This window comes from Vanessa cardui, chromosome 15, assembly GCF_905220365.1.
Source record: "Vanessa cardui chromosome 15, ilVanCard2.1, whole genome shotgun sequence".
Classification (NCBI taxonomy): Eukaryota; Metazoa; Arthropoda; class Insecta; order Lepidoptera; family Nymphalidae; genus Vanessa; species Vanessa cardui.
The window spans coordinates 1,976,967-2,121,145 of record NC_061137.1 but is presented as its reverse complement, the minus strand read 5'-3'; the positions used below and the strand labels follow the sequence as shown (position 1 = coordinate 2,121,145).

At 32.6% G+C, this 144,179-nt stretch overlaps 1 long non-coding RNA gene across 1 annotated transcript; it reads right to left on the bottom strand.

Annotated features, from left to right (window-relative positions):
* Nucleotides 1-33,188: 33,188 nt before the first annotated feature.
* Nucleotides 33,189-123,082, bottom strand: LOC124535775. Its single transcript, XR_006966831.1, has 3 exons — nucleotides 123,023-123,082; nucleotides 49,112-49,156; nucleotides 33,189-33,242 (listed from the first exon to the last, which is right to left on the bottom strand). It is a non-coding gene; the product is annotated as an uncharacterized LOC124535775 (long non-coding RNA).
* Between the last annotated feature and the right edge of the window lie 21,097 nt (nucleotides 123,083-144,179).

Genomic DNA, 144,179 nt, shown 5'->3' with positions numbered 1-144,179 from the left:
AAGTAATCAATTAATCGAACAGACAACCTCTCGTATACGTTTATTAGTTGACGGTCGATGGAAACTCTCATGTTTATTAAAAGGTTTTGGAGATTAGACAATAAATTCGACAGATACAAATTCATTTCAGGACTTATAGGTCGAGTTTGTACGAGTTTTATGAATATTGGCGTTCCAATATATTCGAACAAAAACAATACTTTGTTAGCAAAAAAACAGACAAAATTTTTGGTGTAAGGTGACTAATGATGGCTAAATAATCAGCTTCTAAATTTAATTACACTGCAGAGAGACAGACGAAAATTTGTTTCCTGAATATCTTAAGGAGAATTTTATATAGAAGAAGGTGTTTTTAAATTATGTATAGCTATTTGTTTGTATTTAGGAAAAACGATCTTTGTAGTGTATTCGGAATCTGAGAGTAGAACCAGGTAACTGCTGGTCTGAGGGTCGTTTTCTGTTCCTGTAATGCTGTGTTCCAGTCATGGCTCAGTGAAGTTTGAGCGAAGAATTGTTGATGTTGGTGAATGGATGGATATTTGATTTTAGACATATTATCGAAATCCTAGACGCCCACCATGCCCACATATCACTTGTAGTAACCTCTGACACAATTAGTCGATATCTCTAAAGCTACAATTTAGATGTACCTCTTATACCTATACTCAATTTAAAATCAAATCAAAATAAACTTTATTCAAGTAGGCTTTTACAAGCACTTTTGAATCGTCTATTTACAATTAAGTGAAGCTACCACCGGTTCGGAAAGAACATTCTACCGAGAAGAAACGTTAAAAAACTCAGTAGTTACTCTTTTTCTTATTCTAGTTTTTATAAGTTAGGAATAAGTAGAATATGTCATACTAGTTTTGGCCTCCGATTATCTTAGCTAGAAGAAGAAGAAGCTAGCTTCACACTTTTTTTTTCAAATTTGTATCAGTGGTTCAGAGGCATAAACGTAACAACGAACATACTGAAAATTATATATTCGAATTTATAAAATTAGTATATTGTACAATTGTATATTAATTGTATCTTGTAAAATTAAATATCTGTAATTTTTTTTAAATAAAATTTCTGTCAAATTTTTTTAATACTCTAATTTTCTATTAATATTTGTAATGTTACTGCAGTAATATTTAGTTTAAGCTTTAAAATAATACCTATTTTAGATATAATTAAATATTAAAGGCGTATTACCATCACGTATGTTTTACCTTAACATATGCAACAAAAATCAGATAAATACAAGCCATTAATTTACTCCTAGAACTTTTTAAACTAGATAATAAGCAAGTTTCTAGTTGTAAAGCAAAAAAAGAACGAAATGGCATTTTTGCGTGTGTTTACAGCGAAGCTTGCATAATGAATAAATGATTTTCCTGGAAGTTTTACACTTAGAAGTGAATATGCAAATAGAATTAACCAAATCAAAATAATATATTTTATTAGCTGACCTAAATCAGCTGCTTCATGCTACCCCTATAAATATATTAAAGTTAAACGAGCAAAGAGCCAAGTTCGTTCGTCCAAATGTTAATGCCTCGTTACACATTGTAATATTTAAAATTTACTTGGTGGGTATCTTACACTTACCACTTATTTATTTACCGCCACACAGCAATAATAGTATTGTTGTATTTCGGTTTAAACAATAATTCATTAAGTATTTGTAGGTTAATTCCATACATATGAAATGTCATTCTAAATACAAATATATGTATACACTGTATATATACCAAAATAACATTTATTACAATTTTTGTATGTCTGTTTGTTCTGGCTAATCTCTGGAACGATTAGATCGATTTCAATGGAATTTTCACTGGATGATAGCTGATGTAATAAGGAGTTATCTTGCGTTTATATTTGAAGTTTATAAAAAATAATAATAAAGTCACATTGCAATGTCGTTGCACATACTTCGCCTACCAATACACGTTGGTTACTTCCCACCAAACTGCAAAACCATGTAAAATCTCAAAACTGAAAAATAACTTTTTATAACATTCAAACTCACGAAGTCGCGGGCAAAGTGAGTGACAGATACAAAAAACGTAACAAGTTCCCCGCAATCGGTGACGTCATATTGACATGTAAGAACTTTTACGAAGCAAATGTCTATAGATGTTGGTGATCACTAGTCATCATATTATTCAAGGCTCGCCTACCCTCTTTTTAGTTAATTTTGGGTAAATTCTTATTTGGATAGGGTGTTAAATACTTTTAATTTAAGTAATGAGTTTATACGACTTATATCTTCAAATATAAATTCTGTTTTTACAGAATTTATATTTGAAGATATAAGTCGTATAAACTCATTACTTAAATTGTAATTGTAATGTTTTTGATAGATCAGCGTTTACTTTTGTAAACGCTGATCTATCAAAAACATTATAATTTATACTTTAGCTAGTTGATTTACATACACCAAGATTCAGTAAAGACAGATAAAATAAATAGCATTTTTGTACCTAAGTTCATAGTAACAGTACGGATCATTGCTAATTACGATATGCATCGAAAAGCGCTCGAAGCCGTTAGACCTGTTCCTGAACTCGTGCCGGTCATTTCGAATTTGCTTTTGCATCGGATTATGAGATTGAGGAAATAGAGCGTGCGAATGTTTGTCCGGCATCGGCTTTACTTGCACGAGAGTGACACATTGTCATCAATCATGAGAACATCATCATTATCGTCAAACCTTTGGTAGGAAATATATACGTGATTACTCTATCTAATCTATATAAAATAATCTTAAGTTCTATATAATCAGATAAGTTGTACATTCCTTAAAATAAACAGTAAATATTGGACAACATCACATGCATTATTCTGATCCCAATGTAAGTAGCTAAAGCACTTGTGTTTGGGAAAATCGAAACGAAGGTACCACAAACACCCAGACCCAAGACAACATAGAAAACTAATGAGTTTTGTTAGAGAGTTACAATAACTATTGAATCATTGTTTTATAGAGTTAATTCCGAAGATGTGATCACCTATTCGACAAATGAAATAGATATAGAAAAAAAACTGTCAAGATAATATAATTTATGTGTTTAATTCACTTAGCGTTTTATGCATACATCAATTACGTAGATACATTTATGTTAGGTACAAATGACAGCGATTATTGAAGTAATGGTTGGCCTTAATCGCTAATGGTCACTTACCGTTCGAACTCTGTCCAAATATTTTCATAAGCTATGTTGTCCTAGACTTCGTGTACGTTCTGTATTTCCGAAATAAACAGCATAACACGAACGTTTCTAAAATAAAAGGGAACGGCTAGTAATGAACCGGTGCTCAGCAAAGTTCTGCCCCTTGCGTGCAGGTTTGAAGGTTACTTTATATACTGCTTACGATGCTTTAAGATCAGTGGACACATATAAAAGAAATATATTTGTAGCATATAAGTTTTGTACCGGATGATTTTCAAACGCACAAGGTTTTTTCACAGTCTCATTATGTTTTTCTTTTGGTCTCTTAATTTTTGCTATCTATATTTCAAAAATAAATACTAATAAATCAATGTTTTGTAAAAACTGTATCAAGGATTTTTTAATATATTTTCTAAATATCAAAATTTATAAACGCTTCTTATAACAACTAAAACACCTCGAGTGTAGAGCACGCAAAATAGCTGAAATGTCTATTGAAAACTTCGATACGATTCTATATTTTCTAGAAGGGCCAAACACTTATCCTTTTTTCTTACTCATATTTTGTAGTTTTATAAAAACTTTTATCGTGCTTAAAAATCTTTACTAATATTATAAATGTTAAAGTAACGCTATCTGTTTGTCTGTCGCTCTTTCACTACCAAACCTCTGAACCAAATATGATGAAATTTAGTATGCAGCAAATTTGAACTCCGAGGAAGAACATTGGCTACTATTTACCTAACACAATAACCAAACCTATAAAACGCGAGCGAAGCCGCGGGTGACAATTAGTATGATATATATATTTTTGAAAGTACTGTCTATCGTGTATTAAATACCAGAAAGTTTCGTATAGTTGTAAGTTGAATTGAATAAAATACAAACGATCACCTTATCTGTAAACAATTGTGTGCATAATTTTAGATAATTCACTGATTCCAAATGAAGATGCAACATTACATGTGATCAAAGTTATATATTTGTATCAAAAATAAAAAAGCAACACATGAGTATATTCCACAGATATGCTAAGGTCTCTTTTCGAAGAGAAGGTTTGAAGATTATTTTACAAAGCTGCTACAAGCTTGCCTCATCTGTTTTTCTTAAATATCGGTTAAAAATATGTGTTCTAATCACTAGATCGACTCGGCTCAACTTATCTCAGTTAACTTCTGCTAAGTAATATATCAAGTGCCACATCTATAATCTCTAGTTCTAACCCTCATGTACCCTAAATCCCGATAGTAAAGATCATGTTTTATGATCCTGGTAAGACTTCGACCCCCGGGGCGAGTTTGATTGGCAAATACTTTACGTTTATTCTGGCCGGATATTGGGGTTACTTACGACTTTCAAAACGGGAATTATTTATAAATACAATTTTATTACAAGGTTCGAAGGACTTTTGGAATTACGGTTGATGAAATTTTAAAGTAAATGAAAACGATAGCGCAGTCTTCATTTACTATATATGTGTTATAAATGTGAACATACTTGTACGACAAATTTTCAAAGTATTGGATTTCAAAGTATTGGACGAATGAATACTTTATCGATCGACTGTTTATTTAAAGCAGTCCTCTTATTTAATATATTGATTTAACCGATCATAATTAAATGGAATACAAGTTCTTAGGTGTACAGAAAGCACAGGTAGCTAACAAATGACTTACTTCAGACATTGGTGCAGCCGTGGGCGAAAATTAGTTGTATTATAGGATTTAAGTTTACCATAAATAAGACATTTTAACTCTTTAACACTTTAACAAAATCATATGAATTTTCTAAATAGTGCAAAATTTATATTAAATTCGAATTTCATATGTGTATTTCCAAATTTAGTCGATCACTGTGCTCCAAAACGTAAAACTGATATAAAAATTACATTGAATAAATTTTATTCAAGGCTACAATATTATTCGCAAAACTGACATAACAAATGCAATAAACCATCACACTATAGTACATTTATTTAAACAGATTTTTTATATTAGTATTGCTTGTTATTTAGGAGTTACAAATATTCCTCTTTTCTCTAACAGTAGATAACCATCACTATTTTTTAAAGAAGGTTTTAGAGTATAAGACAGTTTTCAATTTATGTTTATATTTAAGTCCTTTGTGGAAGTACCTTTATACTCGAACTCCATGACCTAACCGTAAGTACATTTAAACTTTCTCGATTCATTTCCCCGGCCGGGTGGCCGTGTCATTATAATGTGTGTTCGTGTACGATACGTGGCTTAACGTACTGTACGCTTGTACGGAATTATATTACATGAAAATAGTACGACCATGTTACTTCTAAAAATTCTTTTAGTAAATAGGACAAACATCATTGGATACAAGATTGTTTTAAACAAGGAAAAAGATTTGACAACTGAAAAACGTCAAACTCTTCCGGATACTTACAATACTCAAGCTTGAGAGTCCATTCGGATTCCATAATATTTGAAGATATTTAGGGTAAGTGTGTTTATAACGATGTATGTAATTTTGATGACATTTTTGTTTGCCTTATTTGTCGTGGTTATTTTTAAGGCAGCAGTCTGATGTACTGGGTTTTTCTATAAATTCTCAGTAACGGTCTGCTGTCTGGCAGTTGCACATTTGTATCCAGTGCGTCGGAAAGCATGTAAAGTTGTTGTTCCTGCCTCTGAACTGTTTTCGAACGTGTCGAATTTGCTATACCATTAGATTGTAACATCAGTTCCTTGATGGTAGCCTATTCAGTATTCTAACTCAGCCATGTTCTGGTTAGAAGTATGAGTAAGTGGAAGACTCAAGTGATATAACATCGTAGCTATCAAAGTTAGTGAGGCATTGGCGATGATTGCTTTTGGTATGGTACACTTACCATCAGATAGTTCACTTTCCCGTCCACCGACCTAAACTATATTTCTTTATAAGATAGAATGATTAGAAAGTGCACTTGATTCAATTGCGTAATGTTATATATCCTCACAAAATCGATTGGGACGAGAATGTGTAAGCAATAAAGACAATATCTGTAAGACCAAATTTTCGACTCTACGACGTCAAATTATCACTTTGACGTTTTTAGATAAATAACAATAAATCAGTACGTCAAATGTGTCGAAATGTATTAAAGAAAATAACTTTGGGTACCAATAGCTGCAACCCAACCCCACGCCAACACGCGGGAGGAGCCGCAGGCGGAATTAGTAACATATAAATTTATCAAATATATTCAATACAAATAACAAAACCGTGTATAAGTTTCACGATGTGTACTAACGACATTATAATCCGGAAGAAAATAAAACTCTTGTTTGTAGTTCTTACATACACTAAGCACCATAGAACAGCTACATCACAGAAGAGCTATAGCTACGGACAGTGGCTAGGCTTTTAATGAGGTATGTATTTATACATATGTCCAATTTTATTTATTTATTTCATTATTAAATGTGCAATTTTCCCTACGATTTTTCTCTTCTTTTTCAGTGATTGCCGTTTGAACTCACAATCTAACATTTACGAGTTAAGAAAAGAGTAAGTAGTGAGTTTCTTGTCGGTATTTCTTGTTATTCCAAACTGCTGGTAGCTTTACTTAATATAGTTCCGTATAGCGACGATTTAAAAGTGCCCGTAAGAATCTACTTAAATAAAGTTTTTTTTTAATTTTTATATTAAGCGTAAATTTAATCAGTTTATACCGACCTTTCCTAAAATAACATTTTCTAAATCGAAAGCAGTTTTGTTCAGGCTTTGTTTCAGCTAAATATACTCCTTACAGCTCCACTGTACTATTTGTTCTAAGGATATAAAACTCGTAAAATAGCAGGGGTTAGCGTTTTATCCAGCAATACGGAACCTTTGGTTTCGGAATTAAGGAAAAAGTTAAGTTAAATTATGCCATTATAACGGGTTCCTTACAAATTTTATTTCAAATTATTTTTAAAAAACTTATTTAAGAATGTTTTTAAAGTAAATTAAATTCTATACAGTAGTAACACCTTTAAAATTCAAATAGTTGATTCTGATTTTTTTTATTTAGTCATAATTTAATATTAGGTTCATATTTGACCTAAGCAATGATATTTAATAAAATTTTCATTACAGGATATAACATACTAGCGAGTCGCCTCGGCTTCGCACAAATGCAATACTGATACTAAATACACTACTAAACGTCTTTATATACAACGTTCGTATATTTTTGTTCGTACATTTTAAAGCTGTAAATATTTTCAAAAATATTCATTTAAATTACATATTATAAGGGACCATATTGACCTATATTAAATACACAATGTATTTAACGTACTTAATTGGATAAGGAATAATAGTATCGCTTAAAATCGCTTCGTAAATAATCAATTATTTCACGTAAAAAGTCGTACATCTAAATCCATAAAATCCGATTGCAGAAGCATCAGAGTCCTATCAAAATAATCCGCCCTCTCGAAAACAAAAATAAAGAGAACAAAATTTGGGATGCAAGAACAAAATTTACTTACCATAATTAGACTCTTTTGGGTTAGATTACAAGTAAGTAGTAAAGTAAGAGCCTGTAAATTTCCCACTGCTGGGATAAGGCCTCCTCTGCCATTAAGGAAAGGGTTTGGAACATATTCCACCACGCTGTTCCAATGCGGGTTGGTGGAATACACATGTGGCAGAATTTCTATGAAATTAGACACATGCAGGTTTCCACACAATGTTTTCTTTCACCGCCGAGCACGAGATGAATTATAAACACAAATTTTAATTTTACAAAGGTTTGAACCCGCAATCATCGGGTAAGATGCACGCGTTCTAACCACTGGGCCATCTCAGCTATCTAGATTACAAAGCGTTCTCAAAATAACTTATGATAACACACAACGGTACCCTATAAACCATTGAAAATAAATTGGACAGACCAATTTATATTGGACAAATTAAACTTTTCCCTTGCTTTCCGAAGCAATAAAAACAAAAGTTTTATAGTCACCGCGTGAATTCCTTAATTATTATTGTATATCTTTTCTTTTACAGAAAAATATACGTAAACAAGAAAATAAGTATACGATTCGATTAGTTATGCCGAAAGTTTAGACAAACGACTAGGCCACGCCGTAATAAAAGTCTTCTGAACATTTAATAATGATGTCACGGGCCTTGCATGCCCAAAAAATGTACTATTCTCAAAAATATCGCAAAGCAACGGACATTTCTATCAATTTGTTAGTTTATTTATTGTACTGCTTCTAACCTGTAAGTTATAGACTTGAAAAATTTGGTACTTTCGCCATCGCCTACAAGAATAAATAGTAGATTTGAGTTTAAATCCAAATAAATGGATAGAGAAAGGCTGTATGATAGTAATGTCTATAGCAATTATTAATATACTTGAGTAAGAGAAATATGAAAGACTTTATGTGAGCGTGGTAGGGCTTTGTGCAAACTCGCCTAGGTAAGTGGGTAGTACTTGAAATAATTTCCGCCAACAGCAATACTTAACATTATTGTATTCTGATTTAAAGTATACGCTATTTGGAACTACTGGCGCAAGAAACATAATATCTTAGTTCCTTGTGTACTGTTGGTGCGCCACAATTTTTGAACTAAAATGTTATGTCCCTATTAGTTTTAAGACGATGCGCTGGTGACTACTGACCATAAGATAGTTATTTAACCTTCCGCCTATCTAAATAAAAAAAAAATACGAAGATCAAAATGGTGTATCATCGTAAGTTGGTGTCAAGATCCCACAAGTGCTGTAAGAAGTAAAGTCGTACATAATCGTACTGCAATATGGAATACATAGCTCAAATGTCAATTGCATGGATCCTGGAATAGGATTTCATAGACATACACGATCGATCAACTGACTGAAATTCACCTTCTTTGGGAATGCTTTCGATTATAAGTTAGTTACCAAATTACGTGCCTTAACCGGCAGGAAATCAGCAGCGATTTTTACGTGTATAAAGATCAATGTCACAAGAATATGTAAAGAATTCGTGGATATACTTTGCATTTAGCTTATGTCTTTCTGATATCCAATTATTTTAACATTTTTTCACTACACCAGATACTATAACAATTTATAAAGCTGTGGAATATTTAACCATGTAAAACGTGATGGTCATTTTGAGGGGAATCGTAAATCAAGTTTACCTCCAATAAAATAAAACCGCTGACATGGTCTAACCAGAAAACAAAAAAAAAATTAAAAATTTCCTCTAAATATGAAATAGCATACTTTCCGAACAGGTAACATGATTACGTCGTTTCGAGACGATGTACCCGATTTAACCCTTAACCCTCAGTAACATAAACCGTGCTCGTCGTTGATTTTACATTGGGGTAGCGATAAATTAAGGAATTTTAAATTCAAATTTCACCTTTAAGCCTGTGCTGCAGCATTATAGGAATATGTTGTTTCTCGTCAAATTTGTGACGACGTTGCTAAATATAAACATCAGGTGAAAGTAAAAAAAAAACAGCCATGTTATCTTCCAACCGCGAATCTATTTATAAAAATCTAAAAAAAATATGTTTTTTTTATTTACTACGTACTGAACTACATTTTCCACAAAATAGTTAGCGTTCACAACCAGCTTTACAGATTGGCTTTGTTAAAAATATTAACATATACATCGCCAATATACAACCGGTCTTGGGAATTCAGATGTTATATCCCTTGAGCCTGTAGTTAAACTGGCTCATTAATCCTTCAAACTGGAACCCTACAATACTAAATATTGTTCTAAGGTGGTAGAATATCAGATGAATGGGTTGTATCTACCCAGGCGTGCTTGCTGAAACCCTAGCATCCGCTTAAATACTACCGGGATTTAAGCGGATGGTGAAGTGTCTACAATTATATACGTATCGTAATGTTTTCTTATATAAATAGTATAATAAATAGGTAAAAGCTTTTTATTAATAATTATTGTTAATAGCAATGATGTAAAACTAATAATGTTCTCTACAATGATTTCAGATATGACGGCGATTGTCAAAAAAAATCAGCCAACTAATCAGAACATGTAGTTTTCTCCATCACCACCACGCACGGGAGGGTCACACACTGCTAACTTCTAGACTGGGCTGCTACTTACATTATGGCGAAAGAAAAACACTTGAGAATTGAGTTGAATCCAAGACCTCAAAATCTTCTTCATTTTATCTTCTCGCTAAACCAACGAGGCAGTCAAATCCAGAGATATATTGTATTCAACGAAAAACGAAACATTCATGGTCAATTTATATTTACATAAAATTTTAATGTTGGACATAAAAAAAATTTGCCGCAAAAAGTATTTAATTTATATCACGTGTAGTAGCACGGACTCGTTTTATTGTCAGCTTAGTGGGTTTTATTTATAATCGACTAACCACAAAAAATCTTCTATGAAAATCAACTAGATTTATGTTGTATTAAACACAAAATTATTACTTTTCCACGATAAATCGCTTATAAATATATATTTTTGAATTCAAAGACTAGTTGTATTTCTTTTTTTATTATTAGAATTATGGACATACAAAAGCTTTTGGAAGCATGTAACAATATGACATGTAACGGGTCTGAAAGGTTCGCGCGAACTGCTTCCGGCAAAATAATCATGTACAATGAAAGAAATGGGAGACGAAAATTTAAACCAGTAAAAGAAATTCCAAATATTTCGGTTATTATATTTATTAGTCCGAAACAGTAAGAAATTAGAACTTTTTATGAATACAAGACATTTATAAAGATGAAAGACTTGAGCATACGTATTATTTTTGAAGAATATTTTTGACGTCCTAAAATTAATTTATAAAAAAATATTTATTTTTGATTAAAGTTGCTTCAAATAAAAAAGTACAGATAATAAGAACTATTTAAAATAAGAACCTTGTTTTATAATATACGTTAGGAAATGGGCCAATGTACCAATTCTTGATAAGTGGTAACTACAACCCATTACCCATTTTGTCTATGGTTGTAAAAAAAAGAAAACAACACTAAGTTGCTCTTTAGTGATAGAATATCTGTTGACTGAAACCCTACCACCAAATAAAAATATTTATGTCATCAATATCTTAAGAATGTGAAAAAATATATTATACTCATTATAATAGTATCAACATTGCTTACATTCTAAGAACCCACTGAATTAAAAATATATATATTAAAAGTATAACACCGCGACTTGCTTTCACTGGTGGCAAGAGCACTGGTTCGTTTTTTGCACAGAGTATTGAAATTGTGGGCCAAGATTCCAAGATTTATACAGTAACTATTTTTAATTCATTTTTGTATATATTTAAGTTGAAGTATGTTAATAATTCTTATGAATTTTTTTTATTACTGCATTATATTACTCGATTTATTAACGAATGCTCGTGATAAAGTCTCAAACCAGTTATAACCAGTATATATTGTAGATGTAGTTTTAATATATATAGCTCGCACCTTCATTTTACGTAACATCTCTCAGTGACTTACAGTAGGCCTCAGACCGGTTGTCGCAGGTGCACTTACTTCCGTTACTACGGTTCGATGCGCTCTTCAGGGGTGGTTTAAAATTGACTGTGACGACAAGTACCAAAGAGAAACTTGTATCGTTTGTTTTTTATTATATGTTATACAGCAAGTTACATACTCTGTTATATTTCTGGCATTCTTATTTTGATAGATATTGACTCATCTTTTGATGACAAGGCTTTGCTCAAGTAGAATATGAATTTATTTCCAAATTAACTTACGTTGGTGATTGGTATACAAACCCTTTTGTTTGGATAAAATAAGCCTATGTGTTCCTACTCAAGCCCAGTGGTTAGAACGCGTGCATCCTAACCGATGATTGCGGGTTCAAATCCAGGCAAGCACCGCTGATTCATGTGCTTAATTTTTCTTTATACTTCATCTCGTGCTCAGCGGGGAAGGAAAACATCGTAAGGAAACCTGCGTGTAACAAATTTCATAGAAATTCTGCCACGGAATACACATATTCCACCAACCCGCATTGGAACCGCGCGGTGGACTGTGTTCCAAACCTTCTCCTCAAAGGGAGAAGAGGCCTTTACCCCAGCAGTGGGAATTTACAGGCTGTTTTTGTTGTTGTTGTATGTGTTCCTTCAAGCTCTAGACTATTTGTATACCAAATGTCTTTTAAATCGGTCCACTAGTTTTGATGTGAAAGCGAGACAGACAGAGTTACTTTAGCATTTATAGTATTAGTATGGATATTAATTATTTTCTTTTTCGCTCAACACATGTCAAACCAATTATATAATTTCAATGAAGCGAACTGCACTAAAGAGATAACTATTTCGTATTTTATGTGTAGTACATAACTTAGATGTAGCATTGGCAAAATTCGTAAAACCAAACGCATCCGAATTAACAACGCTATCCCAAATTATCAATATTTATTTGTTATATATATTGTAATATCATACGACCTAATATGCACTTGCTTTCTCGGGTTGAACTGCCGCGAGAATCTATAGCGACGAATAGCGTAGAATGGCGCGATAAGAAGCTATTTCTATTGGTTGTATGAATCGGCAGTAATAGGTTTTAATGAATTTTCCGATGCTACATCTATATTGTGTACTATACGTCTACTTATTTTCTAATTCAGAATATTGAGAATTTATAAGGCACCCATTTTTTTAACTCATTGTTAGATATTCATAGCTTAAAATAATAATCATTCGTAATCCCTTTCTCCCATTTGAATGAATAATATTTATAGATTTAAGGTAGGTAGTAGTATAATTTGAACAAACTATTATCAGATCGGTACAAATGTTATGATCAATAGAGAATGGATCCATTTTATACTGGTATCATTATCTTAAACGGCAGCCTCCCCAGAGATCTCGTATTAGTTCGAACAATGTGTTCGAAGCTATTAAGGGCATTGTTCGGTAAGTTAATTACACCGGAACCACGTTTCAATACCGGACAGCGAGATTTTTTTTTAATTCGTTCATTTTCTTTTGCAGAATTTATCTAAGGATTTTAACTAGAGATATCTTCGAGGAAATCACTAATGAGATTAGTTTCATGTTCTTTAACTTTACTAAAAGGAAAGATCGTTGGGTTTAAAACTAGATTATGGAACTTTTTCAGAATTTGTTGCATCATTAAAACCGTTTTAACGTCATTTACACTTTGACTTTGCTCTTCTGTTTAATATTACTATATGTTCAATAAATTATGACACCGGAACTATAATAATTATAAATAAATTAATATTGGACAACATCACATACATTACTCTGATCCCAATGAGAGTAGCTAAAGCACGTGTTATGGAAAATCAGAAGTAACGACACAAACATCCAGACCAAAAATCAGAAAACTAATGAACCCGGGACCTCGGAGTGGCGTACCCATGAAAACCGTTGCACACACTACTCGACCTCGCAGGTCGTCAAATTATGATGTTTAAACAGATTTCAAATAGATTACGAAAACTTTTAAAAGGATAAATAAATTGCCTTGACTTCTGACTCCGATTTGAATGATGAAGTTGATTCGAATTTACCTCAGCTATTTACGTTGATGAAAAAATAGCAACATTCTTGGTATTTAGATTTTGTCGATAATAGCGTCTTGAACCTTTTTCATCTATTCCAATAAATTTTACCTGCCAAGAGCTAAAGCTTATTCTTAAAGGTCTTGGCACAATGACAGTATTTCATTCACTGTGATGTGAATTTAAATTTTTATCAGAAAATTTATTGAGTGATTTACATTATTTAATCTTTATAAATGATTAGCTACTAAACTTTCGACTTTAAAAATATCTTTTTGTAATGGATCCTACGTTTCGTTGGGTAATTTTGTTATACCATTTAACTAAAATATATAAGGTTTATAAATATGAATCTGATAAAAGTGTTATTGATCAAGTAGATTTTGATCAATTTTAGATATATATGTAAATTTGTATAGTATTCAGCAGGTCAGACTGTCATGGCGTCACGCATGCGATGCGATAGTGTGGCGACCACTGAAAAGACACAGAGGGTATCGTTTCTTTTTTAGTGGGTATTCCGGTGTACTAGGGTGCAATGCTGGGCACGGACACTTCTATATACCACTCACTTCACCGGCCCATAGATCAATTGGAATTATAGGGAGATGATTCTGAGATAATCTAATAAGAAACTTCAGGTATAGTACGTAAATTCGTCGTTTATATTAGTTCTGTGACCCACTTACCAAATGATACGGATAATATAACAACACAGAAAAATGATAACTTAAAATTACCACATGAGCTGATATGGGCCTTACCAACTTATTAATATTAATCACACTTTTAATTCAAATCAAATCAAAATAAACTACACTTAAGTAGGCTTTTGCAAGCGCTTTATTTGAATCGTCATTTTACAATTAAGTAAAGCTATCATTGTAAATTCAGTAGTTACTCTTTTTTAACATTTAAAATATACAAAGTCATGTTAGTTAAATACAATTATTTAAATTAATATATCCTGCTTGGATTCCATTGATATATAAGCTGCGTCTACTAGACTCTTGATTAAAATATTAACAAATAGAGACAGTCTTGAGCAAGCGTTTTTGATTCTTATTGGTGTTCAAAATTATAAAAAATAATAGTGCACATGATATCAGACCCTTATAAATTTTACCCAGATTCCCTGATCACGGAGTACACGTGAAACAGCTTATCAGATCCTTGCCTATCTTCAAGGATAAAAATGGCTGCAATTTGTTTGTACCGCTTGATGCCATAACTTTGATGGTTTTGCGAATATTTGCTTTAAGGGATAAGCGTGTGATGTTTTGAGCCTAGTTGATTTCTTTTTTACTATTAAAGTTGGATTACGAATATTCGACATCCGTAATAGTGATTTGAAAGGTTGTGAAAGGGTTTGTTTATGTCTATAGTATTACTATAAATGTGAAAGTAACTCTGTGTGTCTATTGCTCTTTCACGATCAAATCGAATTTGGTTGAAGCATACTTGAACGAGAAAGGACATAGGCTACTTTTTTTGCCTGACATTACAACTAATACCCTATAACACGAGTCGTAGGCGATTACTAGCTTTAAATGTGGAATATATTAATATTTTAACTGAACAACACATGGGTTATTATTGAATACAATCAAATATATGTGAATTAAAATGTTGAATAGTCGTGATATTGAGCATTGATGTATATTTAATATTTAAAATATTTTATAATAAAATAATTATGTAAATTGACGTTTAAACATAAAGCCAATATTAAGGGTTTAAGCCTAGATGAGCAATATCTGTTTTTTTTTTATATATTGAGCGACGTCAAAGTAAATTATCTTGAAGAAATCTGTACGTGATGAAAATTTTACAAATGTATACATTGAAACGCATTAGAGCAGAGGGGGGGAATGTACCCAGTTGTGGGGTAGTTACATATATTCCGTTATGGTTACTGTACGCCAATAAATCATACCATAGTAGGTTATTAGCCACTCTTTATAAAATAAACAGTCATTACAAGCGAAGACGTAAAAACAGTTAGTACTAAAACTTTTCTTTAAAACTTGTTCTCAACCAACTCTGTACTTTAAATTCTTAATCACGTTGCATATACCAGTGACCTTTTTCATGTTCGTAAGGGTCTGTTCACATCAAACAATGCCAGTCCTTGGCATTTCTAGACTTAACTTCCGCACTTGTAAACCCTCAAGCGAACTTCACGCTAGCTTTGAGTGCTACGCAAAAAAAAGGGCGTCTTGACCAGATTGGCCTTTTAGAAGCTAATCTCATATACTCTTTTCTTTTTACCAAATATTTTAAATTGTTAGAATTATAGTGAATATTTTAATAAAAAAAAATAAAAATGCAAAATAATAATTTTTTTCAACATATCAACGGAGATAAAGAAGGATATAATGCAATTTTTTGTACCGAGCTGTTTAACATTGATGACTTCATGTATTTTCTCAATAGTTAGGCTTAATTGCGTTTATATAATATTACCATATTAATATGAATATAATGCTGAGATGGCCCAGTTGTTAGAACGCGTGCATTTTAATCGATTGCAGGTTCGAACCCAGGCTGAATATTCATATTCTTAATTTGTGTTTATAACTCATGCTCAGCGGTTTAATTTGTTTAATCATGTGTTTAATTTCATTGCAATTGTGCCTAAATATGCTCCAAACCTTCTCGTCAAAGGGAGAGGAGGCCCAGCAGTGGGTTATTTACAGGCTGTCGTTGTAATATGAATATAATTCGTTAAGTCTGCGCAGCTTGAGTTACTAATGTTACTTATTATGTATAATATGTCGCCGGTCCCTTGGCACAATTTGCATTCAAAACTTAAGAAGCCCAATTTTATTTTCATTATAGTAATGTCAGTTGCATATTAATGAATTGGGTAAAATAAAATAAACCCTATTTTTTGTGTGTTTTAATAATTGTAAATATAAAATGCACGTTAGTAATTTTAAAATATCGAAAATCTTTCCGTGTTTTGACAGGATATTTTGTGAAGCCAGTTTGTATTACGAATGTAATGCTTAATCGTGCATGTTTTATGATCAAAGCAAAAGCGAAAACCGGTTGTAAATACGTACATTTATAAAGTTTATCTCTTAGTGAAGCATGTTGCAATACAGTATATATTTAAGTACTATTTATCTATTTTTTAATAAAATATAAAATCATATTATGCAGTTCCCTTGTCTCTCGACCATAAAAGTGTCGATGCAATAAATACATATATGGTGAACATATTAAATATTTGTTTGACATTAAGATATGTCTTATTCAGCATTATCTTTAAAACCGATCTTTGAGTTATCTGCTTCTAAAATATATGTTTTCGTCGTTTCATTGTAAGCAGACTTACAGTAAATAATCGGCATCAAAGAGTACGTAGTTGTTAGCAGTGTTGGATAAGTTTCGGAATCTTTTTTTTTGAAAATTATTTGTGCGTTTGTTGTATAAACTTTCAAAAAAAGTACAAATAGTGTGACATTATAAGAAAATATACAAATCGTCACTTGATAACTCACTTTTTTCCTTTCCAAGGAGTGCACTAAATTGGATAAGTATTTTTACTTATTCTATTTCTTTGGCTCCGAAATGGCCCTGTGGTTAGAAAGCGTGCGTCTAAGGCAAGCCCAGACAAGCACCACAATACAAATATGCTTAACTTGTGTCTAAATTCATCACGTATTCAGTGGTGAAGGAAAACATCCTGAGTAAAGCTGGATGTGTCTAATTTCATCGAAATTCTGCCACATGTGCATTCCACCAAACCGCATTGGAACAGCGTGGTGGAAATTGGTCCAAACCCTCTTCATAGTGGGAGGAGGCTTTAGCCTAGCAGTGTGAAATTTATAGGTTGCTGTTACTGTTATTTATTTTTTATTTTTTTCTTTATTTTAATTCAGATAAAGTTACTTTAACTCTAGTTTGTTGAAATATATTTTAATTTCATTACACAGTATGAACACATCCTAACATAACTCATCAAAACGCTCTCCAGCCATGTTCTTGCTTAATGTACTATGTTTTTTATGCGACAGCTTTACGATATAAACGTGTGACTGAAATAGTTACTGATACTCTTCTTAAAAAGGATTTCTTTTTATATAGGAATTTAAAATGAAATTTCTTAACCAGAGCCATGTCAAAACTGGTTACAACTAGTTAATGTTTAATTAACTAGTTTTAACCAGTTATTCGACTTAATATAGAATTTGTGTATTGGTTCAAGATTTATATCCGAATGTGATGTATTAATCTATCCTATCTCACGCTCATGTCCTTTTTTGGTGACTATCAATATATGTATATATAAATGAGTATTTGCTGTGAGTAGCGTTTCTTTGAGACCTAATATTTCGGATTTGCGATTCGACGGGAAAATACAGCGGTACTCATTCTTTCATTTGTATATTTGTTGATAGGTGATCATAATTATTTTTTTTTTTTTTTTTTTTTTATGGTATAGGTTGGTGGACGAGCAGATGGGCCACCTGATGGTAAGTGGTCACCATCACCCATAGACAATGACGCTGTAAGAAATATTAACTGTTCCTTATATCGTCAATGTGCCATCAACCTTGGGAACTAAGTTGTTACGTCCCTTGTGCCTGCAGTTACACTGGCTCACTCACCCTTCAAACCGGAACACAACAATACTGAGTACTAATTATTATATAAAGTCCAAGTTACTAAGTCATATAATACGTTTTTGCTTTTAAATATTAAAATGTTCAAAGGCCAAGATAATGAAGATCCCTGGAAGTGTCAACGACAGTTAAAGTCTTATAAAAATACGACCTTAATTGTTTTATTCTTTAACTTTATTTATCTACTACAATTGTATAGCCCAAGTTACTTTCACGCGAAAATGAGTAAAGTTAGAAAAAAATATATTCATAACGAAGACGGGGCTGGAAGTTGAATAAAAATAAAACATTTTCGGAGGCAAAAGTCTCGTGAAACTTGTCCCATAAAAAGCGTTAATATTTCTCTGTCAACGGTAAGTTCACCCCTTCTGTGAAACGGTCTGTTAAGGATACGGTCACTGGTTAAGTGGGATAGAGGAGACGATGAATGCGTTTTTGTCAAATTTTAATTATAATTAATTGTTAATTACTTCTTAATAGATTTAAGGCCAAATTAAATGACAGTATTGTATTAACAATTACTCCAGTGAATCGCGTTCTAAATGCGTTAAAAATGCTTTTGTTGCCAAATTTGAAAAAATGTTAAGAAACTCTTGTGTTCCAGAAGTAACTATAAAATGAGTAAGTTTTTGATTGATAACAAACCCTGGGAATGAAATGATCGACTCGTGGCTATTTCTATTCAAATTAAATATACGTATTTAATTAATTTGACAGAAAGGTTTTGTAATGCTTCTATATTGAGAAAAGGAATTTGAGTTTGAGTAGAGAATATAATATGGTATTTATAGAACATATACTGAAAGTAACTAAGCATGGCAGGCGAGCCGTATCTGCATTAGTTATTGTTGCCTACATAGCGTCTAAACATGAAACTACACAATGCTGAAACGTAATATGAGCGATAAATATTTTCATCAACACTTAAAACTGCCTGGGTAAATAATACACAAAATCATTTAAAACATACCTTAAAAACTTTTACTAATATTATAGTTAATCGTTACGACACATAAAGTATTTTATCACTCTTATCTTCTCTATCTCGATAAATGTATCATAAGAGAGAGCGAGATCACTATAATTCTATGTATTACGTCATATCACAGTTCATAAGACTTTTTTTTCGCTGAATTGGAAACGTAATCGTGTTAAAATATCACTTTCATATCTTAAGCGATAGCTTTTCTCTGCGTATTTTCTTTTACGGATAATACACTTTATGTTAAGGTCATTCGTGGGGAGAGGAAAAAGAAACACTGATTTTTTGTATTCCAAGAACACTTTTTATTTCCCATACAATATTTAACCTTTTGTTATAAATGGATTATTACAATATAATCTTTATTGATATTATAAACGTAACTCTGTATGTCTGTTATCAATAAACAAATTAGGTTAAATTTGGTGTGAAGCTAGCTAGAACCCCAAAGAAATAGATAAATAAGTTGGCAATTTTATACTTTAAATCTGTCAATCAACCCCTAAAACGCGATCTTTTTACTTTATATATTGACAAAAATGTTAGTTTCTAAATCAAAAATTCCTTCGTTTCTTTTCTCATTTTCTATTAATTTTTTTTCTTTAATAGGTAGAGGCACTGCACAAATAAAGATAGTCTTGAACCTGATCTTTTATAAACCAATCAACAGTAGGTACTAACTAAGCGAAAAATTTTATACACTTTCAAATATCAAACACAAACTATTAACGTAGTTGTTAAAAATGTCTATAAAAATACAGCTTTGCAACAATTCCATTAAACGTACGTGATGAATAATACACACTATATAAAACAAGCTTAATATTTTTTAGTATGCGTAAAATTAAACGTAATCAGAAAAGACGCAACCAAAATAAATCTTACACCTTTTTAATTAAACAGGATAATGTTGTTTAAATACACCCTCTTTTAAATACAACGGAATCCACACAATGAAGGCATACAATTCCACTAACCGCTGTTAAAATTGTCACATTTACTACATACATAAGCGTTAAAAACGTGCCTAAGCTCAAACAAAAGGTTTTACGGAACTTAAACACGTATCTCAGATAAAATAAGACGCATAATACCATGTCACATTCTCTACGTGTAGCGAGTTTTATTTAAAAATCAGTGGCCTGGGAACCCAACGCCGTTTGTCATCCTTCCTTGTCATTTAAGGATATTTTCGGATATGAGATGGCTGGAATGTAAAGCGGTTGTAGAGGATGTAAATGGATCCCAGGGGGGTGTGTTGATGTTTGAAATCATGTGTATGTAACGTAATATTGACCGTGTTTTGTAGGGGAAGTCTCAGTATGAATCGATCAAGAAATTAATGTACTGTGACGTTTATTTTATTTCTCTTAAATTATTTGATCAATATAATTATGGAATAGTTGTTTACTTTTCAATATTAGTAAAATATTTGATAATCCTTTTAACGCTTACTGTTATTATGAAATATAAATATTAGTGATTCAATTAACTACGCTTACTTCTATCGAAAAATTTCAACAAAAATGTTGATACTCTGACACTCAAATATGATACAAGTTTTCTATTTAATTGTATATTTTAAAACATTTAAACTACTACAACTAAAATTAAAAATAGTTACTGTACAAATCGTGACCGGGTGGAATGGTAGCAAGAATGCTAGCAGCATTTCTCAGTTGAATCGCAATTCCGATACTCTGGGCAAAAAATGAACTACTCCTGACACCAGTGGCAGCATTTAGGTGTTATAGTTTTAAGAAAGGTTATTTCCACATTAGTGTTTCAGTTACAAATGGAACAAAGATATGGTTTGGAATAAGAGACGAATATTTGGTATTTGTTTCGGTTCAACTTTAATTCAAAAACATTAATTATTATGTATGGTATCTCAAATGTAAATAAATACATTAGGATTTTTTCGTATAAGGCTTGCTACTTCACAATATCTTATTTTACCGCCGAACTCAAGATGAGTTATTCTAAGCACGAACTACTACTTGAAAATGTGAATTACATACCTGTTTCATGTAATGATTAAAATAATTTTGAATGATAAATATATCATATTTGATGTACACTTTAATTTAGATCAACTTCTTAATAATAATATAAATGTTCGCCATTCAAATGAATTTAAAACCGATCGCACCGAATCTATGAAACTGAAATTTTACGCGGTTGTTCTACTAACAATACAATCGATTCTATATTTTATTATTTCTAGTATATTGGCTGAGTGGTTTTTATTATTTTCTTTTGTTTAATTTACAAATATCATCTAACCAACTAACGGAAAATTTAGAAATTTCTTTCCATATTCTCTATTTAAATATTGTAAATCTTTTTCTAAAAGCTCTACTTTTAGAGGCTTTAGAACTTGGTGGTAGAGCCTTTACAAGCCTTTCTAGATAGATATCACGCAGGAATCAGAGAATAGAATTGTGATGTCCTGGTTTGGAGATTGAGTTTGCTGGTGAACTACAGAGGAATGGGTCATAACATCTTTATTTCCATTGTTAATGGAAGTGGTCACCACATCAGGTAGACTATTTCCTAGTCGCTCTACCTATGCTATTATATAAAAATGTTGTATGGGAAAAATTATAATTTAGAATATTGCCGTCTTTGTTTGTATATATATTATAAACCTTTATTAAAGAATGCCTTAGCCCAGCTGTGGGTACTTACGAGATGTCACTTTTATACTTTTTTTTGTTTCTTTAGTTTTGTTGAATTCACTCAAAACCAAATAGACTGTTGAATTAAGGAATAAAATAAGCGCATACATCATTTTGATTTAGATCATAAGCGAAGTTGACGTTTATCATTAAGTATTTTACAGCGAAATATAAAACTTTGAACGATATATCATAAAAAAACACATATACGTTTATATCTCGATTTCGTTCAGAAACTATAAAAAGTTTGGCACATAAAGCAGTTTATAAGCAATATTTATCTATAAAATTGATGTTATAAGCAGTATAGTGGTTTTATTTATAGTTGCAGTAAAAATAGAATGATCTACGCTTACGACAAAACTGCTAAATCTTTGCTGGAACGTTTGAGACTACCATGAAAGTTAGTCTACGAATAACTTTAATGATATTGAATTTAATGTACATGAAATATTTATTATGAAATTTTATATTATGTATTATTACACAAAAGATAGATGAGATAGCCTAGTGGTTTAAACCCAAGCAAGCACCACTGATTGTTCATGTGCTTAATTTGTGTTTTTAATTCATCGCATGCTCGGTGGTAAATGAAAATATTATGCAGAAATTTAAATGTAAGTTCCTGTATGATACTGTCATGTATATGTATGCTTCTAAAAATGGGAGGAGGTCATAGACCCGCAGATTCATTCACTCTCTTAAATGGAGTCAGGCCCGTAGAGAGATCTCATCATCAGTCTCTGAACAAACGGCCTTACCTACTTTCTAAGCCACGAGAATGTAAATACTGCCGGCTTCCAAACTTTCAACTCCTACTAAGGATTTCTCAACAACAATGCCCATATAACTTTTATAACATAACCCGGGGCTTGAACTCACGATCTTATAAGCTACTAGAACAATGTCTAATAATTATAGAATTAAAGCATTCATTTCAAAAGAGCGAGAGTATAAATCCAGTAATACAAATATGAATTCTATAGTTAAAATTATAGAGTTGTTATTTATTTGTCTCAAATTTAGTACCAATAACTGTTGAGCTTTCAAACAAAGCCATAAATATATGTATGCTACAACGTGACAGCAAATATTTGAAATTTCATACATTCCTAGAGAATTACAAGACTCTCTACTTCATATTTGTGAGCTTGAGATAATATTTATGACAATTCTCTGAAAACCTTTGGTATGTAGTAGACAAAAAGTTCCCATTAGATAACCGAGTACATAATATATATGTGTAGTTTAATTAAAATCCATTTAGTAGTATATATTTGTCACGTTGATGAAATTACAGACAGTGAACATTCAAATTCAAAACGGTTATACGTATACGTAATCTGATTGGAATATCATGGTATTCATAAAAAGAACGTCATCACTTTCAAATTTAGTTGTGTGTTTTTAATTACATATTACTTGCTAACTTATAGTAATCATCAATTTATATTCAATTTTTTTTAAATATTTTGTATATAAGACGCAGATGACTGTAAATACAGCCAGGTAGAGAAAAAAATATTATGGATTTTTTTTAAAAATATCTCTTAATTTTCCAGACAGAAAAGCCTTTAATTTTCTGTTTTAATACAAGCAATTGAATAAAAGTCATTCGCACGAACACATAAAATAATCATGGCTACATGAATAATATTATTCTAATAACACGCTCTACAAAGGCTTGTCTACTACAGAGAGGACGTCCGCTGTTTCATCTATTGCAATTATCACCATCTCTAATTCCAATATTGTATCTGTTGAAACACACAAAGGAAATACGCGATTCGTCAAAAGGGACAAAGTTCCATCAAATAAATTTCGAACGGAATTTTTGAAACATTTGCACAAAACGTTGTAACAAAACAAACATAGATTCGCTATTACATAAAAAAGTATTCTATTTATACCTTTATTGTTGTCGGTATACTCAAGATAAGATGTTTAGTCAGTTTCGTGGAATTACTTGAGTTAACAGAGCGGGGTTCAAATAATTATATTAAGAGCTCTCGATTATGTTACACGTGTACATAGAACACATTTAAAGATCGAATAGAAACAAACATTCTTAATCCTTAGGTATATAATATGTAACATTTGATTTGTATTTATTATTATTCCAATAAATTTATCATAAACATATATATCAACAGAGAATTTGATAAAAAGCGTACATAATTATTCTTTAAAAGGATTCCTTCCAGCCAAAGTTAACCTTTTTCCTTATTATACAATAAGGAAAAAAAAGTGTATACATAAATATGTGGCAGATACATACGATCATGGATTCAAAAGCAAAGCTATTCTTTAACATTTAATATATAATAACAACTATACTGTCTAATTGATGGCGATACAAAAGTAATCAGTACATCAATTATAAAAAGACAAATCAAGAAAGAAAAACCACTTAAACACGACTCAAAGGACACAACTAAAACAAATAATGAATAAATGTAAAAAAACACAGCTTCCTCTGATTTGTAAGGGACAATTTCATTGTGAATTCCCAATTCGGGTTTGCTGCTGAAAAAAACCTTTGACATTTAGTGCCACGAATTCTAAATCAAGAATTCGAGATCTAATACTTTATTTAGCCACGACAGAGGCAATTCAAATATGTTTACATTTCACATAATCCAAAAATGTAGGACAAGTTATTTTAAATATAGAGTAGAGAGTAGTACAGTTAAATTATTTTTTTAGTGAAAATAGGTTAAATGAAATTCAAGTTATAATAATTATATTTGGGCCCGGGCAGCGGAAACACTCGCGAGCCGTGAGGCCACCCGTGACGTAAGGATTGCAAAAGTGGCGCGCAAATTTTAAAATACATGACTTTATCAGAGCGCTTCAAGCTTCCAGCACACTACAAAAACCAGGCCGTATCCTGGAAAAACAGGACGGTTGGTAACTCTAGGTTGAAGGCTTACCCTCACATTATATAACAGCAAATAGCAAAGCAATAAGCAATACTTTAAAAAAAAAAACCTACGTTGAGTTCTTTTAAAAATACTCACACATTTAGGCGCATTTATATCATATATTAAAGGACTGCTATTTTGTAGATGATTATTTTACAACTGTATCATTTATTTCGATAGTAGTTATTGTCTTATAAATTATGCTTATTTTATTTTATATCAATATTGATCGACAGCTACATTAATACCTAACCTAACATAACACCTTTTGCGTTAGGTTAGTTTGCGTTACTCTATGTAATGTTTTGCATCCTTAGCAACATGTATCAGTATTTCATAATATGTAGTTACGGATATAGTTTCGTAATACATAGATAGATTGAATAGGTAATTAAAAACTTAACAGTTAAATAAATAATTGTACTCAATTTATGATATAATCTTAGTATGCAACGTTATATCGCACCAATGTGTGTGAAATACAATTGTACTATTCTCTCACACATTCGAACAGGTGATGCTAAATTGGTTAGTTACCACCGGAGAGATTTGAGCGGCTTTACACTATTTCTGAGAACCAAGGGCAAAATATAATAACTCGTCGTCTTACTGGGAATTTCTCAATAGATACAACTACCAAGGACCTCGTGATCCACATTTATAACTTAATCTCTGGACAATTATAGTAGTCACTATCAATACTAATAATACAAATAACAGAGTACCGCATAGAGTTACAAGTTGTAACGCTTAAACTGATGAATTAATTTAGATAAAATTTGGTACGAAGGTAACGTAAGTCTCAGCTAAGGTTTATTTTTTCTTTATAGTTGTAAAAATTTGGGTGAAACCGCAAATTCAGCTAGTTATATTATAAAATATAAATCTTGATAAACTTTAAAATTTACCAGTTGTTTCAAGTTTTGCCTACACAAGAACTTGGTAAGAATTTGGTCAACATACAGGCTATGTATAATCAGCACAACGACACTGCAGTTTTTTTATTTCGACTTTGAGGGTGAGCCAGTAACTATCAGAACAACTATAGATATAATGGAACTAAATAATTGGCCAACGTTTGGTGCCATATTGGCGATGTGAGGTTTGTTTAATATTTATTGGTGACCGATTGCCATCAGTTTGCTCATTTACCAATCTATTTAAAAAAAGAACGAAGCATTTCATTGTTTTAAATAATATATGTGAATTTACATGAAAAATAAACATTACAATTCGATAAAAAAGTGAGATCGTAAATGAAGTGTATACATTCACGTGTTTATATACAGCATATTTCAGATGTTACAAGCTGCAGGCTTCCTTTGTAAAACAGTCTTAGAATTATTTGTATCGATACAGATACGTGCTCTCGATGCTATGGAAGGGATAATGTCTAAATATATCTGAAATTCCGTTTTAGATCTGTTTCTGTATGATGTTTGCTTGAAGTTATGTTTTATATACAAAAAAAAAAAAGATTTTTTCCATTTAAGGAGTGTAATTAAAGAGTTAAAGAATGTTGTTTTTCTGGAAACATACTTTCTCTGTTATGATTAGGTGTGGATCACTAATCCTTTCCGATTTCGGTAAGAGTACACATTAAGTATTTAATATGTATGTATATAACATGACTTTACATGAGGTCGTTAGTTAACAGCAAATTATAAATATTTCTTATCAGCTTGCTCAGATTCCAATACGCGATGTCTCGTTAAGATTTTCATTACTACTGATGTATTTATTCTTAATTGTAAGATAATTGTTTTTCAAATAATTTATAAAAATATGCCTTAGTTTATGTATTGCTTATTAGAAATATTAAATCATAATAATTATAAATTGCAATATTTCAGGTTGTCTGCACATGACATATTTCGCGCCGTAACCAGAAGCAAAATTTAATTAATGTAATATTGTATAGTATAGCATTGTTACCACTAATAGCTAGAGGTATTATTTAAGAATCGTACTTTATTAAACCACTATGCTGGTAAGTACACAAGTCATAGTATGCCAAGAGACACTTCCACTATGTTCATTTTTCTATAAATTAATTAACAGCTGGAGGTATTATTTTAAGAATGTTGTTGGTACCTTGTTTTTCAATTATGCTGGAGAGAACACAAACTCAACTCAAACTCAAATAACTATATACAATATAGAAGTATTACACTTTCTTGTTGATGGTCAATTGAAACAGTACCACTGATTCGGAAGAAAATACCCTGACCTGTGAAAAACCGGCGAAAGAAACTCAGCGGGTTTTTTTTTGTCTCATATATTTTATAAACAATTTAATATGAAATGAAATAGCCCGGAGGCGATCGTTTCATTCCCAAGGTGTGCTATCGATCACAAACTCATTAAAAATGACACATAAATGATAGTAGTAGAACTGTGTATGTGAGAAGTGATTGCATATAATGTATATTATTCTTATTACATTTGAAAGTAACTCTGTCTGTCTGTTTGTCGCTCTTTCACGACCAAACCGCTAAACCGTATTGGATGAAATTTGGCTCCTTTTTTGCCTAACACATGACAATACCCTAAAAAGAAGCCGCGAGGGCGACTACTAGTATGACAAAAATCGATTGTTATTTTATATATTTTAATAAAATAAATACGAACTTCAATGATAAATGAAATAACAGTTTAATATATATTTAATGGTAATTATAGCTGTATATATAATAAAATAACAACATCAAACGATATACGATATGACATATTTCAAAGTCATCTAAAAATATTTCTTTGTATGACCACGTCAACTAAATATGTGAAAATAGCGAAGTTCTAAAACCTTAATACGAAAGAGCCCTTCATCAAAACGGAGGCTTGTGTATCGCGACATGTCACTGTCGGCTCGAGAACACTCCACAAAGAGGTATCCCAGTCTGTTTCTTATCCGTTCCAACACTTATGAAGAGAAAAAACATTTGGTCTTTAAGACTGGAAAGTTTACGCGGCGTTTTAATGAATCAAAATCAAAATATACTTTAATCAAGTAGAGTTCTACAAGCACTTTTGAATCGTCATCTTGAAAAGCTACTACAAGAAGAGTCGAAAACTCAGCAGCAGAAACTCTTTTCCAACAATAAAAATACAATTATACATGTATAAAATATATCCTGCTTTTTTGTAACTATGAACCGGCAAAGTTAAAAATGTCTGCCGAATTTTATAACAATAAACACAAAATTAAAATGATACTAACAACAATTAAGTTTAATGCTTATTTTTATTTTCTTGAAACTGTTTGAAATTAAAATACTGTGTCTATAATTTTATAAATATGCCTTATAATACTTTTTTTTTATTGTATATACTTTGGCGGACGATCGTATGGGCCACCTAAAGGTAAGTGGTCACCATCACCCATAGACAATGACGCTGTAAGAAATATTAACTGTTCCTTGCATGGTCAATGTGCCACCAACCTTGGGAACTAAGATGTAATGTCCCTTGTAAAACCGGTATTGTTGTGTCCCAAACCGGAACACAACAATACTGAGTACTGGTTTTTCGCTGTAGAATAACTGATGAATGGGTGGTACCTACACAGACGGGCTTGCACAAAGCCCTGCCACCAAGTATATATTTATAACTACATTATTTAGTTTTGTTTACCTATTAATGCTACCCGTTCTTTTAAATCAATCTTTTTTCCAGATTAAAAACATTGTTTTTTAACTAACATATTCACTCTTCGTTAAGTTATAAATTTGCAATCATTAAAAATTAATGATGATTTAATTTTTGCACATCACATATAAGTGTTCGTATTTACTCCTGAAGAATCGAATGTGGTCTGTTTTCAAACTCATTCTTTATTAAAACTTATATCATTGCATTGAATATATGCACAAAAGGCGAGTGGAAAAAAAAGCTGTATATAATTGTTATTTAAAAATTTCAACAATAATTAACTCGAAAATAATAATATATTATATGTACTTATTACAAAAAAGTATAATAAAACAATAAAGAACGAAATGATTTATTCATAAAAAGTATTAATGAATTCCGTTTCGCCATGACTATGTTGTTTACAGATTTGATATTATAATATTTCCTATACAAATACATGAATAGTGATCTACTTATTAATAATTTATTGTATATTACAAAACAGCTGTTTATATTTAATTAATATATAATGAATGATCAGCAGTTATTATATGATTATCAAAAACTACTACGAAAACTTATCGCAGTGAATAAGATATCGTTGGTTTTTATAAAACGGCTCGAATTCGCATAAAGCCCTTTCTAATTAATCTTATTCTAAATTTAAAAATTAAAACTTCATCGTCTTAATAACATCATAATCATAATATTCAAATGTTTATTGTACTACAAAAATTAAATGTATCCAAAGTTTATCAATATTAATTTGATAAAGTTGCAAAATATTTTGACCGTTCGATTTTTTAATTACTTTTTCAAATTTAACTTTATATAGAAACATGACTATGAATTTAGTGAAAACGTATAAACATAGAAATTTTTTTGTTCAAAAATAACAATTAAACTTGATTTTAAAAGCCTATATAAAATTAAACTCTTAATTATAAAAATGACTTAAAATACCAACTATTTCACACATAAATAAACATTTATTAAATAAAACACTCCCATTAATTACAAATTCAGAATATAATCTAGATTGCACAATTGAATGTCAATTTCATTTCTAATTATGTATCTGTCTTTAAAAAAGCCGTAATTGAATCTCAGGATTGTGAAACTCTATCACTAAGCGTATTCAATTTATGTTAATTTGCGTTTCTTTGTTTCCGCGCGGTTCTATATCCGTGTGACGATACTCTAACATCTAGTCTCAATGCTCAAGTAAACATCTCGGTGGGACTTGTTCATGGTTTTCAAGCGATTTTTAAAGGACTCCCTTTGTGACTTGTTGTGATTCTAACTCCTTTGTGGTTTAGCTCGGTCGAATGTGTTTATACCAATGATAACATTGTTGATATCTTAGTTTAAATAAAAATATTAAAAATACACTACGTATGTATAATAAATGTACAGTTGTAAGAGCAGTATATCTGTTATATACATATTGTGTGTGTAGTTACTTAGTTTCTATGACCAGTTCTAATCGAATCTAAGATTTTTCTTATAGAGGTTTTTTTGAAGAGCAATACGTAAATGCATTGAGTTCTTTGGAAAAAGTCTTAAAAATCAATCTTTCAACTCTTAGTTCATGTTTCATTCCGAAGTTATTTGGAAAGTTGGTAATATCATTTTGACGATATCCGTGGTCGAGTGGTGTGTACATCGGTTTTCATGGGTACGCCACTCCCGGGTTCGATTCCCGGCCGAGTCTATGTAAATTATTATTAGTTTTCTATATTGTCTTGCGTCTGAGTGTTTGTGGTACCGTCGTTACTTCTGATTTTCCACAACACAAGTGCTTTAGCTATTTACATTGGGATCAGAGTAATGCATGTGATGTTATCCCATATTTATTTATTTATTTATTATTTATGTCAATGCAGATGATTGAAATAATAATATATAAATCAAAACAACACACTTAAATTGGACCTTAAAATAGTACGTTACTAATTGGGTTCAATTAGATCCTTTTTTTTTTCTCTACCGAAAGTAAAATGTAACAGTCCGATGATCCGCTGCTGGTTCTATGGTCTTTTGAGGAGAAGATTTGAAAATTTATTCTACCATGCTCATAACCGCTTTCGTAATTAATAACATTTTTTAATTGTTCTGATATATATGATAGATAAGCTACCACATGGTAAGCGATCACCAAAGCCCATAGTCATTGGTGCTATAAGACATTTTAGCCATTCCTTACAACACCTACGCTCCACTAATACTGACTCACTCACCCCTTAAGCATAAATACATCAGAATCATCCATTGCTGTTCGGCGGTAGAGTATTGTGTCTCCTAGTACTTTCTTTAAGTAAGTACTAGGACTTACACAAAAACTTTTAGTAATATTTTAACATAATGATGGAAAACAAAATATTACATAAATTGATATTTAATCGATTACATTTATTATGGTGAGAAGGATCACTATTGTTATAATAATAAATGGTCAGTGGCATTATTCATACAAGAATGTTCCCTCATATAAAATCGTTTGATCCGAGAGACTCGGGGGCTTGCACTGATTCCTTAGTGACTAACAGAGCGTGAAATCGCCTTAAAAGATTCCGCCTTCCAACTGAGCTGATCAGATCTTAAAAAATAAATTCAGAATCCAGTAATCTCCTGTACTTATTTTGTTCTGTTTTCCTTGATATAAAAAAAATAAAAGTACCAGTAGTGTCCCACTGTTGGACAAAAGCTTCTTCCTTTTCACAACTGAAACTTATTCCACCTTAGTTTTACAAAGCGGCTTTGATTTACCAGGTGGTTTCTTTACCCGCGGATATGAGATGATTACCAATGAAAGATATTAATTCACTGTTACTTACTGGCTTGAACCCAGAATCATTGGTTTGTTTTTTTCTCTTGTATCCTTACAGCACGATTTAAGCCAAGCCAATTTGCTGTGATGTAATATTTTTATTTATTTTTATGTTGTCTGGCAAACTAGTTCACCATTCATGGTCATCTGAAAAAGCAGAGGTTTGCACATGCGTTGAAGAACTTTAATTATATTATACGAGTATATTTTTTAATGTTAAAAATTTAAGTATCCATCCTCTGCACTTTAGGAAAAGTTTCGGAGATCGAAGTTTAATGCTTGTTTGTATATATAGATTATACATGTAGCAGATTTTTATCCGATGGAGATTTTGTATATTCACAGTCAAGCACGAGAAGAATCAGTCAAGCTTGTTCGGGCTACAAGACGCAATTTTCTGTTGAGGTTCATGGATTTTTAACATGAAATTTATTATATATTATTTATATATCTTTTTACTTGTTGTACTCGTTACGTTTTCTATCTATAGTAAATATATTTTCTATAGTAAATTATGCAATACTAAGTATTGTTGTCATTAATTTTGAATGGTGACTTCAGTTCATCACTTGTAATTACAGGCACAACAGCATTTATGTTTCCACTATTGGGGTCGTATTGACGTTATATAGAACGGATTACATATCTCTTTCAATGCCAAGTGAATATGAGTATTGAAGAATCAAAATCTTCCGTTTACAAAAAATGCCAGAATTTTTTTACCTAAAATGAGTTATACAATGAGAAATAAAATTTTTATTTACTTCCTTGTATCTCGAAAAAAAATCTAATTGAAAAAAATGTGTAAGTGGATTCCATTTCAATTTCCAAGGGAACTCGAAAAAAAAAATTAATATTCCCAAATACAATTATTAATAACAGCCTCGCAATATTTCACGAACAATAAGAAGGAAATATGGAAGTATTTGTACCCATTTAATAGCATATTACGAGCTCATTGACGGAGGGACCACAAAGGCACACCTAATATTTTCTGCCGTAAACTTCAATATATTTCCCACGACAAATATTAAACTTTGCCACGAACTAGTACTGTTGACATCTGAAGATATTTCACATTTGGAGCGTTAATATTTAAACGAACGAAAAATTTCCGAGCAATAAATACGACTTAATGAAATATTCTTCTTTAATAAACTGCTATAACTCTGATATTGTGTTCGTAGTTGCTAAATATATATTTCTAATAATTTAATAATAATAATGTTTATTTATATCGTTATAAAACATGACCATATGTATTCATAATTATGTCATGTCATGTATTTGAAAACCATGTTTAAGTATTATGTGAATATATTAGTCATCCATGTGTGGCAGAAACAGATCACAGATAATATACGAAGTTCAAATCCATCCAAGCTTGTCCATCCATGCAAGTTACGATGATGTAACTCGATTGTCAAGTGACATCTTCCAGATTCGCACTGCAGTTAATTGAAATCCAATATAGTATATCAGGTTAATTTATTTTCCCAAAATTAAAGACAGTTTCATTTAAAAAAAAAAAACAATCATCAAATCTTATTGATTTGATTGTGAATAGTCTTAAAGCAAAAACTTATAACTTAGTATGAAGTATTAATATTAGTTTTCATGCTGTCTGTACTTCAGTATTGTCAGGGATGGTTTGGCTTATGTCCAAAGAAGCTGAATTAGAACAACCATATATCAAACGACTGTAGGGAAGATCAGGAGTGATTTGAAGTTGGTCTTAAGAACTTTTTGGTAGACTAAAGATTTATAGTCCTTTATAAAAATCTTCGTCCATATTTTCTAATTTAATCATTAAATATGACAATAAATAATATATCTCTACTTACTTGGTGGTCTTTGTGAAAGCTGTCTGGGTAGTTGACACCAAGTCATCCAATATTCTACCGGCAAACAGAAATATTATTTTAGTATCATCCATCAAATAAATCTACTTGCTTTTACAATTCAGTACTGTATCATATCGATTCAAAAGTTCTATTATGAGCCTACTTGTAGAAAGAGTATTCTATTTTTGTTAGGGACATAACATCTTAGTTCTTTAGGTTGGTGGCGCATTAGCGATGTCAGGAAAGGTTGATATTTCTGATAGCGTTGATGTCTATAGGCGATGCTGAACACTTACCATCGGGTGTCTTTTATGATAGAGGAACTATGGTAAAAAATACTAAATGAAGATGACTAATATTAATATCAACCGAAAACTATCATATTGTTTAAATGTTATGTAGTGTAATTAGGTATTGTTTAATTAAATAATCATAAATAAATATTGGACAACATCACATACACAACTCTGATCCCAATGTGAGTAGCTAAAGCACTTGTGTTATGGAAAATCAGAAGTAACGACGTTACCACAAACACCCAGACACAAGATAACGCAGAAAACTAATGAACTATTTCTATATCGACTCAGCCAGAAAACGAAACCGGGACCTCGGAATAGCGTACCTATGAAAAACGGTGTACACACTACTCGATCTCGTACGTCGTAAATTGAAACACTATAAAATAATACAACTCATTTATCTTTCGTTTATAGCTGAAATTAACTAGTGGAAATCAAATCGACTACACATATTGACATGAAACAGGTCAAAAATCCAAACGTTTCACCTTCTACATCTCCAGGGAGATTTATTTGAAGAGTAAGAAAAAAATGGCAATCTTATTTAAAACTTTTACCAGTACTGTACGAAAGGACCTAGAAGTTTACCGGTCAAACTCGGATAACGTTGTTTTAAAAGGAATGTTTTTTTCTTCCTTTTGTGGTCATCCGCAGGTAAGAGGCGGAATGAAAGTGGCATATATCTTTCCTGCCTCGCTACCCTTCGTGAAAATAGAAAAAAGTTTTAATATCCTGCACGACGGGGAAAAATGGTAAACAAGTTTTTTCGCCAAGTATATTTAATTATCCATGACTAAACTATTGTGATATGGTGCTGTAGGGGCGGGTTACTAAAATTAATGCTACAATTATACCTTCTGTTTTTTTCATAATGGCTGATTTTGAATACTGTGGTTTTATTTTTATGGTCTAAATAATGTTTGTATTTCATAAAAGTATGGATTCAAATTCAATACGTCAGGCTCTCCAATTTTTATAATAGGAAGAATCAATTTGTGTTGAATATTTAAACGTGATATTAATGTTCGATACGTGTTCCAGGATGTTTGTTATCACCGTTTTGCTGTGTCTACATATTTGCTATTCGAATATATTCGAACATATTATTATAATTAATTTCGAATAAAGATCGTTAACTATTGACAATAAAAACATTGTAATATTCTTCCCAGAAAACTTACTACGAAGACAGAGTTGTAAGGTATTCTCATACATATGTGAAAAACAATGAAAGAAATAGTAACCATTTATTGTTCGTGGACTTATAGATTAGAATCATAAACATGTTCTATGAAAACATAGAGAAAATACAAGGGCAAAAAGATAATGAAATAAGTCAATACCTTTGAGAGATGATGTAAGAAATGTATTGAATTTGTGGCTTTGTCGCACTACCAACTAAGAGATTTCTCGTATAATTTATTTTCTTTTATTTTACATTTGGTTTTTGTATAAATAGTTAGGTACATATATATCAACGTCTCGACGAGTGACAGGTTGAATTTTCATCATTGTAAGTGAGGTCGGAGCGAATATTTGGATGTGGAAAAGTTCTCGGAGTATACGATGAAATTTGAAGATCTGTTTTCTTGTTTACTTTTTATATTAACTCAACATTCGCGACTCTACGAGATATTATACTAAATATAATTTCGGTAGTATAGTCTCGTATATTTTGTTGAAATAAATTCTTTGGAAATGTTACTAAATTCAATGGCAATTTATTGAATACAGCCCGTATATCGTAGTGCATTTGTGATTTTAAACGGCTTTTCAGTACTGAGTGGATAATAACTTAATAGCTTTAGCTCTTGCTATTTTATGATGGCCTGGTACTTTTGTTGCTTTTAGCGTATAATCAATTATATTTATTTATTGTTTTGCTTTTTTTTTGCGCGTGACTTCGTTCGTACGGGTAATATACATATACACTTTATTAGTGATACGGAAATCTTTATTTCTGAAAAAAAAACACGTTTTTTTATGTTAAATAGACAGCTAAACTGGCAAATGAGCCACCTAGTGGTAAGTGATCACCACTGTCTCTAGACATTGGACAACATTAACTTCGCTTCATATCAACAACCTTGGGAACTAAAATATTACATCCCTAACTAAGCCTGGCTCAGTCACCCTTCATGCCACAAAGCACAACCAAGTTAGTATAATATATAGGTGGTAACGGAAAATAACATAACTAGAGATTTAAAGTGGGGGTAGATAGATAATGTGTTATTTATATGTACCTTATAATTTCTACTTAACACATGTTCGGAATATGTTTCATTAAATTTCCAAGAACGTATTAAATTAAAACTCTTTACCGATTCCGGATATAAAACATATTATACTACTACTCATGCTAGTGAAATAAGAATATTATTGACATTCCCGATCACAGCTCCACCTATTGGTTTCAATCGGAATCCAGGAAACCAATCAAATACACACAAAACAATCAGTGAAAACAATCCAATCGTTTACGAAGACTTTAGTTACATACACACGTACTAATAGCTGAATCTATATTAACATTATCTTTCCGTCTTTCACTACCAACCCGCTGAATTTGATGAAATTTGGTGTGAAGCAAACTTGAAATCAAAGAGAGGAAAAAGAGCTACTTTTTTGCCTAACAACAATTTAAAACGCGAGAGAAGCCTCGGGCGACTACTAGTACTATATATATTTTGTATATTATATATTGAGATGAGAGGAAACGCCGAAACTTCACCGCAAGTTCAATTTGTAGTGATTTAATTGATATTTTTTTTATGATATAGTTTTGGCGGACGAGCATATGGGCCACCTGATGGTAAATGGTCTCCATCACCCATAGACAATGACGCTGTAAGAAACATTACAATTCCTTACATCGTCAATGTGCCACCAACCTAGGGAACTAAGATGTCATGTCCCTTGTGCCTGTAGTCACACTGGATCACACACCCTTCAAACCGGAACACAACATTACTGAGTACTCTTATTTGTATCGTACCTATTCAGACGGGCTTGCACAATGCCCTACCACCAAGTAAAATTTTTTTATCATAACTGTAGTATTTTATGCGAAACATCACTTTTCTATTACACGATTTCAATATAACAGTTTCAATCCTCCATGCACAATGTGGGCTGGAATATGCGCGTGTTAGTTCTGATTGACCGATGTCAGATTTTATATGACGCTTTGAATTTGAACTCGTGATCTTCACTAATAAAGACCTACGAATTTGATCCAATAAGCTTTTCCTAGTAGAAAATGATGATGAATATATCATGAATGATTTCAACCACGGTGGCTAATCTTAAGAAAGACAATTTTTTTGACGGAAAAAGCAATAACTTTTTATTGACACGAACTGGGGTTGAAATCCAGGAACACTAGATCTGCGGTATTATACCTAGCCACGAAACCATTGCGGTATCATTATCCTTGTATATTAAATAAGTAAACAGTTTATTACATTAAAATTACATTGTTAAAACTGAGTAAAACTTTTCATCAAAATAATGCAGAAATCCATGTATAATTAATATGTAACAAAACCGATTCATCACTTACTTAAAATTGAAAATTTAATTCTGATCAACGACAATGAACACAACTTTTCAGTTTAATTTACGTGTTTTCGAACGGCAGTTTATCTGGAAACATGTTAAATAATTAATTAAAACCGTCGCATTATATACCCTTATTTCACGTGATACCAATATATTAGCGCGGCTTGGTCACGCTCCAAGGTATAAAGTTAGTGTACATTACAAAGCAGGCTTTGTAAACGCTTCTAAATTCGAGGTCTGTTTAAAACCTCCAAAGCGGAAAACAATTTTCTGTTGAAAAGAGGGCTTTAAAGAGCTCCATCCTTCTTTTCTAGTAGCCTTTCAGAGTGACGCTCTTATGTAAAACGAGTTTAATGTCCCATAATAAAAATGACCAGATTTTTTCTCGACAATGATTTTGTGAGTTTTATGATCCAAAAAAAGCATAATATTCAAATATTTTGGAGGATTTTGCTAGTAAATATTTCCATTAAATTACAGTCAACGAATTTTACAAAATTATATTTTTTTAAATCTTTGATGAGAATTATTTGACTGAAAAATTTCAAATTAATATTAAAAGATAAATATTATGTAGAAAATAATGGAGATACCGAATTTTTAGAAGCAACATGACTGTATTTTTAAATGATGAAAAAGAGTAACTACTGAATTTCTTGCCGGTTCTTCTCGGTACTACATTATGGTGGTAGCTTCAATTAATATAGAATTTAAACGACGATTCAAACGTGTTTGTAAAAGCCTAATTGAATAAAGTATATTTATATTTGATTTGGTTTAAGCAAAAATAGATAATAAGTACAATATCCTTCTTTAAAAATATCAAATTAGTATATATTTTATTTGTCTTATTGTAGTTATAAACAACATTATTAAAATTCACCGTCAATTTAGTTTCAACCGCAAATGTCAAACACAGAAGCCATCGTCTGATCACTGCAGATCAAGACGGAAGCGATTGAATACGGTGCTCTCGTTCCATCGTAAAATATATGAAAGGGATGGACATCGTCCGTCGACTCGTCGACATGATTAGATGCCGGGTATTGGCGTGGAAATGACGTGAAGGAAATTACGGGCATTGAATTATAGTCGAAATTTAAGTGGTATGATAATGCATTTTTGAGGATAACAGTGAATAATTGTTGTAGTTAAAGTAAGTTTAATAAGTTTTAAGCATGCACTATGCTTCAATTAGAAAATTATTTTATTGAGTTAGTAAATTAGGTATGTACCTACATATTTTTCAAAATACCTGGATTAAACCATTAGGCCGAGATGTAGACCTAGTAGTAAGAACACGTATATCATAATCGATGATTACTTGTGTTTGTAATTCATCTCGTGTTCGGCGGTGAAAGAAAAACATCGTATCGTGTCATATGATCCACTAACCCGCCTTAAAGCGCATGGTGCAATATGCTCCTAACCGTCTCTTCAAAGGGAGAAGAGACCTTAGCCCAGAAAGGAAATGTGTACACTCCTCCTCAAAAATCATACAAAATCTTTGATCCTGCATCTGAACCCTATCCGGTCTAGTTGACTTTTGTTCTTGTTTAAGGTAGTTTCTAAACTTAAGCAGAAGTAACGAATAACAGTTCATACATATACACCTCAACATAATGTATCTATACCAGGTTGCAACATAACAAATTTAAGCAGTTAATTCACGATGAATCATTTAAAATGTACACTCACATAATTGAAAACATGGCCTTAAAAATTACAAGAATAAACAAATCATATCAAGGCACTGAATTGAAATTGAAAAATCGAAACTAAACTCTATGATTTTTCCCTAATATTCATATATTTGCTCTTTACATCCAAAACGGAAATTACGTGAAAACAAACGGCCCCATGCGTTCTATACGGCTGGCTTAATGGCGAAATTATGCAAAATGTTCTCTTTATGTTTGTTTGAATTTATCTAAAAAGGGTTTATTAAATAGTTGTACGTGTATTATTTGTTTAATGGTCACGGTTATTTCCTATAATTTTATTATTTATTTTAAACAATGTTAGCTCAAAATAGATACAAATTATAATGAAGCCATCTTTTGAGGAATAATCTACAAATTAAGTTCTAAGATTAGAAATTGTATTTAAAGATAATTTATTCTAAATGCAATCATCAAATGATACATTGTTATCCAAAATCAAGAAAAGACATTGTTGATTTTTGCAGCACTAAAATATGGATATGAATACAAGAACGAACGTTTATTGTTTATGAGGGACAGGAAAGCTGGATCATGCAAACCATTAGTCTCCCGATATTTGCCTTAGCTCTCGTGTACTTCAGCTATCCGCTTTAGAATAATTAATGTTCCATTCAAATCATAAATTCTGAATGCAGTGAATCTGAGATAAATGTTGATTTCATATACATAGCGGTATCAAAACAGGCGATGCAGCAAGATTTGATAAATATAAAAAAGTAAAAATTAACTACAGTTGTTCTGGTGACATTTATGTAGGTAGACTGAGCAATAATAGTCACATGTAAACTGTCTATAGATGTTAATTCGGGAAGAAATATAATGAAATTGTTACCAACCTAATATAAATTGCCATTTTTCTTCAAATTGGAACACAAAATTAGCAAATTGCTGTTTGGCAGTAAAATACATAATAGGATGAGTGGGTGACCCCACAACCAAGTAAGACATTCTGATTCCGACCGATACCTGCTACGTAACTTTGTTTATGTATCGCTAGAATAACTACGCGTTTTGTCTTCGTGTTCTTGTAAAATATTTGATACTAACCGACTCTGAGCGCAAAGGTAAGTATTCACCTAATCTTTCTCATTTCAATCTAGGGAATTCCCGGACTATAGAGAACTCTCATCCAACCCTCTTGCCCATGACGCTTTAACGACGAGACGACGCTTAAATGCAAGGGAAGAGAATGACCGTATTCTTTTGCAACCTTGTCCCCTGTTTCCTTCAGCGGAGGTACCCCTCGCAAAAGAGCTCTTGTAAAATCAGACCTTCTCCAACCAACAGCATTTAGTAACGGAGCATGATTAACGTCATGCTCGGCAACAAGATTCCTAAATAAGTCTATAGATATATACGCTCTAAAATATCCTAAATATGCATGTTTTCCCTAACTAGCAAACTCATGATTAATTGTAAACATAAGTCTAATATCAATCATGAATTATTTGAAACAGTATCCTTTGTATGAGGTTTTCGCAATCCAATTTTTATTTAGACTTATGTTATCACAATATCGGTATCTAATCTAATTTAAACAAAATTAACAACTGCTATTTCACAAGTTTTAGTCGTATGCAAAATATGAGATTAGTCGGTTTAGCGAATTAACGCGAGTGGACCTAACTCTGCATTGTTGCTAATAAAGTTATTGCAGCAACTATAACTTTACATGGCTGTAGAGATATTTTTAAATATTTGTAAAAATGATAAATATCATTTCGAAATTCAATTAATAGTTCTTCCAAATATTAAGATAGTTTGGAATTCTTCAGATTCCTCTAAAGATAGCGTCTGGTAGATAGCAAACCAAATACAATGCGGTAACAGCCTGTAAATGTTCCAATTCTAAGCAAATGTCCCCCACTCCTGTAAATCAGGAAGTTTGTAGCTCGTTGCACCAGACTGCTTAGCTGCAGACAGAATATTTGTATATCCCAAATAGGTTTTTACAAGTTTCGTGACACCAATTTAAGAAAATCAGAAGTAACGACGGTACCACAATAATGTAATTTAAAACAAAAAAAAAAAACGATTTACGCAAATAGTATAATATTAATATTAATTATATTAATTTAAATAATTGTATTTAACTAACATGACTTTGTATTTGTTAAATGTTGAAAAAGAGTAACTACTGAATTTCTTGCCGGTTCTTCTCGGTAGAATCTACTTTCCGAACCGGTGGTAGCTTCACTTAATTGTAAAATGACGATTCAAAAATGCTTGTAAAAGCCTACTTGAATAAAGTTTATTTTGGTTTGATTTGATTTGATTAGACATTATAGGTAAATAAGTAATGAACTTTTTCTAATTAAAAATATTAATTCGAATATTCAAAATATCGCATCTTGCAATTATGCATATTCATTCAAAGAGCTAATTACAATGCTGTGCGCTGTAATATGATTTTGCTAATTAGCTTCATTCATCTTGTGAAATATCTAGTAATTAAGATATGATGCTGATAATAATTCTCAAATGCATCATTAGGATAGCTTTCCTAATCACATATTTGTGAACAAACAATTTAGAATACACAAATATAATTACGTGTATTGACAATTCCCACCTATATAGTCCAATAGGACGTCAATCAAACACTATAGATCACCAAAATTTGACGGAAAGATTATATAGCTTTTATGTTTAATTAATCCAGTAATCCGGATTAATCTAGATTATTAACTTTACTAAATGCGCAGTAAAGCCATGACATAAGATCATAAGTTAGGTTCATTGCTATAAGTTTCAATATGGAATCCTTATCCACGATGAATGTATCTGCATAGAAATAAGTGATAAAATATTGCCCACCGATGTAAATATAAATATTTCTTATCGTTAAATTTTTAACTAAACTCCAGTCCCTTAAATGTTGATCAAATAAAGAAGAACAAATTTGACCAAAACTGAATAACCATTGGCTGATAGAAGCCGATAAAGTAACAAACGATCATTGAACGTTCAAATTAAAAAAACTAATGATCTGAATCTTATTTTAAGTGTAGCTTCCGAAACTGACAGTTCAAATTTGACTTTAGGTATAATCTATAACACTATTCTGTTGTTACAAAACCTGTCAATTATTATTGATTACAGAATTTTACAAATTAACACATATTTCTAAAGGATACGTGCTTCTCTTTATATGGTTTAATACATATAAGTAGATTTAATCTCACGTTTCAGTGTCATCTTTACATTCAAACTCCGAAGTAGTGGTTCCGTACAAGCATTCGTCAGGCGTTATTCAGGCAGTGCGGGCTGGCTTCGGTCCAGCTCTGAAGGTGTTATTTAGGTCATTCATTAAGATGCGGCCTTGTTAAGCGTTGTAAATGACTGCAAGTGGGTTATGCTTTAGTGGTAATGTATAAGGAATGTAATGAATTATTTGGTGGATTAAATTAACAAGACTTAATGTTCCTGGTTCGGATAAAAACAGAGTACGAGAGACTAAGGATTATTCTGGTGTTAGAGAAACATTTGGTATGAAACAATGTTGCCAGTTCAAATTGAGTTATTTTTTTTTACTTTCATTCGAAAGGAGAAGTAACTGTCAACTAATTGGAGCTGACTCTTAACCAAGTATAGTAAGTTTATGTGCTGACAAGCATCAGTATATATATTCATATTCATAGGAAGACCTTCTAATGCGCCACATGACAAACCACTACCAGTAGATGTTAGAACTGTAAGAAATATTATTTAATGATTTTTGGAATTTCACTGGAAATCCATCAACCTCTATTGAATTATAGATTAAGCATAGCAGAGTCATATCCACAGTTTAACAGTGTGGACCTTATCCTAACAATAGGTCAGACTCTTGTTTAACTTAGTATTAGAACAACTGGCCAATTAATAAAATGTATTGACCATTGCTTCGGAAGTTAAAAATAGAATGTATTCACGAATAAGTTAATATACTACTGGTTATTATGAGTAAGAATTTATTTTACGATTTTATACACTGTATCGCTTATTCGTCTAATTAGTACACGACAATATATTATAAGTGACGTTTAATAATAATAATATGGATATTAAATGAAATCGGTGGTTGTCAAGCTTAAATGCACTCCTAATGAATAAAATATTGGATTAAATACAAAACATTAATTTAAAATAATTAGAAGCTACGATACTAAAAAATGTGTACTTCGTTTGAATATTTATTTATGGTGACATTCAAATTATTTATAAAATAATAAAAATCTCAAATGCTTATCTATCTATTCTGACCTCCGCGGTAATCACTTAGAAACTTATTTTAGATTTATATGAATCTATTACTTGATTAAGTAATCTTTTTGACATTTAAAAATTGTTAAAGTGCATACAAGAATATAATACACGAACGAACTTCAGCCAAGAGAATACTTTTTCCTGTAAACAGAAACTTATCAACGTCACAGCTACAAAAACCGAAGATTTGTTCCAACTCAGTCGTACAATCGCTACCAAAAGTTAGTAAATTCAAAGCTAAAACCACAGACACGTCACATCTAGTCTTATCTTGACACATTTTGGTCGTAACACTAATGAGACTAGGGCATTTAGGCTGACGTTTTAATTAAAAGAACTAAAACGTACTATATAATGAGATATATCTGCAATTTGCTCTGTATACTATGTGATGATAATATTAATCGTTTGTCACTTCGACTATTTATGACCGATTTATGGATCTACTGTTATTACGGAAATAAGTAACAGCCTGTCAATTTCCCACTGCTGGTCTCCTCTTCCATTAAGGAGAGGGTTTGGAACATATTCCACCAGGCAGTTCCAATGCGGGTTGGTGAATGCGGAATGCACATGTGGCAGAATTTCGATGAAAATAGACACATACAGGTTTCATCACGATGTCTTCCTTCACCGCCGAGCACGAGATGAATTATAAACACAAATTAAACACACACACATATATATATATATATATACCTGCTTTACCCGCCCGCTTCGCTGGGCATTACATTAATGTTACATTAAAAGCCAAAAAGATATATAGTGGTGCTTGCCTGGATTTGTTCCCGCAATCATCGGTTAAGATGCACGCGTTCTAACCACTGTACTGAAAGTAACTCTGCTTAATGATCAAATCAATGCATAGTTTATTGTACTAGTAAACACATATTTTAGTCATTTTTAAGAAATACGCACAAGAGACAGTCTTATCGTTAAAACAGCGATGCCTTACAGTTGTGAAATCAAACAGATATAGAATGAGCTAAGGGTGTACAAAGTATATAAACATAATATAAAAATACGTTAAAATTAAATAATGTAATAAACATAATATTTGTGCATACAATTAGATATAAATAAAATTTAAAATTGAGAAATTCTCGCTAAAATATACAACACGAAAGTGCCAGATTAATGTTTTCATCATTATTGATCTGTTCCCTTTTCATCCAAACCAAACGACTGTTAAACAATTTTATTTTAAAAAAAAACAAGCTTAAACATCTAGGATGGAAACGATAAATCAATAAACGCTGATCGAGTGAAGCTTCGGCCGACAACAAATTATTTAACTAATTACAAACATGCAGTAGCGAAGTAAAATAACCTTAATGACTGAGTTATCTAGATCAGCATTGATAGACATTACTATACCTGTCATAGCTACATCTGGGGGCACGGCAGTGCCCCCACCAAGTCGAGCAAAAAAGCGGCACGGCCGTACCATCCTTTTCTCGAAGCAATTCAGGCCATTTTCGACCCCCTGTAACTTCGTTGTGGATAAAACTAGAAGACTGAATTTTCAGTAACCATGCAGGCATTGTAATGACACGGTATATTTCAAATTTCATTCAATTTGAACCAGTAGTTTAAGAATTATAACGGGTCAAAGTTTCTTAATTTTGTCACTCACTCACTGACTGACTCACCGATCATCAAAATTCTAAGGCACTTCTAGCAGACCTAGAAGCTTCAAATTTAGAATATAAGTAGTGTTTGGTGTATGAACCAAGGAAAAACTAAAATAATTAACAAATTGATAAAATTAAAAAAAAAATTACAAATGCAAAGGAAGATTATTTATTATATTATTATAATAACAATATAATAAATTTATTATATTAATAAGCTTTCGAAAATGTTTGTTAATTGTGTAATTACGTTCTCAACTAGTGCACACATATCATTACAAGACCAGACTAAACTATGACCATGTTTCTTTACATTTCCAAAGACCGCTTCTCCTGTATTTATTTATTATTTTATAATATTATTAAATATTTGGATGTTATATATTATTATTTTTAATAATAAAATTAATATTATTAATAATAATATATATATATTAATATTTTAGTGTAATAATTACATAAAATATGGATATCGGTTCTGCAGTATTTACATCCGGTCAAGCTTACGTGGCACTTTCGAGAGTTACAAGTCTGGGCGGTTTACATCTAATTAATATCGACTTTGGAAGTGTTAAAGCGCAGGAATCCTCAATTTGTGAATACAACAGACTAAGAAGCATTTACAGTCCAGATTTGTCAAAAATTTTAACATCAAGGCCTCCCAGAAAAACACAGAGAGACAGGGAGTGGGCTCTTAGAAAAACTGTAGCTGAAGCTCAAGAAGTAGTACCGGAAAAGAGAAAACGGAAGGCTACCTACAAAAATAAGAAAAGTTAATAAGTCAGAGAGAGGGCTTTAAGAAAATTCGCTGCTGGTGGATATAAGTAGAAGGTACCGAAAGGAAAAAAAGTAGAACTGTCTACAAAATACAAAAAGAAATGAGATCCCATCAAAAACAATACTTGTCAAAAAAACCAAATCTCGCAACTCAGTTGTTCTGCGGTAAAAAGTTGTGAGATCCGTGTAATACCAAGTCTTATCCATGTAATACTTAAGCGACTTCCTTACTTCTACTTTGACTTCCTGTCTTAATACGTCCTCTCCCTAAGACCACGATCGTGGTCATTATATTGACTTGGTCATCGCACTAAATAATTTAATTAACACGTGTTTTCATGCGATGGCCGAGTCAATATATGATGATTAGAATCTTGTTCATATTGCATTTAATTTATTTGGTAGATCCAGATCTTTTCTTTCACATAACTTGTATTTCACAGATCCGTTTAGTATGCTTTGCAGACCCGTTTACATAAATATCTCTTATAAATAAATCTACGGTTAGATATGAAGTGTATATCTGTGCTTCGGTATGAAATTAACTTGGTGGTAGGGCTTTGTGCTAGCCCATCAGGAAAGGTATCACACACTCATCCAATATAATACTGCTAAACAATAGTAATTAGTATTTTGTAGGTTTGAAGGGTGAGTGACCCAGTGTAACTACAAATACATGGGACATAACAGGCGACTCACATGCTCGTCCTATACCTATACCATAAAAAAGCCAGGATCATTACACGTGCAAGGATATTTTTTTTAACTTTGCCTTGAACGCTTAGCAGTAAATGTTAAGCACAACGAATTCATGTTTCCGAGTAATTTATAGCAATCGAAGTAATTTATAAGGATAAAACTATTTCGCCGGCTGTACATAAACGTGTAACGTACGTAAATAAGCCGAGAAGTATGAAAGAAGTCTCATTTGCCGAGAGTGTTTCACTCGCGTCGACTAAAGGTCCCATTTGTTAGGCCGCGATGAGTTTGCTCAAGCATTTTTAGGTATGGGGTACACTGAGAGTATATTTATTTACAACATGTACTTTCACAGTTGATCGCTTTGAAGGAATCAGTGTGTGTCATTGTATGAACTGAAGGATATTTCCAAATCTGTGAAGTTAATAAATCCTTCTTGGTACGAGTAAATAATCAACAATAATAATTCGAAAGTATTAAAAAAGAAAATTAACAAATAAGGAATTTTATTCAATACAAGATTAAATAGATATTAAAAAAGCGTGGAGCTAATTCAATCGCGCCTTTAATAAAGCTACGCTAATAATAAACCAACTTAAATAAGTTTTTTTCTAAGTATATACGAATGTTATATAATTTTAAATTTTTACTGTTTTCACTTTACGAAATAATATACGAAAATAAATATATCATTAGACGTAAATATTAATTAAATTAAAGAATATTACATTACATGCTCTAAATTTATTTTTAAATTAAAATTTTGATTTAATTACAAATTCTCTGTGCAGTAAGTTTTAATTGATTTATTAAAATTATTCATATTTTCAAACGTGATAGAAATTACATTGAAATTACCCAAAAAAGCGACACTTGAAATCACTTGAATCCAATCTCATTGCATCAGAAACTTTACTTGAATAATGTCCAAGAATATTTCCTCTTCTATACGCCGCGATATACCTTTATATTTTTTTACTGCCAACCGTACAGTTTCTAGTAATTACAGTTTCTCATTTCGGTGACTTCGCATGAACAAATGAAAACCCCTAATTACTCTAAGTCTTCTGACTTCTCTGTACATCTTTAAGTTTCTTTTTAAATACATTTATTTCCTTCTCTCCAGAATATTACGTTTGTACCTTTTGACTTTCCTCTTGACGTTATATATTGACTTTTATATTTCCAATACATTACTTTTCATTTAATAAATTAAATAGATCTATATTTATTAGTATTTTAGTCTATACTTGGTTGGACTAAATGCAAGCCTGTCTGGGTACCACCTACTCATCATGATAATATTTTCTATCGCTAAACAAACATACTGTCTGATTATGATTTGGAGGGTGAGTGAGGTAACAGGTGTAAGGGACAAAGCATCTTAGCCCCAAAATTGGGACGTTGTCGATAAGATGAGGAATGAATGATATTACCTACCACCGATAACTATGTACAGTGGTGACCACTCACATCACCTGATGGTGACCGATTTGCCACAATAGTGTTATATCTGTAATATTAATATTTACTGCATTATTAAAAAAAAAATATGTGTCGACATATATATTCTAGCCTCCTTGGTTTTCATATGTCCTAAACCCAAAGCTGTCTCAGAAGAATTAGTATGTACGTTCGCTGTCGCAAATATTTTCTACTTAATTTTGTTTAATGTCATGTATTATTTATTGTAGACGTATTATTTATGTTATCAAATTATTATTTTTTAATATACTTCTAATCCTAACTGCTCTAGAATAATATTCAACCCTACTTATATAATGATTACAAAATATATATACTATTATATATACATAACACAATCAGTATCGTGCCAAGCGTTAGCAAGATATATTAGCGTAGTACGGACGGATATATCGCTGTCTCGATCCAGATTGTATTACCGCACGATGCACGTGTTTTTATTTCGTATGTTTTCTAAAAATTCTTATTCAAATTGTGAAATGTAAACGGTTTTTTTTTTCGATATTTATCTTAAATTTCATTTATTATTACTATTTATATACTTTACATACTTAAGAAAATATTATGAATTATCAAAGTTGTAAATATTTTATTGTATTTTGAATAAACTTTCACAATAATTTGATAGTTTACAATTGCGCGAAATAGATTATAATAATTTTTTTGTATATGTTACATCGTCAATGTGCCACCAACCTTGAGAACTAAGATGTTATGTCCCTTGTGCCTGTTGTTACACTGGCTCACTCTCCCTTCAAACCGGAACACAACAATACTGAGTACTGTTATTTGGCTGTAGAATAATTGATGAGTGGGTGGTACCTAACCAGACAGGCTTTCGCAAAGCTCTACCACCAAGTAATCTTACGATATTTACTATTTTACGGTGATATATATAGCCTTATAAATATGTTAATACTAAACAGCTATATTTAGTATTAGTTTTCTTCCGGTTTGAAGGCTGAGCTGGTGTGAGTTGAGCTCGTGCAACACAGACACAAAGAACATAAAACCTTATTTTAGAAAACCCTTTAGATAACCCGCCTCCGCAATTTTTCTTTTCTCTCCGGTAAAACGCATTTCCGGCTTTCCCCCCAACCCACCAGCGCCTAGTGCCCGGAATACACAATAAAAAGCCAGCGGTATCTACTTCGTCTTTGCAAAAGCCGTCATGGAATCGTTAGCTATCATAACAGCTAACATACCCTTACAGATGACCTACGCAATTTACTCAACTGTACGTATAACGTCACAATACTTTTAGACGAATTGTAATCATTCTACAAATTAAAGAATGATTTCTCGAAGCGCTATTGATAGATTTCCCTATGAGAAGTTTATATAAATGTAGCATTTATGTTATAAAAATACTATACTTTCAATTATAAATTAAGTCAATTATAAATATAAGATATCCTATACTTAGTATAATTAATGTGCCTCATAACGATACTTATAATTACTGTTAATAATAAAATTATATACCTTACCTCAATGCATTGGCAGGAAGTCGATGTTCGGGATAAAAACGCAATCTGAAATAAGAAATATACTTATTAATATATACTTGTTATTATTTAATTAATTTTACTGTAATGATTTAGTCGAATTATATAATTTTATGTTTCATTAAATTAGATTAACTTATTATACGAATGAAATATTATCAGGCTTTAATATAATATAATATCTTAAACACAATATGGTATATACTGGTAATACCGCTATGCTATTTATATTAAATGGCATACGGCACATATAAATTAAATTATTTTAATATTCACATGTATGTGTATTATTTATATAATTACACTTACATACACGTCCTAAAAGATTTAATTAAAATCATGTTATGGTTATGTTTGTCAAAAGTTTGGCATAAACAATTTATACCGAAGGGATCCCAACTAATCCACATGACTTTGTTAATCTTTCACAAATTTGACGCCTCCAACTTACGAGAATTAATAGAAGACATATTGTCTTAATATAATACACCTAGTATTAAAAATCTCGACTTAAAATATCAATATTTCATGTAATAAGCAAGTGTGATTTTGTAAATTACTTGTAACACAATACAATACAGTAATGTCACAATTACATAGCATAAAACAAAGTTGCTTACCGCTGTCTATGCCTATGTACGCTTAGATCTTTAAAATTACGCAATGGATTTTAATGCGATTTTTTTTAACAAATAGAGTGATTCGTAAGGAAGGTTTTTGTATATAATTCATGGACAATATACTAAATAAACAATGATAATTTTAGATGTTTCTAATTTGATGTCATTAATAAACAAATTCTGTAGAATATTTAGTTTCAATCTTGCACCCGTGTGAAGCCGGAGCGGATCACTAGTTGAGATATAAAATTGTTTCCTACATAATAATAAAATGAAAAAAAGAAGTAATAATATCTTTAATATCATTATTAATAGTCATCTGTAAACTTTTTTATAATATATGTACGTAATCTATTATTTTTATGAAATGAATTAATATATATTTTTGTTCTATTTTTTTTTGTCTAAAGCTACTTGTTTTTGGTTGTGTACATTATACAATGAACGGTGCATTTAAAACTGTCAATGTCCCTCAAAATCCTTTCAAAACGTGAGACCAAGACGACTGTCCAAGAAAGTGCAAACAATTTCACCTCCCACATTCAAAGCGTGAAAACATACAATGTGTACACGTCAGACAAAACAACGCTCTCAACGGTGACATTTACGACGCTAATCATAAAGGCCATAATCCCGTGACGAAAGTCAGACTCAGAAATCCCAGTTTGTATAGTCGATTCGTCCAACTCAAAGTTGACGCTTAGAACTAGCGCAATTGTTACATTGTATACAATTGTTTTATATTAGTTTAAATATCTTTGTTTTCCTTGTAAAGTCATAGGTTACGAGTGAAGTTACAAATAAACATTGTTTTAGTGTTCAGTTAATACTGAACACTCAAAAACAAGACAAATGTCTTGTTTCATATTATAATACTAGCTGTGCCAGCGACCTTGTACGCGTTTGAATTTAACAAAAAAAAATTTAGCCTAAGTTTCTCCTTATTATATCAATTATCTGCCGGTGATAGTCCCATTAAAATCCTCAGACGTTCCAAAGATTACCCGGAACAAACAGACAGACAAACAAAAATTGTAAAAAAATGTTATATTGGTATATGTACTGTATACACATTCATATGTAATAAGTAAAAAAAGGCTATTTTTAATATTACAAACAGACACTCCAATTTTATTATATATGTATAGATAAACATTGCTGACGACTTAAATTACCTTTCTCAAAATTCAATATGAACGAGAAAGTAATTTTTGTTACGTGAATTACCTATCTTTGAAGTAACTCTGACTTTTAAATATAATATTCATAGATATTAAGAAGAACTTACATTTCAATACATAGAAGCAAAAGTTTAATTAGATTTTTATATTACACAAACACTTAAATTAGTAATATTTTCAGCAAAGCTTACTAAAACAGAGCTGAGATGGCCCATTGGTTAGAACATGTGCAAGATGCATCAATCATCATCATGCAATCAATGATTTCGGGTTCAAACCCAGGCAAGCACAACAATATAAATATGAGCTTAATTTGTGTTTATAATTCATCTCGTGCTCGGAGGTGAAGATAAACATCGTGAGTCTAATTTCATTGAATACTGCCACATGTGCATTTTACCAACCCGCATTGGAACTGCGTCGTGGAATATGTTCCAAGCCCTCTCCTTAATGGAAGATTGATTTTTCCAGCAGTGGGAAATTTACAGGCTGTTACTTTTTACTAAAACGTGTTCCAAATAAATGCTTGAAAATACCACCTAGTTGGAAGGTATGCTACCGCTATATAGCAATACTTAATATTTTTGTGTAACGGTTTAAAGGGTTAGTAAGCCAGTCTAACTACAGGCCCAAGGGACATATTAATGTATTTGCTCTTGGTTGTTGATTAACTGGCAATCTGATTGGTAATACCTTTTATAGCAGCAATCTATATAGATCATTGTTGTGACCCCGTGGTGACCACTTACTCCTAGAAGGCCTATTTTCTCGTACGACCTACCAATATTATAAAAAAATAATTAACTTATGGTTATTTCTATACAATATGCTTTACATTTAATGTAGCTTATTGAAGTAATAGGTCAATTATCATCTCTCTAAAAGAAGTTATTTTGAAACAGATCCTAACACGCCGTTCCGTTGTCGTTTAATAGATACCGATATATAAAAACTATTTGGTGATTGTCCTAGATTGAACCGTCAGTCGTCAGTCAAGGTTCAAGTATTTTAGCCTTCGGGCTATTCAAAATAAATCTATGAATGAATATTAATGTGTATTGTTTTTGATAATATCATAAAGCAAAATAAAAAATAAGCAAAGTCAGAAAAGGCACAGCTATTTAATTTTGTTTTACAATCATTCTGTTTACATCTCGTGACAAAACAATAAATTCAAACAATTTCACTTCAAAACAAATCTAATTTCACGTATAATAAATATGAATAACATTCCGCTAACATGATTTACTAACATATAAAGTAAATTGGAACGATTTCGTCTCATCGTGTATTCCGAAATGTGTCATGATATTTAGCTTTACAGAATTCATTCCTTAATGTTTCCCGAATTTTCTTTCCTAAGCTGTCTTGTCAGTGGCGTCCTAGAGATAATATATGTGAGTCTTTATCCACTCGCAATGCTGCGCCGTAGACGTCTCAACCCTCGTCATATCTCGTTAATGGTAGATTACTGGTATTTTTCGGTAATAAAGAAATCATGAAAATTGCATGGTAAGGGATTTTTTTTTTTGCTTAATACGTATCGTACGAGGAATTTAATATTACTTCGTGGTTTGTTACATTCAGTATCCAATTTTTCTTTACTTGTGTTATGGAAAATCAGATGTAATTACGGTAACACAAACACTCTGGGTGTTGACCCCACCCACTGACCTATATCATAAAAATATTCACCAGGTACATAATTATTACAATAAATAAATTTTGGACAACATCACATACATTACTCTGATCCCAATGTAAGTAGGTAAAGCACTTGTGTTAGGGCAAATCGGAAGGAGCGACAGTATCACAAACAATCAGAACCAAGGCAATATCGATAAATAATGAACTTTTTCTACATTGACTCCGCCGGGAATCGAACCCAGGACCTCGTCGGATACCCATGAAAACCGGTGTACACCTGTATCTACAACCTACTCGACCGCGGTCGTCGAATTATTTTATTAGCTTTCAATTTATTTTATTACATTTAATTGAATTTAAAATTGTCAATACATTCAAAATTAACAATAGTGTTTAAATAATTATTGCCTCTTATTATCCTTGTAACGTTGGTATTGTTAAATGTAGCATGTTAATTGTGAAAAATTCGTAAAACATATCTTCCATGAGCGATGTTCTTCGATATTTTCCAAATAATATTCTCAGCCGAAAATAGAAGTTGGGAAACATTCAAATGCACGAATATCGTAGCGATCCTCCGCTGACTTATACTTCACTTACAATGTGAAATCGAATACATTTTCTTTACGAGCAACTTTTAGCCCTAACATTGAGAAATTCCCTGCGTTCACATAAATCCCTGAAGATTGAACACTGTTCCCCGAACAGCTCACTGTGATATTGTCATTACCTATAATTTTGAATATTTAAGTCAAATAAAGGACACCAGTTACGAGAATTATTTTCGAAATGTTGGCAATACAATTAGAACTGTGTGACATGGTGTTAAGTATTGAATTTGATCGTTTGTTGGAAAGACAAAGTGGAAACGATTATGTAAATATTGCTCTAATGACGTCATCATGGTCTCTACAGCCTCGATACGTGAAAGAATTAGAAAATGTATTATTGGGAATTGTCATGACTACAAATGTTGTGACAAAGTTTACTTTACAGAATAGTTTTTCCACGAGATTTAGTCCTGATTTTAATATGATTGGAAATTGTATAACGCCATACCTATATTTGAAGTAAAATAAAAAATGTCGCAGTCCATAAATTTCACACTGCTGGGTTAAGGCCTCCTCTCCTTATTTGGAACATATTCCACGCTGTTCCAATACTTATTGGTGGAATGCAAATGTGGCAGAATTTCGATGACATAAGACACATGCAGGTTTCACGATGTTTTCCTTCACCGCCAAGCACGAGATGAATTATAAACACAAATTAAGCACTTATACATATAATGGTGCTTGCTATGTTAAAAATGGTGCTTTCCTGGGATCGTACCCGAAATTATCGGTTAAGATGTACGCGTTCTAACCACTGGGCTTAGCATCTGCTATACCTATATTTATTGATTTTAAATTATTGTAAATTGCTTGATGATACCTCTCCAGGAAATATTCAAAACAGTTCCGAATTTGAATAAACCGTCAAAGCCGTTCCATTAGTCCTCCAAAGCAATATTTATTACTTTGTTTACTATAAATAAGAACGGATACGAAACGTTGAATAAAATGCGTAGATCTTACCAAATATTTTAAGGGTGTAATTTAATATATGTGATACCAAATCGTTTATTTGATTATTTTACATTTGCATCTATCTCAAACTTCTGCTAAATACACATATTATAATTATAAAAATACGTTTCTTCTGGTCCAAGAACTGCAAATCCACCTAGAAATTTATCACTCATTCAAAACGAACTCGGACGGCAAACAAAAATACTTAATTCAGTTTTTTTTCGGCTTAGAGAGTGAGTGAGTCAGGGTAGTATGTGCATGTTGCATAAACGATTTTGGTTCCAGGAGTAGAAGTAATGTATGGAAATCAATATTTCTTGTATTTTTTTCCAGACTGTAAATTTAAAATATCATGTCCATTTTGTCCTAGAAAAGCCGAAACAGCAAAATTGGTAAAATTGTAAATCGTATTTAGTAGTCTAATAACCATAAGGTAATTATTTTGTTCAGTCAAAATTTTGAAACAAAGATTGCGTCAACATATATTACATGTATACGATGTTTATTTATACATATATTTAAGTCAAATTAATATCAACCAATCCCTGCTAACCACTCGATATTTCTCGCGAGAGTATGTTAGGAGACATACTCGAGAAGCCACAAAGTTGGAGTACTTTGGAGTACTTCAAACTCCACTCACTTTCTTCGTCGATTTTTAGATCGATAATCTTTGTATCACTTGTCAAATTTCTCATAAGCCCTTACAACATAACATACATTTGTTTTATCTAAATGGAAGTAGATAAATAATAAAGTAGATAAGATACCACAAACAATCAGACCCAAGACAGCACAGAAAACGAATGATTTTTTTCTACACCGACTCGGCCGGAAATCAAACCCAGGATTTTGGGGTGGCGTACCCATGAAAACTGGCGTACATACTACTCGACTACAGAGGTCATCATTATATTTTTTTTAATACAAATATTACATTCGTGTTCCTCAACCGTATTGTATTGAGTCGTATTTATTAAAAAACATCCATCAATCACTTTTAACGAAACATTATCAATTCGGGACGCGCTGGCTACGTTGTGATTAATGGGACAATGATCAAGATGATCGATCGCTGAATGAATTGACATTTGAACCGCTAATATTAGCATGTCATAAATAGATACGGTCAAGAATTTGCAATTGAAAACTTATAATAGAACGAGATGGTATGAATAAATAAATATGAGACAACATCACATACATTACTCTGATTCCAATGTAAGTAGCTAAAGCACTTGTGTTATGGAAAATCAGAAGTAACGACGGTATCACAAATACCCAGACCCAAGACAATATAAAAAAACTAATGATAATCTACATCGACTAGGTCGGGAATCGAACCCAAGACCTCGGAGTCATACCCATGAAAATCAGTGTACACACCACTCAACTGCGGAGGTCGTCAAAACCAATATTATCAAAAAAAAAATATTTATGACGCGTAGGAAAAAATGAAAACTCGTGTAACTTAATACACGTGGCAGTAGCGAAACCTTTTTGGGTCAGTGTCAATTGAGCATTTCAGTAAACTTTGCATGTAAGCGATTTACTCGAATTCGTTATTGAAGTTTTGCTCATATACACCCGAAACAGCTTACATTGAAAAAATGCAATATATTCGACGTAGGAATTCTTTTGAAACTATTTAGCGTACGGGTCTTGGGATAATAATTAAATAAGTATCTTAATTTAATGTAATAATATAATAAGCGCAATTTCTTTACGGAATCAAGACTTTAACTAAACTTTGGGTTTTCGAAAAAATCAAATTTGCACAACAAAACCACCATAAGCATCAAACATTGTACAATCCAATTTTGAGGTCTTTTGGATACCAACTCTATATATTTACACCAAATCTTGAGAGTACTCGGAGAGTAGCTGTTTATTTTAATAAAAATCTTTATTTTCATCTCCGAAATTCCGATTTACCAATGAAAATATCATATAATTTTTTAAGGTTACTAAAATTACTGATGTCTTCCTGAAATCATTTCGTGAAGACGTCCAATTTGCAAATCTATTCAATAGAAGATTATTATTATTATTCAAAACTTCACCAAGGTATTATATACGCAATCGCAGGCAATCCCTTTTCTGTCACTTTTATGACTAGATTTTGGGGTTGGGGATCTGATACGATCGTAGATATATCAGACTTAAGTAGAAAACTCATGTAGTTTACAAGATTCGAGACTCTGACTCTATAATGACCTAACTGTGTTACTGCAGACAATCTCTCTATATAAAAACTAACAGCTATTTTTGACGGAATCAGACAAATACTAAGAATTAGCACCCTAAAATCAGCTATTAGACCAACAAAGTATGCAATGAAAATTTACTTAACTCGAAATTTTACACAGGCTAATAAGTTAGGCTTGAATGTGAAATAAATTACCTTTTCCTTAGAATTAATTTTCTTTTTTATTACAATTGAACCTTATTTGTCATTGCGGGTACAGCTAGCTTAATAGTTAAGATGAATTTGCACAAGTAACTTTTTTATAGTTCGTAATAACTTACATAAAGCATTAAACTCATTAATAATAATAATGACCGTCGGTTCCCGTGTTTCCGTTGACAGCGAATTAAAAAACGATTTTCTACAAACAATTAATTTTCATCAATTAAGAACGTTCGTTTCAATGCGTCTTTGAGTCCGGAGGTTTATTTTGTTTCAGAGAATTGATTTTACATTTTGACTTTCTTATATTTTATACATCATATTTTATCCTTAAATTTTTAGTGATATTTAAAAAATGGTAAGGCCTTTTTTGAAACCGTTTGAGTTAATTCCCTCCACACATCATTATAAAAAATTTCTCTGGTTTGGCAAGAGAGACTTTAAAAAATCCATCTTAGTTCTCAATATTGCTGGTGATGAGAAACGGTTAATATTCCTTATACCAATATCTATGGCCAGTCATGAACTATCACGTGACGCATTTATAGGCCGCTCGCCTTCTTTCTGATATATTTTGATAACATCTTAATTCCTATAGTTGACGAGAATTGGTGAGTCAAAATTTTCTTAAAATCATTTCCCTATAGTGACTAATCATCAGGTGACCTTTTTCTAAACTGTCGAGATAAAATTAAAAAAATATATATTTGACCATTGAGAAATCAAATTTATTTTATTATTTATTTTTCTATTTTACTTAGAGGGCAAATGAAATCCCGGGAGCAGCTCCATCAACTAATTGCTATTTAAAACAGATTAAATCAAATGATGTTTTGTATTCGCGGTTTCTTTTTCGTATTTTCAGAACGTAATTCAAACAAACAAATTGAAATATTCTCAACGCTTAAATGCTACCACAAATAATACCCTTTATCAAGAAATGATAACCTTCACCAAGTAATAAACCCATACTAAAATTAGGCAGACTTTAGCCCTAGAAGTGCAGTTAACATTTTATTATAGGCACTTCGAACCGACGACTTGCCTGTTTATTATCATAATAAATTACATTATATCACGTCTTTATACCGCACTTAACGCCTTACAAGACAATGTCCCGCGAAATACAAGTTAATATCTCCTCACTTGATTTTATTATGTATCAGGGCTATAACGTACCAGCGATATTAATCGTATAAGCCTTGATACGTGCCTATCATAAAGCCCGAATTCGAGTCATAAAATTATAACATGTAACCGTACGTCATTGTGAAGATAAGCTCCGTTGCTTTATCAACATTTTAAAATAGAAAGAAGTCACGGTATATTTTATACGAATATATTATAGTACACAAGTGAGGAACTACAAGAGATGAGGCTTTACGTGATTTCAGAGGCTCGGGTATTCACTTTCGACTATCAAAATGAAATTTCTATGACACAATCAAGTAACATTTTTTTGGCCTGATTTTGGGTTTGAATCAAGAGCTCAGGATTTGCTTTTAGCCATTATACTAACAAAGCAGATAAGATACATTAATGATACAGAAAATGTAATGTCACATAAACGAATAAAAAAAAACTCTATAAGCACCCATAATAGGCTAATAGTTACTATAACTGTTCTAAGACATTAGTTCAAAGAAAGCACTGAATAAGCAACGGTGTTAGAGTTTCATATCTTAAAGGTAAATTTGTTATCTTTTTCTTATACAATTTTATTTAATGGAGATTTATTTTCTCTTCTTTCTCCTCCTGTACTAATTGAGATTGAAGTTAGTATCAATATGAAATGCCTGTAATACCGTATCATTGGACTAGCCTTCCTACATCAATGAAAAAAATATATTTACTTCAGTTTACATAAGATGGAAAATGGGCCACTTAGTGTTAAATGATCACCTGGCAGATACCTACTGAGGCGCTGGTTCACTTACCCTTCAAACCAGAAGAAAATGGTAAGTGTAACTAAGTATTTGAAGGTGGAATGTGTGATGACTGAGCACCTACCCTCGTGGTCTTACACAAAACCACCCCAGTGTTACTTAAATTTTAAAAGCTAGCAAAATAAGATATCAAAATTTATCAAGAACAAAATCAATTATTACGTTTACTGCACATAAGACTGCGCCGCATGAAACACTTGAAAAATTCAACGTCAGTATTATTGAGTGGTGTTGAAGTTGGCACAAGAGCCGATTCTTTCATACTGACCGATATCTTCGTAAATAGAACAAAGGAAAGAGAAATTTCCACTACATAAATGTTATAAAAACACAAAGAAATTTAAAGATTTATTTTGATGAAATGTTTTGTTGTTGTATACACGAGGTCAAACACATTGTTGTCGTGACAAGATATACTACTTCAATTTGTGATAAAAGGGATGGCCCAGTGGTCAGAACGCAGATGATTGCAAATTCAAACCCAGGCTAGCATCACTGAATATTCATGTACTTAATTTGTGTTTATAACTCATTTCGTACTCGGCGGTAAAGGAAAACATCGTGAGGAAACTTGTATGTTTCTAATTCCATAGAAATTCTGACACATGTGTATTGCACCATTGCATTGGAACAGCGAGATGGAATATGTTCCAAAATCTTCTCTTCAGAGGGCCATAGCCCAGCAGTGGGAAATTTACGGGTTATTGTTGTTTGTTGTTGTGATAAAATTATATTTATCTTCAAACCAGCTACATGTTCCAGAAGTTGTATCACGAAATAAACATTGTACAAAATCGTCCGAATCACAATATTTCCCATTCTTGTTCCACTTAAACCTAATTTCCCTAAATCTACCGTATCCAGTATGCAGAGGACCTAAAGCAAAACCGCTTATCAGACCAAACAGTGTCCATAAAACAAACACCCCCGAAATTGTTTCAAAACAATCATTCCGTTCTGAGATAAACTTACGTATTACGGTTTATTTTTCATTGTATCAACCCTTGGAAGACGGAATCCATTGTTATCTTGAATGCTGAGTTTATATATTTATTATATGGCTTCTTATTTTAACGCTGTTTATTTTTGTTTATTATATACTTTGTTTGATATTATTGAGATTTGTTATTTATATTATTACATTAAAGACTGCTTGGTAGATATGACTGTTAGTGATGAGACCGTTCAGAGCATCCTTTTTTTTTATTTTGTAGCATTTTTTGTTTTTTTTTTTTTTTAATTATTGTTTAGTAGCGATTCATCTAGATTTCACAGAGGTATAATTACTGAGTAGGCATATACAATTGCAGAAATTTCTTTTTAATTTTGGAATAAAAACTATTTCAGCAAAGTTCCTTGTTTAAATATTGCATGATTTGACTATTTTTAATATTAATTCAACAAATTAAAAACTTTAAGAGACAATCTTAAATTAAAAAGAACTGAACTTGTTTTATTAATTTATTTGAATGAAAACGTTTGTAATTTATAACAATGTCAAAGTAATATTGTTTGCGAAATTGTTTAATTTATTACACAATGCAATTCTAAATATGAATTTCAAAAACGTTATATATTTTTGTTAAACTAAAAACGAAGACGTCTTCGTCTTTTGTACCGTAAAATTAATCTTTCTATTGAGAGTAATAAAGAAAGGTGCAAGAGAACGAGGCGGTGGATGAAAGCCGTCTGATTAAGTTGTGAAGGCAGCGTGATTAATGAAAGACTAGACAGATGTGTTAATTAGATTCGAACGATGAGATTGCTCGACATATTACGCCTTGTTTTGTATCGTGACTGTACTCTGGATAATGTAAGGGAACACGCTGCATCGTATAAATACAAGTTTGAAAGACAATTTTGTTCCAGAAATTGGTTTTGTAATGTTTGATTTGATTGTACGGTGGATCTTTTTAAATTAGTTTTGTATACAAGCTAGTGTACTTTGTGTTAATTGATTACCGCCGCAAATGAACATAAGCAGATCCCGGGAAGCAGCAATGTGACGAGGCCTATTGGAAAAGCTCATGTCAAAAAAACATTGATTAATAAGAAATTTGGAGTTGTTTATTTCTAGGCGGTTATTTTATATTAATTTAATTGTACTGTTTGGAGTTACCCTGTAATTGAAAACATGAAAAAAAGTAATTACTGAGTTTCTTGTCGGTTCTTCTCGATACAATCTATTTTACGAATCAGAAGTAGCATTACATTTTATTGAATATTGGAACACGATGATTCAAAAGTGCTTTTTGGGAGCCTACTTGAACGAATAAAATTACTATTTGATTTTCATTGCCGGTTTATAAGCTATATCCAATTCTTATAAATTGTAACATTAAGAGAGAAGAAAAATCAGGAAATGCAAAAAAATCTTCAATGATGTGATCGGAACACAAAGTAAGTACCATTAAACCAAATAACTCTTCAAAAGACTCTCCATTGTGGATTCAATAAAACAGATAAAAATGATGTTCTTTAGAGTTCTCTAAGAAATAAAGTTAACGCAAAAATAACCTTAAATAATTATAATACTCAAATTTATATCTTGCCCTCATAATGCGTTAATAAAGCAATATATTATTTCGAAAAGTCTTTAATAGAAGTGGCAACGGTATCTCAAACATCCAATTAGTATTCAAATTAATAAAACAAGATATCTAAATCTATATATCACTCATCAGATATTCTACCGCCAAACAAGAGTACGCAGTATTGTTGTGGTCCGGTTTAAAGGGTGAGTAAAGTAAAGTAAAGTAACAGCCTGTACATTTCCCACTGCTGAGCTTATCTCTCCTCCTCTTCCATTAAGGAGAGGGTTTGGAACATATTCCACCACGCTGTTCCAATGCGGGTTGGTGGAATACACATGTGGCAGAATTTCGATGAAATTAGACACATGCAGGTTTCCTCACGATGTTTTCCTTCACCGCCGAGCATGAGATGAATTATAAACACAAATTAAGCACATATATATAGTGGTGCTTGCGTGGGTTTGAACCCGCAATCATCGGTTAAGATGCACGCGTTCTAACCACTGGGCCATCTCAGCTCTCAAGGGTGAGTGAGCCAGTATAACTATAGGCACAAGGGACATAGCATCTCAATTCCCAAGGTGGTGGCGCATTGAGGACGTAAGGAATAGTTGATATTCTTTACAGGGTCATTGTCTATGTGGGTGATGGTGACCACTTACTATCAGGTGGCCCACATGCTCGTCCGCAAACCTATTCCATGAAAAAAAAGAACGAGAAGGAAGCAAGCGATTGGCAAAAACATTTGTCATAAATTCCTAATACATTTATGCCTTTCCCGATACTGCAATAGTTAACTAAAGATCTTGTTCTTTGTTACTATTTATGATAGAAGGACTGAGTAGTTTTTAACTCAGAAAACGGAATTACAACTACAAATTATGATTTAATGGAGAAATTCGACTAGCATTCGTGCAATCCACGCGATCGTGATTTGTAGCTCTTATTCATGTTGCTTTGTATATATTTGAAGACAAAATGCTCGAGTAGCTGGAACAATTGAATCGTGATCGAAAATTACATGCCGGATCTAGACAAGAACATGTTTTCATGACATTTAATTTGTATTTGAGTTGTGTATAGGAAAATACTCTATAAATAAATAATATGTTTAATGAATATTGGACCCTCTGTTCCCAATGTAAATAGCTGAAGCATTTGTGTTATGAAAAATACAAACAGAAGTAACGTCAGTACCACAAACACTCAGATCTAAACCAACATAGGAAACTAATGAACTTTTTCTACATAGACTGGACCAGGCATCGAACCTAGTAGCGTATTCATGAAAACCGGTGTACCCGACCATTGAGCTGGTCTTGATATCATATATGGTTTTCTATACGTATGATTAAATTGCCTCATTTAATAAAATAACATTGGAAGAGTATGATGGATTAACCTTCAAAACCCTGCCCTCAAAAGGATGGAAAGCCTTTGCACAGCAGTGGGCTATTTATAGTCTTAATCTTTTTTATACTCCGTTCAATATCCAATAAAAATAATACTTATGTGAGAAGGTATAAACAACCAAGGTATTCATAATAACATTTTTTTTTGCCGTAAAAAACTATATGTAATTTCCATTTTTTACTTCTAGCCTGCAAGAAAAGCAAAATCAATTTACAAAGCAAGTTATTCATCCGAGCATTAAATTAATAAAACAATATTTTACATAAGTGAAGATTTGTCCTACTACTAATGTGATTTTCGCCATTTTTACTAGATTACGAAGGGTCCCAGCTGAATGTGCCATTTATTTATATTTACGACCTACATATCTCGCAGCCGAGGAAATATCAGCATTTTTCGGCAATTTAATGTTACTTTAACATAGTTACCTGGCTTCTTACATCTTAAGTGTTTTCTGGTGAATTTAAGTTGACGCAAACAACCTATTAGTGATTTCGTCCTTATAATATTTAATATTTACAAAACTCACGCTATATCTATAAAAGTAGATCACTATTTGATTACGATATATTAATAATGATGTTATAAAATAAACAAAATTTAATTATTTTTAGTTCAAATAAATGTTAAATGGATTTGACATCGAAATTCGAAAATCGAATACTTTTCCATAAATGTACGAAAGCCGTTATATTTATGAATGTTTTTTTTTGTCAGTTTTAGTTTTAAGTGCAAATTGGGTATATCCAAACATCCTCGATAGAATATAATATTAATGATACATTTTTTATGAACATTTTGATGTTTACGAATTCCACCTATACAGTCAGTACCTGTAGTCGCCTGCGGCTTTACTCGCATTTTAATGTGTTAAGCAAAAATCCTATCTCTACTATGAAAGTAGCCTATATCCTTTCTTAGAGTTCTACCTTGCTTCATACCAAATTTCATCCAATTCGGTTCAGCGGTTTGGCAAACAGACAGTGTTAATTTCACATTTATAATATTCATATACATTTATTCGTCAATAAAAAACATTTTTGATTTCCTCCTGATTTATTTTAACCACATCGGTGCTGCGAAATACATTAACCGTTCCTTACATTTCCAATGACCCACTTGGGGACTGAAATATCCTTGACTCACTTACCCTTTAAACTGGAACAGAACTGGACTAAGTATTACTATTTAGCAGTAGAATTTTTGATTAGTATGTGATACGGGATACCTTAGTATCATGTGATAGAATCCAAGTATCTATCCACTTCCTCTCATAATCAAATTAAATCAAAATATACTTTATTCAGGTGGACTTTACACTACTCCATGCTTTTTTATCGTCTTTATATACTTGTATTGAATAATATGCCTTCTTTGCCAATGTATTTTTTACAATTTGGTATTGATTAGAAAGAGTTCAAATACAGAACTAACAGCTTTATATGCCTTTTGAGTAGAAACATTGAAAACTTCTAGATTTCAGGCTGGTACTGAATTATTATTGAGAAGAAACCTAGGACACATTTGGGTTGATCCGATCCAGAATTTTAATCTCGAGATCTGTTTTCTTATAAGATATAAATACATAGCGAGACATACAAGACTGTCTTCACATATTCTATATTTTGAAGCATTTGTTTATATTACTGCTGTAAGATACGATTGTAGTATAGTCTATCCATCAATCGGACAAACAAGCTTCCTTTTGTAACATAGAATTCGTATAATTATTATTTGTTTTTTTCTGTCAGTCAGGGCTCACTGAGAATAACGACTTGATTTGAAAAGACGTTTACTTGCGGCGTCAAAGAAAAATCCGATAATATTTCAACAAAAAGTCAAATACCAAGAAAACGTTGGAAAACATCAATGGGTCCCGTTCGAACTTACCTCGCCGCCATTAAATGAATTACCGGCCATTAGATGTTTCAACGGTTCGCTTTTGTATTGAAAACGCAATAAAAATGCCATCTATTATTTTATGATCATCATTTGTCCGAGAAAGCGGAACCAATGTTATCTGTCGACTTCGGGGATCGCATTACCTTCTAACTTGCCGATTTTTAGGTATATAGTAATTGATTTTACCTTTGACTGATTAAAATATTCGTATTTTTGAGGGTAAACAAATGTTTACTAATTGGGTGTATTATTGACTAATATGCAGTCGAAAACAAATGACATGAAGTCCTTTCATGTACACGATTACACAAAAGATATAACACTCTTGTTACAATTATGTCATGTTATCAATTTGCATTGAAAAATTTAAAGGGCTCATATTTTCACACACTGATTCTTGCATAAAGACATCAACAATCTATACTTCTTTACTAATTCCCTTATTATAATTGTGGAAGTACGTCTGTCTGTCTGTCGTTCTTTTATGACCTAATAACTGAACTGAGTTTGATGAAATTTGATATGAAGCAAACATGAAGTCGAAGGAAGGAAATAGGCTACTTTTTTGCCTAAAACACGACAACCATCGTAACCCCAGATACCCCAACCTTAACTAGTTTTTATATTATGAAAAACAAAAAATGTCAAAGGCTTTTGAATCGATCCTACAAAGACCTAAAGATAAATTTATCGTAGCCAGTAAACAGAGTTGTAACTAAAACTACGTCATTGTTTGAAACGTATTCCGATATATGAAAATCTGATAAACATGACGCTTATAATATATATTGCATGATGTGTGTCACAAAACATTATAATTATAATTATTTAATTTATTAGGACATCGTTACAACAAAATCGTATATTAATAATTATTTGTGCTTCCATTATAAAAATAAAAGATTAAAATAACTTTGTTTACAATTCGATTTAGAAATTTGCGAATAAATTTTTATTTGATATATTCATTAAAATCATTAAATTATTTGCATATATATTTACATTATTGTGATAATATATTTAAAATTTTCATCGTGTCTGATTCTTAAACTGAATTTTAATAAAGAAATTATATTTAAAGTTTTAAAAAAAACTTGAAGTAAGATTTATATTGGGAACAAAATTGGCTTCCTATTTTCTTATAAAATTATTACGTAACCTAACATACGTTTGTATATTGATGTATTCAGTGAATTAATGGCCGTTGACGGCTTGGCAATAGATTAAATCTTAGATAATCTACGCAAACTCAGCATGTTGCTAGACACATAAATCTTATTTATTTATCCTAGTATATTAATAATATATAGTCATGCTGGTTTATAGTTACTATAAATGATACTCCCAATTGTAAACAGACTTTATTAATTCGTGTGATATTAAATACAAAAAAAGTTCGATATAGCCACTGGTGACAATTCAGGCTCGTAGTGTATAGAAGTAAATAACGTTTTTTTTATAGGTTTGAAAAGTATATTCTGGTGATTTATGCTCGATATTTGCCATTAAAAAAACGTAAGTATTACCAGTTAATAGTTTTTGAAAAGGGATGGTATTCGGTACCTCTGGTTGTTTCATAAAAGCGACGTATGATTTTACTCTGAGCATAATTCCATATGTAGTTGGCTCCCGCCACCTCCATAGATCTAAATAGCTGAACGGCGCCTTATGGTGCGATTACTGACCTGTGGACACAAGGATTTGTTTCCTTATATACTTGACTAGGTCTTCGCCACTTTAGTCTGCAAATCTTGCAAGCGATGTTCCTGACTCCGGAAAACCTCTTTTTCAATTTTATCCTTCAAAGATATTCCGAGCATATATATACTATTTTATAGATGAGGTAAGGACGATGCCCATACCATGACGGCTATCATGGTATGGGCATGCAATGTGGTGGAATGAGGAGCATATTGTGAGGAAGGCCTTGGGCATGGGTGTGGATGGATATAGAGGTAGAGGACGACCATACCATGACGGCTATCATGGTATGGGCATACAATGTGGTGGAATGAGGAGCATATTGTGAGGAAGGCCTTGGGCATGGGTGTGGATGGATATAGAGGTAGAGGACGACCATACCATGACGGCTATCATGGTATGGGCATGCAATGTGGTGGAATGAGGAGCATATTGTGAGGAAGGCCTTGGGCATGGGTGTGGATGGATATAGAGGTAGAGGACGACCAAGGAAACGATGGATGGATTGTGCGAAAGACGATATGGTTAGAAAAAATGTTACTTGTGAGATGACGTCTGGCAGAGAAGTATAGAAGGAGAAGACATGCTGCGTCGACCCCAAATAAAATTGGGATAAGGGCAGGAGGATGATGATGAGGTAAGGACGATGAAGGACACCAAACATTGCTCATACGGAGCAAAATTTCGATCGAGTTCCTTCTCCAAATAGTTCTTACTGATTTGTTTTTATAACACTTGCGATCCAACGACGAAAAACTGCTAGCATTCTTACCATCATTCCAAGATTTATAAAGTAACAATTTTTATTTCATGTCCTTAATAAAAAATGACAATATAAATATATAGGTAATCATATAAAAAAACAAATGTTTTGATAACCTTAGCAAAAATATATACTCCATTTATTCATTTATTAATTAAAAACATATTTCATTAGAACGATTCACGTGCCTAAGAAAAGAAGGGAATCCAAAAAAGGTATAATTAAAGACATCATCGTGTATACAACAAATTGCTTAGATTCGTAATTTAATTTTTAAGGGTCCGGGACTCTTTCCAAGTACAATACATTTGTAAACGAAATCATAAACTAGATTTCGGAGTATTGTGCTAACTAGAATGAATAGAAAATGATTCAATCTTCGTTCAAGATAATCACAGCAAGATACAACTACAATAGTATAATGATAAAATAAAACATATTTTCATCGCAATATCCTTATATTTCTCTATTGTGTATTCTTACATCTTTAAAATTACGCAACGGATTTTGATGTGATAATATATACATACATGCACAATATAGTAAAGAAACACTGATAATTTTATAGGTTCAAAATACGGTTTGTTCAGATACCACCAGCTGATTGTAAATGATGATATCACTTACCGTTATCACATAACAAAACTGTTATACCGATTCAAAATTAAAGTCAAAATAAAAATACACTATTGAAAAGAAGTAGAAAGCATAAAACGGGAAGCTACCACTGTTTAGAAATTTAGTTATAATCGAGAAGAACTTAGAAGCCATTTTCATTTCATACAGGAAGTAAGGTAACTACAGCCTTTTAAGTTAAATAAATAAATACTAGTAACATTTTATTTTAAATAAAATATGTCACAATTATATCTGAAATTTACCAATTAAAAAGTATAAACGGAATATTATATGAATGTAAAGCGCTTCATTTTATTATTTACGTGATTTATTTCGAAAATGGTTTATACTGTACTAGCGACCCGCCCCGGCTTTGCACGGGTACAATGATATGACATATACACATTGGAAAGTTCTAAAATGATCTGTGCTTTTTTACTAAATTGTCCATATATTATATATATAAACCTTCTCGAATCACTCTATCTATTTAAAAAAAGCACATCAAAATTCGTTTTATAGTTTTAAATATATAAGCATACATAGGGATACAGACAGAGAGAGACTATGTTTTATACTACGTAGTGATGACGATCGAAACTGCAGCCAAGACGTCCTATATGAATGATTAGCCATATATGGTTATATTTGGCATATACTGTGTAAACGCAAGTTCGAACACAAATTAAGCAACTTCAACTACTCGGGTTTAAGTAGCAATATTCGGTTGAGGATCATATGTTCTAACTACTAAGACATTTCACGATTACGACTCATAGCTTACAAATTGCTATAAATAGTTTTTGAATAGAAATTCCAATCACTTACCGCTTTCTGAAACGGTAATCAAAGTCACAACTTATCTGATTTCATTACTACCGACCAATGATTAAAGTGAAATTAATTAATTAATCTGATATCGATCAGTATTCAGAAATGAAAGGTGAATATAGAATTTGTAAGCAAAAAAGGTCATAAGTAACATATGGCAAGTATGGGTTGTAAATATTATATATTGCAGCTAAAACTGACCTTGAGTACTTCCACTTAAAAATCAATACAAATCTACAAGTTTCTTATGTAAGTACATTACACGAAACGAGACTGTTTCCAAATCCACTAAGAACAGAAGAAAAAAGTCGTATCACAATCGAGTTACAAACCAAATCCAAGCAATCGGTTTTCCTCATATCCGACTTACGTGCCTTAAGAGCCCTTACGCAACTATACTTGAGAAGAAAAATAAAGATATTACGAAAGGAAATGGTGGACCATAAATAAGCTCAAGTGGAATACTTCGCGCCTAGAATCCAACATTTGGAGGTAACATCTCATATACGATCACAAACAGTCAAAAAGTTATACAAAACCAACGTTTCGAGGATTATTTTTTTGTCTACGAGCCACTTAATGATTATTTCAGCTATGAGTATATTATAACAGTGAATCACAATTGTATTTATCTCCATCAAACTTTGTATTGCAGAACATACATTTGTTCATCTTTAATGTCTTAAACATTTTCTTACTTATAATTTCCTATGAGGTTTCATTATTAATTATGGTAACAATTTCAACCTTACTATACATAACATGCATACATTATACTCAACAAATAATAAGAACTTGTCAATGATTTTGAATTTTTTTATGGTATATTTTTATGGTTTTATTTTTATGGTTGGCGGACCTCTGATGATAAGTGGTCACCATCACCCATAGACAAGGACGATGTTAAAAAGAAGAAATATTAACTATTCCTTACATCGTCAATGAGCCACCAACCTTGGGAACTAAGATGTTACATCCCTGTAGTTACACTGGCTCACTCACCCTTCAAATCGAAACACAACAGTACTCAACAGTGGGTGGTACCTACCTAGACTAGCTTGCACAAAGCCCTAAATTTAATCAAAAATAATATCAGCTGATGAAGGTACAGTGTAACGATTTCATGATGTTATTGGGTGAATATAAAATATTCATACCTCGACAAACACTAAGGATTAAATTATCAATCACGGTACGTTCTGAAAGGCATCGTTCATTGATAAAAATAACTTTGTTTATATCCCTTGAGAAAATTGAATTGATAGCACCTTTGATTGATGGTTCTTCTTAATATTAAAAAGCATATCCTTGTTCTTTATTCAAATACGATTGAATAAAATTATTATAACGAAGAAAATCTTTTACCATTATGGCAAAGTTTTACGAATCGTAAAACTAAAACTGAACTTGCGATGTCTTGTTAAATTGATTCAAAGAAAATAATGTGATATTTACCTTCCCCGGCTTCGCACGAGTGCAATGCCGATACTAAATATACTACAAAAAATTTCTTGTTTCTTTTCTATTTTGTCCATGTATTGTCTATACTAAAACCTTCCTCTCGAGTCACTGTATCTATTAAAAAAAATCGCATCAAAATTCGTTGCGTAATATTAAAGATCTAGGCATACATACATAGAGATAGACAGTGGTAACACACTGAGTTTTATACTATGTTATAATGATAATCATTTCTACACAATCGTCCCATCAGAACTGACAAAACAAAGCCTTGATATGTTTATTGAAATAAGCAAGTATTTATTTGTAATCAACACGAAAAAAAACTTCAAATCCCTTCTATTATTGTCCTATTTTCTCCCCTATACGTATAAACACAGCCGCAGCCTCAAAAAGTAGGCTAACATATAATAAACGATTACATAAACAACTTCGAGTGTCGCATCGCGAGAAATATATTTCTTTGTAAGGAAAAATAGATAAGAGTTACATTTTAGCATTGTGCTGCTGTCATCTATTCGAGTTTCTGACGTATTGTCGTTGAATGGATGTCGACATGAAAAGATAAAGAATGACGTCGCGTAATTTGTTATTAGACCGGCTTTAGACTATTTGACGAACTAGGGAAATATTTTGAAAGAATTCATTTCGAATCGCACTTTCGTAATTATTTACTACTACCGCGGCTTCGCTAGTTTTTGGGGTAAAATTTATTATGTTTTTTTTTGGAGTTCACGTTTGCATCATACCAAATTTCATGAATTTCGGTTCAGTGGTTTGGTCGTGAAAGAGTGACAGACAGACAGACAGAGTTACTTTATAATATTAATATACAATGTATATAAATTTTAATCATGTTAATGATACTAAACTATACCAATTGTTACTAAACCACTACACATATCAACTTGAATTGTTACAAAGTTATATATAAACCTGAGAGTTTTTTTTTATAAATTTGTAACGATACAATTATCACAGTATAGCGTATAACCGTAATCCGCTTTTAACATAGAACGACATACATAAATCTTTAATGGAATTATTAGATTTTTTTTAAAAGTTAACAATAAATTTAATTAAGGTTAAAAATATTTGATGATGAAACCGCATTAAGTTAGATTTGGATTTTACGAGTATATGTAGAATAGAACATATTACATAAAATTCTCGTCGGTTCTTCTACGTATAAAATCCAAATCATCGTTACCATATATTTAACTAAATATGGTAACAAGACTTGCTAACATGAACATTAAATAATGACAGTTAAGGTTTATATGGCTAATACATTATTTTGTTTCTATAGCTATACAGACTAGTTACTAGTTCTATTCGCCTAAACAGATAATATTTTATTTACTAAGATTTTACTAATTTTAAAATGTATTACATTTTTGTCTTACTATTTGGTTTAGAAACTACCAAATACTTTAGTAAACAGTTGTTTTGGTCATTCATTCTCCTGCCCTTATCTGTTAATGTAAATTTTAATAATATAATAAGCATTCCATTAGCGGTTTGTTATATATATCATTAAATGATAAAATCAACTGTTATTAGTTCCGAATTGCATTTACTTCGATATAACTTCACAAACACAGTTCAATATTTGTGACAATATTGAGTGATTATTGTACCGAGGCTGTTGGGCTATTCAATGGTCACTCAACGTCTATCGTAATGACAAACTGTGACAAGGGAATGATTGCGATTTCAGTAACTAGTCATGTCAAGTTACCACAGCCACACCAACAATATTGCTACTCTAAATACTGACTTATAGAAACGATACATACGTTTATTTCACTATATATAGTATCTATATAAATTCATATCTATTAATTTATATACAGAACAATAACAACTGCCTGTAAATCTCCTATTGCTGGGCTAATACTTCCTTTTGAGGATGTTTGGATCATATCCTACCACGCTGTTCCAATGCGAGTTGATGGAAAACAAATGTTCTGTGAATTTATGTTTGAATCCGCAATCATCGGTTAAGATGCATGAAAAAACAAAATCAAAATATACGTTATTCAAGTAGGCTTACAAGCACTTTTAAATGGTCATTTAACAACTATTTGAAGTGAAGCTACAACCAGTTCGGAAAGTAAGTTCTACCGAGAAGAACCGGCAAGAAACTCAGTAGTTACTCTTGTATGCGTTCTAACCATCGGGATTTAATCGACATTTTCATTTTTATTCAAATTCGAAATTTAACTGAATAACGTCACAAAACTTGAATGAACCTTATTTTCGTCGTGATTTTAAAACGATTGACAATCGTCCACAGAATAAAAATAAACATTTTTTTTAAATATTTGATTGCATAATAGAAACATCCGTTCCTTCAGATCAACGGCTAGATCAGAAACAAAAGAACTGGTCTCAATTAAAATACGTCACCCGCAGACAGTATCGAGCGGTGTGCCGATTGCAATTCTTTGTTGACTGTGAAATTGGTATCGGAATCAATGTATTCGATTTGTTGCGGTAAAATTAAAGGTATAGGATAAAACGACGATTTCGTATCGTTTTTTTTTTTCGAATTTTTATTGTTGCTTTTTTGGTTTTCGAAATTTAAAATTTCTATTGTATAAGCTGATACGGATATATTTTTCTTCTTCTGGTATATTTTTATATTATTGCAAACAAAAGCCCCGAGGAATATTGGAGTTGGACAAAAAATTTTTTACAATAATTTTTGGAAAAAATGTTTGTTTTTAATTTGAATTAAAACGTATCTGAAAACGAGAGGTTTAAAAAGAACCAACCAACCTAATAGATATTTAGACTAGTATGAATTTATACTCTTATTACTAATTATAAGATATTTGTAACAAATAATTATTTTAGAGTTGAGACCGCGTCCGACCGGCCGGCTAGCAGGAGCTGAATGCGAGTAGCCAAAGATCGATCAGTGACGTGCTATTGGAGAGGCCTGTTTCCAGCAGTGGATGAAAAAAGTCTGTTGATGAATGAATGAATTAATGAATGAATAAATTATTGTAGGAAAGCAGATAAGTGCATTAGGAGAGCATAATTATTTTGACGACCTCCGTGGCCGAGTGGATGAAGAAAAAGTTCATTATTTTTCTATATTGTCTTGGTTCTGATTGTTTGTGATACCGTCACTTCTGCTGATTTTCCATAACACAAGTGTTTTACCTACTAACATTGGGATCAGAGTAATGCACAAGATGTCCAATATTTATTTATTTTATTAATTATCTACCTGGTGAATATTTTTTTGATATAGGTCGGTGGGTGGGTAAGCGACCATCTGGTAAGGGTTCACCATTGTCTACAGACATTAGCGCTACTAGATATTAGGATTTTCTTGCATCACATATTATGAAAACTAAAATATTATTCGCCTTATGACCACATTTTGCATTGTATATACATATAGTAAGTATTATTATTTGGCAGTAGAATATGGGAAGTACCTACCGACTGTCTTACACAAAGCCAAAGTGAAAGACCAAGTGAGTAATGGTATCAGATACTGCCTCCTGAGTTCATACGCATACAAAATTAATTGGCTTATTTAGAGATAGCTTCAAACCAGGTGCATTTTTTTCGTATTGAATCTTTAAACAGCCAAATTCTTCATTCTTTTTCAGCCAAAACCTTGGAAGAAAGCCATGATTTTTATAAAAGACGATTTAAATATGGAAAGAGAACTGCTGGAACAGAGCGGTCGAGCAAGAACCAATTAGGTGAGGGCTGCCTCTAATAGTGGACAGAATGTCTGGATAAGGTAAATTACGCTTATATTTAGAATTTATACTACGAGTCGCTCATAAGCTTATAAGGCGAAAACATACATTGTACAGCGGGTAAAAAGTTAGACAAGTATTTACCTCTTTCTTTAATTCTTATATTTGTTAAAAATGAAATAAAGATTATGATTTGTTGTGTATAACTTTTATGTAACGTTTATTGGTTAAAGAATATTATAAAAATGTAATTGCTAGGCTAAAGGCTTCTCTATCTTTGAAGAGAATATTTTCTTATTTAATCACCCTGCTCCATTAGCAGTTGGTGGAGACCAAGGTGGTCAAATTTCCACTTGCACTTGCCTTTATGTCTTATGTGCACCGCACTAACTAAGATTTTTCTTATCGTTGGGTTATAGCAGTAGTTCCTATAGGAGATTTGGAATCGATTGTAATTGGAAATACATAACTGTGTTTCTTCATATTGATTTTATTTCATACTATAATAACAGATTTACACCCGACCCATGCAAGTTTTTCTGGGACTCTGACTCCTCCATCACTGAGCATGCAAGCATGAGATTTTTTTATTTATTTTGATAAATCAGAACTGTATTAAATAACATTATTTTCTAATGTAGATTTTACAGAACAGTACCACCCAGAAACTCAGTAGTTACTCTATATCAATATATATAGAGGCATACACATAAAAAAATCGGAGCTTATTTGAACTCAAGATTTAATTTTCCTCCAAAGGAGATTCGGCCTTCGCTCAGTAGTAGGACATTATTTTATAGGCTCTTACTGACTACTCGTTTTATTAAGATGAAAAGGTAAATGAGCTTAATAATAAATGATTCATCTCTTTCATAATTATTTTCTTGTAAGCATTAATATGACTCATTCACTGAGTGCACTCCAAACATAATTTAATATATTATTTTCTTTATTGCTTTTATTAATAATTTTATCTCCACAGGCTCTTGCGTCCGTGCCATATATCGAGTTTTTCTTTGTATTGTTTCGCTCCGTTAATTGCGAATATATGGCTTTTTAAATAGGTATACTTATACGCAGGTCGGAATGTCAGTAGGTCGGTAACGTTACTGAGAATATCTGATTCAAGTTTTAAAACAAGTAAATTTAATAAAATTTTATCAAATAGTCAGTACATGTATTGGATATGGCTACGATTAAATTTAAAAAATATTAAATATTGGATATTTTATACGGAGAAACTGTTAATAGGACATATAATAATAAGATTTTGTCCAAGGCAAGAAATGTGCTTAAAATAAATCATAATACTATTTCCATAACACCATCTATGAGAGTTATGACAGCGAACTAAGAATGTTAGTTGATTTCCTAGGTATGTCAAACTCTTCATTCTGGGCTACAACTTTTTTTTTGTCGTTGGCGGACGAGCATATGGGCCATCTGATGGTAAGTGTAAACCATTTCCCATAGACAATGACGCTGCAAGAAATATTAACTATTCTTTAAATGGTCAATGCGCCACTAACCTTGGGAACTAAGATATTATGTCCCTTGTGCCTGTAATTACACTGGCTAACTCACCCTTCAAACCGGAACACCACAATACTGTGGCCCCACAAAGGCTTTCAAAATTAACATATATCATATAACCATATTTAAGGACCACCAAAGATATACCTGAGCTGAGATGCCCCAGTGGCTAGAACGCGTGCTTCTTAACCGACGATTGCGGGTTCAAGCCCAGGCAAGCAACACTATATATACATGTGCTTAATTTGTGTTTATAATTCATCTCGTGCTCGGCGAAGAAGGAAAACATCGTGAGGAAACCTGCATGTGTCTAATTTCATCGAAATTCTGCCACATGTGCATTTCACCAACCCGCATTGGAACAGCGTGGTGGAATATGTTCCAAACCCTCTCCTTAATAGAAGAGGAGGCCTTATCCCAGCAGTGTAAAATTTACAGGCTGTTACTTTACTCTTTTTTTTTTTAAAGATATATCACTAAAATATTGAATATGTTAACAAACCATCAGTGAAATTTCTTCGTGCCTTTTATGTCAAGGCGAAAAAGACATTAATACATTCGTAGATTGTTTTACAATCATTTTCCAAGTTATAGAAATTACAAGAAAGTTTCACATTATTTTTATTACTTAATAAAATGCTGAGATAACACAAATATATCATTTAAATAATCACAAGCATCTTGCAAAAACAAGCAGATTTATACCGAAACTTTGAACTCGAAAGTACATCCATTTGTCATCAGACTGTACCGCACTGCTAGTTATAACTTTAAATAATTTTTCACATCGCTTTTTCGTTAGTTAACGCGTAAAAAAACTGCAATAGTTACACCATGCATATTCAAAGGAAGTCGATTGAGTTTCCAAACTATATTTTTTTTCCTACCTTTTTTTACACTCGCTATCCCAGTTTCCATTGTCGGTTTGTTCGCAAAATAAAATTAGCGCGGTGTGCATTCCGCTATTTTATGGTCGGTACGCAATTTCAAGCCTTTGAAAACTTGAAAACGTCCTTGAATTTTTTTTTGCTAACAAATTATTATTTGAGTGACAGATAATATTACTCTAGAGAAGAATATTATTTAACTACCCTAAATACATTTATAAAATATACGACTATTTTCTCTAGTGTTGAGATAGCCTAGTGGTTAGAACGCATGCACGCAATGCACGCATCATAACCGATGATTTCGGGTTCAAATCCTGGCAAGCACCGCTATATATATATATATATATGTGCTTAATTTATGTATATAATTCGTTTCGTGCTCGGCGGTGAAGAAAAACATCGTGATGAAACCAACATGTGTCTAATTTTATCGAAATTCTGCCACATGTGCATTTAACCATCCTGCATTAGAACAGTGTGGTGAAATATGTTCCAAACCCTTCTCTTGATGGTCAGAATGTTTTTTAATGAAACAACTGCTGAGCTTCTCCGGGAAAAGCGATCAATGATTAGTTTCCTTTACTATTTTTCGCACGCGTAATATTATATTAATGTTCATATAAATATTAATTAATCATCTACAGGATATTGTTTTATTCTAAAGGATGAATCTAATGCATAAAACATTAGATTCTGTCCTTCAGAATAAATCAAATATAATATTTGAAATCGGAATTACCTATGGATTTTGTGGGATGAAAATAGAATATTAATTCTGTTTTAGGAATGTCAATTAAAAAATAATTGATATTACCATGAGCATAACAAAAAAATATTATAAAGAAGGCGTATTGTTTTGTACAAAATTCTATGACGGTAAAACAGCTTGAAGATAACATTATATTTTTATTTTCTTTTTGCTAATAATGTTGGCCGAATTGCCATCAGTGATTACAGAATTTCTCACATCGTTGTTATGATATAGAACGAGTAAATCCATCTGATAGTATGTTTACTACCGCCCACTAATTTTATTTTATAATTATTAAGAACTCAAATAATATATATCTTGTACCTGTAGTTACACTAACTCAATCACCCTTCAAACTGGAACACAACAGTACTGAGTACTACTATTTATCGGTAGAATATCTGATGATACCCGTCCAGATATGTTCTATCAATTCAAGAAGTTCAGAATTATCGAGTTCGCCAAAGGACTACCACCAAGTTTCCAAAGGTTAGTAGTGCATCATCAATGCCTTACTAGGAACTTTGTCATATCACACTAGCTTATAACCTTAAAAACAAGAATATAACAATATCAACAAAACAAAATATTTCAATGATTCGGTCAATGAACTAATACAATTCTCAATTCGAAAAAAAACTATTATTCATCCAATTTGTTACCTGTGTTGACTAAACAGTATGTCACTGGCAACAGTCACCGCGGATGTGATTGATAGCGATACATATTCCATAACATTCGGGCAATTGTTGGTAATAATTCCATCGTTTTGTTTGCGTCAATTTTAATATCCATTATCGTGATTCGTATTCCAATTTTCATTATTACAATGAAAATTCGGAGAAGCAATTTTTTCGGTTATCGTTAATAAGTGTACGTATTTTTTTTTTAATATTAATTAAAACCTTAATCATATAGTAATAAGGACTAAGATAGACATCAGAAATTAATTACTTATTATTTTTATATTACGTCGGTGTTTCGCAATATCTATAAATAGGTCGCGTTTTTATTCGATTTGACGAAAACACGTTTAAAAATTTTAAAGGTATCCTGAATTAATTACAATAACATTTGTTACACAACTTTTAGATTAGATCTATTATAATTCAACTTCAGACTTATTCAAGTTGAAGAAAAATCTTTTAAAATAATATCAGACTTTTATAACTCTTCATCTGTTTAAGACGTTGATAACAATGAAACCGAGTCTGAACTTGACATAACACGATAGATACTACTTCTCGACTCTTTTTTCTTTTATATTTACGATAAAAAACTTTATCATAACAGTACTTGTTCTAAAAGAATCCGATTTTGTATAATGGCTCGCATATTTCTAGACGATATTATATTATTTTGTTGACATTTGAAATTGACCTTCTGATTGTATACGCTAAAGGTATTTGAATTGTAAGAGCTATTTCAGAATTATCAGAGGATTATTGTTCAAGATGGCTTTAACAAGTATCCTTGAATTGTAAGTTAATAATATTAAATTGATTGTTTTCCAACGCTGTTATAAAATAAAGATTATATTGTGTATAAAAGTTAAATAAATAATAGTATCTAATAATAAAATAAAAGTAACATCAAAAAAATAGTTTTTGTTCAAATTAAAATTGAAATGATTACTGACATAAAATTTAGAAATAAAATAACCAATTGAATGCAAATCTGTTATTTTTTCATTTAAAGTTAAAATAATAAGATAACAAAAGGTAAGAAGTTAGATTAATAAAAAAATATTTGAATATTCATATGCCTGAATGATATAAGCTAAAGTGTATGTGATATTTTATAACCTTATTTTTCTTAAATACTGTTATTTATGATGTATAGAGTACTTCTATAAGTACTCTAGTAAAATGTTGCGTCTACTTAAAAACCAAATAATTAAAAAAAATTTTAACAAAAAGAAAAACCGACTTCAAACAAAACACTATTTTAAAACAAATGAATATGCACGAAAAAGTAATAAAAATAATTGCGTATTCAACATATGTTTTAGAGTCTTCCTAAGTTAAATGAAATGAAAAATATTAGACTACTTAAAAGTCGATTTACGATTATATAATGTGGTTATAGTTATTGGTATATTTGGAGCCGGTGTCAGCCACGGTGCCCTTGCCCCAACAATCAAAAGAAAGAAGCGATACGAGCCAATTGATTGATCCAGTATATAATTGTGTAAAAGGTAATTTGTAAAAAATATATTTGTTAAAGTACTCTCGTATTGTTTTTTGATAGATATTCGTAGGGTTATGTAGGGTTTTATTGGCTGACACCGACTCCAAATATAACAATAACTATAACTACATTATATAATCGTAAATCGACTTTTAAGTAGTCTAATATTTTTCATTTCATTTAACTTAGGAAGACTCTAAAACATATGTTGAATACGCAATTATTTTTATTACTTTTTCGTGCATATTCATTTGTTTTAAAATAGTGTTTTGTTTGAAGTCGGTTTTTCTTTTTGTTAAAATTTTTATTTATTTTTTGATTTTAAGTGAAGCTGATGTTGACTAACTAATTTTTTTTAATATGGATAGATTAAGCGTTCCGTTTATATGAGTCAGAAACTACTTCGACGACAATTTCAAAGGAAACTTGCGAATAAAGCAAAAATAGACTTTCGAAAATGCGGATTTAATACGTCACGCGGCGTAAACTACAAGGATCCCTCGAAAGAGCTGTAATCGAACTCAGCAAAAAAACTTTGAAAAAGACCAACTATATTTCGTACATCATATGACATCACATCACATACACAAAATTTGATTAAAGATAGTAAGAAATTCTGCCCCATATCGCACCCTAACTGCGAGCCGTATAGGAGATCCATCACTACATAGTATAAAACAAAGTCGCTTTCTCTGTCCCTATATCTTTAAATCTACGCAACGGATTTTGATGCGGTTTTTTTTAAAAGATAGTATGATTCAAGGGGAATGTTTGTGTATATAATACATGAACAATATAGTAAAGAAACACTGATAATTTTAGAAGTTTGCGATGTGATGTCGTATATAAACAAATTCTGTAGTATATTTAGTATCAGTATTGCACCCGTGCGAAGCCGGGGTGGGTAGCTAGTTGATTATAATATTCGACTATGATAATTACATAAACATAACCACATTACGGAAGGTGACTCAAATATCCAAATAACCTATAAATAAAAGATTCGACTGAGTATCGCTAACGTGCTCCTCAGAATTGTTCCGTTCCCTTCCATTCCGTTACTTTGTCATGGATCCTGTGCTCAGAACCTTACCAAACTTTCACCAAATTACCCTTGAAGTATATATTTTATAATAAAAAAAGAATTATCAAAATTGGTTAACGTGATTTTCAGTTATTCACCTATGTGTCGCGCATATACATAATGCAAATTTAAGACTTATGTCGTTTTCATATGGATACCATCATCGAAAAAAAATAAAAAAAAATGGGACCCCACGGGAAGCACTACCTTTCAAACAAAAAAAAATTATCAAAATCGGTCCGCCCAGTGAAAAGTTATGAGGTAACAAACATAAAAAAAAAAAAATACAGACGAATTGATAACCTCCTCCTTTTGGAAGTCGGTTGAAAATAAATTAAGATCTCCGAAAAGTTGAGTCATTATTTTATAACGAAAATATGTCTCAATTTATCAAGTCCTGTCATTAAGTTTGTGGGCATAATGATAATTATTTTTTCGTTAAAAAAATAATTACAAAAACTTGAAAGCAATTTTGTTGTCTGTAAAAATAATCCTTTTAGCGAACATAAGAGCAATCGACGTTCGATTTCAGATAAACTCTTAATGAAGAACTATCAATTCATTCAATCGAAAAATAGACCTTTAGAAGTGAATAAAAGTAATTAACGTTAAATAACCTAAATCGTATCTCAAAAAAATATTTTAAATTGCCAATAAATCACAGTATTCGAGTAAGCTTATTACCAAAAGTTATACAATTTGTTCACAGACGTCTGCGGATCAGTTCACATTTACAATTAATGTACATCCATCAAATAGGTTGTGCTTAGCTTAGCAATGATTCACTCAAGCAAAAATTTCATAAAATTTGATGAGGTCGATTACATTTAATTGTCTTCTTTATTAATTTAGATAAGATCTGCTTGTTATTTTTGACCAATTGTGTCAATTATGGCTCATATATGTGGTTATATAGTTTTTAAGTCTCCATTACATAACATCTCACAATAACCGTGAATATTTCTTGGATTTATTTTTCTGAATATTTCCATCCATATTTTCTCTATCGAGTCAAATATCTTGTCTATCTTAACATCCTTATTTTCGTCATTTACGATTGTATGGTATTGGCTTTCTTTATTGACCTTCTAATTACTACTGCGGAAGGTCAGTGGATTATTCACTTGTCTCTTTAAATGTTTTTGATTCGGTTTCATATTTGCTACCACTGACCAGTTCTCACCACTTCAATCAGCCTGTGTAAAAGAGACGGCTTATATTATAAGCACAGGTCATACATTAAAACAGCTAATCTTAGGTCCGGCCATATTCCATCAAAAAGTTTTAAGGATCTTATGAAACAAAACCTGATTCTTCCAATCGTGATAAGTGTGGAAGTTTTGAAGACGTATCATCATACTATCACCGTCACTTGTTGATGGAATGTGGCAAGACTCAGAATCAGAGAAATTTAATCTTATCTAGTTTAAATGTACGTTTGTTCAATCTTGGATTTGTTTAGAGCATTCTGCTAGGATGCTCCTGTAATTTTACTTAATAGCTGTTAATAATAAATAATGTCAAAACCAAAGTAATAGAATACAGCGGGACTGACGTACCTATGTAGGGCAACAGTCACAAAATTAAATAAGATAAAAAAAATTATAAGCAAATAAGTCGATCCTGGAATCAGTGAATTTCATATATTAATTAACGTGCAGACAGCCGTAGAACTTTTAATTGTAAAGACATAAATGTTCGTGTATTACTCGTGTCGACTATTACGTGGGTACACTAACCGAAGTGAACGCTCTATTCAGAGACTAGGATGAGGTGAATAGATTGATGCGTAACATGCAATTCTACCACAAATCCAGTAACTTGGTCATTTTGTTCTGCAGTGGTTAGGATTTAACTCCTCCATGGTTTGGTATTTCATGGTATATGAATTTTCGGTGACCTGTTATCTTGTATTCAGAATTCACACTAATTTTATGATATGAAATTAATTATATTAACTAACTTCAATTGCTGATACGACTGGGATTTGAGGAGGTTGATGAGGAAATTATATAATTAAAAAAAGATACTAAGACTCTCACACCAACTCTAAGAACAAAAGCTACAAATTTATTTATTCTATAGCCGTTTACTTCCCCTGAAAGTATTTTCATAACACGTTTTAGAATATGATAATTAAAGCACCAATTCATCTCAAATTGAAGGCTTGAAATCTTTAGTAGTAAATTGATATTTCTATAATTCTTGCTACATTAATCACCGATAAATACAATAACTATGATACTGTAAATCATCTTGTTATCCAAGGCTTAAATCAGAAAAATATAAAAGTACATAGTGTTACTGATTCGTAAGGCATGAAATGTTTTGCTCCTGAACTAATTCAGGTTATGCCAACTTATCGGTTTATCAGAAGGTAATAGAGGAACGAAGATATACAGGCAGTTTCACTGTGTCATGAAAAACGCAGTCTGAATGAGCTTCATTTGTTTTTTGCAAGCATTCTTGCGTCATGCAAATGAAATATATTCAATACTACATTCGAAAATTAAAATATTCTTTATTTAAGTAAGCTCACAAAAGCTTATGCTAAATCTTACAAAGTTGAATTAAATATTAAGCTATTAACGATTCAGAAAGTAGATTTTACAGAGAAGAACCGCCAAGAATATCATAGTTTATTGCCAACATTTGATTGAATTAAAAGATCTAAAGTTGATTTTAAGTTTTTTTTTTACATATGGTAATGAATACGTATTTATTTAATGTTAAAAATAATGAAAAACCAAACCAAAAACATGCTCCAATATATCGTTAAAAAACCAGTTACATCATTACTAAATGTCAATAACTTCCGTCATTCTAAACTAAACTTAATTCTCTCGATAATAAGCTTTAAATTACCATCCAAGTAGATTACATGCAATGTTTAACAAGAGGAGATATTATCTGAATTTCGAATAAACGGTTTTTTGATACCCTTATGAAAACAAAATAGGCTATTTATTTTTAATCTTTTTTCAATATATTATTTCATTGCTTATTACGTATGGTTTGAATGAAAAGTTTCGAAGAGTTTGCTGAAAACGAATACTGTTTGGAATTTAGATATAATAAAATAATAAAATTCCGCAGAATTTTTTAACTTTGCCGTTTAGTAAATTCAAATCGTTTGTAAAAAATACATTGGTAGAAAAAGCATATTATTCGATACAATATTTTGTAGATGATAAAAAAGCGTGGAGTTAATACCTGTTGACTTCCAAGCAGGATACATTAATTGAAATAATTGTATTTAATTAACATGACGTTGTATTTTTTAAATGTTAAAAAAGAGTAACTACTGAGTTTCTTGCCGGTTCTTCTCGGTAGAATCTACTTTCCGAACCGGTGGTAGCTTCACTTAATTGTAAAATGACGATTCAAAAGTGCTTATAAAAGCCTACTTGAATAAAGTTTATTTTGATTTTTGATTTTTGATTGATTTATTTATTCACATTCTTTATATACTGCCGTGTTATCAATATTATATTTATTAACAGGTACAAATGTAAAATAAAAAAAAATGCTTAAATATTATAATACTGGAAGAAGCCATATATAATTATAGAAAAGCCAAATGGAGTGCATGGATCATCATAGCGAAGCAAAAAGGCGAATACAGATTCAAAAGTGAATACAAATCCTAATCACAAGTGGTTTCAAAAAGTTAATTTAATAATTTAAGAGCCACACGATGTAAGGATAATCATTTCTTCCTTTTCCTTGTTCAATCATATTCATGATATCAAAGCATATACCGCTGGTGCACATCAAGCGACTTTATTGAACTATAATGAAACATAGGCCATTATCAAATGTAATTAACGGGTGACCTTACTTTAATTACATTCACGAGATAAACTATTACTTTAATACCAAGAATTTTAATAGTAATTTATGGTGATCATTATCCTTAACAGCAATTATCAGATTATAATACGATATGTCCACCGCGTAATGAGAATTCTGAAAAGCAATTTGTGAACAAATCCTCATTTAATTAACCGACTGGTGAAAAAAGCGAATAGGTTTTGTTTCAGAAATTACATGATCAGTCATATCTTCGACAACCAACTTCTTTATATGTATCGCTGCCCAAACATCATTGATTTTAAGTGCTTAATAAATGATTTTGAATTTATCTGGAGCTCAGCAAGAAAACATCAACAGAATTTTACATACACATACCTACAAAACTGGAGCTGCAACGTGGAATAAGCTCCCAAACACCACCTCTGAGACTTGCCTTGGCTCAGCAGTGGACCATTTCCAGGGTGCCACATAGTTACTATGCATAAGATTAGCATATTAAAAATTGGAGACGTACATGCCTCCAACGTGCGAGTATTTTTGTATTAACTATTTTTTTTTGTATTTTGTAAATATTGACAAATAAAGATCTCAACCTCGAATAATAATTTAAAAAAAAATGGATAGGTTTAGGCGTATACAAAGATCATGAATGTGCTCTGTTTTATAAATCCCTCATCTTTTCGCAAATTTTCGATAGGAAATCAGGTCATCCTTATCAAAAATGGATTCTCATCGAAATGTAATCAATATGTGGAAAAATTGAGTGTGTCTAATTTAAATTGCAAAGTGAAACCCAAACAACGAACACACTTACGTTGCAAGGAATATGAAAGTTTTTCAAAAAAAGAATTGTGAATTTTAGTGATTATTTTATGGAATAAGTAGTATTTTCCCTTTGACTTTATCAACCCGAACAGGGGACAGCAAAAAATGTTCGGGTCGAGTGCTAGATTTATAGAATCTTGAATACAAATGGCCACGAAAACATAGCCAAGGTCAAAGATGAAAGTGAATGTGGTATAATTCACTCCTGAACGTTATGACATCGTTACAAAAAATTACATCGCTATTGTTATCAAATCCGTTCGAGGAGTACGATTTCATTCGAATCACCACAGTCCTATTGTTTTACAAATCTCACTTCACATTTCTATTCGCAAGCCGATGAATATGCGTGTCAACAATTGAAACGCTTGCAGTGCAAAGGGGATGCGCTCAAACGTTGAAAACAACCTGCAAATTTATTCATGAACCAACCAAGTTGAACTCAAAGTGCTTTGATTTTGAACGTCGCGGATGTTGGAACGTGACGCTCCCGTTCGGTACGAGAGTAACAATGATTTTTACATATTGAGTACATCGCTTAAGTAAACTTTTAAGGTTAAGATTTAATACTTACAAGACCTATATGGTATGTACAAAAAATTGTATACTTCAGTATCGTATTTAATATTATGTAAGCAGTGCTAGAAGTTCTTTCAGGTCCGTTTGGTTTTGTAGCATTTTATAGACATTAATGCCAAACAAAAATAAAGTTTGTTGCAAAAAAAATAAAGGTCGTTAACGCTTGCACCTTTTGCCAGCTCTGATAATTATAATATACTAGAAATATGGTATTTCATTACTATAAATGTTACTAATATAAAAAAAATAATCAATAAACCAAGATAACAAGTATTCTAAGAAGGAAAACGACGAAGAATAATAATTGTACGTTTAAGAAACATCTCATATTAAAGTAAACGTATTTGACTTGTTTGTCGAATAAACAGACGTGCCTACAATTGAATAATAACCGCTGCAAAGGGAACGTGTTCAAAGATTCAAAACAACTTGTTAATTTATTCATGGCTTGTAACAGATGTGCCTTGATTTTAAAGTCATACACGAATACATATGATTACAGTTCTGTATCTTATTAGGTCTTTGATAATATTATTCTATGTCATATTCTCTTATTATGTTACTAATATTTGGTGCTTGTTTGCAATGCAATGCTTTTGATAGGATGGCTTTGTAAGTCCGTCGGGGTCGGTACCACCCACTCATCAGATATTCTACCGCCAAACAACAGTTCTTGGTGTTGCTGTTTTCTGGTTTGGAGGGTGAGTTACAAGGGACATAACATATTAGTTCCCAAGGTTGTTGTCCATTGGCGATGTAAGGAATGATTAATGTTTCTTACAGCGCCATTTTCTATGGGCGGTTGTGACCACTTGCCATCAGGCTCATATGCTCGTTCTCCAACCTATAGCATAAAAATTATAATACCAAAAATTAATATCGAGCTTTTCGGTCACGAAGGGGTGCTATCTGTGTATTATAAGGTGTCTTATAATTAAGGCTTTTCGTCTTTAGATATGAACATTAAAAACTAATAAAGTAACTAAAGCTTTTATATTAAATATTATCAAAAATTAAATAAATCCATGTTACAACTTATTGTTGACGTCGAGCAGTGAGAACCAAGTCAGTAGAATTCGACAAATAAATTATTCATTCATTATAATTTAAATTTATTTGAAATTGGATCCTGATAATGTGATAGGATTGGATGAATTAATAGGTTTGAATACAAATTTGATAGGCTTGTTTTGTAATGTAATCATAATACATATTATATTAAAAGATACTTTTAACATTTCGATTTAATATCCGAAAATTATAATATACACGTATGTATTCAATACATATGTATGTTAAGAAAGCGAAGGAATTATTAGTAGACAGTCTAATTTCAGTTGAAAGTATTACCCAAAAACAAATATAGTAGGACTAAATTTGTTATTGATTTTTGTCAATATGAAACGAAGTTTTCACATGGTGTTATATTTTCATTTGCACTAGAAAAATATATTGTACTTATTTTTATTTCATTGTAATATTATAATTTAAATAGCCCCTTTACTAAATATTTAAAATATCTGGCTCATTTTACGCCCAGCGATTCGGAATGGCGATTTAACGGCAAATGAGGCTAGCATCCTTGCCAATTTTCCTTGCAGTGTCAATTTTTACAGTATCAATATTTAATTTTAATTTGTATATACGTGTTACAGAAACCTCATTACCTCGTTATAAATGAGTCGTGTATAAATAAATATAATAGAAAAACATATAGTATATAAAAGCAAATCCTTAGTATTCATAGCGCTTGTTCACCCTACTTCTCGCGCACAGCTTGCAAGTTGTGAATTAGACACTCATATTTTGAGTTACTGAACAACATTTTTCATGTTGAACTTCTTAAGAAACTTCAGGAATTAACGCGGCTTGCGACATTTTTATCACATTTTCGCTTAAAGTATTTTATGATGACGACTCGTATTTGCGTCGTTAGGGTTTAGTTAAGGCTAAATCTTCGTCCTCTTATATATTTCACATTATGAAAACGTTATTTGCGTGGCTCTTTGGTTTAGTGGCTAGAATAAAGTCTACAGACTTAGGTTTCGGTTTGGTTGGTGTTTGGTCCCCGGATCTGCCCAATAAAAAGTTATTGTAGCAATCACAACATGGAGTCATGAAGATAGAAGTATGCATTCTTGTGCCATGGAAAGCTCGTATTCGCAAATACGTTGGTCCTACACCTGAACTCTCTCCGGTCCTGGCCGATTTTTTATTTGGCTTAAAAAACCCCCATTGGGCTTAAAGGTGAGGTAAGTATTAGAAGTTACATATGTATTATGCGCTGATAGCGAATTTAAATATACCTTATTTATTTGCGTGATCTCCCTTTAGAAAAGACAAGCTGCGTCAAAATGGCCTTTTAGTATTTCTAATGGATTTTTTATTGATTTTTAAGGGTGTGAAAATTAAGGTAGAGAATTATAGTGAGGCATTTACAATAAGTTTATGTTTGCAATTATTGCGTGTATTAGAAATCTTTTAATGTCAACATTTTTATGAAAATTACTGACCTAGACCTTATCTTACAAAAAGGCAGTTATTTTTTTATCATTAAAACCTAATTGTAGAACAAAAATATTTTTTCAGCGACACGAGGTCAGTGAACTTCTAAACAACTGAAATAATTTAAAAAAGTTTTTGTTATTGTCTGAATGAGTCTCCAGGTGTTTGCTAATGGACTCCACAGGGGGCGCTGTGAATGGGCTACGAATCACATTTTCTATACAAAAAAGTAAAAATTATTAAAATGTTCATTTATACGAATTTAGAATGAGAGGTTTCCTGTATCAAATATACTCACATTTGATACAGGAAACCTCTCATCATGATAAAATTTTATGAATATCCATGTGTTTTATTTGCAATATATCTCGAGCTTTGCGGTGTAGAGAACATTATACTTTGCATGTCTTCAATTAAATTGTACTTCGCTTACAAATAAAAAACGAATTGACTGGCATTAGAAATGAGGTATGTGATATTTTTAAAACTTATATACTACTACTTATACTTATATATTTATTTATACCAAGAAAAAATGCAAGGAAATTGATTGCCTGATAACAAAATATTGTTATCACCTTCTATGGGGTTAAAACTGTACATCGGTTCAAAAACAAAATTAAAATTTATTTATAATTTATTCTTGTGTGCTTTTAAAAGCACTTTTGTATCTTGATTTTACTTACGTTAATTGAACCTACCACTGGTTTGCAACGTAGATTATACGAGATATTTTACTGATAGTAGCTCTATTTAAAAATTTCAAATACGAAGTCAACGAGGATGGGCTACATCTGAATGATCCTTGATCATTCATTCCAAGAAAAATATTAAATTTAAAGAACTCATTCGTTGGAACTCAATATTGTTGGAAGTAAAAGTATTACATAATTTTAATGAAGCTTTTTGTACTACTACTCCTTCCCTTTAATGCCTCTACTGGTGACAGAAGGGCTGGTTCGCCCGGAGGACCGGAATTGCGATTCAACGGGGAAATGCTGCTAGCATTCTTGCCGCCATTCGCGTTCAAGTAACTAGTATTTTATAATTCAAATTTATAAGTTATATTAATTACAATTCTTATATAAATAAATATAATATATTGACTTGTTACTATTTAATATCGTCATTGTATTACTTTGATCAAAAATCAAAATAAAATTCTAAATTTTATTCAATTAGGCGTTTACAAGCACTTTTGAATCGTCATTTTACAATTAAGTGAAGCTACCACTGGTTCGGAAAGTAGATTCAACCGAGAAGAACCGGCAAGAAATAAAAGTATTTACTCTTTTTCAACATTTAAAAAATACAAAGTGATGGTAGTTAAAACCATTATTTATATTGATGTGACTATATACATTGATTTTTGTCTTAGCCCAGAAGTAGGTATGTCATTTTTAGGCTGCTACAATACTGTTATTATTTTACAAATGTACAGGTTGTAATTATGTCTTAATAATTCCTGGAAGAGTATTATTATTATATTTCATTTGATCATGTATATTAAAGTTATTTATTTATGAGTTTCACGACTGCTTCACTGAGACTGAATACAAAAGTTTAATATTAAAACAATATACATAAATATTCATTATAAAGTAGCAAATAAATGATTTTAATTTAATACAATTCTTGTTGAATGAATATTATTCGAGGATAACAATGTTGTTTATGTTTTGAAAATACATAAGTAATCAAAATAAACGGAGATACAAATTTCAATATCTCAACAAATACTTGTTCATTTTGAATTAATCGCTGAATATTTAGTTTTGCGTTTCGAGTTTTACGCATTAAAAACTTTTCGAAGAAAACAAATAAATCTCCTATAATATTTCTATTTGTTGCATATTAAAATTTTATTAAGGTGACAATTTTCATGTAAAATTTTACGATAAAGAATTGATGGGAGTTGGGGTTTTTTGCTATGTAGTTACATTATATGAATTTATTTGGCAAAAGTTTGGAAATATTACTGTAGAAGGTAACCTAAAGAAAAAAAATACACTATTGAATTAACACCACGCGAGATGGCCCAGTGGTTAGAACACGTGCACCTGAACCGATGATTTCGGGTTCAGGCAAACACCACTATATATAGTGGGAAATTTACAGGCTGTTACTTAACGAGTGCACCAGAATATTAGCCTTAATCCGGCAGAAGCTACTCCGTCTATACAGCGGAAGTCAACGAGTTGCTCGTCCATACCATGATAGCCATCCAGGCTGACTTGACTGGATTGAAAGCAAAATTTATTGAATAACAAAATAGATATAAACGACTAAGAATGTGATTACCTCCTTTGATCCTGTAAAGTATCGGAGTTAATTATACAACGTCACTTTATTGCCACAACAAACTTCAAAACTTGTTTTGTTAACAAACTTCAAATTATAAATAAACATACTGTAAACAACACGCTTTTGAAACGCATAATTATATATTGGACAACACTAAATATTGGACAACATCCCATACATTACTCTGATCCCAATGTAAGTAGCTAAAGCACGTGCGTTATGGAAAATCAGAAGTAACGACGGCACCACAAACACCCAGACCCAAGACAACATAGAAAACTATTGAACTTCTAGATCGTTCGGAATCGAACCTGGTACTTTGGAATGTCGTACCTATGAAAACTGGTGTACACACTACTCAATCATAGAAGTCGTCATAATTACTACAAGATTCACCAGTTCCAGCTACTGAACCGTATCGATTCTCAAATATTCATTCTTAAGCTACTTGTATTTCATAATATTCTGTATAAACGAAATTTATTATGCAACTATTTAAAGAACTTTTGGAAATAAATACAATTGTGCAAGTCAAAGCAGTTTCATGCTCTGGATTATATTGAAATAAAGCCTCTCGTTTTCCGAATTCAAATGTATTGAAGCATAACGAGACGCGCCTTTCAATCTTACCTACTTATATATTTTACAATCAGAAACGATTTCTGGATAAATAAGTTAAAATTCTTTTGATTGTGAAGCTCTGTTATTATTTTCTGTAATTATTTATCTTGTTATGTAATTTTGTGTTGTTTTAATTAACTAATAACTACAGCGATTCCTGTCAGATTTCTGGTTTCAAATTCTGTCACGTGTGTTGTTTAACTTTAATTTTTGTGTAAATTTTAACAAATGATATCATTTTTAAATTATACATTACATACTACTCATTTATAACGATATATATATATATAAACTGACGCCATAAATTTGAATTTAGAATATTATAATGTACAGTCGGGGTAAGAAAAGGTTCGTCACTTTAAAATCTATTTTCGTGTGCTCATTGGGAACGATAATCTGCTTTACGAATCGAGAATGACATATTTACAATAATTACATATTGCCTTGCAATAAATAAAATTTTAAAAAATTTTAAAAAATTTCTAAAGAATACGTTAAATATACAATTATTTTTATTACTTTTTAGTGCATTTTTATTTGTTTTAAAATAGTGTTTTATTTGAAGTCGGTTTTTCTTTTTGTTATAATTTTATTTATAGAATAAAAAAAGAATCATCAAAATTGGTTAACGTGATTTTCAGTTATTCACCTATTTGTCGCGTATATATGTACATAATGCAAATTTAAGTCTTATGTCGTTTTCATACGGACACCATCATCGAAAAAAATAAAATTAAAATGGGACCGCACGGGAAGCACTACCTTTCAAACAAAAAATTATCAAAGTCGGTCCACCCAGTGAAAAGTTATGAGGTAACAAACATAAAAAAAATACAGACGAATTGAAAACCTCCTCCTTTTTGAAGTCGGTTGATGATTTGATGTTTAGTATCAAAAGGTACTAAGAGTTGAAATATACATTGAATGTTTTACTTGTGTTACATCTTTTCAACCCTTGTAACAACAAGGGTTGAAAAGATACAAAATCATATCTTTTTGAATTTTTCTACTAATGTTTGTTTTTTAAAGCTAGTTAAAAATCGCCATTGTTTTGTATATTTGAAGCGTTTCAAAAATCTGCCGTTTGTCGTCAGCTTACATACAATGCGCTTTACGACATGAATGGCAAAACTTCTGAACGTATTTTACCTTTGAACCCGGACTCAGACAATAGCGCAGCCTGTTTGAAGTATAAATAAATAGCTATATGGAAATCTGATCCATTTCTGTTATGAAAAATTTGATTCCAATTTAATTTAGATTTACTGAATGATATATTAGCTAAGTTGTTTGATTAAATTTGCTTCAGACGTTAATATGACTATTTTATTTTTACAGTAAAAATATATAAACAATTTATTATGACACAGGTAAGCGGACTTTGGACGCATAATCATCGTCTTATAATCTGCCGCGGTTTATTTTATGGTTATAATTACAGGCATGGCTTTATGTATGATCTAATAAACTATTAAATAACAATTCTAGATAGATATCATCTTCTGTAATAGTGTTTTTTAAATCGCCAAATCAATGAAAATAACCTAAAAGATATATTAGATGTGTCATTTATAATTTAATTCCATGTAATGCATTTCTTAAGTCTAGTAGAATGATAAAATACATACACCATAAAGTACAAAACCCCTTTAAAAAGGCTAACATAAGAAGTGTGTAAAGTTTGACCTCAAGTCGTAACTAAAGCTACCTTAGAATGTTGTAAAAGTCGCAGTAAATATAAATTTAAGGGTAAAAGACAAAGAAGAGACTCGTAGTAAGAATGTACTCGTATGTTTTATACATTTTGTACTAGTTGTTGACCGTGGCTTCGCTTGTGATTTAAGAGGTTGGTTGTCATGTTGTCACGTCCTTCCTTGGAGTTGAAGTTTGCGTTACACCAAATTTCATCGAATTCGGTTCATTCGTTTCACAGACTGAGCTACTTTCACTTTTATAATATTAATTCTAATATCTATACAAATTATGTCGATATATTTGTGTGAAAAATGATATGTCTGGAAATGTAATGTGAAATGTCGAACCTCCATGGTCGAGTGGTGTGTACACCGGTTTTCATGGGTACGCAACTCTGAGGTGCCGGATTCGGTTCCCGGCCGAGTCGATGTAGATTACCATTAGTTTTCTATGTTGTCTTGAGTCTGGGTGTTTGTGGTACCGTCGTTACTTCTGATTTCCATAACACAAGTGCTTCAGCTACTTACATTGGGATCAGAGTAATGTATGTGATGTTGTCTCATATTTATTTATTATTTATTTATTTGTTAAAAAAAAATGGAATATAATTTGAATGTCGACGTCAGGTAGGGAAGTATGGAAGTAGACATGCTGCGCCGGCCTCAAGTAAATTGGGATAAGGGCAGGAGGATGATGATGAGAATATTACTTTAGATAATGTCGGTATTTTTATATGTGCAAACTTGAAGGTACATCTTTGTGCAAACCCATCTAAGTAGGTGCTACCATTTCATGACATAATCGATGACCAATGAGCAATACTTACTATTATTGAATTCTAGTTTGAAGGATACGAGAGCCAGTAAAACTACAGGATGTTTTCGTCTGTGGAGGTGCATTGGCGATTAAATCAGGAGGCCAATTAATTTACTCGTAGGTTTAGCAAGTCCATCAAATCAAATCAAAGTGTACTTTAAAGTACTTACACTTCGAATCGTCGTTTTACAAGTTAAATTAAATTTAAAGTTAACATTCGTTCGGAATGTAAAGTCTACCGAAAAGAACTTGCAAGAAATTCATCAACTCTTTTCCGACAATCGAGTTACACGGATAATTTAATTGATAAGAACTCACTAATTGGTTATTCTAAAACAGTAATTATTACATTTTATATCGTTTTGATCTGAAATAACGATTACGTAGGACCTTTGGAATATTAAATCAAATATAAATTTATATTTGAAGGTCCACTGTGCATTGCTAGGGTAGTAATTAATGTATTTACGGTACTTACAGGTTACGTATATCAAAAAATCATAAAAGTATTGTTAATCTGCCCTTTTTTGTATATTTATCACTTTTTATATAATCATATTGATCATCTGATTGGTATTTCTATGACAGCTTAAATGATGACAATGGAAATGGTTGGTTTACAAGAAAGCTGTCGAGTATGGACACACAATATTGATTCATTTTGTAATTTCATACAAAACAAACAATAAATTTATGTTTTTTTTAAAATGTTAACGTAAATAGCCTGATCCTTTTTTGAAATTCGAACTTTCTCCCTACTAGTCGTGAAAGAGCAAAAAACAGACATAAATAGAGACTACCTTTCGTATCTATAATATTAATAAATTGTTTTTGTATAATACGTACATAAATTATGGTATTTTTATGTGATTAACTAAAACGCCGTAATAATAACAAATTATATGTTAAGCTTTTAAAGTTTACAAATAAACATACAAATGTAATAACACGTACATTTATGAGGTACCTTTTTTTTAAATAATACAAATTATACTAGAACGCGAGGCGACCAAAGATAGTAAGAAACTGTTCCTCTAGTAATTTGTCTGTGTGAGCTGCATTCAACATTAAGAACTGTGAGATCAAACATGTCATCTACGAGTATTCAAACTGTGGAGCTATTAATTCCTTAAACCAAAATATTAAATATTTAACTTTTCTACAATATTAAATATTATCTATAACGAATAAGCCCTATGCTCTATTACAACCAAGAGTGACATTTTGTAAGAATTATCTTCGTATTTCATTCGTGAAATGCTGACAACCGACTTACAATATGCCATTTTGATACGTGTGATAACACAAGGGTGAAATATCATATACATATACATCATATATACATATATTTATGTGTATAATTTATCGATTACAGAACAACTGCCTGTAAATTCTCCATTGCTAGGGTTCGGAACACATTCCACCAAACGTTTCCCATGCGGGTTGGTGGAATACACCTATGGCAGAATTTCTATGAAATTAGAAACACGCTGGTTTTCTTACGATGTTTTCCTTCACCGCCGAGCACGAGATGAATTATAAACACAAATTAAGCACATGAATATTCAGTGATGCTAGCCTAAGTTTGAAGTCGCAATTTCCGGTGAAGATGAACGCATTAAAACCACTGGACTCTATCGAGTCACTGAGCCATATCGCCTAATAGATTACATACTAATAAAATATTGAACAAACATTATAAAATTTTACAGGAAGTTTTATTGTTGTATACATATGTTTAGTTAACTCGTCGAATGTTGATATTGATAAATAAATAATGATATAAGGACTTCATTTAAAGGCACACAATTATTAAAACATAGTTTACGTATTGTATATTTTTTAAAACTATATTTCCTAAATTAAAACAAGCCTATTCATAAAATCCGTGATATGTATTTCATAAAACGTACCCTCTAATATTAAGAAGGATATAATATATTTTTCTCAAAGACTCTTATAATGTATTTAGCGACGTGCGAAGGTTAAATTTCCGGTCCCGGCCCGGTCCGGAACCCGTGACCTCTGACACATGTCTTTATACGGGATGACCCTGTGGAAAACTGCTTTACAACGACATAAAGAGCTTTTTAAGGTTCAAACGCCACTTGTACGTTTTCCTTTTCACGTCTTCGTCATTTTAGTTTTCTTTTCCATTAAATTAAAATCAATCACAGTGAGCCTTAACATTTTTCGAGTTATAAACTATTCAATATTGTAAAATTTTGTTTTCGAGATAAACATTAATGTCGCCAAATTGACCCAAATACTTCACAAGCATCTCAAAGAGCTGCTTCATTGCACGCGAACAGCCAGTGAGGCATTGGTTACAGTCCCCTCTTACTTTCAATTTAGTTCCTTCCCTGGAAAACTAGTGTTTAATAATAAAGTTACAATTTTATTCATACAATTTCAAACCTAAATTTGAGAAGAAAAAGCACCTTGTTTACAAAATCATAGCTGAGTTCGGATGGAGATGGGCATGTTTCTTAGTTGGGATATTTAAACGTTTTGAATGCTTTGGTCATTATAACTCGTCGAAAATCTCGTCTAGCTGCAGACCTGATGAAAGATATGAACTTTCTCTTTTCATGTTAGAATATCGTTGTATTAGTGAAGGAAAATAATATGAGTTTTTTGAAAACACGGCTATATTCCTGTTTTAGGTCAGTGTCTTTACCTGTAGTTTGCTTCATGGAAAATTTCATCAATATAAGTTCCGTGATTTGGCTGTAGAACTGTAACAAACATAGATACAAAATATCATTCGCGTATATCATATCACTAATAATGATTGATTCAATCGATTGATTCAATATTTGAATGAGACGGATACTCATTTATTTGCTAAGACACTTTTAAATATTAAAATGTAGTAACAGCTTAATACGCTTGTTTATGTTAGTACATTTTAATTCTAATCACAGCTACCAGTTTTTTAACTCAACATTTCTTGACCAAATTGCTCGAAGGAACTTGTCATACCTGTCCAATAAAACGACACTCGCACCAGTGATCGTTTATCATAATTTATTGCAGAAATTGATATCTGCTATGTTAAGAAGTCCACATTTGTATATATAAAACAACAAGTCTTGACTGCCTGATTTATCATCTCCGAGCGTAAAGTATTATTATAATAATTATTTTATGGGATAGGTTGGCGGACGAGTATATCGGCCACCTGATGGAACGTGGTCACCATTCCTTACATCGTCAATGCGCCACCAACCTTGGGAACTAAGATGCTATGTCCCTTGTGCCGGTAGTTACACTGGCTTACTCACCCTTCAAACCGGACCGGACGCAACAATACTGCGTACTGTTGTGTAGTGGTAGAATATCTGATGAGTGGGTGGTACCAAGTAAAATTAATGTTAGGTTCATGAGTTTTGTGAGTAGGAACGTTTTTGAGTAGACACCCACTAAGGAATTTTGGAAATACTACCCCTAGAGGGATGAAAAGCACGACAATGTGTTTACAAAGGGGTCTTAAATTGGCGTAATATTTTCAGTTAATCTGGTAAATATATTCAACTTGCACGCGAGCAAAGCCGCGAGTAACAGCTAGTCTGTCATATACAGTCGGCGATTCGACATTGACGTTATACTTTCCCATATATACATAGATGAAAAATGAGCAGATGTTCCACCTGATGGTTAGCGATCACTAACGCCCATGACAAACCGAGACATAAGGGGAGTTACAGATGCGTTAATGCGTTAATTATATTATAAATATTGACTCCGCCGCTACTCTAGTGTATGTTTAGGTGTGTGTGTGTGTGTAAACTATAGTATAACACAGGTGTTGCTTTATTATCTCATAACAAAGCTTATAAATATAATATTAATATATTAGAAGAATTTATTTTGTATGCGTCATTTAAAATACATAATATTATAATTGCAATTAAAAACTACTCGTTTAGATTAATATGAAAAACAATTCATATTGCCTTTAAATGTATATCATAATTAAGAATTGAATAACCAAAATGTAATAGCATACTTTATTCATTGATATTCATATAGAACGTATTCCACCACGCTGTTCCAATGAGGGTTGGTGGAATGCACATTTGGCAGAATTTCAATATAACATCACTTGCAGGTTTCTTCACGATGTTTTCACGCCGAGCATTAGATGAATTATAAACACAAATTAAGCACACATATATAGTATATATATAGTATAATGGTGCTTCCCTGGATTTGAACCCGCAATCATCGGTTAAGAAGCACGCGTTCTAACCACTGGGCCATCTCAGCTCTCGTACAAACATAATAATAATAAAAAAGAATAGCATAAATTTCCTTAAATTTTTTTTTTTTTTTTTTTATGGTATATGTTGGCAGACGAGCATATGGCACCTGATGGTAAGTGGTCACCATCGCCCATGGACATTAACGCTGTAAGAATCGTCAATGTGCCACCAACCTTGGGAACTAAGATGTTATGTCCCTTGTGCCTGTAGTTACACTGGCTCACTCACCCTTCAGACCGGAACACAGCAATACTGAGTACTGTTGTTTGGCGGTAGAATAACTGATGAGTGGGTGGTACCTACCCAGACGGGCTTGCACAAAGCCCTACCACCAAGTAAATAATAAAATAAAATAAAAAAATAAAATAAAAAAATAAGTAAATAATAAAGTAAATAAACTTATAACCCCATTTACCTGCAAATTGAATGGGTATAACAATAGGTCGATTATCCGGGTCTCATCCTGGACAGTCGATGGAGCTTTGGGCAGCACTTTGTGCATCTCGGCCCGAGGCTCATCAACGCCGCCGCCGCTCTCGGCCGCCTCCTTCCGAATGTGGGGGGCCGGAATCGCTACGCCGGCGTCTGTACTCTGGCGTTGTGAGGTCGATGGCGCTGTACGGTGCCCCGATCTGGGTCGACGCCCTCACGCTGACAATCGGGCCCTTCTGCGGAAGCCGCAGAGGGTCATAGCAGTGAGAGGCATCAGAGGGTACCGTACGGTGTCGTGGACTGCGGCGACACTTCTCGCGGGCGATCCGCCCTGGGAGCTCCAGGCAGCGGTGCTCGCGGAGGTGTACCGGTTCCGGGTTGAGGCGAGGGACCGCGGCGACCGTCCAGGGTCGGCGGAGGTCGGGCGGATCAGGGCTCTAGCCCAGCAAGCCCTGATCGCCCGATGGCAGGAGGACCTGGGATCACCCACAGCAGGCCTGGCGACAGTGGAGGCGATCCGTCCCCACTTGAGTCTCTGGGTCGCGAGGAAGAAGGGCACGCTCACCTTCAGGATGACGCAGGTACTTACCGGGCACAGATGCTTCGGTAAGTACCTGCATGGAATAGCACGGCGGGAGGTAACACCTTCCTGCCACGAGTGTGGTGCGCCATTAGACACGGCGCACCACACTCTGAGTGCTCTCCTTGGCGGCGTCTATGGGCGGAGACCTCTCCCTGTCGAACATCGTCAACGAAATGCTCGGCAGCGAGACGTGTTGGTCGGAGATGCGCTCCTTCTGCGAAAGCGTGATGTCGCAGAAGGAAGCTGCGGAGCGGGAGCGGGAAGAGGACGCCGCAGACCCGCTCCGCCGCAGAAGACCGGGGAGGAGGAAGAGGCGCTACGCGCACCTTCTCCTCCTCCCCCCCCCAATAGGCGCCGCAGGGACCAGGGGGGTCTCAGTACCCTGGGAACCCCCCCTAAGTGTTGGAGGCCCGCATAGGCGGGGCGACCGTCAGGGCGTCACGGTAGCATGCGTAAGCAATCCCGTGGCGCCCGCCGTAAGACGGAGAGGGTACCGCTGGTTTTTTAGTGGGTAAACCCGGTGGACCTGGGCGCACTAGGCGTTCAGGAAACCGGGTAGTCCCCCCCCACTTTCCAGCACGTGGGAGAAGCGCACAAAAAGAAAAAAAAAAGGTCGATCTTGAAACTTTTCCATCATCATTGCCATACGACCTTTAAACCCAACGACGCTACAAACATTGTTTCTAATCAAAATGAAATAAATATTAAGTCTCTTAACTCTATAAACCCAATTTCTGTCATCTTGTCACACGATGCACGCGAATGAATATTCAGTGGTGATTGCTTGGGCTTAAACCCGCAATCATCGGTTAAGATGCACGCGTTCTAACCACTGGGCCATCTCGTAAGGTCTCGTAAGATCTCAAAAGGAGAGGAGGCCTTAGCCTAGCAGTTAAAATTTTACAGTTAATTTTTTATTAGTGTTAAAAATGGTATTTACTTTAGTATTTATTTTAGTTCGGCAACTGTTCATCCCATGGCGGCACTGTTTCATCCAATTTTAATTTCTAGATGAAACACGTTTTGAATTTTTCATTTGATAAAAGTGGGACAAATAAGGAACTCCATTGCTCCCAGTTTACGTAAGCCGAATTATTACTGTACTAGTTTTTGTATGTTGCATACGAGAATTTCGAATTTATTAAAATAAAAACCGTGCCTCACGCGCTGGTGTCGCCGATAAGCCGATAAGCGTAAGTGAGCGTGGTCGCGATGGTTTATATATATTTTTTGGAAATTCGTCCTAAATTTGTAAAATGAATACTACAATTTTTCCTTGCAAAGCATGCCCAAATTTAAAATATCCAGAATTCAATTTTTTTTTTTCATTGAGAAGTGTTTCTAATGAAATCTTAAATTTCACTAAGAAAATCGAATGTGCTCAGTTAGAGCACATTCGATTTTTGAAAAATATTTTTCATAGTTTACCTACAGACATAAGAACTTTAAAATTCATAAACATTGTCAATGTGCCACCAAATGTGAGAATTAAGATATGTCGCTTTTCCTGTAGTTATACTGGCTCACTCACACATCGATAAAACTATCAAAGTATAGCAAAACAATTGTTGTGTGTGTGAAATGCGCTGATTCTCTGGATTGCAAAAAGTATCAACACCAGTAAAATTTCATAATCGAATTATGATATCAAGATTGGAATACATAAGAGAATTATGTAGGTCACCGAGTTGCAAGTCACCTTGTAACTGAAAATAAAACAGTATTCATTTCCAATCAATCTTTTCCAGTGTTCGTTATCATTCTCGGTTGACTTACAGTCTCTGAATATAAATTGCTCAATAAATTCCAGTAAGTGTCGCTTGGAAAACGTGCAATGAATGCATTTTTAAATAAACAATTGCTACTTTTTTGCGGTACCAACTGCTTCCCGATTAAAGTATTATGAAGTGGTGTGTTAATTTATTACACGTAGTTTGCGGTTTCGTTCACGTACCAGCATATTGTAATGGTCCCCATAAATATAACTGTTTTGTATTTTGATATATTATAATAATATCGGAATCAAATGGCGTTAATGTATTGTACTGGAAATATGACTTACTGTTTGAGCAATGTGTTCAATTGTTATGATAAATGATAATAGCATGTACAATTAATAAACAAATGAATTGTCGGAAGTGACGGTAGAATAACGGTTTTAAAAGCAACAGCCTGTAAATGTTACCGTAGATTTTTTGGTAACCTTTCTTAAATGATTTGTAACTTTTTCTTGTTCGTTGTTTGAATGCAGATTCATTTACATGTGTAAGATTTTTATCGAAGATGTTAAAACCATTATGGAAAATATCAATAGCAGAGTTCTAAAATTTTTATTATTAATATGAACTAAAACTAGTTACTGCATAAACCTTGACCGCGTGGAATTGTGGCAAGAATGCTAACAGTATTTCCCTGTTGGATCGCAATTCCGATCCTCAGGACAAAAAACGAACCAGCCCTCCTGTCACCAGTAGAGGTAATTAGGCTAGGCGTTATAATGATATAACAGACTGATATTGTCTTGGCTAATAATGACAAATCACGAGAGTGACTACAGCGAGAGAAATATTGTAGGGAGCAAGTGATGCCACAAACACAGGTGTCGTCTCTATTTCCTCGTTGTATAGTCCGATGTCCGATATCCGTCAGGAATGGAAAAAATTCAGGACGTGCCTTTTGATGCTCAGTGTATAAATCTTTTCACTCACTGTTGCTCTAGAGTGAACGGATCTATAAAAAAATGCTATCTTCTAGAAACCTCAGATAAAATGTACATGTATTTTTTTAACTGTGCAATCATTATTGGAACACTGGGCCGCAGAATGTGCAGCCGTATAGTCACTAAACCACTGAGACAAATAATTACAAATTACCATATGTATTATCACAATATTATTTAGTATATAAACTATCAACATACATATGTATGTATGTTCGGGTGGTCTTAACACTTGCAAGCGTCAAAAAAATATTGTCAATTGGTTTGAATGCCTATAATTTAACTGTTGATTACGAGTTCAAACACTATATTGTGCTAATCATATGTGTTCAAAAATATTGAGTAAAATTTGAATGTCATATTTTTTTCCCCCAAAAGTGGAGTTTAATTCATTCATGTCGTTAGTCCGATCTTTTTGCGAAACGCTATTTTTACTATAAAAATTCACGGCGCTTCTTTTCAACGTTACCTGACATTTCCAATAAATAAATATCTATTATAAACCACGTATAAAATGTACTGTATACATATTATCTCACTTTATAGCGAGCCACACCGTAACGTCGTAAATAAAGTTTTTGCTCAAACGTGTCAACGCGCGATATTGAGTCAAGAGCATTTTTATTTTTCGTAAGAAAGAGAAAGGATAAATAATTGAAACTAAAATATATTTTCTTTGTTTAAAGTTTTTGATAAAAAACGATCGGCAGCTGTGACACATTTATACATACAGATGTTTATTACATACATATTATTGAATTATATAGAGTATAAATATGAAAAGAGCTTGAGTTTTGTTAAAAAAATAAATATGTCGTTTTCATGCCGATGCCACCACATATAGACTTGTTAATCTCATTGGTTGCATTCAGGGAAATAGTCCATCTGAGGGTAAATAGTCACCACAGTTCAAAAACTTTGGCGCTGTAAAAAAAAATCATTCCCCTACATCGCATACGCGCCACCATGATTTGATTGTTTTCATTTAATGTAATCGATTAAATAAATCAAATCGATTCTTAAATGAGTGCGTTGAAATGTAACAATTAAACAAAAATAAATCAAATATCGAATTCATAACCTCTTTTTAATAATCGGGTAATAAACATAACATAAATAAAGGTAAAATAATAAAATAAATATCGTTTTCTCTTACCTAACTTACCTTACCATAGCTTGCTTACCACCAAAAATACCGTTATTATTTTACCTGGTTCTCATCACTAAGCTATCAATCCTGTGGTAGATTTTCTACAATACATAAATAATTGTATTGATTTATCGAAAAGATGACTTATTATCCTAAATTACGTAGAATTAAAACCAATTTTTGTATTATAATTAGATAGTATAACACAAATCTTTAAAATTCCACAACTTCCGATTCGGATTTTAATGCGGTTTTTTTTTAATAGACAGAGTTCTTCGAGAGGCAGGTTTTTGTATATCATAAATAGACAATATTGTAAAGAAGCAATAATAATTTGAGAGAAGTTTCTAATGTGATGTCGTAAATAAACAAATTCTGTAGTATACTTAGTAAAGTTTTAGTATTGGTCCCATGCGAAGCCGGGGCATTTCGCTGGTAAAGTATAATATTGTATCACAGCTGGGCAAATTGCCATGTGTTATTAATAATAATATAGATCACATAATTCTGATAACAAAGCTCTAATTTGTGTGCATTAGCAATTGATATGTTAAAATTTAAGCCTTATGCTATTTACTAAATAGTTTCTACGCTGTGAATCGAAATATTTGGGAAAATTCAGGTATAATTTTAGTCTTCACCTGCGGCTTTGATGGCTTTTTAGGGATCGTTTGTCTGGTGTATAAGATATAGGCCTATTGGTTTAAGCTTGGTTCATTCAAAATTTCATCTTTTTTTTTACGTAATTTGGTGTTGAAAGCTTAACAGGCAGTTAAAGTTACTTTCGCATTTACAATATTAGTATATATTAGTATAGAACAATACTTACAAATTATAGATGAACACTTACACCTAATGGTAAGTGGTCACCATCACCCATAGACAATGACGCTGTAAGAAATATTATCTATTCCTTGGGAACTGAGATGCTATGTCCATTGTGCCTATAGTTAAACTGGCTCACTCACTATTCAAACCGGAACACAACAATACTGCGTACTGTTGTTTTGCGGTAGAATATCTGATGTGTGGGTGGTACCTACCCAGGCGGGCTTGAACAAAGCCCTGCCACCAAGAAAACTATTTTTTACTCATCCATTAACGTGGATATATTATACACAAAATTGTCACTTTACTTTTCATCGATATCCCGATACAAATGATGAAAAGCATTATTATAAATTTACAATACAAACAGTTAAGTCTTTTTATACCACATAAGTACAAGTAAAAGCAACATTACATAAGAAACACGCACAGAATTTGATAGCTCGAACATTGAAACACATCCATTGTACAATCAAAGAAAAAATACAGCGAAATAAAAATGATATGTTATAGAAACGTGCAAATGACGTTTGAAATGATATAAAATATCGTTCGCATAAGCCTGTACGTGATCTTACCGACGTGAGAGCGAAAACGTTGGCTAGCAATAAATCAGCGGTAATTATGCGAATTGCTTTATATTGAACGAATCCAAAACCGCTACTTTACTCTAAATTGAACAAAGAACTGTTTCAGAGAAAAAAAAAGATTATCCTATTAAAATTTCACCAACAATCCTAATGAACGTGTTGTACATTTGAACGTATTTTCAATTTAGTAGTGCAATACGTATCCAGTAATACATCAACTCGATGCTGAGACTTACAAGGGCAGTCTACTAAAACTCACCGAATACTGGCTATCAATTAAGTAGTGCCAACCAAATAAGCCCAGTTTACAACTGAGAAGGCTTACAAGGACTGTGGTATTTCATACAACCATCCCCAGAGATCAAACGACTCTTATGGATTCATGTACTGTGTAGGTATGTTTTGTCTCCTGGCTATTTCTATTCATATTCAATCTATGTAAACAATGAAATTTTCGAAAAAGGACTCGCTGATTTTATTTCGACGATTCTTCACAGGTCAGGGTATTTTTTTGAACCGATAGTGGTGTTCCATTTAACTATCAACAAGCTGGAATAACGCTTCCATATTGAATTATTGAGTTTGAGTTTGAGTTTTACAAGCTTTGAAAAAGGTAGAAGTGGTTTTCAAAAACATATTGGTTCATTAATAAAAAATTAAGAACAATTTATCAAACATTTATTTAATGCGTGGAAACAATACCATTATGCCGAATAAGAGATAGATATAATGTCCATGATAAATTTGAAATGCAACGTGATCACTGTGAATCTACGATTGCAGTGGCTTCAATATTTCATTGTACTCCAGTCGATTATACTGATGTGGATTTAATTAAACTGTGGATTGGAATTAAACTTGTATACTGTCAGTATACTAATCGAAATGTACGCTCTGTTCATAATGAATTTGATGTTCAGCTTATTATCTAAACAAAAGTGCTAACATATCATGAAGTACAACTCGCCTTCAATTTTACAGCAAAGTTACCCCATCTATTAGGATTTCAGGTTATAAGCATTTATTGAGCTCGTTTTTCATATTTTATAAGCTAACAGATTCGTGATGCCAAAACTCCTATTCGGTTTTTAAAATACGGCAAAAGATAGGTCAGGGGCATGATTTTTTCTTCCTTTTCGAGGATTAAAGATACTAGGATTACAGCTCAAATTTTATGCAGTTTTTAGTAAAAATAATCTTGATAAACATTTTTGTTTTTATGCATAAAACCAGCCAACAATAATAATCCTTTTTATGCCCTATATATTTATCTTTATTAGTAAAAATGTCTAAAATATTAGATTAATATTTATTCCCGTATTAAATACCCATACTACCCGGCTTAATCTGAGACTATTATATGAGATCTGGGCTTTTTGATCAGCTGGTTAATGGTCTCATATAATATATGTTGGTTATCATCAGATGATGATAACGACCTTCTAAAAACAATGATGTAAGAAATATTAAAACTTTTTCTTACAAAGCCAATGCGCTACCAACCTTGGGAACTAAGATGTTATGTTCCTGGTGCCTGTAGTGTCACATTTACTGCTGCTGCATTGGGTACTTAGCGGTAAAGTAAATGATGAGTGGGTTATACCTGCCTAGACGGGCTTGGACAAAGCCCTACACCCAGGTTAGTGCTGTAAATAGTTATTGAATATTTTTTAGTAAAAAAAGACACCGCTAACAGTTTCGAAGATAACATTACTTACAATCTTCCACCTCGGATAGTACTTAAAGTTAAAAATGGTTAAACTATCATTCTTTTTTCGATTGTGTTTGATTACCGTTCCATTGAATTACAAGGACAAAGAGAGAGTGCATTTGGGTTTGCACACACATTATTTTGTGCACAATAATATTAGCCTTTTCTCCAGAAACAGTGGTCGTAGTGGAGCATAATTAAATATTATTATTTGCTTACTTGCACACGTACATTAGATGAATTAACTGTGACGAAAACTTTAAACTCAAAGAATGTCAAAAGTCATTCTTGTTTAATACGAGTTTGAAACAACGAGAGAACAAGTATAAATAAACAAAGTCAAATAAAATACCAGGACAGTATAAGTATGAAGGAGCATGCAACTTATAGTTCCGAAAGAAAATAATATATTTCCTTCCTCAGAATAGCAACACTTTCAGGTATATTTGGCGTTCACCCAGACCTTTGCGCTACGGTTTTACACGATGATTCTATACATTTATCTTGACTTTTGCTGCAAAAATTCAGTACGTGATTTCTAAAATCGTCTGTGAATCTTAATAAATTTACCGTGTTAAACGTTTTTTTTTTTCTTTTTTCTTGACATATACCTCCGCTATTTCAGCCAGAGATTCGTACAATAAAGAGCCGAGTTAGACCAGTGGTTAGAAAGCGTGCATCTTAACCGTTGATTGCGGGTTCAAACCCAAGCAAGCACCGCTGAATATTCATGTGCTTAATTTGGGTTTATAATTCATCTCATGCTCGATGGTGAAGGAAAACATAGAAGTCCTGCCACATGTTATCCACCAATCCACATTGGAACAGTGTGGTGGAATATGTTCCATACCTTGTCCCCAAAAGGGTCAGGCTTTAGCCCAGCAGTGTGAAATTTACAGGATATTGTTGTTGTAATTCATACAATTGAACAGTTACGCCAATGATTAATCGAATCAACATTTGTTAGTTATTATTGATTACATAAACAGAATTCGTGCAACGTAACAATATATACTAATTATAATCTCTAACAACACGATATCGAAAAATACAATATAATGGTTGGATGGATTGAATTAATTATTGGAGTATGTACAACAGGAATTAGTAGCCGTTAATACAGGATATGTTAACTGGCAGAAAATATCATATGTATTTATATAATATTTACATAATATGATATTTTCTGCCGGTTAAAATTTATATTGTGAAACGTACCTTTGAATTCAATCATGTAAATGTATGATCCACAAATAAAATGTCAAACAAAATCGTGAGTTACACGAATTCTCACGACAAGATGCGGTATCTTTTAGATACAGAATTTTTATCTTATATATTTATGTATTAGTTGCAATAAAGTATAAGATTCAATTGTGGTGAGTGTTGAACTAACATTGAGAAATATTAGCGAGATTTAACTCACAATTATTTATTCTTTAACTGAATTTTCTTGTGCTTAATTTGTCTTATAATTAATTTCGTGCTAGGCCATGAAGGAAAACATCGTGAAGAAACCAGTTTGGACTAATTTCAATGAAATACTGCCACATGTGCATCTACTGGCCAGCATTGGAGTAGCGTGGTGGAATATGCTCCATACCATCTCCTCGACGGTAGTTGAGGCCTTAGCCCAGCAGTGGGAAATTAGAAGGCCGTTAATGTAATGTAACGAAAATAATTCCCACAAAATTTTGCTTACCCGGATTTTGTAATAACAGAGTACCACTGGATTATTCAAGCTCATAAATATATAAATTAATTAATAAATATACACGGTAAATAAACAAAAATATTTGTTGACTAAATAATATTTAAGCTAAATTCAACAGACAAGGCGTTTGTAAACAATATATTTTGCGCTTCAAACGCTTAACCTAAATTTTCTATTACAATATTGTCCATATTTACATAGTTTATTTTGAATATTCGCTAACAGGTAAACACTTCTGATTACCCAAAACCAATCAACAATATGCGGTATGGAAAATAAAGCTATCATTCTATATATCTCCCTTGGAAATTCAACCAATAGTTAGTATAAACGATATGCATTAATATTATCTTCGATATTACTATGTTACTTGCATATATAATTGTATGTAACTAACATGACATTGAATTTTTAAATGTCGTAAAAGAGTAACTTACTGATTTTCTTGCCAGCTCTTCTCGTCAGAACTTACATTTCGAACCGGTGGTAGCTTCACTTAATATAGTTTGTAATATGACGACTCATAAGCTCTTGTAAAAGCCTACTTGAATAAAGTACATTCTGATTTTGATTTTATAAATGAAATGTCAACTGGCTTGTAGTTAGTTATATTATAACTGTATGTTAGTTATATTATACCTAGGTCACGTTGTAATGAATTTGAATTTAGAATCAGGACCAAAAAAAAATATTAGCAGTTGTTCGTTGTGACAGTTAATCTGATGGATTCGTTTGGAGCTTCAGAGTAACAAAAAAAGTGCACTTGTGTTTGTGCAGAAGCTTACGTCGACTTTATCATCTAGCATAGATGGATAGTGTGTGTGATAACTATCGTGTGACTGGCATAAATCATCTCTAATCGTCATTTTTCAAGCATGATCACTTACCAAGCAAAATATTAGTACTAATTTTATATCATAGGAGAATAACATAAACCATACTCTGAGTAATAAAAACCAAATCTGAGACAAATAGATATGGCTATTCGCCTTTCCTTCTTTGGTTATTAAATCTGTCAAAATAAAATTTATTCAATGTTTCCTGTCATTGTTTCCTTTCACAGTTTTCAACGCAAGTTGGGTCTTTTCTTTTTGTGACTTATGTGCTATCACTTTTAAAAATAGAATATAAGATTTTTTTTCTTTTAATTTATGTTTTAACAAACTCAAAATTAATAAACAAAAAAGCTAAGGAAACAAATGATCACTAAAAGAACAAAATTAGGAAGTGTCATTGTAAGAGGTGAATAAGGTTTAATTTTTTTATTAATTATTTTTTTTTTTAATTTTATACCATTGAAATATTATGTACTGTTTATTAAATGATTAGAATGAATATTTTTCTTCTTTAAGGGCGATTGGTCTACGTGATAGTAGGTGCAATCTTATTCTAATTAAGATTATATTATTAGTTAAGTTCCTGCTAGAGTTTACTTCAGATAAAACACCTTTCGTTTGAAAGTAACTTTGTCTGTCTATCGTTCTTTCACGACCAAACCGCTAAACCGAATTTGGTGAAATTTGGTATGAAGTAAAGTTGAATTCCTACTTTTTTTCCTGACACATGACAGCCAAACACCATAAACGCGAGTGAAGCCGCGGGCATCTACTAGTACTGGATATATTATCTCGCTAAGAATGAAATGAATTCTTACATGCATTATTTATGCAACGATATATAAATTTTAGTTACAGCGTTTAAAAACAACGTCACTAGCCGTCATCCAATCAAACGTCGCGGTTGAAAAACAACTAGCAAGCCGGTGTTATTCCAAACAACAAACACTTTGCGAGCGCGGTCATTGAAATGGCACAGGCACATTTCCACGCCCGTGACAACGCCGACAAGTGTTGGAAAAAAAAATATTTTCCAACAAAACAGCCGTGTATAACCGTGTATATAAAACCGTGTTTTCGCTTTTTGCGTATACCAGTTTGGCACCTGTAAAAATAAACGTTTGACGTCGTGAAATTTACGTAGCACACAAACAAAACGTTACTTAAAATTTATAGATTTAATAATTTAAGAGCTTAAACTCCGACGTTTGACTGTTTTTGTTGCTTACTTTTTTTTTAATACGTTAAACATTTTCATTTTCTTTACTTGTGTAGCACATGAGCACAACATATGTGTGCAATAAGACGCTCCACTAAATCTTACGTAATGTTATAGTAGTTTCACGAACTGACTATCGTTAGAGTCTTAAAATTATATCCTATAAGCACATAGTAATAGATTACATAAGTAATAGATTTTATGATTTGAGAATATTTATGCTACTTATATTTTGGATAAAAGTAACTACTGATTATGGTATCGATGACCTGCTGGTAACTTTTAATTGAATTAATTTTGATGCGCTTCTACGAGACTATTTAAATGAAGTTATTTTGGATTTTGATGTGGTCGTATACTTGGCATATAGGAAAAATGAAGAAGAATAGAACGGGAAGAGCACATTTGGATAGTTGTGATCGATGGAAAAAGGAACCAAAATACAGCAATTGAGTTACACAAGAGAACGGATGTACGTTCAACGAAAAGTGTTCACTTTTAAAAGAAGCTATTTATTAATATTTGCTATGTAATCCAAAAGTCTATTTATTATTCCATGATTTATTATGCAAAACAAAAAAGTGCCTGTAGGTTTAAAATTATCATTGAGTGCGAAAGAGACAAAAAAGGGTATTACCTGTATAAATGTAACTACGGCAAAATTTTCACATATTAAGTCAATATCAGATATTATTTTATTGCGTATCTTTGTCAGTCGTCAATAAAAAACCAAAATACTTTTAATGTGTGTAAACATAAATGTTTTAGCTTGAAGCTTTGACAATGAGTCTACTTGAGGGTAGGGCTTCGTTTAAGTTCGTCTGGGAAGGTACTATCCACACACCAGGTATTAATGTGTTCCTGTTAGTGAGCCAACGCAACGGAAATAAATCTTAGATCATAAATTTGGCGAATTAGTTGGCGTAGTTAATATTCCTTATATCGCCCATGTGACCATCTTCATATATATTGCTTAAAAAAGTCTTATATTATGTTACTCTAATTGTATGCTCCAAAAATTCTAGAGACTAATTGAAACGAAAATTATACCGATCCGATAATCGAATCGAAATAGCTCACTAAATGCACTACGTGAAATTCAAAACAGCACCTAGCCTAATTAACCTTCACACAAATGTTTGGCGGTGAAGAAATAATTTGCATGTGTTAAACAACATTCTGACATAATAAGATGTACGGATATCCAACTCATACTAAAGCAGTGTGATGCAGTAAAATTATATAAGAGGGGCTGTAACTGGCTGTGGAATCTTTTATAATTTTACTAGTTTCTATTGTCAAGTATCAAAGAGCATCGATAAATGAGTAAATAGTGCACTATACATAAATTTAATAAAAATTCAAAATGAATAACTATGTATATCTACATAGATTTTGTATAACCTTAGTGCATACTAAGGTTATACAAAATCCATCTTCTAAGGAAAGGGGAACATAAGAAGGGGGGGGGATCAGTTTTAATGTTTGAAATATGAAAATCGATATTTAACAGACTAAACTAAATGAGTCCTTAAATGTCACAGGATGATTTGTATGGGAGTTCGTCATATTTTAGAAATATATACATCTTGTTTAAGTTAATTTTTTTAATAAAAAATATGAGCTAGCTTATCGAATAAATAGCTTGTTTAGGTAGTAGGGATTTGGGCAAGCACGTCCGGGTAGGTACCATTCACATCATACATTCTACCTCCATACAATAACTCTCATAGTACCATCTACATAGTGATCACTAAACATCAGGTGGTACATTTGCCATCTACATTTTTCACAAAGAAAACAGTAAATAATAATTTTATGCGACATTAATTAACTGAATTTGACTAAAATTGAGAACTGTTTATTTGACACTTTGACAGTTAATCTTCAATCTTCGATTTCCTGTAGGGCGGATCGTAATTAGTAAAAGAAGAGCTATTGTTTAAGAAACTGGCGCAAGTTAAAAAAACCCTAATTAATTAATATTATTAAGGACACTTGCAAAAACAATGGATGTTTAAATTAGGCATTCCTTTTAAACCTCTTCAATATAATATCTTAGACAGCGAAAAATATAATTAGAAAAAAATAGGGATTCTCTTAATTCTGTACCTACTTAAATGTGCTTGCTAGAATCAACCTAAATTGAAAAGATCAAGATAAAAAAATTTAAACAAAATTCGACGAATAATTTGAGTCTTCCTTACTATTGGTCAAAACTATAACTGTATCTGTTTAGGCATTCCGGTTCTATCCCTGCTCACATACATATATTATATTATAATGTCTATGAGCAGGAATAATAGGGAGCGTTTGATGTTTACACATCAAACGTACCACGTTGAAGGCCGGCTTTACGATTCTATCTTGCATGGCCAAACTGCTGACACAAAGGATCTTGGATCATTTATATATACGAGTTTATTTATTGGAAATGTTTCGGTTTTTTGTCTTAACTTATTCTTTACATCATAGGGCTTCGTCCAAATCTAACCGAAAAGTACCAATCATCCAATAAGTAAGAAGTAGTAATACTTGGTATTGTTAGTACGAAGAACATACACCTCAGTGTCAAAGGTTGGTGGCGCATTGGTTATAAAATAAATAGTTAAATTTACACACGGTGCCAATGTCTATGACAAACTACACTCAGAAAGCCCATTTGATTAAGCCCAGTCTACAATCAACATTATTACAGTTGTAAATCCTATGCAGTCAACATGATTATTAAGTACATATAATATTATAAATGTAGGCCGAAAAATAAATAAGCTTTTCCTACTAAAAATCTGCATTAGAATAAAAAACATTTATATATTTTAAGGCGAAAGTAAAACTATATAGTTTTTTAGTAAAGTCTTAATCTATACTAATTTTATAAAAGTGAAAGTAACTCTGTCTGTCTGTCGCTCTTTCACTGGCAAACCACTGAACCTAATTCGATGAAATTTGACATAAAACAGACTTGAACTCCTAGGAAGGATATGCTACTTTTTTACCTAACACTTGACAAATCCTAAAACTTGAGCGAAGCCGCGGGCGCCAGCTAGTAATAAAAAAGTCAACATACATCTTTTTGATCTTTGCATAACAAAGAAGCATAACCAAATGTTTTGTTATTTACGTCTTATAAGAAATTGCCTGTGAATAATCTGATCCCTACAAGGTTTACTTAGCCTCTGGTTTATTATGTGTATTTGCATGTACGTATTTTTTTTCTTCATCATATTATTATTATTAATATACTAGCTATACCCGCGACAGCGTGCGCATTTGAATTAAACTGAAATTTTATATACATGTAATATATAATTCTAACTGAAAAAGCCTAAGTTACTCCTTATTACATCAACTATATCACAGTGAAAGTCTCAGTGAAATCAGTCCAGCCATTCGGGAGACTAGCCCGAACAAACGGACAGACCGACCGCCAAAAAGTGTAAAATGCTATTTTGGTATAAATACTGTGTACACACATATATGATATAATCAGATACTCCATTTTTTATAGTATGTATGGATTTACGTCAATTTATATGACAGCGATCCGAAATAGCCTTTAAATGTAATAATTATTATAATCAATGTCGTATAACACTTTCTGACATTTCACGATCGTGTTCTGCGGTTAGTTTCTAGTTTGTTCTTACAGAATAGCTGTACAATAGTTTCTTAGTTCAACACTAAGTTTAGAGAACTATTCGACAAAACTTTGCAGTACATATGACCTTTTAATAAAAAGACAATTACTATTCTCTTTAAGTTACTTTTTACAACGGAATTATGACGTCACAAAAATGTAGCCAAGATATAACAATATTTTCTTTTCAAACGGTAATATAAACAAAATTGTTCTTAAAACTCATGCATAAAAATATTTATGGTAACAATGAAGTATACTTTCATATTAAGAAAACAAACTCGATAGACGTTGTTGACAAGAAACGAGAAGAAATGAAGCGACAATATTATTTAGTCTTAAAATTCAGGTAAAAGGGCGAAGGTAAATTTACCTAAGGTAATAAAATATGGGATGTTTATTTGGTCGAAATTGGATTGTAGTGTAAGATAACGCACATGGCTCGTTCGTAAGACTCTTTAACCTTCTCGTGAACCATTTTTTATGCTTCATTATTTTATTCCTTGTTTTTCCTGTTTATTTCATTTTCTTGTTGGAAATAATAAATCGTTTAATAGTTTTAACGTCTGTTCATAAAACTAAACGGTTATAGCCTGCTTGTAAAATATAATAACAACAAATAAAGTATCTGATGACATAAAAAGTATTTAAATTGAAGGCATATTTTGGGCGAAAAATAAACTAATCCTATTGTCATCAGAGGAAGCAATTATATGGTTAAGATCATCCTATGGTGTATGGTCAAGATCGCCTATAAAATTTGACGCTGTAAATATTAACGATTTGTTACATTGCCAATGCGCCACTAACCTTGGGAACTGAGACGTTATGTCTCTTATTTCTGCAGTTAAAATGACTCAGAATGGTGGGGCCGGTACTAACGCAAAGATTTGAACAATTGCAATTCACATTACGACTTTTGTTTATAATTTATTTAGTAGATTTAGATACTTTTTCGTTTTAATGTCTGACACATTACATACTTATAGTTCTCGACTGCTTCGCTGATCTACTTGGTAGGTTATGGATACAAAACCCAAGGGCTTGGTTTAATTGGAATTTACTCGTTAGAATTTACTTTCCGAATCAATATTAGCTTTACTTAATATAGTTGATAAATGACAATTCAAAAGTGCTTGTAAAAGCCTAGTTGAATAAACTATGTTTTGATTTTTTTATATCTAGATCAGCAATAAAAGATAATTGGGGTTTTTGTGCGAAATATTCTCAGTGGCAATCTGTCAAAGTATGGAAGTATCCTTGTATACTCTCGTACCTCAAAAACTACGTAAACCCATTGTTGCTGCACCTGACTTGCGTATTGTGTCGGATTTACTGACTTATCGGATTATGAGACTCAGGAAATAAAAATATTGCGATATAATCTGTCTCGTACAGTTGTTAGTTGGACTAATGGCCAACGACCTTGACCGACATCTGTCAAGAGGATATCATTACTTATGTATTAATGTCTTCTTATATGTAACTATGTACTAAGTACTTGTAGCAGCTTCACTTCGGTTAAATAAAGATCTATATCCAACTTTCAGATTCAAAAATAAGCATATGAAGATTACTTTGAAACTTATCTCCGGTACTATGCGTGTACCATAAAATACTCTGTACATTAAAAGGGTTACGTAGTTTAGAAGAACTAAAAATACAGACGGCGACAAGATGACTAACTAGCGATGGACTAAAAGTGAAATAAAAGTGGACTCAGGATGCACACCCAAAAAAATGCAGCAAGTCAAAGCCAAAGTCTATCAGGGATACTAAGTAAGGTCGTTGGTCTAACAGCCTACATATTGTACAATAAATCAATTAACCCATTACACCAGTTACTTAGTCGTCATTTGTATTTCATGTTTGGCGCGTTATCATAAGACGAAGACTCTGCTATATGGCCGATACGTGCCAAAAGTATATTTTCTTACAGACATATCTTTGTATTTCTTGGTAATAAATAAAATATACAGCAGTTAACCTTTTTAATAGACTGTGATATACGAAATGTGGGGCATATTGTGTACTAGTTTTGGTTGCGTTTTTATTTGAAACAGAAAAAAATTGGAATATGATATCTCTTTGGGGTTAAAGGTTTTGTTGTGAATACCATTTCGATTTTCATATATATATATATATTATTCAATTGGTTTTATTTGGCTATTGGTACTGTAATATCTTAATTATTGATATCTACAAAACACCACCAACTTTGGCATCAAAGATTTTATAAAGTGCCTACAATTACACTGGCTCACTTTTCAAATGAGGATACGACAATACTAAGTATCGCTGTTTGGCAATTTATTAAGCAAGTAACCACTGGTCCTAGTATATTGTCCCTTGCGCCAGTAATTGACTTCGTCACCCTTCAAGCAGGAATGCAGAAATTTAGAGCATCACAAATGACTTTTGGGATAGAGAAACTGGATCTTGTAACATCAATAACGTTTCAATTATTTAAATAATTATTCAGCGGAAATAGATGTCCCTTTTCTAATGAAATACAAAATAGCACCACTTATAATTTTCATCATCTAGTGTGTATAAGCCAATGCAATTATAGAAATTATATGGCCTGGACTTACAACACCTTCACAACCCAGGTAATGCTAGCTAATGCTTTTTTATATCGATACCCTTAAAATGTTATAATTGGTTCTCTGTATTTATTTTTGCTTTTCTACAACGTATCTTTACTACTTTCTTCTCTGGGAGACTAATGTCAGGAAAAAAGACGAAAATGTGTCACACAAAACTGCGGAAGAATGCGTTACTTGATTCAATGAATAACACGGGCGTTGCTAGAGTTGCCTCTCATATGATATCAACTGATTTTCACAGAAATAAGCATCAAAACAGTCATCGATAGAAGGCTACAAAATTTCACAAGTGAGAGATGAAATGAGGCCTTACAGAATAGCGCTGTCAATAGCTAATCTATCATAATATCCTGTAAATATTTCTATTACTAGTTTACGCTCGCAGATTCTCTTGTTTTTTAAGGGCTAGTGCTACACGAAAAAGTTGTCCATAATTGTTGGAATTGAAGCTAGCCACAAAACGGCTAACATCATTAAATTCATTCAGTTTAATAGTTTGACCTTGAAGAAAGACGATCACACAAAATCAACTGCGCCTCTATAATATTAATATCGATTATGTTTGAATACCAAATAATGGCCAAAAACCAATCAACTGATAGATAACTATTGAACTGATAATAGTTTAATATTGAAATCGTGAAACTAACTTCGGTAGAACAAGCTTGCGTGTGTCCATACAAAAGTGAATGCAACACCACCTGAACGGTACGTTTTCTATTCACGCTCCAACAATACACCGACTGGGATTAACAATGACGAGCGAGCAATCAACGCGAAACTCAATCCTAAATCCAGTAATATTTGTCTTTGAATGCAATGCTAACTGAATACTGAAGAACGGATTGTTTTTTATCAAAATTTTGAATATTTTAACCGACAAAGAGTAGAATAGAAATATGCTACACTACCAAAATGATATACAACAACAACAACAACAGAAGCCTGTAAATTTCCCACTACTGGGCTAAGGCTCTTACCTTGAGGAGAATGTTTGAAAAATAATTCATGTGGCAGATTTTCTATGAGATTAGACACATACAGGATTCCTCACGATGTTTTCCTTCACCACCAAGCATGAGATGAATTATAAACACAAATGAATAATAGTAGGCGGTGCTTGCTTGGGTTTGAAGCCACAATCATCAGTTAAAATGGACATGTTCTACCCACTGGGTCATCTCGGATCGGACCAAATAGATGTAAGTATACGAAATAAAATTAATGACATGTGCAAACATTTCAAGACTTCGCTTCAGACTGCATTACAGGTCATATTAGACTGTCGTCATATCATGAGGTCGAGCAATAAAAATTGCACCCTTGTTATACTTACCCAATAACATCTCCTGAATATTTGGCTATAAGATAAACCACTGTCACCAAAATCGTTCAGGATATAACTTCATCCTTATTATTTCAAACTAACAAAGACCCCCCAATAAATATTCTAATTATCATCATGACAAAATTGTCTTTAGAGAAAAACTTAATATTAATAAAATACGGATTCTTTAGAAATATTAAAGATAAATTGACGTGTATTCTCGCAAGTAATGCTTTTACAAGTGGTTGTAAAGTCTCGTATACACCTGCGATAAAAACTCAGCGAAAGATATCAGTTGTATACCGCTACAGTTACCGGCATAACAATGACAGTTCGCTTCGTTAGTTATTGTCTAAGACCAGACACCAAGCTGTACCTGAAGCCTTCACCAACTTTATCTGTGTTTGGGGGCGTATTGATCAATATTATTGTTTGATGAAAATCCTTCTAGATTTTTTTAAATACTATGATATTTAAATAAAACGAGACAGCTATAAATTAATTATTGGTCTTCGTATTCAGAACTGCTGATCACATTTTTGCCGTCCGTCAAACCGATATTGTAGCCAGTGTATCGTTAATTAAAAAAAAATATAGCGCTTTGATTTAGCCAAGGTTATTGGCGATCTGATTAATGGTCATATTTCTCACGAACCTATGAACACTGGTGACCAACTACTGGTCCATTTGCTGGCCAATTACAAAACCAATAGTTATGAGCGTTGGTGACCAATACGCCACTACAACCATCACCTATTCTTGATCTACAATTAATTTTGCAGAATATATCGCGTATAGAAACGATATGTTAAATTTAACTTTGACGTTTCAACGTCAGTGTGTTCACACCCTATCAAAACAATAAGTCACTTTCATGAATAGCACAATGTTATTTCGACACTATTGTATCATATTTTTACAATATAAAAATTTATGGACCCGTTTTCAGTAAACATTTTTGACATAAAATTATTTTGAGATTGTTTTGAACTGAGTAAAAATATAGTATAGTATGTATAAAATTATGGTGTCGTATATGATATACATACTAGCGACCGACGACGGCTACGCACGGGTGCAATGCTAGTTCTAAATATACTACAGTTTTTTTCTTGTTTCTTTACTATATTGTCCATGCATTGTATACATAAAACTTCCTCTCATATAGCTCTATCTGTTAAAAAAAGGGTACCAAAATCCGTTGCGCAATTTTAAAGATATAGGCTGTGAATAAGAGTAACTACTGATTTTCTTGACGGTTTTTCTCGGTAGAATCTACTTTCAAAACCGGTGATAGCTTCACTTGATTGTTAAATGACGATTCAAAAGTGCTTGTAAAAGCCCACTTGAATAAAGTTTATTTTGATTTTGATTTTTGATTCTGATTTTGAAACATAAGAACAGCGGTTAGCGACTTTGTTTTACACTACGTAATGATTACTTATAGTTCTTTAGTAGATAGTAGAACTCTTTGATAGTTAGGCTAGTTTGATTTGCTTTGTCGTTTCGTATATAAGAATACACACACAAATAAAACTACTTTTCCGTCTCGACCTCGTACGGGTATATCATTGAAAGTTGTCACTTGAAGTTGAAATTTCTAGGAAGGGTTTTTTGGAAATATATAAAATTATTTTCTTTGACAACTTTGCGAAAGAAAAATTCAGTAAACTATAATTTGTAAATCTTATGATGAGTCAGTCGATGGTATTTCGCTATGATTAGTCTATATGCTGAAATTTTAAATAAAGACCTCGATATTGACTTTAAGGACACTGATTCTGACTGTTATACACAATTGATGACCTTGAAACATGAGATACTTACTATTTGAACCCTGAATGAGTGATTAAAGAAACAAATACAAGTGTGGTTGCCTCACAGAAGTATAACATTTATCGAATTTTATAAATTCGTGTTCCATTTTTGAAATAATATTTACAACTAAATAGTCTGACAAATGAAATGTACATGACGGAGTCCAAATGAAAAATGTAATAAACACTGTATGTGCTGAATTTAGCGCAAACGGTCGGACAATATTTATCCCTTGGCGATTTATTAGTGATCCGCAAAGTCAACACGCTAACAAAAAATTTACGAGTCAACAAAACTATTTTTATTGACACAATTTCACCAGCAATAAAAAAATGACTGATTTTAAATAATGTGTCGCAACAAGCAATTTATTAAGTATTTATTCTTTTTATTATAAATATAAATATGAAAACTCTTTTAAGCAAATAAAGCACACATTATTATAATAAATTACTATATTTAATTTTTAAATCCGTACGTGAAATACGTTTTTATGTAGTAATTTTAAATAGTTGCATTATAACTGCAAAAAGAAATCATGTATCTTAACATTATTCCTCCAATATCAAAATCTCAAATCTCAAAGTTAAACTTCTTATGGGACTTATACAAGCCCATCTGACTAGATACAACCCACTCATCAGATATTCTTCCACTAAACAGCAATAATCAGTTTTGTTGTATTCTAGTTTAAAGGGTGAGTAAGCCAATGTTAGGTTAGGTTAGGTATAGGTTAAATCAAAATAATAATATACATAACAATAAACAACAAACCAACCCACGACAACTAACCATTACCCGTTATCCTCTGCCCTTATCCCAATTTTATTTGGGGTCGGCGCAGCATTTCTTTTCCAGTTACACTTCTCTGTCAGGCGTCATCTCACAAGTAACGTTATTTCTAACCATATCGTCTTTCACACAATCCATCCATCGCTTCCTTGGTCGTCCTCTAACTCTTTAACCATTCGAATCCATGCTCAAGGCTTTCCTCACAACTAACCATTACCCATCCTACAAAAAAACTACACTAAAACAAAATTTACAAATAGATGAATCAAATTCAAAATAATGATGAATTCGGATGATACAGCTGGTCGTGTGAATGTTGAAAGACAATAAATGAATTGAATAATGCACTGAATGATGAGAGCTTATATGTAGTGTCAATGATTGCACAGAGAGTAAACGAAAAACATCAACACATCCAGAGTCAACATTCACGCATTCGGGGACATAATTTGTTAAAAATATAAAAGATTTACAAAGTTGAAAATTTGATAGGATAATATTAAATATCAGGAGCAAAAACTAATATTTTCCCAAACTTCCAGCATGAAAAAAACGTGTTCTCACTTTTCACTCGTCCGGCTCATTTCGAATTCCATTTTAAATAAAACAATCATAAAACCACAGTTTTATGAATGTATGAATTCGGGCGAGCGAGCTAAACTTCTATACTTTTCATAAATACTGAATTCGCAATTAGCGTTATTGGTAATAGGGTTCAGAAATGCTTGCAAATGAAACTTAGGAACTAGTTATTCGGGTAGATATAAATTGCAATTGCGGCAACGGATTGGATTGCGTGAGGCACGATTTGTGTTCTCACTAACTTCCAATAGTTAGAAGGTATCCTTATAACTTAAAGTTTGAACATACTTACGAGTATGTGTAATTTCAAGAATTTTAGCCTAATTTACTTTAGTTTTGTAGAAGTACATTCAATGCCTACTAATAATTAACTAATTATAATGACTTTTATAATTAACGTTATAAATAATCTTTTTGTCCAATAAATTAAACAATCTGCAATATTCTATTTCATAACTTATTAAGCCACATGTTCTGAGGTTTTTGCACCAAGCTCTAAATATAAATGATGGATTTTTTATTGAATAAATTCGGTGTAACAAACCAAAGTTTGAAACTTGATAGTGTTTACACGCCTATGAGGATCGGATCTGCTATTTGACTATTGTCTTTTCCCCCTTGATAATAACTGTCGTAGCCAAAATCGCTCAAAAGCATATCATCACCGACTTTCTTTATAAATGGGTCTCATCATAATTTCAACAAGAATACACATTCGTTTGCCACGAGTTAATAGTCAATATTATGAAAATAATATTTGGCTTACTTTATTTTTACACGATATTTTAATCTAATGTCAGCTTTTTTGTGAGTTCGTAACAAAGATATCCAAATATAATAAAAATATACCAATTATATGTGAAGAAAACACAAACAAATTTTTCTTCTACAATTTGATTTTTATTCTTATTGGTGTATTGATGATATTGAAGTATCGCAAAGATACTCGGTATATGATAGCAATAATATACATCTATCGAATCAATGTTCTTACAATAGCAGACGCCAAAATCTGAAGAAAATGTAGATATTCCAATAGTGTATTATGCGCTACGGTTTATGAATCGAGAGAACTCTGCCATCGGACTTTCATTCAAATTCAATTTGTTAAGTTTGTTTTCTCGTTCCGATATCTCTTCAGTTTTCTTTGAATAAGTTTCTTTTGTATTTATGTTTAATAATGTTTTGAAAATAGTTTCTCTTACTTTTTTATGAAAAGCCAGACAAGATAGTTAGAAAACAAAGATTGGTCACATTATGGTCACTTAAATGTAACGCATTGGACGTATTGTATTGGCATTTACACAACAAAAAATTGTGTGACTTATATAAGGATCAGCCATAGATAAATAAGATATTTTTAATTAACTTTTAATGGAAGCTTATTTAATTGAAACAATATTTAATGCAATAATGTTTTGACGAACCAGCAAAATTGTACCGCCAGTAATTATAAATTCGTTTATAATTACGGTTTTAATTATTTTATACCACAATTACGAAAAAAAGCGATTCGTCGTAAACGTGTTGCAATTGATGTGGACCTCCTCCACAAGAACAGCATTCAACATGGCTACGCCGACCATCAATACACGAAACTTCACCAGACCGACTAGGAAATAGAAATAAAAACTCAATGTCAAATTATTTTATACCTTACCCATGAGAAAAAACAATTAGTATTTAATTTATTAAGTTCCAATCGAAAAATACAGACAATATGCTCTGCATCATATGTATCAATAATTATAATTGATCCTCAAATATTGAGCACTCAAATGCATCACCGAAAATTTATGAAGGACATTGTCATCGAGAGGGTGGCAGACACTGCAATACGCTACGTACGCTAAAATCCCGAAATAATGTTGAGGAAAAGCGAGTGATGATGATGACGCAAATGATAATGTAGACTTATTATGCCACCACCAATAAAGTAGCTACTCTCGATTTAATAAGCTTGGAAGTACCGTTCAAATTCCCTTAAGCAATTTCACGTCAAACTTTTCAGAATAAGAATAAATCATACAAATGAATCCAGCTTACCTGTTCAAATATTCGCAAAAGTGAAATGGAACGGAGTCAGGTATTCCTTAACGTAAATTTGCCAGATCTAGAAAAATCCTGCACGAATAGGTTTTTCGAGACAACCAGATTTATTTCGATCACATTTTACAATTGTAGCGAACCGTTTCCAAATTGTATTGTGCGCTATTTTATTTTGTTCCTCGTCTTTACAGATGCATATCATGAGATTTAAGAAATCTGAAATAGCATTGTTTTTGTTATTTATATTGTTTACAATATGAGTTTTATATTTACGCGACAGCGCAGACAAAGCAAGTAATGTAATGCAGACATTACTATCAATGTCTATCCATTTAACTCGACAGTTATTAGTATTATGTGGACTTATGCAAAACCTCGTAGAGTTTTATGCAATTCCGTCTGGGTGGGTACCATCCACTCATTTTTATTGTATTTCACAAAGAATTAATGAGCTAGCATAGCTAAATGCACAAGGGACACGATATCTCACATCGAAAGGGGCATTAGACTTGTAAGAAATCCCTAAAAATTCTTACGATGTCAGTATTTTTGGCCTATTTGTGACTTAATTATGGTATAAAAATATGAGGTACATTCCTCGTGATATTATAAAACTAATTGACTTCATACATCAAGCCGCAAAACACAGTATTATCACAGAACTGAGAGTTGCTATAAAACTCCTATGGTCACACGTGTTACGGAGTGAGATAAATTATATGACACAGTAAAACGGCAGGGCATCATCGCGTGATGACGTCAGAAGATGTGCTCGTAGTCTTACAAATGAATCCACGTTCTTGCTTTCCTCTTGATTTATTTTTAGCGATATTGCGATCACTGGATGTTGCGATATTCCTAGTGATTCAAAATCGGTTGTTACCATTTTTTATATGAAATTGAAAGATGTTAGATGTTCTAACTAAGCTGACTGATCACAATTTTGCGTTTGATACAATTTTGTCTGCTAAAAAGCTGGTATTAATTTATTCGAAATATAAATGTATATAATGTAGCGGTGGGATCATATACCAAAAAGAGATTATTTCCCATTACACTTTATATGTTAAAAATAATAATCAGGGACTTACCTTTCGTTTTCTTTTCAACTCTGATCAACTTGTTCTTAATCTTCTTAGAGACACCTGTAACGAAAACAAAAACAATCTTAGTATACCCAGATTTGACTTCATTTGAATTATTTGACGCCGTCTTTTGTTCAGAAAAATCTGGTTTATCGACCGGCTCAATACCAGCTTCATCTTGTCTTCGTACAGTCATAAACAATTTTGAATTATTGGCGATCCAATGATGAATAAAGTTATTTAAGACTCCTGAGACATGTTGGTTATTGGTACTTACCAATAACCAACATGTCTCAGGAGTTCTATCTTCTATCTAGGAACTGGGCATTTTTCATGGAATTATTTAGCTTGGTACCATTATTAATTTTTATCAATCTTCGTACCAATAACTCGCTGGTTGGGAAATGATTTTTCATTGTAATAATACTTTGATTTAATTCCATACTATAATATAATCTACCTGATTATCTGATTTCGACGTATCTAAAAATAAAACTCTTTTTTAATAAATAATGTAGGTACATAATGTTATTTTTACTATCTCAGGTAATGCCTTGTTTCCCTGGAGGTCAACGATGTGCGTATAATATGTCTAACATCCAAGCGAGTGAAATGACATACAAAAACATTAATATAACCCCACAAAATACTAATATAGACCCTAATATATAAAAATGTCATGAATATATACAGTTATCAATATATCGCCCTACATAGATTATTAGATTATACATAAATTAATATTCAAAAATGTTTTTAGCATTTTCGATCATCAGTAATATATATTAATATTATAAATATGAAAGTACTGTCTGTCTGTCAATTGCTCTTTCACGACCAAAATATTTTTGGTAGGGCTTTGTGCTAGCCCGTCTGTGTAGGTTTCTTCTTCCGCCAAATAACAGTACTCAGTATTGTTGTGTTCCGGTTTGAATGGTGAGTGAGACAGTGTAGCTACAGGCACAAGGGACATCTTAGTTCCCAAGGTTGGTGGCACATTGACGATATAAGGAATAGTTAATATTTCTTACAGCGTCATTGTCTATGGGTGATGGTGACCGATTACCATCAGGTGGCCCATATGCTCGTCCACCAACCGATACCATAAAAAACCCAAAATTTGTTATGAAGCAAACTTGAACTCCAAAGAACGACATAGGCTACTTTTTTGCCTAACACAAACAACAACTAAAACGCGAATGAAGCCGAGAGCAACAACTAGTGTGACCTATAAATACGTGTATGGGGGAACGGGTTATGTCGTATTTTTACTCACTAAAACCATTTCGATGGCTGAGAAAATTGAATACAGGGTCTTGGAGTAATAATTATAGGATCCCCTTACGAGTGTATGAATGTTTTTTGAATATACTGCTTTTTTTTAATGTAAACAACTAGCGTTTAATGGTGCGGTCGTCAGCTGTTATAATTCTTATATTACAAACACAATTACAAATACGGCATTATATAATCTTAGTATCGTACATCGATTTCACTCTTTCCATTATGAGTAATTTGCAATAAGAACAAAAGAGACAACATTATGTAACTATTTAAATTCTTAAAAGATAGCTTGTTTATTGCTTGATAATATCGTATATAAAAATAAATTCCGAACCGGTGGTAGATTTTTTGACTATCAATAAGAAAGTGTAATCACTTCTATTTTGAATAAAGATTTTTGACTTTGACTTTGTATAATAAATAAAGCATGACATAAGTATAAGAGAAAAAAAATTCTGGTATATAATTTCAAATAGGTATAATATATATTCGTTTGAATATCTCATGTATGGATACAAACAAGAAAAGTAGGATCTTTTGAATAATCTAATGAATAATGTGCTTAATGAAAATTCACATTTGTAAGGTACGGGACACATCGTCTAACAAGCAATTGAAACAAAAACATACATTTTAATCTTTGCGTAAATTATACAGAATACTCCGTACGCGTCCCTCGCTGGGATCCGTTTGCATTATTTGAGTTATATTTTGATAATATTTGTTCTTAATTACGTAAAATTTACATAACTTTTGCAGAGTTTTAGAATATATGCTATTTTGATTTTTGGTATAACTTTGCATAATTATATAAAATACACGCTTATAACCGTTGTTTCACATTACATATAATTCTAGCTACGACCATTACTAATACATATTGAGTGAGCTTCAATAATTATAAAAATCATTCCAAGCTGTCAAAAACATTCTCAAAATGTACCCGCGCTTGCGTTATGTACGTAAGTGTCTTCACAAACTCAAATGCAACCTGTATTTCTTATTTCTATAATCTATAGTGATGGTAAATGACGATGCTAGACGTACTGGATACGTAATAAGAGCTTATCTGATGAATGCACTATAATGGATGTAAAAACTACTCACCTTTAGTCTTTGCTACCAATTTTTTCGCGATAACAATACCAAATAACCAAGTTTAATATACTTATATATAGCAACAATCTTATCGAAGGACTTAAAATAAATTGTAAACTTGAGTGACGTCAAATGTTTTTTTTTTATTTGGTTCTGACCGAGGTATTTTTTTTTTTTTTTTTTTTATGGCATAGGTGGCAAACGAGCAGGAGGCTCACCTGATGGAAAGTGACTACCACCGCCCATGGACATCTGCAACACCAGGGGGCTTGCAGGTGCGTTGCCGGCCTTTAAGGTGGTGCGGGTGAAACTTAGAGTTTTGGCGAGATGTCCGAAGGTGAAATTCAGCAGCCGGGATTAATCCGAACAATTCCTCGGAACATTCCCCGTGAAAAATTCGGTAGAAGATGCAGAGTGATCCAACATCTCTACGCAAAGCCAAAGGATCAAGGAGATCGGAAAGGGCTTGATCGTCGATAACTCGGGCCGCTCTACGTTGAATGCGGTCAAATGGAAGGAGCTGGTACTGGGGAGCACCCGCCCAGAGGTGAGAGCAGTACTCCATGTGAGGCCGAATTTGCGCCTTGTAAAGTTTTAGGCGATAGGCCGACGTGAAATACTGTCTCGCCTTGCTGAGCACACCCAGCTTTTTTGAAGCCAATTTGGCTTTGCCTTCCAATTGACCGCGGAACTGAACGAGGCTCGAAATATCAACGCCAAGTATTCCGATACTACCTGTAGCGGCTATCGGAATGTTCTCAAATTGTGGAGATACGACAAATGGTGTTTTTTTAGCGGTTAACGCGCAAACTTTCGTCTTTTTGGGGTTGAAATGGACTAGATTTAGTCGGCCCCAATTCGAGACTTCGTTTAACGAATATTCGATTTCAGATACAAGTTTGATCCGGTTCTCTTCGACGTTTTCCCGAGAAATATTAGCGCGGCCGGTGTATAAGGTGTCAACGGTACTGTCGTCTGCATAGCAATGAATGTTCCCGATTTGCAACAAATCATTGATATGCAGAAGAAACAGAGTGGGTGATAGGACGCAGCCTTGTGGAACACCAGCATTGACGAATTTTAAGTCAGAGCATGCACCGTCGACAACGACCTTGATGCTCCGATCTGCCAAAAAGCTGGTAATCCAATTGCATAATTTCCCGGGAAGCCCATAGGAAGGAAGCTTCGAAAGAAGCGCTTTGTGCCATACACGATCGAAGGCCTTCTCTATGTCCAAGCTGGCTGCTAATGCCTCCCCCTTGCTCTCAACTGCTTCAGCCCACCTGTGAGTAAGGTAAACTAGAAGATCACCGGCTGAGCGACCCCGACGGAAACCGTACTGGCGGTCACTAATCAGCTGATTCTCCTCTAGGTACCGCAGGAGCTGGCAGTTAATAAGGGACTCCATTACCTTGGAGAGCAAGGAGGTGATGGCTATAGGCCTATAATTGGACGGATCTGAGCGGTTGCCTTTTTTAGGGATCGGGTGCACCAAAGCTGTCTTCCATGAGTTCGGGACGACGCCTAATGTGTAGGATTGCCGGAAAAGACGCGTTAAGACCGGTGCCAACTCGGGAACACATGTCCGTAGCACGATAGGAGGGATGCCATCAGGTCCACTCGACTTATGAATATCCAAGGAAAGAAGTGCTTTGCGAACTGCACTTTGCCGGAATTTAACCTCCGGCATCGTGGTATCACACCGCGGAATTGTCGGTGGAGACTTTCCTTGGTCATCCAGAGTCGAGTTCGACGCGAAGAGAGAGCCTAAAAGATCAGCTTTCTCTTTCGCGGTATGGGCCAATGACTCACCGTCCCTGTGCAGAGATGGAAACGAAGGCTGACAGAAATTCCCTAAGACAGCCTTAGCGAGAGACCAGAACGCACGCGTACCTGAAGGGAGGCGCACCAGTCTTTCGCCAATTCTGCCAATGTACTCCGTCTTCGCCCTAGCAATCACGTTTTTGAGGGACCTAGAGGCAGAGTTATATTCCTTTTTGAATGCGCTGGTATTTACATCACGAGACGCAGATGCATTAGCCCAGGTTTGATAGCGTTCCCACTTTCGGCGTGATGCCGTTTTGCAGAAGCGACCAAACCAAGGCTGGGACTTGCCACCGATGGGTACTGCAGAGTAAGGAATGAATAGTTCCATACCCTGAAGCACCACATCGGCAACAGAGTCAGCAGCAGCGTTCGGATCATCCAGCGAGAAACAAATCTGCCCCCATGGGTAAGATGCAAAAAAAGACCGCATCCCATCCCAATCTGCTGACTTGTAGTGCCATACTCGGCGGCACCCAACAAAGCGAGGCCTTGAGTACCGCATAACCGGCACTGTACTCCGGACGAGACAGTGGTCCGACGAGCCCAGAGGGGGATCGACGGTAACCTGATAGCCATCCGGATGCGAAGTCAGCAGAAGGTCCAACAGGGAAGCTGTATGATCCTCCACATCCGGTATTCGCGTTGGCGAGTTGACCAGTTGTGTCAGATCATATGCTAGAGCGAAGTCCAGAACAGATCTACCCGCATGATCGGTGGTGCGTGAGCCGAGCCATTCAGCGTGATGGGCATTAAAGTCGCCCAGAATAATGATCTCTGCGGATGGAATCTGCTGCAGCACGGAATCTGTAGCCAATTGGACGTGCTCAACCAACCAGTCGGTCGGTTTCGACATTACCGCTATGGGACCTATAAAGGCACGCATAGATTCGCGGATGGTCATCGCAGTCTACACGCAGCCAGATAATCGATAGGTCCTGTCCTTCAAGGCTGCCGAGGCGTCGAGAACAGATATCATCTCTGACGTAAACGCATACCCCAGCTCGTGGCACAAAGGAATGTTCCAATTTGTACCCAGGGTACGAAAGAAAAGTCGTATCGGCAGGAGAAGATATCTGGGTCTCGGTTAGAAAGAGCAAGGCCGGCTTCGCCGTTTCCAGATGGTAGTGAACGGCGTTGAGGTTAGAGTTGAGTCCCCTTATGTTGCAGAAGTCCACAGCGAGGGTGGTAGGGGTTGCCTTATGATGCCTGCTCCGCTTGCCTCGAACAGTGGCGAGCGCAAAATTGCCCCCTCCAGAATTCGGAGGGCAGCCTGGGCATCCCTGCTCAGGTGGTGTATGTCCTGAGCATGGATGCCCAGAGAGGGATTCTCCACCGCTGTCGCTGGTGGTACCCTCCTGGGGTAATTTAACCATATTCTGCACAACCATCAAGTTTTGGGGGGGAGGGGGATTGGGCCTCCGGAACTCTCACTTACCGGGCGAAACGCGGTAGCATAGCTACCACTTTACGCCGATTTTAAGTGAGAGAGTGGTACTTCCCCGGGCGTGCCGGCCCATTCGGCTGCCATATAATTTATAATTCCAAAAAATCCCAAATTATTAATTCTAAACTTGTTTGTAACTATGCGAATAATTATCGTTTCGTAGCAATGTGAACGGAGTCTTAGATTGGAGGCAGTTGTTAATCTCAACCAATCCGTCAAGTGGAAAGCTTAGGGTGATCAACAGCTGTGTTCTTACTTACGTTAATAAGATGTATTTTAGGATTTAAATACAAACGAAGATTGTTTTACTTGCTTCAGGCGATTGAGATGAAAGGATACAATTTTTGTTTGTGTAACGTAAAGGATAATGTTCTTATTACTTGTGTTCTCGTTATTTGAGTTGATTCAAAAGGAATGAGTATGACTGGTTTGTGATTATTTTGATACGATGTTATGAAGTGGCGTATAGCCGGGCTTATCATGCTTGCGTAGCGATATCGTTCTTTTGAATAATTATTGAATATATTACCAGATATCATTTTATACACGTCGATAGTTTGTGCGGAAGCCTGAAATAGTTTAATATCAAAATATTTAGTTATTTAGGTAAACGATAATTTTAAATTTAAAAAAATGAAACTGAAAATAAAAACCTAGGCTCCATTAATATCGAATAAATCAGGAGACGATTTAAAATTCAATTTAATTATTATCTTAATAGAAAAGCTATTTATGTACCATTTCGTAATTTTTTTCATGGAAATGTCAAAAAGCGACAAATAATCTTGTCAATCAAATATTTCTGTTTAAAAGATGAACTATTTAAATTTGTAAATCAAATAGAGCTGTATAGAAACACATATTTCTTATGCCCAAAATTACATACAAGTCTCGAACTGAAAATCAGATGTAATTTCGTTTAATAATTTAATAGTTATTTCTAAACATTTCGTACTCTACATTGTATATTGACGGCTTAGCGCATTTGATTTTCAAGTATTAGGTAATGAAATACTGCGTAAAGAACCTGCGAATGAAAATCTAGAAGTTTCATATATTCATTCAGAAACGTGAGAAGGCTAAACCCAGTGGATCAAGAGGCTGTTATTTTATGACAATTATTGTAAAACTAAAATCTTATTCAATACTTAATAAGCGTTTTGAAATACAATTAGAACCACAGGCATTGTACGAGAATATTTAATTTAATCACCCCAGCTTTTATTATTCCACCCAACTGATTGAGCTGAAATATTGCACACGCCTTTGTTGTATCTGACCATACAATTTAGCTATGTTAGTTTATTTGTATTGACATTTTACAAACAAATGTGTTTCGTTTCATTTCAAAATACTATTAAAATCGTATAAGTTATCTGCACTGCAGCATACAGCAATTTTTTTTTGTTTAAACAGACAAATGTAAAAATTTATTAAAGTCTGTAACGTAAAGTTTCAAAACTAATTATTAATGACAGAATCTCGGTTTCGCTAAAATTGTCTAATAATAAATATGATAAAGTTATACGTAAATAACTCAAGTCAGAATTTAATTAAACTTTTCTCATAATACTTTATTTTTTATTTTTAGTATGTGGACTAATCGGTGAAGTTCGAACGACGGCGCCTTCCGCAGTTTATCGTACTGATTGATCGATCGTTAAGCCTAGGAGTCTTACTTTACAAATACTTCTAAAATAATTATTTTATAATGATTAATATTCAAAGTATAAAGTTTAATCATTAAATGTATCAAATACTTCGTTTTTTACCAACGAAGATATTCTCTTTAATTTTAAACACATTTTGTTTATATCATTCTCTTGTCCATCAATTTGTATGCACGTTAATGCATAATTGATTTAAAAAAAAATATATAACAACAACAGACACTAAATTTCCCACTGCTGAGTTAAGGGCCTCCTCTCCCATGCGGGTTGGTGAAATACACACATGTGGCTGAATTTCTATGAAATTAAACACGCAGGCTTCTTCACGATGTTTTCCTTGACCGCCGAGCACGGTATGAATTTTAAAAACAAATTAAGCACATACTCATCGGTGCTTGCCTGGACTTGAACCCGTAATCATCGCTTAAGATGCACGCGTTCTAGCCACTGGGCCATCTCGGCTCATAATTGCAAATGAAAATGGAACTCGCATTTATATATAAATTAATAATTAATGCATATAATAAAACTATACCCAGTGCCCAGATAATTCATCAAAGGAATACAAGCGTAAACGCCCCACGACGCGTAGGGGGACCCTACGCGTCGTGGGAGAAAAAATGAGAGAAAACTGAACTGAACACTGAGAGAAAAGATTTGATATTTATAAGTATTTACATTACTTTATTCGATACATTTTTCTTACGTGTTTATAATATATCAAGGCATAGCATTTATATGTATTATTAGTACTTATGTAAGATTTAATTACTATTGTGAATCGCTTACATCTTTCATCGTCGTGATGATTTAAATTATAACCATATTATTTTAGATATGTATAAGTAAATTAACATCTTATAAATATCCCTGTTGGGCTCAAACCTCATCTGCTTAAGGAGAAGACTTTTGGAAGTTATGAGGTAGCTCTAATGCGAGTTGATCTATTCACATGTGGCAAATAAGACAAATGCAAGTTTCCTCACGATGTTTTCGACCACCGTTGGATACAGTACAGTACAGTACAGAACAGTAATTTATGAAAATTCAAACCTGTTTTAATTTGAGTATTAATTCCTATTATTATATTCTAATAATTCGCTCGCTCTGTAGCTTATAAGTTTAAACCAATCAGATAATTCTAGAAACACAAAGAGGAAAATCCTTAAAATATGATTTTTATCTATAGGTACATATAATAAAAATGGAGTGTGTTTGTAATATTAATATAGCCCATTTTTACTCAATGCATACGTATGTATACACGGTACATATACCAAAATTACATTTTTTACAATTTTTGTCGGTCTGTCTGTTTGTTTAAACGGCTGGAACGGCTGCATCGATTTCGATGGGACTTGACACCGATTTCACTTGCAGTTAACTGATATAATAAGAATTAACTTAGGCTGCAATACTTTTTTTTTTTGTTAAATACAAAAAGGCGTACAAGGTCGCGGGCGTAGCTAGTAAATTAATATATTTCTCACAGTAGGATAATATATGAAACTGCGCTCTGCTAATAAGCATGAATGAATTTCGCATTTTGACTCTGAAACTGCGTCAAATTTCATACAGCGAAACTATGCGGCTTAAAGCGTTCGTGACACCTCTTTTTTTTGGAACTTCTCATATTCTTCGAATAGAAATGACAAAAACTTTTCACTGTGTCATACATTTATTTCATAAATAATTCTTTAACAAGCTATTTTTTGTGTGTAATGAAATAATTCATTTATTGTTGTGTTTTTGAACATACAATAAATCATTGAGACAAATTCATCAGCAGCCCATATTTGTCCACAGTTGGACGTAGGTCTCTCCGAATGAACGCCACTGTGATCGTTATTCCGCTACTGGCATCAGGCTCCTGCCAGCCGTCTTGTGTAAATCGTCACTACATTGTGCCTGAGGACGTCCTACACTGCGTTTGCCGATACGCAGACTCCACTCTAGAACTCGTTTTCCCCAACGGTTATCGGTTCTGCGACAAATATGGCCAATGCTACTTCTGTTTACTAATTTGGTGGGCTATGTCGATGACTATGGTTATTTGACGGATCGCCTCATTTCTGAGCCCTCAGAGAAACGCCGAAAATAACCCTTTCTATAGCATAAGGCACTGTGATAATTAAGACAAATAATTGAATGAAAACTTAATGATGCAATTGTCTGCAAAGTTCACAAATACATATATATTTCATAAAGTTTTCATTATCACTATAAATAGTCTGGATCTATCAAATAATAGTAAAAATAATGATTGTACTATTATCCGTAATTCTATGATAAATATTCATATATTTAATATTTAGGAAGCTCATTCCTACTATGTAAAAATTCTTTATAAGGCGGCTTAATTTAGTGTAGTAGTCTGCTAACAGAGCACTCTGTTCGTTGGCTTGGTACAGAACGGTAGCTAAAAGTATTTTTGTTTGTTTTGCCAATTGGTGTTTTATTTTGGTATTAAATATAAGTAATTAAATGAAAAAATGAGTTTCTATTTTTGTTTTGTTATAAAAGGATTTCATAATCTGTATGATTTTTTCTTTGTAATTTCTGCATCGAACTCATTTAAAAAAAATATATTTTCAAATCAACACACTGAAGAGTTATTTTTTAAGAATACACTAGAATCTTTCAGCAGAATAAGAACATGAATCAAAAAGTTGATATGTAACTTTGACTAGAATAATGATAATTATAAAACTCATAGGATACATGTTTTAAAATGTCGTATTGACGTTTCACAAGTGAGTCACGAAGATAAATATTAATTAATGGCTTACAACGAAGTTTAAAAGGAATATGTATTAAAAAGATATAGGTACAATTAAGCAACTCAATTATTTATGATAACATTCTTTTCTTTATTTAGTCAAAATATTCAACTTGATATTTATTACATAAATAAAAATGTATAAATAAGTAATGAAAACGTTACGTAAATATCAAATAGCGTTCTCATTTGACATTTGAGGTTATTACGAAACCCTTCCCTACTCGGTTTCGTAAACAAGTTGTGAACGAAGGGCGATGATAAAATTTTATACCCGTCTTAGCTTTGATTTATTAGCGTTGACGTTTTTTGATCTTGTTTGTTTATCAGAGTAATCAGTATTTTGTAAACAATTCGATTGATTAATGATATCGCTGATTTGAATCAAATTCGTGATGAAAAATATTCAATTGTGATGAAATTTTTTATATTGCTTCTAATTCAACGTCAACGTTCATTCGGGGGATGAATAATGTTAGAGTTTTAATTTAGATTCATGTGTCAAAAATCAAAACGACTTCAAGACGTTATCTTTCATATTTTTTTTGTAAATGAAAATATTTGATTAATTTATCAAAATCGTGGAATATGACGAGTAATTTATAAAAGGATAATCTTCCTTTAGAATATGTATATGTATGATAAAATTCCGCAGAGATTTTAACTTTGCCGTTTCGTAAATTCAAATCGTTTATAAAAAATAAATTGGTAAAAAAGGCATATTATTCGATACAAGATTTTATAGATGATAAAAAAGCGTGGAGTTAATACCTGTTGACTACCTTGAGTGAGTGAAGCTACCAAGCTTCACTTAATTGTAAAATGACGATTCAAAAGCCTACTTGATTAAAGTTTATTTTGATTTGATTTGTAATTTTTTAAGGGTCACGCATTATTAAAACTTTCTCGTATTAAAAAGAGCGTAAAGCATTGACATATCCATAAAATAATAAAAATAATAAAACGAAAGCGGTTTGAATTACATTAGTTAGGAAGACTTCTTAGTTATGGGAATGAAACCTGTTGATGCACAAGATGATAACTGCTGATGACGATTAGTGAGAGATGACTAGACTACACATAGCGCTCAGTTAGATGTCTAAGCGCTGTGTGGCCTTGTGTAGACTAAGACTAAGACGGAAGACTAATACGGATGCCGTGGTTGCCAATAGTATGATGCCATTTTCTTATGCCAGTTTTAGTTTGTTTTTTTCAATTTTAGTTGCTAAATATTTGTAGAGCAATATCATTATATTTGTTCTACTAACTATATATTATTCATAACGAACCAATTAATTGTGATAATTTACGATAATTCGCATGATTGTTAACGTTCGAAATATTACGATTCAACTAAGAATAAAGTTTATAAAATATCGATAAGCTTAGATTAGATTTTCGATAATTCAACTTTAATTCGCTTCGATATAATTTAATTTATCATTCTGAAAGAATATTGTAAATTATTCAAACAAACAATAATAATATTGCCGCACTGAATTCAAATTAAAGTTCAATAATTGGATAAATGTTTACTTAATAAGAGCGATAGATATTATGATAGATTAATTTAACAACAACAACAGCCTGTAAATTTCCCACTGCTGGGCTAAAGCCTCCTCTTCCTTTAATGAGAAGGTTTGGAACATAATCAACCATGCTGTTACAATTCGGGTTGATGGAATACACAGGTGGCAGAATTTCTATGAAATTAGACACATGCAGATTTCCTGTATTTATCTCACTATGTTTTTCGTCACCGCCGAGCACGAAATAAATTATAAACACAAATTAAGCACATGAATATTCAGTGGTGCTTATCTGGGTTTGAATCCGCAATCGTATGTGAAGGTTCTAACCACTGGGCCATCTCAAAGAAAAATAAAATATATATATATACATTAATATACTTATAATGTTTAGGTATGTTATTTATTTTAAAGGCAAAATAATACAATTTTAATTCAAATATGCAAATTAATAGATTATTATACGGAGAAATTTACATTTAAATTTCTCAACGATTATGGTCTTAACAGTAAAATTTTACGAAGTGTACGAGCATGCCTACAGCTATGCGTCATAATCGCAAGGTTCAATTCTAATCCCTTTATCTAATAATGGCCCCACACGGATGTATAGTTTTTACAACATTAACTCAAAACGTTAATTAGATATCAATGAGCTATCTGATCTTTATGAATAAACAGGAAATCGTTGCTAATTGACTGGGCTATTTATAAGCTTTCAAAAAAGGATAAAAAGAAATTAATTTAAGTTTCTCTTCATTAAATGAAGAACTTCGATTTCACTCTGTATTGAAAATGAAATTTTTTTTTATAGTTTAGGTTGCGGACGAGCTTATAAGCCACCTGATGGTAAGTGGTCACCATCACCCATAGACAATGACGCTGTAAGAAATAATAACTATTCCTTACATCGTCAATACGCCACCAACCTTGGGAACTAAGATGTTATGCCCGCTGTGCCTGTAGTTACACTGCCTCAATCACCCTTCAAACCGGAACAAAATTACTAAGTATTGATGTTTTTGTTTAGAAATAAGTGGAAGATACTTTCCCAAGTCCTATTGACCTAAGAAGCAAAAATGATGAATGTAATCTTCGCGTTCTTCTTTTGTTTTAATCAAGAAACAGATGAACAACAATAAAAGGAACGCATATCATTCCATGCAAAATACACATTCCAAATTTTATTTCTATGAAGTAGGAAGATTCTGAATAGACGTTATTTAGAAACTTCCACAGCGCTGTTCATTCTATTATTACTATCGTTGAGGAGTTAGCGCTCGGATGATTAGATCAAACGTCTATCGGAGGAAAATTGCTTTAAATATTCTGTAAAGATTGAAAAAGAAAATATTAAATTAGCCCGATTAAAGCCGAGCCGTCAAGTTACGCGACTTCAATTCAAAGATATTTTTTTAATTGAAGAAGTGAAGTACGGCACAACTTAGATGAAGCATCGGCCAAATCCGTAAAACCGATCATATAAGAATTAGGTACGCTATTCCAAAGTAATATCATATGAACTAATATATTCGTCAATTTGACACGTCAATTTACATGCACTTGCCTTCTCGCATTATAATGGCGCTAGAATCTATTCGCTGGGTGCGCGATGACAGCACCAACTAGCGGTTGCAAATACGGTGGCCTCCGAAATGTCAAATGCCCGCCTGTCATTACGACGAGTTATTTACAAACGAATAATTTTAATTAAATATTGTAATTTATTTTTAATTTTTATATTCCAATAAATATTCTAAATCTATATAAGGTAAGTCTTTTTTAATTTTCGTCTAAAATGGCACAATCAATAGATTTCGCTTTGTACATTAAGGATTTTTCATGTCTGTCGTCATGAGAAGTAAGTAAAGGAATAAGCAAATTTCATCGAATGACGCATTTCATGTAAATAGTAGACGATTATTTATGACTGCTTGTGCTCTCAATAATCCATCCTTTTATGTATTTTCATTTAAACATGGCCAAATTAATCATAAAAACTGGATTCCGACCAATTACACACGACATCATTTTCCAACCACAAACAACATTGTAAGGTAAACAATTAGTTTTAGCTCAACATGTGCAAGATGCGAAAGAAATTAAATATGAAGTTGCTATGATCCTAAACATTGAAGCACATGTTAATTTGTAGAATTTTTTATCACTATTTCTGTCATTGTTTTTCACCCAGTCACCCAGCGAATAGCGACGAATAGCGTCGAATAGCGCAATTGGGAGCTATTTCTATCGGTTGTATAATTGCAGTAATCGGTTTTATTGAATTTGCTGATGCTGCATCTAAGTTGTGTCGTACTATACTTCTTCATTTAAACTAGTCTATAGCTAGTATTTGAACTTTTAAATTGATTTAAAATTTTATAAATTAATTAAAGGTATTATGTACAAAATTTTATTTCTATCCCGTTGACGGTTGAGGAGTTCCTTTATGTGTCAAAGATATGTTTTGCAATTAACATGTTGCCAGTTATGCGCTCGTCTACAATAAATACCATTTCATAGCCAAAAATACAAACGATGAATTTTTTTATCTCTTATATTAGGTACATCAAAATATTTTGGTAAAACTATTATACATTATTAAATTAGTCTTTTAAATCATATCATTGTGAAATTTTAGTTCAGTTACCACTGTAAATATTTTTATAAATAAAAAGAAACAATTTTTTCTTTGTTTTTATTCATTAAGCTATCAATATCTGGCTGATGCCTCTAAGCGTTGCATTTGTACAATTTGGACTAATAAATAAATAATGAAAAGTCACTACAAAGACATTTCATTGACTTATACTTTAAATATTAATTTCAATAAAAATGATCTGAGCTACCTTATATAAGAATGTTCGTGATATAAAAAAAAAACTTTGATTAATTTAAAATGAACCCAGCTTTATATCTTTACGGAGTATCAATACAGTTTTAATTTTATTATTGATGGCTTTTACGAACATTAACATTGATTATTTCATACTGCACTTTATATAGGTAAATGGGCCATATTGTTGTGAGTGGTCACCTCCCAGAAATTGCGCTGTAAGAAATATTAGCTATCGCTTACGACATCAATATGAATGTTGCATCAGTATTGATATAGAAGATTTTTGGTTCCCTTTGATAGTTGCTACGCTAGCTCATCAAACCTTCAACCAAAAATTAAAGATTTTTTTTTTAAATATTTTAAGAATTTTACGTACCAATAAGTTATTATTGGTACGAAAAAAGTCTTGTCACAAAGTAATTTAAATATGTAAATTAAGTATGCACAATGCTCGCGTGTCAATAATTCTATATAGAGTATCTGTGGTTATTCATGGTTATCTATAGTATAACGTAAAATACATTGGTATACAAAAAGCTTATACAGATTAAAGATTAAAGTTAGCTTACATCCGCGGGAGACGTGTACGTTTTTACCAAACGCTCTCAAGTAAAACTCTTTGAAGTTAAGTGTTTAGACGACTCTAATGCAATTTTTACTCTATAGGACCATTAATATTTATTTCTTTCCTGGCAGTTTTTAAGCGTCTGTGTCTCTGTGACAGTCTCTGTGAAGTCTTAATATTAAAACAGCTGAATGGCTTTTTTGAAACGTTAAAACTATTACCACAGATTTAAATTTACATAGACGTAAGGTAATGTACAAACCGTGCCCACTTTATACTTATGACATAGATACATTTTAAACATCATAAGTGGTTTTTAAATTAACTCTTTTTGAGTAATTTATTTGTCGGTAATAGGTAGTATCTCTATTGTGTATTTACCAGTCTAGAAAATAGTTAACAGTTTATATCGGCATAATTACTTCAACACAAATTAAAAAAGTAGCGTGAACACGCTAGAATGGACGGCTTCTGGTGTATAAACTATTCAAATCTGCGTATTGGAGGCAACGCTTTAGGCTTAGCGTTGTATATCAATAACTCATTTTAAAATTTTAAGTGTATCATGTGGCTCATTAAATTAGGTGCTATTTTATAGCTAATGCTGGCTAAATTACGTATTACAAAAAAGTAACAGCCTGTAAATATCCCACTGCTGGGATAAGGCCTCCTCTTCCATTAAGGAGAGGGTTTGGAAGATATTACACTATGCTGTTCCAATGTCGGTTGGTGAAATGCGCATATGGCATAATTTCGATAAAATTAGTCCCATGCAGGTTTCCTCACGATGTTTTCCTTCACCGCCAAGCACGGGATGAATTATAAGCACAAATTAAGCACATATATATAGTGGTGCTTGCCTGGATTTGAAGCCCCAATCATCGGTTAGAGTGCGCGCGTTCTAACTGAGCCATCTCAGCTCTTACGTATTACAAGTAGTCAGTGATATTTATTAAATTTTTATACAAGATTATTTTTATATATCTCTAAATAACAATGTCTATCCTGGTAAAATAAAAACACCTCATATAATGATCAAATGAAACTCAACACAAAAATCTAAGCGAAGAAAATCAAGGGAATTGCAAATCATGAAAATACTAGTACGATTATGCATTTTCTATGATGTAAGTGTTCTAAAATGTGTGAAAAAGCGGTGCAAATTAATTGCCCTATTCATAATCGTACTAAATTTTGAATCCAGTTTTTTACCCCGGGGTAAAGGTTTTTCGCTTGAGACCAGGAATCGCCCTCTTGGAAGTGTTCCAAGTGGTTTTTGTACGACCCACATTCGCCGGTCTTTAGCGAATGCACCAAATTACAAACTCAAAATGCTGGCGATAAGTAGAACTTATTTGCGGCTGAGAAGTAACTTACAATTGGATAAAAAATTTATCCGTTTTTACTTCCTTTACAAATCAACTCTCATACATCATTACTGAAACCTTCGATACTCTAACATTTATTCAAAATTCACTTTTAAACACAACAACAACTACAACAGCCTGTAAATTTCCCACTGATGGTTATATGCCTCCTCTCCATTTCAGGAGAAGGTTTGGAACATATTCCACCACGCTGTTCCAATGCGAGTTGGTGGAATGGCGGCGTGGCAGATTTTATATGAAATTAGACACAGGGAGGTTTCCTCACGATGTTATTATTAATTTAAATATTTTTATTATAAACACAAATTAAGCACATGAAGCATGGGTTTGAACCCGCAATCACCGGTTAAGATACACGCGTTCTAACCAATAGGCCATCTCGGCTCAACTCTACAGCAACACCCTAGAGAAAATGAAGGCATGAGTGAAAACATTACATTATTATTTTTTTATTCAGAGATCACGTTTGCAAAGCTGCCTAAGTGATTTCATTCATCAATTATGTACGGCATAAACTTTGCCATCTAAATTGATGATATGAAAATTGTTTTTGATAATTTCATGAAAAATATTAACGATCACTTTATAAACATCCTCTTATTTGCAATTATTTAACATCTATTAATTTGGTTCTAAAACATTTCGCATAATATTTTCGACGAAATATATATTTTTTACTTAAAAATCTTAATTTAGATACAATACTAAGTAGCTGCTTGAAGAAATCTCTTCAAAGTATCAGCATGCTTTTTCTAATTGATACTCTTTGGACATTTTTACTCTATATGTTTTTTTATTTATATTTTGTTAGGAATAAAGTGTAAAATAAATAATAAGCGAAGCGAAGTTCACAAGCACTCAACAAAATATACACTCGCTTATTACATGAGATTCACCCTCTCATCCTGCTAATTAGGAAACATTGAGGGTTTCATTCTACTACCAGCAGAATATTACTAAAATTTCAATCAAACCTTTCAATCCCGTAACACTATACCCGTAAACATAAATTCAAACAATGTATAAACAGTCTAAGCCTCGTTCCACAAATTTATCGATGTTGTTCTAAACAGAAAGACATAAGTTCGTGGGACAATTGCAAACTTCCTAATGGACACTCCGAATTACAGTTAAGTTGATTCAAAGAACATTAAATTCGTGAATATCAAAAGTGACGACAGTTACGACTTCTTGAAAAGTTGCCAGTGGTTTACGGGATAAGTAATTGCGTTACTTACTTTATTGTACATTAATTAGTGGAAGTTATTTGTTCTTTTAGAGAAAAAAATCTTATGATTTTGGAATATTTTTAAATTAACTAGCAATTATGAAATCACTAGGGCATCATGTCGATGTAAAATAAAGATATGCTTTTTGTCGCATTTGCTGTTGAAAGACTCGGGACTTGAAGTAGTGAGGCAAGAAGCTTCATTAAAATTATAATACCTCGCCTCATTGGCTCTTCTGGTGACAGGAGGGGGGGTGGTTCGATTTTTACTCGAATCATTTTTGCATTCCAAACGGTCTTTTTTAATACAATATTTTTAATTAATCATTGATATTTTTAAAAATAATTTGTATATCTCATATACGAATATTAATTACAAATATAAGGACACACTATTAATAATTCTCATGTAAATTATAAGTATGTTTTATTATGGTGTTTTGTTATTATAATGTAAGTTTTGATAGGTTTGGTGGTAGGAAATCAATATTGGCAAATCAATTGCGAAAACAATATTGTGTGAATCAACTGACACAACTGACTCATAACCATGACATTAAGTTATTTAAAAAATAGCAAAAACCCGTCTAGTTGTATACTTAACTACTACTATGTTCCTTATTATTAAAGTATATTATAAAATAAAGTACCTTCGCCGCGTCTGTATGTTTGTAAGTCTATCCATGTCTGTCTGAATGGTATGACAAAAACTATCGAACACGTTTACATATAATTTGCACTAATGGATGTAATGGTATACGAGAAAGGTTTTATATTAACTGTACTTATGACGGTGATTCTTGGCTTGGGCCAGGTAAACCAATAGAGCTATGTGTACTAAACAAAGCCGTGTGAAACCGGAAAGGCTATCTAGTATTAAATATAAATCAATTCGAAGACAACTCGACAAGGGCAAATTAATTCATCACCCGTAACTTGGCAATAATTTACTCAAACTAATAATGTTATGAATAGCTCCTTGCTCGAAACGGTCCATCCATCAGACCTCGGGATGAACTCGAATCACTGTCGATCCATTTTCCATTAGGATTCCGACGGCTTATTGATACGAAAGTGACGAGCTGAGGAGATTTCGTAACGTACTTTACTGTTTTACTTAATGTATTTTGAATATGGAAATTTATTATTTATTACAAAAAAAATTACATGTTTACCAGCCAACGTTCTTACAAAAGAAAAAGAAATTAAAAACAAAATGTTTAATCTAATAGTACGTAATCTAGGCTAAGCATTACATCATTTAATAAATTAGATAAATGTAAATATTGAATCCAAATTATCGGTTATTAAAACAAAAGAAACACAGAAATGATTCTTTTTTACGATTACAAAACATTTATAATTTAAACTTAAACGTGAATAATTGTTGAGCATAATTGTATTTACTTTATTTAATGTATATCCCCTTCTTCCTATCCTCTTTTCACTTTAAGAATATTTTACATCAAGTAGCTAATTAAAAATTAGTGGGTAGAGCTTTGTTGAAGCCCACTTGGATAAAGACACCTCTTACAATATCATATTCTACCACCACTAAGAAAACTGTTATGTAACATATTATAGAAAATCAATGTATCAATTGCATTTGATCACACATATTACTATTAATTAAAATACAAAGTAACATTATATTTTAGCATTAGTAAACGTCAGTTCCATTTTAATGAATAGATTAAATTAGGCGAGTTGTCGTCACAATAATTCATACAGAAGTTATAAAGTTTGTAGGACACTCGTATTGTACAGAGCATGCAATATTCATGACACAAGAGGATCTCAATCACGCTATCAAAGTTTTGTGAACTAACGTATATATAGCAACTCCCAGTTTGTTTTATTTCAAAGTTGCAATTATGATACCCATGCAAGATAGTAAGTCGACTACTTGTTATAAAATATGTATTTAGTAGACAATTAATTATTTAGTATTAAAAATAAATACAAAATAATTATATCTATGTAGCATAATATTTAATATATAGCCAAGATGTCTGACTGGTTGGAACTAGTAAATTTTAATCAAATATTATTGGTTTAAGTCCGGTTAAGCATCACTGTTTTATTTGTAGGTGCAAATGTGTGTTCTCCTGCTTATCGGTAAAGAAAAACATCGTAAATAAATCTGCGTATGTCGAAAAATAATTTTCTACTAACCTTCATTAGAGCAGCATTATAGCTCCAAATCTGTGCGATAGGAGGAGACCAGCAGTGGAAGATTTATAGACTACTTTTGATAAAGTAGACTGAACCCAATAGTATGCTATTTAAATTTGAAGTAATCCTTTCTTTTTAATTTTGCTTGAAAAATAGTTTAGCTTCTAGGAAGTAATTATAAAATTAATATTTTATCGATTTTCATTTGTCCAAGTATACACGTGTAATTTGGATTAGAATGCAATAGTTTTGTACCATCGAGATGATCTGTTAACTGGGTCGAGAGTCGAATAGTAAAAATATTCAATGACTACTAGTAAACCTTTTGACTTCTAATTTGGTTTGTTTTGTCGAGTCCATTGATTGCACTAAAAACTTTTATTTATTTTAGTCTATAAAATGTGAAAATGAATGTTATAAAAAATCATGCCCTTGATAACAAACCTACCCAAGTACTCAATACAAATATATTTCAAGTAACGTTTCGAAAGTAAGTATCACAGTGAAATTACATGTATCTTTTACAGTGCCGTATCCTCTGATGTATGCTTTATGTATATTGGTTTAGCAGTTTTTGAGTTAGTCATTGCAACATATAACGTCTTCTCATTCGATTATACATATACAATAACCACTAACGCGCCACTTAACAGAACCTAGATGGATTTGCACAACCCGTACCACCAATTATTATTTTTACTATTGCTCATGCTACAAAATGTTTTAGCAATGTTTTTAGGCGCCAGCCTCCTTGTGAAATGTTGGTCTACCCACCATCGCACTGTGGATTGTTGATACGATGATATGCAAAGGTCTCCTAACTGTCTTAGTCGTTTTTTATGACTGCTACGGGCTCTGAGGTAGCCCTGTTCAATGGCAGAGCTACACGATAACATATTATGTTTGTAAGAACATAAACATACATAAAATAGCGATTGTCGTGGACAATTGAAGGTCACTTATTTCAACCTATCTCTCATTCACCATTCATCACGTGTGTGGGCACACACGATGAAAATAGTTCTGAAAATTTGTGACATCTGTGATAGCTATTCATCGTATCAGGCCGAAATCCTAATATTCCTTATATTTACAATTTTTTTTTAAATCATTGACAAAGTGATTTGTTGGCCTTTTAATACATTTTGTTAAAATAACCTTCGTAACCGACACGGGAATTGATCCGACTTGTTAAAAAAAAGTTTAAAACGTATCGCTATTTAATTTTCGATACCCTTACAAATTGGGGTATAAAAGAGGGTTCGGGGGCAATCATATCGTTCGAAATTCATTAATGACCTATAAACAAAATCCTTTCGTTACCTCGAACGATTCTA